The sequence below is a fragment of the Lynx rufus genome, unplaced genomic scaffold (assembly GCF_022079265.1).
Source record: "Lynx rufus isolate CCGP_SWC_20201006 ecotype Redwood Valley unplaced genomic scaffold, mLynRuf1.p SCAF_8, whole genome shotgun sequence".
NCBI classification, from domain to species: domain Eukaryota; kingdom Metazoa; phylum Chordata; class Mammalia; order Carnivora; family Felidae; genus Lynx; species Lynx rufus.
Window position 1 is genome coordinate 32,167,831 of NW_025814896.1, and position 134,994 is coordinate 32,302,824.

The 134,994-nt window shown below is 41.1% G+C and overlaps 4 protein-coding genes across 7 annotated transcripts; 2 read left to right on the top strand and 2 right to left on the bottom strand.

Moving 5' to 3' along the window:
• Positions 1-5,061: 5,061 nt before the first annotated feature.
• Positions 5,062-16,988, bottom strand: TRMT6 (tRNA methyltransferase 6 non-catalytic subunit). Of its 4 annotated transcripts, none has more exons than XM_047069376.1 (11): positions 16,703-16,988; positions 13,099-13,226; positions 11,561-11,670; positions 10,933-11,024; positions 10,726-10,809; positions 10,328-10,452; positions 9,081-9,439; positions 8,539-8,624; positions 7,579-7,681; positions 7,394-7,480; positions 5,062-6,030 (listed from the first exon to the last, which is right to left on the bottom strand). In XM_047069376.1, the coding sequence occupies exons 1-11, from the start codon at positions 16,828-16,830 to the stop codon at positions 5,839-5,841; spliced, it is 1,494 nt and encodes a 497-aa protein (XP_046925332.1). In that variant the 5' UTR covers positions 16,831-16,988; the 3' UTR covers positions 5,062-5,838. The 4 variants fall into 4 exon arrangements, with proteins under 4 accessions (XP_046925332.1, XP_046925334.1, XP_046925337.1 ...); XM_047069377.1 differs by having other exon boundaries at positions 5,943-6,030; positions 7,394-7,508; XM_047069378.1 differs by lacking the exon at positions 13,099-13,226 and having other exon boundaries at positions 16,703-16,834.
• Positions 16,989-17,138: 150 nt separating this feature from the next.
• MCM8 (minichromosome maintenance 8 homologous recombination repair factor) lies at positions 17,139-62,627 on the top strand. The gene is made up of 19 exons (XM_047069649.1): positions 17,139-17,415; positions 22,672-22,824; positions 23,138-23,221; positions 25,291-25,373; positions 25,786-25,935; positions 27,825-27,928; positions 28,699-28,897; positions 32,671-32,756; positions 40,924-41,075; positions 41,322-41,517; positions 44,654-44,684; positions 45,446-45,586; positions 48,830-48,971; positions 52,287-52,482; positions 54,184-54,403; positions 54,701-54,910; positions 56,174-56,250; positions 60,124-60,313; positions 62,476-62,627. The coding sequence occupies exons 2-19, from the start codon at positions 22,677-22,679 to the stop codon at positions 62,566-62,568; spliced, it is 2,502 nt and encodes an 833-aa protein (XP_046925605.1). The 5' UTR covers positions 17,139-17,415; positions 22,672-22,676; the 3' UTR covers positions 62,569-62,627.
• Positions 62,628-78,114: 15,487 nt separating this feature from the next.
• On the top strand, positions 78,115-103,525 carry CRLS1 (cardiolipin synthase 1). The gene is made up of 7 exons (XM_047068963.1): positions 78,115-78,587; positions 81,788-81,925; positions 86,726-86,855; positions 97,079-97,164; positions 98,538-98,606; positions 100,370-100,461; positions 102,540-103,525. Exons 1-7 carry the CDS (start codon positions 78,282-78,284, stop codon positions 102,625-102,627), a joined length of 909 nt encoding a protein of 302 aa, XP_046924919.1. The 5' UTR covers positions 78,115-78,281; the 3' UTR covers positions 102,628-103,525.
• A 4,072-nt stretch (positions 103,526-107,597) lies between these two features.
• LRRN4 (leucine rich repeat neuronal 4) lies at positions 107,598-116,483 on the bottom strand. The gene is made up of 4 exons (XM_047067877.1): positions 115,850-116,483; positions 114,565-114,769; positions 110,397-110,534; positions 107,598-108,846 (listed from the first exon to the last, which is right to left on the bottom strand). Exons 1-4 carry the CDS (start codon positions 116,481-116,483, stop codon positions 107,598-107,600), a joined length of 2,226 nt encoding a protein of 741 aa, XP_046923833.1.
• Between the last annotated feature and the right edge of the window lie 18,511 nt (positions 116,484-134,994).

Genomic DNA, 134,994 nt, shown 5'->3' on the forward strand with positions numbered 1-134,994 from the left:
TTCATGTCATAAAATTATTCTTTTTTTGCTTATCCCTCCACCTATTTAAAAATGTAAAAACCATTTTTTTAGCTTGGAGGCCATACAAAAAACTGGTTGTGAGCCAGATTGGGTCTGTGGGTTGTAGTCTTCTGACCACTGATTGATTTGATTGATTTAAATGTTTATTTGAGAGAGAGAGAGAGAACATGCATGAGCGGGGAGTGGGGGAGGGGTGGGGAGGGGGAGAGAGGGGACAAAGAGAAAACCCAAGCAGGCACCATGCCATCAGCAGAGTCTGATGCAAGGCTCAGTCTCATGAACTGTGAGATCAAGACCTGAGCCGAAATCAAGAGCTGAATGCTTAACCAACTGAGCCACCCAGACGCCCTGACCATTGACTTAAATTGATCATATTCTTTCTTATTTTTGCCTCCTCTTTCCTTGAGTCTGTCACCATATGGCTTTAACTACTTTGTGTCACTCACAGGTGATGGGAAAGAACTGTGAAAACCTGCTTTACTAACTTACTTGTTTGGAGAAGAGCACTCCCAGAAGGCAAAGGATCTCATTTCCTCCACTGTCTGGATCAATTTCTCTACTTTTTAAATTTTTTGATTTAGAATGGTAACACTAAGCCGACCAAATATGCAACAGATTGAACCCACTAGCATTTAAAACCAAAATTTCCTTACTGCCTTGTTACCTGTCAGTGCGAAAATGAAATGTAAAAATCTTTCCAGTCTTGTCCTAATCATATCTTAACTAGATGCCAAAAAGCCCAGGTTATTAATGGAACTGTAAAAGAGGCAAAAAAAAAAAAAAAAAAAAAAAAAAAAAGGAGGGGAGATGGGAGTGGGGGAGGAGGGTACATATTAATTTCCTATGCTTCAAAGATTTAATACGTCCACATAAAGGGTTAAAAAGCAGAGGGTGTCTAATAAATGTTGAGGAGAATAAGGTAACAGCTTATCAGTTACTCTTTAAGTAGCTATTCAGGGACTCACATTTCTCGCCATCTGTCCTGTGCTACGTAAATCCAAGAACAACCTGTAATCTATGTTTGCAAAAAATTAACACTACTCTCCAGGCAGCATTATATTTCAAATAGAGATATCAGATACATCAGGATCCCTTCTAGCAGTGCACTTAAACACATTCCAAAATTAGGAACACACAAGAGCAACATTAATCTTTTTAAAAATGTTTTTAAATGTTTATTTTTGAGAGACAGAGTGTGAGCAGGAGAGGGGCAGAGAGAGATGGAGACACAGAATCCAGGCTCCAGGCTGTCAGCACAGAGCCTGATGTGGGGCTCAAAGCCATGAATTGCAAGATCATGATCTGAGCTGGTAGTCTGACACTTAACCCACCGAGCCACCCAGGTACCTTAAATATTAACCTTAAATATCGAATTTCTAGAACAATTTTTTTTTTTTAGCATTGCTCTTGCAGTATTTATAATCAATGCTTTAAAACAAGATGAAAACACCCAATTCCACCCCCCCCCAATTTTGTACATATTAGTGAAGAATGTATTTTTGGCTTTTCCATATACAACTAATGAATGAATGATTGCCTATTAAGACTTGCTTCATATAAGACAGGACCAAGATGGCAGCATAGGAGGGTCCTGGACTTTGCTCCTCCCATGAATACACCAAATGTACAGCTACACATGAGTAATTCCCTTTGACAGAAATCCAGAAACTAGGGGGCACCTGGGTGGCTTAGTTGGTTAAGTCTCTGACACTTGATTTCGGCTCAGGTCACAATCTCACAGTTCTCATGATCTCACGGTTTGTGAGATTGAGTCCCGCCTCAGGTTCTGTGCTAACAAGCATGCAGAGCCTGCTTGGGATTCTCTCTCTCCTGTTCTGTCCGCCCCTCCCCCCCTCAAAATAAACTTTCTCTCTCTCAAAATAAACTTAAAAAATATATAAATAAAAGAAACCCAGAAACTAGATGACTGACTCCTACACATCAGGGGAATGAAAAAATACCCACATCAAAACAAGTAGGGAATGCTGAGACATTCACCACCAACTCTACCCTGGGCACAGTAAGACAATTTGAAGAGAATCCCCAACCCTAACTCCCAGCTTCTCTTGAGTGATGGATTTGGACCACACATATAAGCACCCCAACTTTTGACTCCCACTCAAGGAATGGACCCCCCAAACACTTATCTCTGAAAGCCAATAGCGCTTGGGTCCATGAGACCCATATGACTGGAGCAAAGAAGTTCACAAAGTCACAAGAGCATTTGCCCTGGGGCTCAGTGTAGAGCAAAAATGCTCATCTCACAGTCTTTCCCTGAAGGATATGACTGCATACTTTACAAGCTGCTGCCTGAGGGTCCAGTTTCTGATTTAGCACACATTTAGAAACCAGCTGCCATCCTCCCAAGAGGCCCTGGGAGCCAATGGGCACCTCCCTTACCTTCTCCCTCTGGTTCACTCCAATGATAAAATCAGATCACCAGCACCTACCTGGATGAAAGGAGCTTGTACATGTGTCTGGCACCCCGGCTTTTGTGGATGCCACCTAAGGGACCCTGGATCACTTCTAAAGCTGATGGGACTTACATTCATGACTCCTACAGCACAAACGCAAAGAATCAGTTTTTAAACAGGTGCAGGAACACATCCCTGCAGCTATTCAACTGCGGTCAGCATAGAGGAAGCAGGCAAACATGCCAATCTCCCAATTTCTCTCTGGAAGGGCCTTAACCACACACATCGCCACCTGCTGCCTGAGGACCGGCTGATTAATAGCAGGTCTTGGCACACCCTCAATTACCAGGGACCACTAAGAACAAAGATAGTGGCTTAGGCAATCATGAAGAGACAACCAGCAGCTCAGACTAAGCTGGTTAGTGAGGTTTACCTCCTACACAAGACCAACCTGTCAAGACTGGGAGAGGCTGCTGTCATATCTAATATGCAAGCACCAACATATAGAGAGAAAAAAATAAAGAAACAGAGGAATAGGTTTCAAACAAAACAAGCTAAATCTCCAGAAACAGATCTTAATGAAACAGAGATAAGTGATTTATCTGACAGAATGTTCAAATTATGATCATAAAGATGCTCCCCATGGTCAGAACAATTCATGAACAAAGTGAGAATTTCAACAAATAGAGAAAATATAAGTACCATAAAGCAATCATAGAGCTAAATAATAAGTGAACTAAAATATTCAATGTAAGGGTTCAAAAGCAGATAGGTCAAAGAGAAGAAAGGATCAATGAACTCAAAGACTGGCAGCGGAATTCATTCAATCAGAGATGCAAAAAAAATTTTTTTTTTTTTTTCAACGTTTATTTATTTTTGGGACAGAGAGAGACAGAGCATGAATGGGGGAGGGGCAGAGAGAGAGGGAGACACAGAATCGGAAACAGGCTCCAGGCTCTGAGCCATCAGCCCAGAGCCTGACGCGGGGCTCGAACTCACGGACCGCGAGATCGTGACCTGGCTGAAGTCGGACGCTTAACCGACTGCGCCACCCAGGCGCCCCGCAAAAAATTTTTTTAAATAATGAAAAAGTTAGCTTAAGGGACTTGTGGACCAATATACACATTATAGGGGTCCCAGAAAGAAAGAGGCAGAAATTTATTCAAAGAAATAATGGGGGGGGGGAATCTGCTTCACACCTCTAAGCTAAAAAATCATCTCGTTGGCACCACTGTATATGTCCAAGTACCCTAATCCAATGAAGAAATAAGATGGACATTACAAACTGATTTTTGTCTTTATTTTTTGACTGCCACTCATTAAAGTGTTATTGCACATAACTCTTGGTGGCTACATGTCCAGAAGTCATAGAATTATCCACTCATCTGCTCCAAAGGTTTACTTTACAAACAAGAAAAAAAGCATCATGTAGTTTGGTGTGCTCTTGATGTGGGTGTACACACAGGAGTGTTTCTCAAGCAGTGGTCCCTGGGTCAGCAGTACCAGCCATCACCTGGAAACTTCTTAGAAATGCAAATTTTCTGCCCCACCCCAGACTTACTGAATCAGAAACTTTGAGGTGCTAAACAATCTGTGTTTAATAAGCCCTCCAGGGAATTCTGGTGCACACTAAGTTTTCAAGTTATTGAATTAAGCATCAGTTCTCAAAGATGAAGTGAATAATATGAAAGAGAAAAAACAAAACAAAACAAAACAACACTTGGTTTAGGTTAACTTTTACTGTTGGTATATGAGTTCACAAGAAACTCCAGGGCAGCTACATGGGCACACAGGGCCTTGGTAGTGCAGACTTGCAGAATGAATGAAATGGGATGGGACTTGAAAACTCAATGAATAACAAGTATGAGAGGATTCTAATGACAATGACCCGTGGAGAGCAGCCGCTACAGAATCCAGTCTGTGCATGTATTCTCCTTGACAAAACTTGACTGGTTGTATGTGGGTGAGGACTGTTTGCAAGGACGTGTTCAGTGAGGTTATCAATTTGGGCACGTTTTCTCATACAGATCACATGTCACAATCAGCTGAAAGCCAGTGAATGTGGTGTCACTGACCGCATCATTAATGTAAATCAGACAAATCGTAGTAGGAAACACTTTTATTCTTTAAAAGGAATTGTTTTAAGAAAAAGGAATCAAAACTGTACTTGTTGGTAATCACATTGACCGTTATCAGGATAGTACATGCTATTAGGAAAATGTAATTTCTTTTTTTCTGAGATGCTCCTTGCTGGATGGTCAGCATCTGTGCTATAATGATGTGAACAATACACACTATGAGCATGTTTAGTAAGCAAGACAAGAGCCGTGGCTTACTGTAAACACTTTCCTTGGCTATAGATGACCAAATAATATGATTATATGTTTTCAGAGCTTAGAAAGGCTAACCACCTAATCATGCCAGAGCTCAACAAACCAGCATTAATAATCACCAAAAAAGGCACTTTAAAATACAACTGACAAGGAGTGACACTAATGCAATGAGAACTGGTCTAAGCTCTGCACTAAACTGTCATAGTTCACATAGATAGTGCATTCTGTCTCTGTGTATATGTGTATATATAAATATATATATGCGTATATACCAACCATATACATATGTATGTGTGTACATATATATACATATATTTATATATCTCTCCACAAGTGTCTGGGTAGGGGGGAAAAAAACCCTTGTTGTTGCCTTTAATTGAATAGTACACAAAAATTCTAGTCACTTCATTTCGAACAAAGAAGGAGGGGATTGGCAAATTAACCCAAAAAAGTACCCTACTACACCTCTGTGTTGACAAAAAAAAAGCAGTAAAATAAATACTCAGAACTTTCCTAAGTTATCAACTATTAAAATTAAAAAACCTAGCATTTTAAAAAAGTTTATTCCACTGGAGGAAACAGGGAGGACATTTTTGGTACTGTAAATCTCAGACACTCATACATCCATATTGCTTAAAGAGAGCGGAATGAACACAAAAAATGTCTTCCACAAATTCCTTTTTAGTACCTAAGTTTTCTCTATGTTGTGTTATTCCACTTAGCTTAACACATAAAGTCTTGTATAAATATATTTCTAGGATGTCTAAATTCTCAGGATATTTGCACAGAGTACCAAATGTACTTAGAGGATTTTTGTGAAATAAACAGGATTGGCCATATATACCAGTCCACTGCATACACCCCAGGCTTAGGTATTTTGGCTCGACGTTTTGACAGACCAAATCTATCTGTGCCAGAAGTGGACAAAAGGCTTACTCGTCCTTCCCAGGAGCAGGTGTAAAGACATGTTCTTATTTTTGAATGTAAGAAAACAATTAGTAATAGCATTTAAGGTTTAATTACTAACTGTATAGTGCCTGAGGACAAAAATCAGAGCAATTTTTGAAAGCTTAAGAGTCAGACTCTGGGCATTTCCGTTTTTTAGCTGCTGGCTCTTCAGTCTTGTGTAATTCTAAAGTGCTTGCGTTGGATTTGAGACTGGGGTCTGCTTTAAGGTTATCCATGGCAACAGTGAAGCCTGAGAGAAGGTACCCCCCACCTCCGCTCATCAGTAGTTTGGGATGACTTCGATCTGGCAAAACCTAATCAAGACAGAAAGACATTCATGTTTTCCTAAGCAGATAAAGCACATACTAACAATACACATGCTGGAAATCAGAGTTTAAACGACACAGATTCTCTTGAAGATTTAATCGGATCAATTCCTAAAGAGCTCCTCCTTCACATAATAGTGCAGATAAGAGTATAGAAACTGGTTTAAGTGGTTTTCTTTTGAAAAATAAAGCTGGAGCTGCTGCTCTCAAACCTGACGCAAGTTTCTGGTGGCAAACAAACAAATGGTTGGTGTAGTACTCCTGGGCCTGTGCATAACTTTCTTTCTATTGGCTCCAGGAAGCTTCATGGCCAACAGTGGAGTTTCAGTCCATGAAGAAGTAGCTACTGGACACATATCCAGAGCCTCCCTGCCCCAATACCTTGTTAACTCTGACAAGATCTCTTCTCTGCCATTACCATAGCTCAATAAGATGACTGTCATGAAGGGCAGGGTCCACTCAGGGCTTTAAGTATCCCGGATTAAGTAGGACGATGTCCAAGCAGCAGGGCAGTGCCCGTGGCAGCCATGGCGGTGCTCCCTCAGATCTTCCAGAGGGAACCGGCTGTGAGGAGTTCAGGCAGCAGAAAGCCTCTAGGTGCTGCTCCTTTGGGATCCTCTGCAGCATTCACAGCCAGGGAGGCCATGGGCCACTCCAAGTTGATTACTGAGCATGGGTACCAGGACCACAACATTTCTGCTCAACATAGGCCTCCTTTAATGGGCACTCTTTGCTCTGGGGTTCCCCATTATGTTGGCTGAGACCTTCTGAGGGTAGCACTGCAGGATCTTCCTGCCCATCTTCCTTTCTCCCCCTTCTCTCACAGCCATCAGACCTCCACCATGGTCTGAGGGCTTTCCCATCTAATCCTGCTTCCTCTCTCATCTTTCAAAGACATTTTCCCCCAATACATCCCTTCCACTGCTAATTCCATCTTAGCAAATGCCTTCCAGAGGACCTGAACTGACATGAAGCCCAGAAGTAAATCCTGAAAACCTGATGCAAAGATATCCCGGGAGAGAGAAGAGAGTCACTTTCTTATTGGCCTAGGGAATTTGCTATTATCATTTATTCCCTCCACAATGATCTCGAGGCCTTGAAGAAACATGAATCATAACTGTTTACATTTTAAATGTCTCTGGACTGGAGTTACAGAGTAATAGACCCTGACATGAACGGAGAAAAAAGGGTCAGGAAAAGCCAAGGCACTTTCTCTGAGTTACAGGCAGGAGATTCTTTCATCTCTGTAGACAGAGATAGGCAAATTTCTATTTAACAACTTCTGGCACTACTGCAAAGAGCCAGCAACTCAGGAGAGTAGCTCCCAGGAACTGGCTCTAAGAACACGTACCTGGTAATTCCTGAGCCAGGTTTCAGACAGTCTGAGGTTGATGACCCCTCCTCTTTCCCGCAGTTTTGTATAGCATTCCAACAGCGGCTAAAAGCATAAAAAGAGTTGAGGATGACTTTGAGGGCTGTGATTTGAGTATTAACATGCAGACGCAAGAACTCTCATCCATTCCATTTCAGTATTACCTCTTTATACTGACAGTAGACCACGAATGGCCTTGAAGGGGCCACGAAGTCCAGCAAAGTCAGCAGGAGTGGAGTGGGATGGAAACGACTAGCTACAATTAAACTGTAAGGAAAACATTAGACAAATTATTTCTCTGCTCAGCAAGGCGGAGCGCAGATTTTAAAATGTATTTAAAATGATCATTTATTTGCCATGACTTGCACAAGGAAGAGCTTGATATACAACATTCTACAAATTCAAAAAAAAAAAAAACAAACAAACAAAATCATAAGCTATTACTTTCTAAGAAACACAAAATGAATTAAAAGCTCTTTTGGGAGTGACTCAGTGGCTCAGTCAATTAAGCGTCCAACTTCAGTTCAGGTCACGATGTCATGGTTCGTGAGTTCAAGCCCCACATCAGGCTCTCTGCTGTCAGCGCAGAGTCCACTTCGGATCTTCTGTTCCCCCCCCCTCTCTGCCCCTCCCCTGCTCGTTCTTCCCCTCTCACGACAATAAACATTAAAAAAAAAAAGGCTCTTTTGGTGCTTGGCAACTCTAAGTCGCATTTAATGACACTCCTGATTTAAAAACAAAAAAATCTGGAAACAAATCCAACATGGTACTTACTGGCTTTATGGATATCTGAATCTACGACTGTCAGGTTTCCCCTAGCCCTTACGGGTAGCCAGTATCACACCAGTTTGAATGCCCCACCACCTGTATGCAGCAGGACCACACAGACCCATCTGACACACGGTCATCAGAGAAATTCCAAACTTATTCTAAAACTCTGAAACCAGCACACTTTCCCACCTCCACTAGATGCAGCCTCCTTTCTTTAAAAACCCAAGACAGAATCATCATCTCAGCTCCCACTATAATCAAAGCAGACAAGCAGACAAGCAGACAGACAATTCTAATCTGTTTGAAGCAGAACCCATGAGCACCCAGATATCTGCATTCCTTCATCAACGCACCCATCTGCATTTCTTTCACTCAGCAGAGCAGCAGCCTCTAAATGTCTTTTCCTTTGCTCTTCTTGTCTCCTCTGCTTTTCCTGAATCTTCAAGAAGAAAAAGAAGAAACTAATGTACTGAGGCCATTCAGTCAGGTTTAGGAAACGCTGGTCTGTCAGAACATTTCAACAATATTTAGCAACTTAGACTAAAGCAACAGAAGGTCATTCATAAGAAAGTTGCAAACACATAAATCCATATGTTATAAAACCATCATTAAGCTACCTGGTATACAATGCTTCTGTATCCTAAAGCTCCATCCCAAAGATCACATCACATATGTGTGTACACCCACACACACGCTTTCTCCATCTGTTTTGATATTCACTATCTTGGGCACTGATGCTCCAAAGCCAAGCCAAATCTCAGTGCTTAAATTAAGTTAACTGAAACTGAGGGAGTTACACAGTAATAGATCCTGACATGAAAGGAAAAAAAAGGATCAGGAAAAGCCATAATGAGGGGAATGTTATGAAGGTAGTGGGGACTCTTAATACTCTTACGTAATCTTTTTTGCTTCCTCTCTCTTTAGGCTCCTTATATTCTGGATCTTGAGAGACAATTTCCATTGTCTCTTGTTCCTGTGGGTGATGGCTCTCTTGGGCTTCTGCCACACTGTCTTCCTTCTCTTGCTCTGAAGTCTGTTTTTCCTCCAGGGTGCCGTTACTTTCTTCAACTGAAGCACTGTCTTTAGGCTCTGAAGATAACATCTCTGCAGAAAACGTGCCATTTAGGAGACTGTCCACTTTGTTGAGTGGGAATTCATAAAGACCACTGAGGAAAGATTTGGGAAATCCAAAACATGCTGTTGCTGCCCGAACAGGTCCACCTCCAGGGTACAGCTGAATAATGGAACCAAAGCCTGGATTAAAAAAAAAAAAGCAAACATCTGCTTGACGGAGGTGATTCTAGACTATGCAAAACCTCAGGGTCCGCCACAGTAAGAAGATAGAAGGTCTCTACTCTGCTCAGAGGCTGCAACATGATGCAGCTCCTCTGGGGTCTGTTCAGTCTATGAATATGCCCAGTGAAGGAAATATAATTCCAAAACACGGGAACAAGAAATCTTTTTTTTGTTTGTTTGTTTAATGTTTCTTTGTCTTGAGAGAGAGAGTGCGCGCATGAGCAGTGAGGGGCACAGAGAGAGAAGGGAGAGCATCCTGAGCCACCCAGGTGCCCCAACATGAACAAGAAGTCTTAACGCTTACCCCACTTGACACTATGGTAAAACCCTGTGATCGTGCAAATTTGGATGTCACGTGATCGGTGACTGGCTCTCAGCTTTCCCCTACTCCAATCCTCAATCAGGACAGTTAAAAGTTCTTATCTTCTACAGTGTTAGAGAGAGGACAGGCAAACCAGGCCGTGTTGTGTTCCTCCAGGACAAAATATACCCCCAGTATTCTTCTCATACTATCCCCTCAATTCACGCCAATAAAATGAGCGCCAGCTATCCAAGAATTCACTGAAATCACTGTCCTGGAGGTCCAAGCTGGAAAAAAGCTTCAGAAACATCCCCATTGATGTTGAAGCTAGAAAGGGCAAATACCATCCAGGGGCACCAACACAGCACTGGCTGGGAGATGTGGACGCTGCAGGAAGGTCCCAGGGACGGGAGCTGTGCAGGCCCACACAAGCCATTTCATTAATCTTGTAGTAACTCAGCCTCACTTTCTGTGCGTTGTGTTTTTAGGCCCCTCTACTTATGTCATGGTGGTGCTTTAATGAACCTGAGAATGTTAAATCTTACCTCCCATTCGTTCCATCATTGCACCCAGTACCAAGCCTGCACACGTTTCCATTACAATCATTTTATTGCCAGCACGGATATTTCCCAACGTCAACATCTGGGCTAGGGTATCGTATCTCATGTGGCTAAAGAAAAAAAGGAATGATTCATTTATTTTTAGCTAAGCAGAGACAGCTATCTTAATCGTCATTTCTCAAGTTTTATTTGTTTGTTTCACAAAAAATGATGTCGGTAAGATTATAGATTGCTTTGGAGACAACAGTGAAAAGAACTTACAATTCATGAGGTAGGAGGACACTTTATGCAGGTGTGCAAGTTTTTCATTTTACTTAAAATCATGACTTTTCTTAAAGACATATTTTCCCCCAATTATACTTTTGAAAGGAAACAAAGCGTACTTAATTTTTCCAGGTTCTCTTGCATAATACATAATTGAAAGAATGCGGGTGGATGGCTTCACAACAGTAATGATGGCTTCATACCTGGGGGAAGAAAAAAGAGGACATCAGTCTTGAAAAATTGGCTTAAAAATATTTTATTTTTAATAATTTTATAAGTCTATAAAGATTTAATACTTTCATCTTTTTCAAACACAGGCCACTTACTTCTTTTTCTTCTTTTTTATATATTTATCTTGAGCAAATTCTGTCTTGTCTCGGAATGTTGTACTATTTTCAATTAATTGCTGAACTATTTCCTATAAGAAAAGGAGCAAGCAGATTTCCTGAAATTTTATTTCCACTGAAACGATAACTTCAAAGGTTTCTTACCCTAGAACGTATACAAAGACCTGATTTTCCAGGCCCCTTTCCACACAAGTCCAAATGAATACACTGCATTTTTCACTCTATCTAGAACTTGTATTAAAATACAAGTACTTTGTAACTCCACTTAAAACAGAATAAAAAAAAAAAGAGAGAGAGAGACATACATAATAAAGGGAGAAGGGATGTAAAAGAAAGACACTGGCTGAAAACTTACTGAAAATGAACCAAGTTAAGCTCTGATATGCACTAAATTATTAAATTCTCTTTTGCTAATAATATCAGTAAGGTCACTCACATTCCTGCATAAAAGAAATGATATCTTTGATATATTGAATTGCATGTACATTTCAAACTATTTTTAAGAGAAAGTATTTTTACATTTCACCTTGGGTAAATCCTTCTTTAAAAACCAAATAATTTCCTCAAAACCATACAAAAACAAAACACAACATCCTTTGAATATTACCTCTCCTTTAATGCCCTTGTCCTTTAAAGCTTTTATGTCATCTTGAGTAAGTTTCTGAGATTTCCCATCATCAATTATATTTCGATTATCAGTGCCCGCTTCTTTGGTCTCTAAGGAAGGAAATTGCTTTATGACATTTATGATCTGCAGTTAGTTAAAATCTTTCTTCTTCTAAGTTCATGTCCACATCCAGCCCATCAGTCATTCAAATTTGGCCTTCTAATTCCATTGCCTCTATTCCTCCCTCCACTCTTTTCTTGCCATGACTGCTCCAGTCTCTAACTCCTATTCCTGCTCCCTCCCACTCTTGCTCCCTTACAATCCACCCAGATACCAGAGTTCTCTTTACAAAATGCAAACTGGCTCATCTAATCTTCCCGTGCACAAAACAGTGGCTTCCTACAGCCAGAATACATTCCAAAGACGACCTGCAAGGCTGTATACGCTCTGGCCCCTACACTTTAGCCACTCTGCCCTTCTTTCTCTTCCTCAAACACACCAAACATAGGCTCACTGCAGCGCTCTGGCACTTGCTGCTGCCTCCACTTGGAGTGCTTTTATGACAATCTCTGGGTAGATTTCTGCCTAGGTCCTTCCCATCACTCAGCAGTGAACTCATTATCTCAGCCAAGTCTCAGCCAATCAGCTTCCAGCACACCTCCCTGTTTTATGGTCTGCACAGCACATACCACCACCTACAAGTATGTGTTTAGCCTGTCTACTTATTTTTGGTGTTCCCCACTGCTAAGTACATTTCATGAGATGGTTTATCTCATAAACTGTTACAATCACACTGCCTAATCATACCTGGAACATATTTGGTGCTCAATAAAAATATGGATGTTAACTGAAAAGCATTTAATTGGTTTGAACAAAAATTTTAAAATAGTATTTTAATTATTTGATTTTAAAAATTATTTTAATTAATAAAATATCTTAAGTACATTTATTTTAACAAATGTTGGAGTACTTAATTTTAATTAACAATAACTGCTAAAATTATGGGCCTTTGCTACAGGCAAGGCACTGTTAGGAACTTCCCATATATTACATGAGTGAACACCAGCAACATCCTGGGCATTAAATGTACATATGGCTCCATTTTACAGATGAAGCTCTAAGACCTAGAGAAACCAAGTAACTTGCCTAAGGTGACAAGGCGAGTGATAAAACAAACTTAAACCTAGTCAGTTAACTTTGAAGCCAGACTCTCAACCTCTACCCTACATGCTAACTGCCTCCAGCAATTATTTAACTTCTGGGCACTGAAAGGGCTCTCTACCTGCTCTTAGCAAGGGTTCCTGGGATTAAAAATTTGGCCTAAGGTCGGAGAGCCAGTTAATGATGGGCTAGAGCCAGAATCCAGGTATCTCAAAAGTCAAAAGCAGACCTCGCTTCATTCCATCAAGCTACAGTTCTTAGATTATGAGTTTAAGTTTCTTTGAGGATAGCTTGGGTTAGCATTTTAGAATTGGGGTTGACAGGTTTCTGACTAGTCAGCTCAAGAGCACCTATTTCATATACCCAAAGGAGTGCACCTGAAGTAGGCTCTTCCTTCTTCTTCTTAGGCTGAAGACTTCCTCCATTGGTCACTTCAAATGTGGTTCCATAACTATGGCCAATGATGTTATCCAGATAGAACCACTGCTTTTCAAAAGTTACTTTTCTGGGGAAGAAAATGCAATTAGCTGTATCTTATTTGCATTCAGTGTAGAAAATATATGCTCAATCAAATTTATTTCAAAACTGGTCTCCCACAGAGACTGATCTCTGAACATTATCTCTGAACATGAACTGACAAGTGAACTAGAGAGAACTGGGTTGGACAGAGACAAAATTAATAAGAAGCCACAAAAACAGTGAATTTGGAATGAGAAACAAGGACAGAAGACATTCCTCTTCTGAGGCACTGGTCTGACTCCAACTTGCACTGACAGGATGTCCTAACTCACAGGTTTGCAGATTTCCTAAATAAAGGGTCACCAAGATTGCCTGGCCACTGAACACACACTGTGACACTGTGACACCCCTCAAACAATCATTGAGAAGACAGGGATTTAACAAATTCCTTGGTCTAACTGGCTATTTCCTTTTAAAATTATCTAGTAAAAGCAGGGGTGCCTAGTTGGCTCAGTCGGTAGAGCATGTGACTCTTGATCTTGGAGTCATGAGTTCAAGCCCCACATTAGGTGTGGAGCCTACTAAAACAAACAAACAAACACATAAATAAATAAATAAATAAATAAATAAATAAATAAATAAAATCTAGTAAAAGCAAATTATGTTTACAAATAAACATTACTGACAATCTATACATTTGGAAATATGCCTAATGCTGACAATGCTCTACTGAGGATCTGGCAACTTTAGCTTTCCTCATTATCTAAATTTTTATCTTATTTCCATTTAAAAGGAAAATCCCACAAAAACAAACAACCTTTTCTTTTTCTTCAAAACACCTACTGAGTGTTGACAAGTGGCTGGGCAGTACATGCCAGTGAGTTTCATGCTTTTTCATTTAATTCTCACAGAAATCCTGGGACATAGCTCCTTCCTGATGAGCAATCTAAGGCTTAGGAAAAGTATCTTGTCCAAGACTCATAGTTACATAGTGGGAGGCTGGGATTAAAATCCAGGTTTGACTAACTCCAAAGCCTGGTACCTTCCACTATACCACACAGTCTGCCCCAGAAAAGACCAATGGATCTCAGGAAGCCCTGCCTAGTTTTAGGACATGGCCAGTGTCCACAGAACTCCGAATCCTGGAAGACATGTACTGATTAATTCTGTTTGTGCCCCACCCTACACCTTCTCTTCCTTTTTCTGTGCCCCAGGAGTCTATGACAGAATGCATAGACCACATCACCCAAGCTCCCTTGCCAAAAGTTTCTCACCAATGCTAGACCCTGGGTGCATCACCATTCTCTGTTGGTTCTCTAAACCTCGCCACACCACTGTACGTGTATATGTCACAGCTTCATTAAATCTCCTCCCTTGAACCATCTGAGTGAATTCCTGCGAGATCCTAAGTAATCCAGATAGGATCAATTCTTATTCTTTGCTGTGTGCCCAGTTTCTAAAACGTAATAGAACATAACAGACTCTAAAAATATTTGCTGACATAAATCCCATCAGAAATTGAAACTCCGTTCAGTCCAGATGTGCAACCCACACTCTCATCCCTTGAGCACCCCAGTGCTAGTGAAATACTGAGTCTGAGATGGTTTGGGTTTACCCTTCTGTTTGGGGGTCTGATATGCAAAGAAAGGTGTGCCACTCAAACTGAGCGGCGTGACAAGACGTCACTGCCCTAGTCAGGAAAGTGGGGCCCAGTCAGAGCAATGCAATGCCATGTCTTCACCGAGAAAGAGTGGGATGTGCAGTCTCTTCAGTAAGCCAGGATTGCTTCTGCCCAACCAGATGTGTGCAGACCCGAAGAACAGTAAAGGGAGATTATGACCTGGGATTTTGATGAGCTCAAAGCATCATTTACTAAATCAAACGGAAACTAATGCAATGGCTTCTGCCAAGAAAAGTGATGAAAAGTGCTTCCAAACAAGTATGTCTAGAGTACGAACAGAGTACTTTTTAGAAATAAAGATGCTACTGTCCGCATTGTTGGTAATGAAAAAGCTCTTGTTTAAAAGAGCACATTATTAACAACCACACTCAAACGTCCACTTTTAAAATTAAGCAACTTGAGAAAAGGGCAAATGAGAAAGAAAAGAAAGAAAAAACAAAATTTCACCTGCATGGTCATTATACAGCTGTGTAAACTTGGTATCATTCATCAAGCATAACCTAAGGATTTTGCTGCACTGTTACACTTCAATTAAAAAGTTTAAATAATTAATATTGGCTCTTTCCAAAATTATACACTTGAAGGCCAGCACACATTTCTAATCAGAAATTCTAGAGAAAATGATGCAGATATATTTCTGGACTAAAAGAACCCCCCACCCCCTACCCCCACTGCATTTATTTTTCTTTACCACGCTGGTTCTTGTGCAATAAAACTTGGCTGTCACCAGCATGGTGCTTTGCGGGCTGTTACTTGATTATTTTCTAATGACACCTGTTTCACTTTAAATACCAGTCAACAGTTTGGTTCACACAGGAATAAAATAATTTATCTGAAGGGAGCACTTAGAAACTCCAAATCTCAGAGCACCTAGACTGTGCTCTGCAGAAAGCTGTTCTCCTGACACTGAACTCAACTTGTTTCATTGTCTAAAGTACTATAATAACCAAACTTAAAGGAAAACTTGGTTGTACTTTTCAGATAATTAACAGAAACATCTCAATACATTTTCAGCATTAATAAGCTATTGGGATTTAACAACCTCACCACTCCTGCCAAAAAGTTACCAAAAATTCCCACTTTTCTAATATTAAAACAGAGTTACAACTAATCAGCATGTTCACAAATCAAGCCTGATTTCAAGTTTTGAGATCTTGAGCAAACTGCTTTTAGGTAATTTAACTTTCCTAGATCTCTTCACAACCCTGTGTAAGTGAGGGAATCCTAGAGTAATCCTACATTCTATGGGAAGTTGTTTTCCAACGTTACTATGTGTAAACAGTTATTCCAGTTTGGATACAGAAAAGAGACCAAAGGTCAGATAAGGTGGGAGACGTTTCATTTTTGTGGGACTGATCCTGGCTGAGGGAGTAGGGAGAAAGGATGGTCTATGGGAAAAAGGCAGGGGAGGGGAGGACCCCGAGAGTCAAGGATAGGAGAGAATGGTTGGTGAGTTCTGTGAGATAACAGGAGAGAACATCTCCAGAGCCTAGGAGAACAACTCCAGGACACAGGGAAGGGTGAGAACAAGGAAGGGGGAGAGCACTTGAGCACCCAAGGGCCAACTATGAGAAAGGGAACCCGGTGGGAAAGACCGAGAGGGATGCTGAAGGCAGAAGACCAGGTTTGAAACCTTGGAAGCGGCAGTCTGCAGGAAGGCAGAAGGGACACGGGAATGGGATGTTGGGGGAAAAGGTTTCTGTAAGAAGATCAAGAGGAGAAAACGAGGAAGGAGGTTGGGGATCCACAGATCCAAGAACTGGACCCTGGTGGGAAGACCTGGAGAAAGGGGGTATCTAGAAAATGAAGCGGGGACCCTTAAGGCCAGGGACCTGACTTACTTTCTCCGCTGGACTTGCACTGCTTTGAACACATCTTCCCGTTTCAGCACCACGAAGTCGCCGTCACGGATGCGGTGGTCCTCGGGATGCGGTGGCTGTGGGCCCGGCGCCTCCCCTGGGCCCTCCATGGCGCTCAGCCCGTCTCCCCGCTCCGCAGCGTCTCTCGGGCTCCCCGAGCCCCGCCCTTCGTCCTCTGCTGTGGCGGAGGCCAGCCTCACAATCACAAACCAAGTGGACGCAGAACCCTAGGACCGGCACCTCCCCCACGTGCTGCGCGCCGCTTCCGCTTTCCTGTGGGGACCTCTGGACAGCTTCCGGGAGCCTCACGGCTTCCGTCTGGCCGAACTCCTTGATTGGCTGCACTCCATCCCTCCCTCCGGTCTCGCAGCACCTTGGACGGAAGTTGCGTCAAAGACGCGCCAAAAAAGAACGTGGAAGGAGACTGGAGTTTAGCTTCAGTAGCTAAAGATCCAGTGAGCCCGTGAGGCGTTGGGGAAACTGAGGTCCCACGCGGGGACGTCTGGAGGGCTGCGACTGAAGAGAATCTTAGGTCTTGGGTAGGGGTCGCCTGAGGAGCTCGGGCCTCAGTCTTTTCTCGGCCCTGCCTAGATTCCCCCCGGGAGGAAGGGAGAGCGGGGCGGGGCACATCTGCTGCTGTCCAGGAACCTGCCCTGCTGAGAACTGGGAGACCTTTGGGACGTCTATCTTTGCAAGTAAGAACAGCCTGAGGAGAACTAAATGAAGTGGGGGTGTTTAACGAAGGACAACAGGCCTACAGGTGGCTCCTTTACCCAATTCTACAGTCCTACATGTTGCGTCTGTGTTGGAATTTTTACAAGTTATTGCCACTATATTATCTCATTTGAGAAAGATAGGGCATGTAGCGTTCTCGAAGGAGCGCTTCAGCTTGGATTTTAAAAACGGAGTTTGGAGTTCAGTACTGCCACCAAACAACTTAGATCTTGATCTGTTTCTCAGGGTTTCAGTTTCCTGACTTGCGATATGGTCTAGACGATGATCAAAGTTCTGGCTTGTCCTAACTTTAGGAACTTGTTTGGGTATTAACGTATTTATTAATTAAATCACTTTAAACAGATTCGGATATGGTTTTGTGTGTGTGTGTGTGTGTGTGTGTGTGTGTGATGAATTGCACTACAGTGTACGGAGATACTCTTTGTTTCTTTTTATCCTTAGGATACGAGCTATTTTTAAAGGTTGACTTAATTTTTTACAACAGTTTTAGGTTAACAGAAAAATGGCACAGAAAGTGCAGAGTTCCCTTATATTTTCTCTTACCTCCCCACAGCCCAGGTTCCACTTGTTAACACCCTGCATTATTAGTGTGTTACATTGGTTGCAATTAATTGACCGATATTGATATTGTTACTAGCTAACGTGCAGAGTTTATGTTAGAGTTCACTATTTCTCTTGTACAATTCCATGGGCTTTGACAAATTCATAATGTCATATATCCACCACTACAATATCATACAGAATCGTTTCACTGTCCTAAAAATGCCCTGTGCTCCACTTACATGAATTATTTTAAAACCTATTTTATTTTTTTTACTCCTACTTCCATCACGGAATTGATTTTTTGAATTTTATTTAAATCCAAGTTAGTTAACATATAGTGTAGTAATGGTTTCAAAAGTAGAGTTTAGTGATTCATCACTTACATATAACACCCTATGCTCATCCCAACAAATGCCCTCCTTAATGCTCATCACCTATTTAGCCCCCCCCCCCATCTCCCCTCCTGCAACCCAAAGGTTGTTCTCTGTATTTGAGTCTCTTATGGTTTGCCTCCCTGGTTTGTTTTTAAATGTATTTATTTTGTGTGTGCACCTCACAAGTGGAGGAGGGGCAGAGAGAAAGGGTGACAGAGGATCAGAAGGAGCGCTGTACTGACAGCAGAGAGCATGATGCAGAGCTTGAACTTGGAAACTGCCATATCATGACCTGAGCTGAAGTTGGAGCCTTAACTAACTGAGCCACGCAGGCGCTCCTTTTGTTTGTTAACTTACAAAAAAAATTTTTTTTAATGTTTGTTCATTTTTAAGAGACAGAGGGTGAGTGGGGGAGGAGCAGAGAGAGGGAGACACACAATCTGAAGTAGGCTCCAAGCTCTGAGCTGTCAGTACAGAGCCCGCCATGGGGCTCAAACCCACAAACCGTGAGATCATATCATGACCTGAGCCGAAGTTGGACGCTCAACCGACTTAGCCACCCAGGCAACCCCCAACCCCAGGCACCGCAGCCAGTTTTGTTTCTTAAATTCCATATGAGTGAAGTCCTATGATATTTATCTTTCTCTAACTGACTTATTTCGTTTAGCATAATACACTCTAGTTCCACCCATGTTGTTGCAAATGGCAAGATTTCATTCTTTTTGACCCCGAGTAGTATTCCATTGTATTTATATACCACAGTTTCTTTATCCATTCATCCATCAGTGGACATTTGGGCTCTTTCCATACTTTGGCTATTGTTGATAGTGCTGCTATAAACATTGGGGTGCATGTGCCCCTTTGAAACAGCATACCTGTATCCCTTGGGTAAATACCTAGTGGTGCAATTGCTGGGTCGTGGGGTAGTTCTATTTTTAATTTTTTAAGGAACCTCCATACTGTTTTCCAGAGTCGCTGCACCAGCTTGCATTCCCACTAGCAACACAAAAGTGTTCCCTTTCCTCCACATCCTTGCCAACATCTGTTGTTGCCTGAGTTGTTAATTTTAGCCATTCTGACAGATGTGAGGTGGTATCATTGTGGTTTTGATTTGTATTTCCCTAATGATGAGTGATGTAGAGCATCTTTTCATGTGCTCTTAGCCATCTTGATGTCTTTGGAAAAGTGTCTATTCGTGTCTTTTGGCCATTTCTTCACTGGATTGTTTGTATTTTGGGTGCTAAGTTTGATAAGTTCTTTATAGATTTTGTATACTAACCTTTTATCTGATATGTCATTTCAAATATCTTCTCCTATTCCATTGGTTGCTTTTTTGTTTTGTTGTTGATCGTTTCCTTTGCTTTGCAGAAAGAAGCTTTTTATCTTGATGAGGTCCCAATAGTTCATTTTTGCCTTTGTTTCCCTTGCCTCCGGAGGCACATCTAGTAAGAAGTTGGTGCAGCCAAGGTCAAAGAGGTTGTTGCCTGTTTTCTCCTCTAGGGTTTTGATGGTTTCCTGTCTTACATTTACGTCTTTCTCCATTTTGAATTTATTTGTGTGTGTGGTGTAAGAAAGTCGTTGTATCATTCTTCTTCACATTTTTGTCCAGTTCTCCCAGCACCATTTGCTGAAGAGACTGTCTTTTTTTCCATTGGATACTCTTTCCTGCTTTATCAGAGATTAGTTGGCCATACATTTGTGGGTCCGTTTCTGGGTTCTCTATTCTGTTCCATTGATCTATGTGTCTGTTTTTGTGCCAGCACCATACTGTCTTGATCATTACAGTTTTGTAATACAGTTTGAAGTCCGGAATTATGATGCCCCCAGCTTTGGTGTTCTTTTTCAGTGTATTACATTGGCTATTCAGGGCCTTTTCTGAATTTTAGAATTGTTTGTTCTAGTTCTGTAAAGAATGCTGGTGTTATTTTGATAGGGATTGTGTTGAATGTGTAGATTGCTTTGGGTAGTATTGACATTTTAACAGTATTCCTCCAGTCCATGAACATGGAATGTTTTTTCATTTCTTTGTGTCTTCTTCAGTTTCTTTCATAGGCTTTCTATAGTTTTCTGCATACAGATCTTTTACACCTTTGGTTAGGTTTATTCCCAGGTATTTATGGTTTTCGGTGCAGTTGTAAGTGGGATCGATTCCTTGGTTTTTCTTTCTGCTGCTTCATTATTGGTGTATAGAAATGCAACTGATTTCTGTACGTTGATTTTATATCCTGCAATGTTGCTGAATTCGTGTATCATTTCTGGCAGTTTTGGGGTGGAGTCTTTTGGGCTTTCCATGTAGAGTATCATGTTGTCTGCAAAGAATGAAAATTTGACTTCTTCCTTGCCAATTTGGTTGACTTTTATTTCCTTGTGTTGTCTGATTGCTGAGACTTGTTCCAACACTATGTTGAACAACAGTGGTGAGAGTGGACATCCTTTCACATTCCTCACCTTAGGGGGAAAGCTCTCAGTTTTTCCCCATTGAGGATGATATTCTCTGTGGGTCTTTTGTATATGGTCTTTATGATCTTAAGTTATGTTCCTTCTATCCCTACTTTCTTGAGGATTTTTATCAAGAAAGGATGCTGTATTTTGTCAAATGCTTTTTCTGCATCTATTGAGAGGATCATGGGTTTCTTATCTGTTCTTTTATTAATGCAATGTGTCACATTGATTGATTTGTGGATATTGAACCAGCCCTGCATCCCAAGAGTAAACCCCACTTGATCGTGATGAATAATTCTTTTAATGTGTTGTTGGATTTGGTTTGCTAGTATCTTGTTGAGAATTTTTGCATCCTTGTTCAGCAGGGAGATTTGTATGTAATTCTCTTTTTTAGTGGAGTCTTTGTCTGGTTTTGGAATCAAGGTAATGATGGCCTCATAGAATGAGTTTGAAAGTTTTCCTTCCATTTCTATTTTTTGGAACAGCTTCAAAAGAATAGGTATTAACTCTTCTTTAAACATTTGTTAGAATTCCCCTGGGAAGCCATCTGGCCCTGGACTCTTGTTTGTTGGGAGATTTTTGATTACTGATTCAATTTTTTTTTTATTGGTTATAGGTTAAAAACTATTTTAAAGGTTACTTTTATTTTGAATCTTTGATAATTAGCCAGAATCTATCATTGAGTTAAAAAAAAAAAAAATGAGTATCTTGCTATGTACAAAACAAAAAAATGTGAAGGGATAATTAGCAAAAAAAAAAAAAAAAAGGATGAGAATATGTTAATAAATATGTTTTTAAAAAAATGATTGCATTTCAATGAGTTTAAGAACTGCAAATAATTCATCTAATCAGTATTGACCTAGAAATGATCTTTCTTCCATTACCTTTTTGAGAAGCTGGAAGTCCCAGGAAATTAACTTCTTTCCTATTTAGCCCCTATAGAGAAAGAAAGATTAAAACATGTATGTACCCTTTTCCACCCCTATGCATCCTCAGAAAAGTTCATATTAGCTGCCTATGTAAGAGTATGTGTGTACCTTTTGTAAAAGTGGATATGACATGCAGGATTGACTGTTTTTGAGGGTCTATGATGATGTATTCGTGGTGTCACAGGTCAGAATTATGGTCAGCCAGTGCTGCCCTAGAATCAGTCTAAAACACTACCAAAAAAAAGTCATCTCTGAGTTAATTACTTGTCTTATTTTCGTTTCTATTGAGGGAGCCCCTTGAAAACCGATACACTACCTTATTTTTATCCCATAAGTGTTCAGTATACTTGGTTAAACACCTATGTTGCATACACCTTAAAAAGAGGTGGCACCATTTGCAATGACATAGATCTAGCTAGAGAGTAAAATAAGCAAAGTCAGTCAGTCAGAGAAAGACAAATACCATATGATTTGACTTATATGTTGAATTTAAGAAACAAAACAAACAAGCAAAGGGCAAAAAGAAAGAGATAAACCAAGAAACAGACTCTTAACAATAGAGAACAAACCAACGGTTACTAGAAGGGATGTGGGGGGTGAAACAGGTGATTGGGATTAAGGCATGCACTTGTGATGATGAGCACTGGGTATTGTGTGGAAGTGTTGAATCACTGTATTGTACACTTGAAACAAATATTACACTGTATGTTAACTGGAATTTAAGTAAAAACTTTAAGGAGAGAGAGATGGGAATTAGAAGTGTGACTGCAGAGCGTTTGAAGCTGGTACCATGATGTACAATGTTGCAGTGCTGTTTGCTAATCTCAAACTAGAATATGTTAATTTTATTTACTATGTTAATACATTCTTAGGAGCAGTATTTCCATTATAATTTTGATGAAGATTTTTTTTTGTGTTTGTCTTTTAGAAGACATGAATGGAGACTATAGAGGCAGAGGATTTGGACGAGGGAGGTTTCAAAGCTGGAAAAGAGGACGAGGTGGTGGGAGCTTCACAGGAAAATGGAGAGAGAGAGAACACAGACCTGACCTGAATAAAACTACGAGAAAGCATACTTCTAGTAGGGGAGGTCAAAGATTGCTCAATTTTTTTTCCTTCATGAAGGAAGCTATTTATGCTTGTCCTGCAAAGCAGTTTAACTTAAACTTCAGTCTTTGATTTGATGTTACTCCTTAAAGTAGTATTTAAGTATTAAGATCCAAAATTTTTACTGAAACCTATAACTTAACCTGTAACTACTAATATCATGTCAGTTTCTCATTATCAGAAGGAGAAGCAAATTGGAAAAAAAATATTCTATTTCTACTAACCTAGTGCTCGCTTCAGCAGCACATTACTGTTTCTACTGACTTAGTATTCTATTTTTTTTTTAGAACAAACCTCACAGTCTTTGCTACTACAATCAACATTGGATCAGTTCATACCATATAAAGGCTGGAAGCTTTATTTCTCTGAAGGTAAAGTTACAAGTGTAAAGAGTATCACAGATTCTGTTTTCTTGTCACCGGATGTTACATCTCCTATTACTATAGTACATTTGGCTTACTGATTGATATCCCCGTCTTTAATTTTAGTTCACCCAAACAATTAAATCATGTTTATATTTAAAGAGTATTATGTTTAGGGTTTTGTATCAGTTAGGAAAGCAGAAACCACAGTAGGTACTTCAAAAAGGGGATTTAATACAGTGAATCGAATATACAGTTGGAAGTCTAAAAAGAGCAAAAGGGGGGTTGCTCCTGGGTGGCTGTTGGTTGAGCCTCTGACTGTTGATTTTGGCTCAGGTCATGATTCCAGGGTCATGGGATTGAGCCTGCATCGAGCTCCACACTGAGCCTGGAGCCTGCTTAGGACTCTCTCACTCTCTCTCTCTCTCTCAAATAAAATTTAAAAAATAAATAAATAAAGAGCAAAATGGGAACACTGTGATAGCCCTCAGATAATAGTAACTTCCAGAAGCAGCAACCATCCTTATGGCTGAGGGAATAAAAAGTAAGAAGTTCTGAGGTTGTCAGGATGTAGGGATTCAAAGGAAGAGCTGTTGCTTCAGGTGCTCAGGGGCACCCTGAAAAGCTGTGCTTGGATTTCCAAAGGGTACTCTTCACACCTGTGCTCAGACCATTGCAGCAAATGAAGCTGGTTGTTGCTGGTAACTTTGGTGGGAGGATGACACTATTGATGCTCAGAGCTGGAGGCTGGAAATTCTCTGCAGCTGGCAAGATGCTGAAAAGAATTAGAAACAAAAATAAAACCCTTCTTTCTTGCCACCTTCCAGTCTCTAACATGCCTCCAGTTGGCAGAATTTAAAGGAGTCTGGGCAGTGCACGTGCAGATCTCAATCATAGCATCACAGAATAGAAAATAGAAGGGAGGGCTTGAAACCAAGAGAACCTACACAGGCTTGTGTAGAAACACACTTAAGGACTCTCCCTTTTATAGTCAAAAATATCAGTTAACATCATAGGTTTGGAGATTAGTCTTTTCTGTGTTCTTACAGTTTTTTTCTATATGTTATATCTCTTATGAATTATGGTTTATGTGTATGTATATGTGTATGTGTAAAGATGTATATGTATATATGTATATATATGCATATATATGTACATATATATGTATATATGTACATTTATATGTATATATATGTATTCATATATGTGTATATATATATAGGTTTTTTTCCACTGGACTGTACTGCTTTGAGGGCAAGGATCTTCCCCCTACCAGGCACTCAGTATTCATTTGGTGAATGAATGAAGTGCTTTACAAATGTTTTTCTGTATTGAGAGTCTGTTTGTTTGTTTGTTTTTTTTTCTATCACATAGATATGTTTCTTAGGTGATGTGTCTTTTGTTGTTTTAGGATGCATTAGCTACCAACACCTGCAATATTTCCCTAGTAGTTAGACCAGAACACCAGAAGTGATCTTTAGACTGGTCCTAAAGATGGAGTTCAGCAGATGCCTTAGATTTAACCATCTATACTTCCAAACTACTTCATTGTATTGTTTCTCTGTGGAAGACCAGTTTGAAAATGTTATGGAACTTTACAGTGTAAAAGTTTTGGGACCAGAGTGAAATAGCGGTCTGTCTACCCTAATGTCAGGAAGGGATTTGACATGTGGCATTTTGGACTTGTAGAATTTACTTTGCAAAGACTGATTGTCTTTAGCTCTGTTTCTGGGTAAGAATTTAATTCAGGTGTCTAGCTTTGGCTTTATTATAATTTTCGTTTTAAGCTCTATTATGTAAACTATTTGAACTACTAGGTCCTATTAAGCGCCAAAGGTTCAGTACAAAGATTCCCAGATAGTATTGGTGCTTTTAGAGAGAAACACTTCCTATCTGCATTTAAGATTATGCAGACCTAAACTTGCTTTAGAATACTTAACTATTCCTATGTAAATATAATCAAAATGCAAAGTAATTGGAACAAGTCCTCTACCATGTGTACAATGTTTCTTCGTCTCATGAAAAATATGCCTGTATGTGTGTGATTATTAGTGCTAATGCCATATTTGTTGGATTAGTTTACAGCAGTAGCTCTCCTTTTATTGAGAAGATTCAAGCATTTGAAAATTTTTTCACAAGGCGTATTGATTTATATGATAAGGTAAGATTCCTGTACAACAAAGCTACCAGTACACCTTTATGTGTTGTCTTCTTAAATGATGTGTCTGAGGTGCTAGTGATCAGTAGAGGCTGGAGCCAGACAGCTTTGATCTAGATCCCACCTCTGCCACTTAGCTGCAGTGTGGACTTTGGTGTATTACTTAGTTCCTTGTACCTTAGTGTTCTCATCTATCAGTTGGTCATAATAGTATTAATACCTACCACAAAGTGTTGTTAAGAGGCATAAGTAAATTAATATATTTTAAATACTGTAACTGTGCTTGGCGCAAAGCTTATTATACTCATTGTTATCACAATATAAACATATGCTTTTTCAAAGTAATTGAATGTTTAGTTTTGATTGTTGACTTCAAAAAAGCCATCATTGTTTTCATGCCTTTAATATTTTATAGGATGAAATAGAAAGAAAGGGAAGTATTTTGGTGGATTTTAAAGAACTGACAAAAGACGATGAAATGACTAAACTGGTACCAACTATAGCAAATGAGTTAAGGGATACACCTGAGAAAACTTTGGCTTGCATGGGTCTGGCAATACATCAGGTAAATATTTTTGTGTTGACTTTTGTCAAAATTTTAAAGGAAGACTTTACAGTAACAGTACCTTCCCTAACAGGTAGTTTTTAGCCAACTAGAACTGAAGAATTTCAATCCTGTCCTGAAAGATAGCATTCATTCTATATACAACAGCTTATCTAAATATAACATTTATTTTAATTTACTTGAATTAGTTTAGTCTGTTAAAGATAATACAGGAATTGAAGAGCTCCTTGAAAAGATCTCATAAGGAAGATAAGACAAGGATCATGTTGTTATCAGTTATGAACTTGGAAAACAACCTCAGATTTAGGTTGTGTGGCATGGGGCAAGACTTAATCTCCCTGAGTGTCCCCATATATAAATGGAAAATAATATATGCTGTGCCTGTTTTTCTCAGGGTCAGTTGACACAACATATGTGACAGTATTATTTAGGCTGACAAATAGATAAATGCTTCTAGGTAAAGAGTTGTAAATCTCACAACAGGAACAGATAAAATACTGGGTGCATTCAGAAAAAGTAAGACTATTGGGGAGGAATGGGAAGAGGTCAGAGGAAGACTTTGTAGAGATGCTAGGGTTATTATGGGTCTTAAAGGGGTTCTGAGAATTAGACATAGGCCAGAGGAGGTAATGGTATCCAGGCACAAGGAATAGTTAATTACAAAGATGTGTACATTGCTGGTAACCTGAGACAGGAAACCTTGGTGTTGTCTCCAGACTCATCTCACTCATTAGTTCTCCATATCCAAGTCACCACATTCTTTCATTCCTGTTTCTAAAACATCTCTTAAATCCATCTCTTTTCCACCCTTACTGGCCCTCCACCCTTCTTAAACCTTCATTATCTTTCCTAAATCGTTGCTATACTGGTGAAACATGATCTGTCTTTGGAAACTGGTGACTTCTTCCAAGTGAAATCCAAATCCTTTACATGGCGTTGAAGGCCTTCCATGATGTGGTTCATCTTCCTCCTCCACTTTCACTCACTACCCATTAAGCTAAGCTGAGCTCTCCCCAGAATTCTTTCAATACTCTGACCTCTTGCACATGCCGTCCCTTAACCATGGAATGCCCCTTGCATTGCATCCGGATTTTGGGGCCTAACTCCATTGTCTCTCATGTAAACCTTTCTCAGGACTGTTTTTCAAAACTTGCATAGTATTTGTCTCTAAATCTTTATGGTCTTTATAACAATTAGAGCTATAGATGTGCATCTCATTTTCACTCTTAGATTGTCAGCATACTGCTTTGTACACAAGAGGATATTAAATATTTAATATCAAATGTCAAGGGAGTAGGTATTAGATATTTCAAAAGTCATCTTTATTTTCTCTATCTTAATTAATCACTGAATATAGAGAAGTATAAAATATGTATTCACCAGAGCCTGTCCAGGCAGTAATAGCTTTGGAGACTACTGTAAGGACTTTTAATATTAAGCTTACTTTGGACAGAAAGTAGCAGACAGGGATGCTGGAGTTTTCCAGTCCAGGGATGACAAAGTCCCAGGTAAAACATAATCCACTATAAAATAAGTAGTCATAATTAAATATCAGAGTTTAAAAATAAATTAATGTTTATTTTTGAGTGAGAGACAGAGCACAAGCAGGGGAGAGGCAGAAAGAGAGGGAGACAGAATCCAAAGCAGGCTCTGAGCTGTCAGCACAGAGCCTGACGTAAGGCTCAAACCCACAAATCATGAGATCATGACCTGAGCTGAAGTCGGATGCTTAACCGAACAAGCCACCCAGGCACCCCTTAAATATCAGAGTTTTAAAGGGCTATTAGAGTTCTGTTAATATTCTGTTCTGAACTGTTTATATTCATAAACTTCACATTTCTATAAAAGAGTTCTACTTCAAGAGTGTATTTTGTTTTCCAACTGTTTAGGTATTAACTAGGGACCTTGAAAGGCATGCAGCTGAATTACAAGCCCAAGAAGGATTGTCTAGGGATGGGGAAACAATGGTAAATGTGCCACACATTCATGCAAGGTAAGGATTTACCGGTATTAAAGTATTATTTAGAATCTGGTATGTAAGACTGTTTGAGATTGGAAACCTCATTTTATAAAACCAGAGAAATCAGTAAAAAAGGTTGAATTCTGTGCTATCTTATTGATTATCAAACCCAAGTAAACTCACTCAGAATTCTTCAAAGAGGTCATGACAAAAATAAATTTCCCTGCCCAAATAAGGTGATTTCCCAACCTGTACATTCCTGTAAAAATTGATTTTGGATGTATACTTATCAAGATGCTATTTAAATTAATAATCTATGTAATACAGTAAATGGTGTGATTATATTTTGTTGAAATTACTAGGTTTCTACTAGACACAGAACAAATGGAATTCTGTTTTTCTTTAATTCATCTTTATTTAAGATTTAAAATTCTCATTAGAAGAGCTGAATAAGGTAATAACTAGGGTTTTTCTTTTTCAGAATTTATAGAAGATACTTTGTAACAGTTCTTGAAAAAGAAGAAACTCAAGTCACTTTTTTTGTTGCCAAAATTTTCCTTTTGACAGTAGTTTTTTCCTTTTTTCCCTTAGAGACAGCCAGTGGGACTAGAAGAAACGGGAGCATTTAGCATTTTTTAATCTTTAAGAATGATTTAATTCTTCTGAAATTACTGATCTGTAGGGATGCTATGGTTGGAGAATTCCACAGTTGCTCCTAAAAGGAAGTTGTGAAGATACAGATAACTTCCACTATTGGCTTATTGTAAATTCATAGATAAATACATTCTTGTTTTTGTTTTTAGGGTCTATAACTATGAGCCCTTGACACAGCTCAAGAATGTCCGAGCAAATTACTATGGAAAATATATCGCTCTGCGAGGGACAGTGGTTCGTGTCAGTAACATAAAACCTCTGTGCACTAAGATGGCTTTTCTTTGTGCTGCATGTGGAGAAGTTCAGGGTTTTCCTCTTCCAGATGGAAAATATAATCTTCCCACAAAGGTAATATGTTATTTACCTACTTAATTATGTATCTTGGTAGAGAAGGCAAATCAGTTTACAGAAAACATTTCCCAGTGTTTCTGAGCACAGAGCTTATTCTTACTTATTTTCAGTTTTTAAATTATGAAATACTTCAGGGTACAGAAAATAAACCAATAAAGCATTCCTCTAATCATCACCCAGAATTTTACATATTGCCGGCTCCAGTTATATTTTTAAAGATCTAAAGCATTATGGATGTGATTAGTGTCTCTTTTGTGCCCCCTGGCTTCTACAATTCCCAGAGACAGTCATTATCCTTAAGTTAATGTGTATCCTTTCCATTCATATTTTTATATTTTGACTTAATAGGTTTGACAATGATGTGTTCCTTTTATCTTTATTGACTTTAGACTATAGATTTTAAAGCCATAGAAAAATTGAGAGAATAATATCTATAGAGCCACCGTTATGAGTTGACAGATATTAATGTTTTGTGATTTAAGCTTAATTTTTTAAGCATAAAATACTAAGTATTAGAGTTAAAGTTGAAATCTCTCTATTGCCCTCCCCAGTTCCATTCACTTTTTTCATCCTTAGAGGCAACCACTCTTCGGAAATAGGCATAAATTCTTCAAATCTGCATTCTTATACCTGACAATAGGTGTAAGGTTTGTTTTGTGTGTGTTATGTGAATGGTAACATTCTGCAACTTTTTTTTCAGTTGGTTATTTTGGCGTTTACCTATCTTAACACATACCTAATCCTTTTATCTTTACTGTTGTGGAGTACCCCATTGAATGAATAGCGATTGTTTATCCATTCTCCTGGTGGACGTTTGTGTTGCTTCTGGTTTTTTACAACTACATACATGCTGCAGAAAGTATTCGTGTAAATATCTCTGTAGCAGAGGAATTTCTCAGTTCTGGGATAAGCTTATTGTTAACTATTAGAGGTTGCCAAATGACTTGTCAGAGTGTTGGTCCCAGTTTACACCTCTGCTGGAGTGTTAAACAATTACCATTTCTCTGTATTTTCACTAACACTTGATATTATTAGCCTTTTTATTTTATTTTTTTTTTTTTTTAACATTTTTATTTATTTTTGGGACAGAGAGAGACAGAGCATGAACGGGGGAGGGGCAGAGAGAGAGGGAGACACAGAATCGGAAACAGGCTCCAGGCTCCGAGCCATCAGCCCAGAGCCCGACGCGGGGCTCGAACTCACAGACCGTGAGATCGTGACCTGGCTGAAGTCGGACGCTTAACCGACTGCGCCACCCAGGCGCCCCTTATTAGCCTTTTTAAATGTTGTCATTCTGGTGGGGTAAATGGTATTTCATTTTTAATATGAATTTCTACTATTTCTGTTACAGTTGAACATCTTTTCACATCTTTATTGGCCATTTGGTTTCCTTCTTCATTGAATTTTCTGTTTATGTTTTCTGCTTATTTTTCTGTTTATACTATTGGTAAGAGTTTTTTATTAATTCTAGATAATAATCTTTGATTATATACATTATAGATATCTTCTCCCAGTATTTGGTTTATCTTTTAACTTTGTGGTATATTTTTTGTTCTATAGTTTTAAATTTTGACAGGGCTAAAGTGATTGGTTTTTTTCCCTTATGACTTTTACTTTTTATGCCCTTCTTAAAAAGGCGTTCTTCACTCGAGCATTATCAACATTTCTCTTACATTCCCTTTTAATACTTTTTGGTCATATTTTTTATATTTAGATTTTTGTTCATCAGGAATTTAATCTTGGGAATGGCATAAAGCTAAGGATCTAATTTTATTCTTTTAGGTGAAAAGCCAGTTGTCACCATTTATTAATTAAGCCCTCTATTCCTACTGACGTGTATTGCTTCTTCTGTGGTTCACTGTGCTTTTATAGACATGTGACTCTTTCATTTCACTGGTCCTATCCCAGCTCTATACAATCTTACTTATGCTGATCTCATTAAAACTTTTGATAAGGCAGGGAGACTTACCATACCTATTCTTATTTTCCAGGGTTGCCTCTACCAACCTTGGACTTTAATAAATTTAACATTTATTACAGTTTTACACAAATTGAAATTTGTAGGATTTTCTTCTTTTACAAGAAGAACAAGATGTTTTAGATTCAGCTATTGGTTCTTTTTTAAAATATATTTTCTTAATATTTATTTATTTATTTATTTATTTATTTATTTATTTAGGTGGGGGGCATGTGCATGGGGAAAGGACGCACAGAGAGAGAGAGAGGGAGAGAATGAATGCCAAGCAGGCTCTGTGCTATCAGTGCAGAGCCATAAATGGGGTTTGATCTCACGAATGATACAATCATGGCCTGAACTGAAATCAGGAGTTGATTGCTTAACCAAATGAGTCACCCAGGCACCCCTCAGCTATTGGTTCTGGGTAATCAGTGGTGTTGGTAAATGGGTGTCACCTACTATTTGTCTGGGCTTAAGGTTCAGGTTCTGCCTTTAGCTCTTAGGCCAAAATTTAAATGCTGATTTATTGGATATTTACCGTACACCACATTTGGTCAAGATACTTCCATGCCCTCTAGTATTGTGGGTGGTAATGCTGACCTGTAGGATGAGCGCTAGTGTGAAGAGGTTCTGCTTGTGTCTGAACTTTGGTGAACTGAAGCACTCAGAAAAATTACTGTTCCAGGAGATGCCTGTTTCAGTCACTATTACTGCATAACAAATCCCCCTAAAACTTAGTGGCTTAAAATAACAACAGTCATTTAATTACTTCTCATGGTTTCTGTCAGTTCAAAGTTCAGAAGAACTGCTTGGGTGGGTAGTTCTGCCCCTGGGTCTCTTATGGAGTTGTAGTCCAATGGTGGCTGGAGCTGAACAGTGAGGGGCTGCAGTGGCTGGGGGCTGGGGTAGCTGGGGGCTGGCTGGGCATCTCTCCTCCAAGTGGTCTCTCCGGGCTGGTTTTGGTTTCTCACACAAAGTATGACAGCTTGGGATACTCATTCTGCACACATGGCTGCTGACAGCTTCAAGAGACAGACATCTAGCTCTCAGGAAGAAATGGCTTTGGCTCTTTTGAGCTAGCCTTAGAAGTCAGGCAGCATCACTTCTATCACATTCTGTTGGTTACAAAGTGAGTCATAAGCCTGTCCAGATTCCAAAAAGGGGAAATTAGACTCCATCTCTTGATGGGGGAGTGATAAGGTTCTAGAAAGGCTCTTGGGGAGATATTGTTGCAGTCATATTTGGAACTGGCCAATCTGTGGCACGATCTGTGAATTTATAAATGCATCTTGGGGTCCAAATAACCAACAAGTGACTTATAAAAACTTGAACACAACTCACATGGTGAAGACTGCCTTTGTGGTACAATAAACATTATATAAACAGAGCACAAGGAAGTGAGATAGGAGATCTAGGGATTAAGGAAGACCTAGGAAGCCTTTGGAAAAGGGGAGGATTAGGGCTGGGTACGTGGGACTGCATGTGAGAGGGCATTCAAAGATCAGGAGGCTACATGGGCACAAAGGAAGGAAGGAATGCTTAGTGTGAGAGGCTTGTGAGGAGCCTTGCACACCCACAGCGGAAAGAATAAGAGCAGTAATCAAGAGGGACCAGCTGCAAAAGTACCTCAAAAGCTTGTGATACAGAATTGATACAGAAGGAAATAGAAAGTCATTAAGCTCTTAGTGCATTTTACTTTAACACCATCCTGAGACCAACTTAAAACAATGTTAAATGAAGCATTTTAACTTGAATTTTCCTGAGATGTGATTGTAGTTTATTAAAATCTGGATGTGAATTAATCTTGTTGCAGTGTCCTGTGCCCATGTGTCGAGGGAGGTCATTCACTGCTCTCCGTAGCTCTCCTCTCACGGTTACGATGGACTGGCAGTCAATCAAGTAAGCAATCAGACTATTAAATAAAACACAGGTTTTAGATCTCTCATACTGCCAAGTAAATCTATAATATTCCTGTATTGTACTGTGATTCTTATCTGTAGGCAGTGATACAGTGTATAGTAAAAGATTTATTTCATTAAGAGTTTGTCTTGAAATGATAATTGCCTTTATTTGAAATTTGTTGTATATCAGATTCCAGAAAGGATTTAAAGTGCAAGTATCATATCCTTTTGCTATTGAGCAATAGTTCATTTTGTTTCTCATTTATGTGATTCATTGAACTGGATGTAGGCCATCAAAGCTATATAATTTTCTTTCCATAATGAGCTATGAAAGAAGCATTGTTTAGAAATTTAAAATAAAGAATCCCTTAGAAATGGCATGTTTCATGTTCTCACTATCCATGACACATTTTACTATAGGTTTTTATTTTTAAGCTGTTTTTTGCAGGGTGTGTGTGTGTGTGTGTGTGTGTGTGTGTGTGTGTAGGGGGGTATATTTTTAACCCAACAATTTATTCTATTTTATTTGGCTGTAGTCCCATACATAACTCATCCCTTGAAGTCAGAGTGCTACCCAGGAAACCTGGCTAAAACAGGAGAGAGATGGTTTTTTAAAAAAACTAAGAACCTAGAGAGAAGTGAGGTAGATTGCTACCAAGCCCTGTCCTAACTTTACCTCCTTCTGTTCTGTAAAAACTAAGACCAATATGTACAATAATTAACTGTATACTATGCGGAGATCTTCACAAACACTCTTTTACAGTAGAAGAAAGGCTTAAAAATTTTTTTTTACATTTTATTTTTTTAATGTTTGTTTATTTTTGAGAGAGACAGAATGTGAGCCGGGGAGGGGCAGAGAGAGAGAGGGAGACACAGAATCCAAAGCAGGCTCCAGGCTCTGAGCTGTCAGCACAGAGCCCGACGTGGGGCTCAAACCCACAAATTGTGAGATCATGACCTGAGCCAATGTCAGATACTTAACTGAATGAGCCACCCAGGCGCCTCTACATTTTATTTTTAAAAAGTTTAATTCCAGCATTGGTAACATACAGTGTTATATTAGTTAGTATATATTAGTGATTGCTCGGCACTCATCATGAGAAGTGTGCTGTTGGGGCGCCTGGGTGGCGCAGTCGGTTAAGCGTCCGACTTCAGCCAGGTCACGATCTCGCGGTCCGTGAGTTCGAGCCCCGCGTCAGGCTCTGGGCTGATGGCTCAGAGCCTGGAGCCTGTTTCCGATTCTGTGTCTCCCTCTCTCTCTGCCCCTCCCCCGTTCATGCTCTGTCTCTCTCTGTCCCAAAAATAAATAAATGTTAAAAAAAAAAAAAAAAAAGAAGTGTGCTGTTAATCACCTTCACCTATTTCACCCATCCCCCAAATCCCCTCCCCTCTGGTAGTCAACAGTTCTTTGGAGTTAAGAGTCTGGATTTTGGATTGTCCCTTTTTTTCTTTATTCATTCCCCTCCCAACCCCCCTCCCACCCCCCCAACCCTGTATTCCACATATGTGTGGTATTTGTCTTTCTCTGATTGACTTATTTCACTTAGCATTATACCCTCTAGCTCCATCCATGCTGTTGCAAATGGCAAGAATTCATTATTTTTTATGGCTGTATTTAAGACATACAGCCATCAAATGTGATCTTGTGCTCTTTCAGTGTACAGATGTGCAAAGAAAGTCTGTAGGACTTTCACCACTGAGGGGGTAATGAGGGCCTCAGAGGAGCTCTAAGGTTCATAATAGGATAAGTGCACACAAGATCCAGGGTAATTTAATTATTTGAACAAAATCTCTTTGCTTTCTGGTAAAAATAGCAGACAAGAAAATAGGCTTAAATATTTTAATTAGGTTTGAATGATGATCTCTTGATATTAGGAAATCAAACTTAGAGAGGGATGCCGTTTACATCCTTTTCTTGAATTTTTAAAAGTAAGATGTTGCTAAAGCTCATTTTGAATGAGTTATAGTAAAAATTTATTAGTATGATATTAACTTACATTATTGTTTTATTCTGTCAACATGTAGATCTATAAAATGACTATCTGCCCTAAGCTCTTCCTGCCATTAATAGTAAATTCAATTTCATTTTTTCTGAAACTTAGCTTGGGATGGACATAAAGAATTAAATTATTGTTTCTGAGCTAGTTATTGAAATATCTGAATGAATCAAGGTGAAAGCCTTACAAAGGCCTTGCTATTGAAACAGTCCCAGTTCTGGGGGTTTATCTGTTGAAAACAGTCACAGTATGTGAAGAAATAGCTTGCTGAAAGTATGTTTTCATAGTGTTGATTTTTTTTTTAATCGGGAGCAGCCTAAACATCTGAAGAAAATATTATAAATAAGATGGTACAGAGAATTATTGTATAACCATTAACTATGATGTTGCAGAAGAATATTTTGAAATGACATCAAAAATGTTTACAGTGTTTTTAGTAATAAAGCAGGTCGCAGAATGTTATCTATTGCACATTACTGACTTTGTTTAAAAACATACACTGGTGAACTTTAGCCTCTACTACAAAGCTGTAATCATCAAGACAGCATGGTATTGGCACAAAAACAAACACATAGACCAATGGAATAGAACAGAGACCCCAGAATTGGACCCACAAATGTACGGCCAACTAATCTTTGACAAAGCAGGAAAGAGTATCCAATGGAAAAAGGACAGTCTCTTTAACAAATGTTGCTGGGAGAACTGGACAGCAACATGCAGAAGAATGAAACTAGACCACTTTCTTACACCATTCACAAAAATAAACTCAAAATGGATGAAGGACCTGAATGTGAGACAGGAAACCATCAAAACCCTAGAGGAAAAAGCAGGAAAAAACCTCTTTGACCTCAGCCACAGCAATTTCTTACTTGACACATCTCCAAAGGCAAAGGAATTAAAAGCAAAAATGAACTATTGGGACCTCAGCGAGATGAAAAACTTCTGCCCTGCAAAGGAAACAATCAACAAAACTAAAAGGCAAATAATGGGATGGGAAAAGATATTTGCAAATGACATATTGGATAAAGGGCTAGTATCCAAAATCTATAAAGAAATAACCAAAGTCCAAACCCAAAAAACAAATAATCCAGTGAAGAAATGGACAGCAGACATGAATAGACACTTTTCTAAAGAAGACATCCAGATGGCCAACAGACACATGAAAAGATGCTCAACGTCACTCCCCATCAGGGAAATACAAATCAAACCCACACTGAAATACCACTTCACGCCAGTCAGAGTGGCTAAAATGAACAAATCAGGAGACTACAGATGCTGGAGAGGATGTGGAGAAACAGGAACCCTCTTGCACTGTTGATGGGAATGCAAACTGGTGCAGCTGCTCTGGAAAACAGTGTGGACGTTCCTCAAAAAATTAAAAATAGATCTACCCTATTACCCACCAATAGCACGAGCTAGGAATCTACCCAAGGGATACAGGAGTGCTGATGCATAAGGGCACTTGTACCCCAGTGTTTATGGCAGCACTTCCAACAATAGCCAAATTATGGAAAGAGCCTAAATGTGCTTCAACTGATGAATGGATAAAGAAGATGTGGTTTATATATACAATGGAATACTACTTGGTAATGAGAGAGAATGAAATCTGGCCATTTGTAGCAATGTGGATGGAACTGGAGGATATTATGCTAGGTGAAGTAAGTCAGGCAGAGAAAGATACCACATGTTTTCACTCATAAGTGGATCCTGAGAAACTTAACAGAACCATGGGGGCGGGGAAGGGGGGAAAATGTTACAGAGAGGGAGGGAGGCAAATCAAAAGAGACTCTTAAATACAGAGAACAATCTGAGGGTTGATGGGGGGTGGGGGAGAGGGGAAAGTAGGTGATGGGCATTGAGGAGGGCACCTGTTGGGATGAGCACTGGGTGTTGTATGGAAACCAATTTGACAATAAATTTCATATATTAAGAAAAAAAAAGGAAACCAGTTTGACAATAAATTATATTTAATATAAAAAAAACATACACTGGTGAGAAATACAAACACATGTTGAGAGTATACTGTCTAGGAAGTAAGATTGGAGTAATTGTTATTTTCTTCTTTATGTTTATCTGTGTTTTAATAAGAAAAGTTTAAATGTCTAATTTTTTAGAGCAAGGCATCCTTAGCATGTCGTGTCATTCTGAGACTTCTCATTGCAGTCTGCTAGTGTTTGAGTGTGTATTGAGGGTGAAGGTGCAGGGTTGGTGGTGGTAAAGATGGAGGAGAATCCCGAGTAAGGGTCCTTGCTCTATTTTTATTAGGATCAGGAGGCTTACAAATGTGATGGGAGTGCACAAAGAGACAGTGAAATGATGAACATTAACTCATGGGCGTGAGAGAAATGGGGTTTTGAAGATATGCGGTGTTAGGGGTTTGGGCTAATACAAAACAAAATCCTGGCACCAGGCAGAAGGTTGTTTACAGTAGATGTGAGGCCCCACCTCTGTTTACCTAAACTGGTCTAGGGGACAAGAAAGACAGAGCATGCTACGTCAGGGTCAACAAGGCACCTCTCTTTAGCTAATTAGCTCCTGTCTGGGCAACTTCGCCCTGCAGCAGTCCATAGCCCTATTTACCAGTTTACCTAATTTGTTCCTTCCTTCCTGTGAAAGCAGCTTTCTGCTATTGTACTAAGTTGGGGGGGGGGGCGCGTTTCCACTCTGAACACCTAATCTTTTTAACTCATCCTCATCCTGAGATTCCCTATTCCTATACCTTTGTCCTATATTGGGTCCTTTGCCCCGCTTTACCTATACTGGGGTCTTTGCCCCGTTTACCTAATCTTATTTACCTAAATTGTTTACTCAAACTTGGGTGTGTACATCCTATGGATTTCTAATTCTTTATGCCTTGTTAACCTATCAGTGCAAGCTCAGGGAATTCCTACGCTTATTCCCCACAGAAAAAAGTAATGGTAAAAAGGGAATTTTAAAAGCAAGAGAAAACAAGACAGTTACCTACAAAGGAAACCCCATAAGGCTATCAGCTGATTTTTCAACAGAAACTTTCCAGTCCTATCTTTTTTGAGAGCCACAATTCAACTCACTGTAATTATGAAAGAAGTTTGAGAATTAAAAATAATTGGTAGTAGCCCAAGTGTCCATTGATAGACGAATAGATAACAAAGATGTGGTGTGTGTGTGTGTGTGCGTGCGCGTGCATGTATTTACTCATATAACGGTATGTTACTCAGCCATAAAAATGAATGAGATCTTGCCATTTGCAACAATATGGATAGATCTAGATGGTATAATGGTAATTGAAATAAGACAGAGAAAGAGAAATACCATATAATTTCCCTCATATGTGGAATTTAAGGAAGAAAAAAAAGAACAAAGGAAAAATGAGATAAACGAAAAAACAGACTCTTAACTGTAGGGAACAAACTGATGATTACCAAAAGGGAGGGAGGTAGGAAAATGGGTAAAATATGTGACAAGGATTAAGAATATACTTAATCATGATGAGCACTGAGTAATGTATAGAATTGTTGAATCACTATATTGTATACCTGAAACTAATATAACACTGTGTTATAAATGTATGTTATCTATACTGGAATTGGTAGGGGGGTGGGGTGGGGGGGTGGGGAGCCAGGAACATACCACAAATGCCAGCCTGACAAGTGTTGGGCTTTCAAAGCCATGGTCGGTTTAAAGCTTTTCCCATCATGTGCCAATAAAAATCCTATTGGCCCAGAAGATTTTATGAAGTCACTGTGGAAGCTGTCTAGATGGCCCTGTGGAACAAGAAAATACATGTGCCACTGGCTTCATCAAATGAGCCCCCTCAGTGGTCATTCCCAGGGCCTGGGAGGCCAAGTTGCACTTCCAGGGGCAGATACTGATTCAGTTGGTGAAAAGAAGACAGATAAGAGGCCCTGAGCTACTGGTCTCTTGCTGTACAATTAAACTGGAATATGAGTGTGGCAAAAAAAAAAAAAAAAAAAGTTTTAAGGTAATGCATGTAAATGTTTTTAAAAACTCAATCAATAGGGGTGCCTGGGTGACTCGGTTGGTTGAGCATTTGACTCTTGATTTCAGCCCAGGTCATTATCCCAGGGTTGTGGGATTGAGCCTCACATTGGGCTCCACACTGAGCGTGGAGTCTGCTTAAGATTCTCTCTCTCTCCCTCTGGCCCAATCCCCTGCTTGCATGCTCTTGCTCTCTCTAAAAAAACAAAAAACAGAAAACCTTCAATCAGTATAGAAGGCCACAGTTCCCACAATTTCTCGTCTTATACAGAATTTAGATGACACCCTTGTATGCCTTCCTTCCTTCACTTTACTCACCCACTTTCTGTGAATCATGGACGTTAGAGACGATATGCTCGCTTTTACTTCTCAACTATGATGTTAATTTTACATTGTCAAGAGTTATTTCTGTTTTCCTATCATAACTGTCTTCTTTGTTTATAGTTTATATCTAACAAAAACAAGAGCATTTACATTTTTATGATCAACTTTGTTCAACAAAGAACCAAGGAAGGTGATCAAATGCTAAGAAAAGGAAATGTAATTTATATCACTGGGATGTGTTTTTCGTGTGTTCTGCCCCTTAAAGGAAATGATCCAAGCATCAAAATCAAAATGAATTCTCTTTCCTTATACTCCCCTAAATTATCCCCTATTTTAATGTGCTTCATGTTTGGACTGTAACTTTGTTATTTAGCACTTTTGAAATCTTTTTGTCTATGGTGTTCTGAAGCAGTGAGAGTACATCTAAATGTGACTTCATCCTGTTTTCTCTGTTTATATATGTTTTTTCTTTTGACGCTCCCAATTAGATACATCCATTGGATTGTTCATCTGTCTTTTAACTTTTTTTCTTTTTAACTTTCATTTTCTAGTTTTCTTTGGCTTTTTCTGGTTTCTCTCCTATTAATATTTGATTTTTAGAAACCTATTTGTAATTTTCCTGATCTCACGCTTATTTTCCAGTAGGTGCCTTTTTATAGGTGCTTATTCTTGTTTTATGGTGTAAGATTTTCTCAAAAACCCTTAGGCAGCTTTTTGTTTGTTTCTAATGCTCTTCTCCTCCCTGAATTATTGCCGTTTCATGATGAAATATCTGATGAGCAATGAGACGTTAGTTGGAGTAGGTAGGGTGGGTTTCCTTTGCCATTTTGTGGATAGGAGTTTCTCCTCATGAGGCTTCCCCCCTGGATAAGAAGGTAGGGATTCCAACTAACAGATTTTACTATGTGAATGTGTTTTTGAATTGCAGTTGGGCTTCTCATATGCCAGAATAAGGAGGCTTTATTCTGGAACTCTGATACCCTCACTAGATGCCATAGCTCCCCACACAGAGTAGATGGATCCATTTCTTTAGCACAGTGCTGTGGTTTTTGCCAAACAGTAAAGCCTGGTTTGCTGGGATGCCCTCATTCTTTCCCTACCCCCATCCACCCACCTACCAAAAAATTATCAACAGTTCTGTGACTTGTCTTTCAGTTGATTTTCCTGTTTCGTTTCAGCCATCCACTCCTACTCTCCATTCCTGCCGACTACAACCTAGAAGCCTCTCAAGGGCTCTGCTGAGAATATTGGCTCCCACTTCTCTTGTACCCTTGTAACTTTTTCCTGTGTGTATTCTGGACTTCATTTTGTTTTATCCATTAATACTTTCCCACTTGCTGTTTTCTAAAATTTCAAGATCTCTTGTTTATCAGTAACACCTCTGCACACCTAAAAACTTCTCTTTATTTAATGACTGCCATTTTGGTGGACATTTTGGAGAGAGGCTAGGCAAGTGTATATACTCATCCCGCCATTCTTTTTAATTTTTTTTTTTAAGTTTATTTTGAGAGAGAGAGAGAGAGAGAGAGAGAGAGAGAGAGAGAGCGAGCAGTGGAGGGGCAAGGAGAGAGGGAGAGAGAGAGAATCCCAAGCAAACTCCACACCAGCAGCACTGAGTGTGATTGGGGCTTGTGATCTGAACCAAAATCAAGGGATGCTTAACTGACTGAGCCACCCAGGTGCCCCTCATCCTGCCATTCTTAATTGGAAACAGCTGAATTAATTTTAGATCCATTATTGAATTTTTTTTTATTTTTACTACTCTGCCCTTTAGCTCAGTACCTTGTGGATTCCAAATAGTTGACATGTTGAAGAAATGACTTAAAGTCAGTACATAAACTGACTGAAAATTGTTTAACTTTTTAGAATCCAGGAGCTGATGTCTGACGATCAGCGAGAAGCTGGTCGGATTCCACGAACAATAGAGTGTGAACTTGTTCATGATCTTGTGGATAGCTGTGTCCCAGGAGACACAGTGACTATTACTGGAGTTGTCAAAGTCTCAAATGCTGAAGAAGGTATGGTATAACGCTTCTCATTTTGATTGTCCCTCAATAATTTGTTAGCAGTCGTCTTTTTTCTTTTTAAGGTACTTTTGAATCTACACTAGTATAGGGAAGGCTTGTTTCTTACACAGGTGAAACTTTTCCTTCAAAATAAAGGTTTATTTGTAGCTTATTGTGCCTTTCTTTTACATGCTATTCAAGTCTTTGTAGGGAAATTGAAAATACCAATTATTGTACTTCATGCTTTGAAATTTACAGGTTCTCGAAATAAGAATGACAAATGCATGTTCCTTTTGTACATTGAAGCAAATTCTGTTAGCAATAGCAAAGGACAGAAAACAAAGACTTCTGAGGATGGGTGTAAGCATGGAGCACTGATGGAGTTTTCACTTAAAGACCTTTATGCCATCCAAGAGATTCAAGCTGAAGAAAACCTGTTTAAACTCATTGTCAAGTATGTATGAGGTTATCCGAAATTTTATTATGTATATGCACCATAGGGGTGCTCTTGGCTACTAGTAAGAAAAAAACTAGTCAAAATGGTTGCAAATTACAATTCACAGGTCAAATCCAGCTAACTGCCAATTTTCATATGGCCCATAAGCTAAGAATGGTTTCTGTATTTTGTAATGGCTGAAAAAAAAAGAATATTTCATGACACACAAAATTATATGAAATTCAAATTTCACTGCCTGTAACTAAACTTTTATTGGAACACAGCCAGAGTCATTCATTTATGTAGAGTCTGGCTGCTTTCCAGCTGCAATGACAGAGCTGAGTAGTTGTAACAGAGAATGGCTCACAGATATTTACTGTCTGTTCCTCTGTAGAAAAGTTTGCTGATTTCTAGTTTTATCCATAAAGAAAATTTATCTCACACAGGAAGTTAGTTACTCAACAGAAGAGTGATGGGACTATGAATTCCAGTCACCTCAATTAGTGGTATGTCAGGGGTTGTTTGTTTACTTTAAAAAAATTTTTTTTTCCAACGTTTATTTATTTTTGGGAGAGAGAGAGACAGAGCATGAACGGGGGAGGGGCAGAGAGAGAGGGAGACACAGAATCGGAAACAGGCTCCAGGCTCTGAGCCATCAGCCCAGAGCCAGATGCGGGGCTCGAACTCACGGACCGCGAGATCGTGACGTGGCTGAAGTCGGACGCTTAACCCACTGCGCCACCCAGGCGCCCCATGTTTGTTTACTTTTAAAAAGGAAGAAAGATATCACATAGAAGTCACTTACTTCAATAAGTATTTCATAATATTCTTTTATTTCCATGTTTTTGCCATGTAATAGAGAAGAAGCAAAGTAGAAGCATTTTTGCTTTAGTGGTTAAGAGGTTTTTTTGTTTTGTTTTTTTTAAGATAAATCTAAGTTAGAATCCTTCTTCAACCACTTAACTTCCAGTGTGGTTGGAAGCATGTTACTTATTATCTCCTTGATTTTTATCTTCCTAAAATAGAAATAATAATTCCTGTCTCAGAAGGTTGTACCAAAGATTAAATGAAATTCAATAATATATTTAATTTAATTAACACAACATGCTGTTATTTTAAAACATTGACAATTTTTTGGACAATTTTGAAGAAACAGAAGAAACAAGAGAGACTGAAAATTGGATATATCTAAGGGTGGTGAAGATCTGAGATTTGAAATGCGTTGCATTTTCCTTCACCTAGGCTTAGGACACTTTAGAGAATTTGACTCTTTTTGCCTTGAATATGTTAATTAACCGACTAAGAAAAGTATGCAGTTCCTCAGGGGATTCTTTGTCCCTAAACCCTCAGAGACTTCCTGTGAATAGGTAGCCATCCAGACCCACCCTGGGAGAGAAGGTACTCTGAGCTGAAGTGGGGGTGTGATCTGCGGATCAGTGACTGTGTGGTGTGTGGGCTCTGAGCAGACGGGGAGGAGTAACCTGGTTGAAGATCAAAACACCTCTTCAATTGGTTCCTCTTACCCATTATAAATAACAAATGTTTGCAGTGGTCCTTCTGCTACACTTAACTTACAGAAAGGTTTTCTTCCCACAGGTTGCTTTTACCCTTCAGTTCTAAATTTGTAATTTCAGCATCAAAAACCAGAAGTTTTCATTTGTTAACCTTGCAGGGGTTGACAAATTAGGCAGGCTACCTGGTTTTGTAAACAAAGTTTTACTGGAACACATCCCTGTCCATTCATCTACACATTGCTTTCACACAAGTTGAGTCGTTGTGACCCAGACAGTAAAATTGAAAAGACACAGTTTCTGGCCCTTTAAGGAAAAGTTTGTCTACCTTCGTTAGAGTAACAAGTAGAAGACCATGAAAGCAGAATGCAGAAGACAGTGGAAGGTTATGTTTTAGTTTAGGTTCCTTCAGAAGCAATGATTTGGGTAAGCATTTATTTGGGAGGTGATCCCAGAAATACTGGTAAGGGAATGGGGGAGTGAGAGAAAGGATGGTAGTGTATGGTGCCTCAATGAGGAGGTTACTATAAGCATCCGGGGCTTAATCCTCTTGAGACCTCGAGATACTAGACAGTGTAGAACTAGCCTCAGTATTTTTCTATCCAAGGGCCTAGATTTGGGGCTACTCTTGGAATATTCTATAACCCAGCACTTTCAGCCTGTCCAGCCTGCCTGCTGCTGATGCTTTTGCAGCCGGAGAAAGCCCTTCAGCAGACAGGTGGAGGTGTGTGGTCAGAAGCTAGCAGTAATTATGTGGGAACATACTTAACAGTGAGCACCAGGGGGATGTGGCAGGACAGCAACTTCTGTGTTTACATGTATTAAAAGGGATAATGATTTATACTTAACTCCTGGTTACATCTCTTCCACTCTGGCCTTTTCTGTGTGACCCTTGTTTTTACAACTGGTAAATGTAGATATACCTCTTTGTAGTCATATATGGTCTTATTCTGATCCTTTGAGTTGAGCTGAAAAAATGAAATTTTATCTCCTCTTAAAGTATTATTTACTCAATTCACCCATTAGTCTTCTTTCCGTGACTTGGCTACACAGCTGCCTATTCATGTAAAATGCAATATAATTCTGTATCCTAAAGTAGAAGACCATGATTATGATGTGTTAAAGGCTGGAGATGGATCAACCATATATTTGGTTACTTTAAAATGCTTTGCGGAGTGCCTGGGTGGCTCAGTTGGTTAAGTGTCCAACTCTTGATTTCAGCCCAGGTCATGATCTCGTGGTTCTAAGATCAAGCCTGCATTGGGCTCTATGCTGGGCATGGAGCCTGCCTGAGATTCTCTCTCTCCCTCCCCAACTGCTCCTCCCCTCCTTGCACACACACTCTCTTAAAAAAATAATAAATACAATAAAAATAAATTTAAAAAAATAAATGCTTTGCAAGTATCCTGTCTCCCTTCCACAGGCACAGTTTTTAAAGCATTCTTCCCTTTATGGATTAACCAAGAACTTTGAGAAATTTACTGGTAGAATAAAATGTCTTGGGTTGTTTGAGGGATGTAAACTATATGTTTGTCTTTATTTTTTTATGCTAAATAAACCAAGTTAAGTAAGTTGTAAAGTAGATCCTCTAATGGATTGATGAAGTGAAAATAAGAATTTCTAAGTTGTATTTTGTTTTTCAGCTCACTTTGCCCTGTCATTTTTGGTCATGAAGTAAGTATTTTACTTTATCTTTATCCAAAAATACATAAAGTTGGCAAAAAAAAATAGCTAATTTCTGTTAGCCAGATGTTTGTATTTTATTTTATTTTTTTTTAATTTTTTTTTAACGTTTATTTATTTTTGAGACAGAGAGAGACAGAGCATGAATGGGGGAGGGGCAGAGAGAGAGGGAGACACAGAATTGGAAGCAGGCTCCAGGCTCTGAGCCATCAGCCCAGAGCCCAACTCGGGGCTCGAACTCACGGACCGTGAGATCGTGACCTGAGCTGAAGTCGGACGCTTAACCGACTGAGTCACTCAGGCGCCCCAGATGTTTGTATTTTAATAGATCATTATTCTCCAGAAATGAATGATGTGAAAGGCAAACTACAGCTTCTTGTAATAACAAGCTACTTACTAATTCAAGCTGATAGGAATGAGGTTCTTTAAAGTGACTTTAGGTGTAAAGTATTAAAGCAGAAGCTAACAAATATTTCCCAGTTTTGTGGAGTAGATTCATGCTTTGCAAGGTAGGTCTTTACTCAGTAAAGATACCTCTTTGATTTTATGTGCTTCCTACCTTTTGCTTTTTAATCATTTGCATTATGGAAGTTTATATTTTAATTTCCTTAGGAAAAAAAGTAAAGTTCAATCATGCTTTTAAAAAAAAAACTCAAATAAATGTAAATACAGAGGGAAGAACATCCCTTTTTTGCTAGTCATCTTTATGTTTTTCTTACTTTGGGGGTCCCCCCTCTTCTTTCACACTTGAGCTTGTTAAAGCAGGCTTGGCATTAGCACTCTTTGGAGGAAGCCAAAAATATGCAGATGACAAAAACAGAATTCCAATTCGAGGAGATCCACATGTCCTTGTTGTTGGAGATCCAGGCTTGGGAAAGAGTCAGATGCTACAGGTAGGAAATCAATCATCTCGTATTTAATGTATTCCTTATAAAATGTGTGACTGATTCACAAGTGAATTTTCTCAAAGCATGCAGTGTTTGTGTTCTAGAGGATATAGTTGGTCTGCTGGTATAAGTGAATTGGGGTTTATGTGAGTAAGATGTCACTTCTATCTGGCCATCCTTTCAAATTGAGTCAGTCTCTGTCACACAGGCTGTTGCAGGCATGCTGGTCTATTGAGATGTTACCTATTGTGAAATGTTAACCATTTCTCTAACCCCCTGCTTTTTTTGCATGGTATCAGTTTTGGTAGTCTTTTTTGTTGTGGCTTCACCTATGAACAGAATAGTTTGTGTAAGTAAAGAGCAGGGAAGCAGGGTCACACATTCTCTGATCACACAACTACATAAACAGTGTATTGAGCTTAAGGAACAGTGTGATAAAGGTAAGAGATCTGTCTCTATACATCTTCACTGCTCTGAGTTTAAAGCAAGGCAACTTCTGTGAAAAACTTCTTGTTGGTCCCCAAGAAGATTCTGCCTGTGCCAATCAGAGCCTAGTGGTTCTCCCCATCAGGGCTTATGATGGTCCTAGAAGGCTCTGCTTGTTGGAATGCTTGTGGTTGCATTTGAGTGACACCTGGTAAGTCAGCCATAATGTCATAATGTCCTTTTTGAGAATGCCCATGTGTCCCCATTCCTCACCACCACCCCCAGTGTAGAAAAATGTGACCAGACCAGGGGTCTCTTTGCTAAGTTGTAGTCCTGTGGCTACTGCATCTTTGTCCAGGGGTCGGAACCTTGGTTGCATATCAGAATCACCTTTGGAACTCTTTGAAAATCCTGGGGCCTGCCTAGTCCAACTGAATTAAGAGTGTCTGGATTAGGGTCCTAGTGTCTGTGTGCAGATGACCCACCGCAGGTGATTGTGCTGTGCAGCAACCAGGATTGAGAACGACTTTGATGTCATCATTGCATTATAAACCCACTGTCCTTCACATCAGAATCATTATGTATTCCCTATGTTTGATTGTTACATCAGCCATCATTTTAATTCCTAAGCTGACATTTCATCTATGTTTCCATGTTCCTTTGGACCAACTGGGCCTACTTTAAAAAAAAAAACAAAAACAACTCTGTCCTGAGCCCTTGCTAGAAACCTGACAGCAGAGACACAGCACCTAGTTTTAGGGGAAACAGTTGATGATAAAAATAAAAACAGGATACCTAGCCAGATTATGCATGTAAAAGGTCCATGTGTGGACCTGAATTGTTACAGCTTTCTTTTCTGTCTTTTATATCATTGTGTACATAGCGAATTAGTGTATTATAGGTAGAAGCCTGGTTAACTTCCACAGTGGCTAGTTATCTATACAAATAAATCTTACAGCTTATACATTTTGCTTATGGTGTATAAAAGTTCCATTTTTCTCTCTTACTCCTTTTTATCCCCCTCTTACTCCTTTTTTATTTAAGAAATAGATCTTAGCAGATAATGGTTTCAGAATACATTTAATGGTACCGAAAAAAATTTAATACTAAGAAATGGCATCGGCAACTTTTCATGGTTTTTAGACCTGGAATAATGCCTTTTAAACCATGGGCTCAATTTAAAAATAGAAGCTGTAATGTTGGTGGAAATTAAATGTTGTAAACAGAGGAGGGTATTTGGATGTAAGTCTTCTAGCCCTGCTCAACCAGTTTTTAAAAATTAGGCTAATACTAACAGTCATCATCTACTTTATATTTTTAATCCTCTTTTCCTCTGACCATTTAGTAAGCCATCATCATCCTCTCAGACTAATAAGGGATTACAAATAACAAAAATAATGAGGGGCGCCTGGGTGGCTCAGGTGGTTAAGCATCCATCAGCTCAGGTCATGATCTCAATGGTGGTGGGATTGAGCCCCCACATCAGGCTCCGTGCTGAGAGCCTGCTTAGGATTCTCTCTCTCTCTCTCTCTCTCTCTCTCTCTCTCTCTCTCTCTGCCCTTCCCTTGCTCACACTCTCAGAATAAACATTTTTTAAAAATGATAGCTACTGTTTATAAGCTAGATATCATAGGGTCCCTTGGGTTGGGCACTGCACATGTCCAGAGCACACTATCAACATAGCAGTGTGAGCATTGTCTCCTGTGGTTATGCAGTGCACAACACGCACAGTGGCCTTGCATTGGGCACTTACTGTGTGCCAGGTACCAGATTTAAGTGGCTTATATACAAAATCTCATTTATTCCTCAGGGATATATGTGATTAAACAAGGAAGCTGAGGCTCAGAGAGATCTGAGAGCAGCATAGCCGGTACATGGTAGAGCCAAAATTTAAACAGGTTTTCTTGGGGCACCTGGGTGGCTCAGTCAGTTAAGCATCTGACTCTTGACCTCAGCTCAGTTCATGATCTCAGGGTCATGAGTTCAGGCCCCATGTTGGGGCCTAGGCGTAGAGCTTGCTTTAAGAAGAAGAATAACAACAAAAACCCAGGTCTGCTTGACTCTGGAGGTCCACACTTTTAACTCTTGTGTTATTTAATCACTTTTCTGACCTGCTGTAGCTTGTTTACTCAGGTGAGCATTATTGAGCCACTTTATTACCTGATGTATAAAGAAGCATTGAAGCCTTTGAAATTAAAATTGGTACTCATGTGTTTTCTGTTTGAACTTGAAAACGAAGCATAAAATGAAGTTGTATAATATTCACATGACCACAGTCATCAGAGGCAGGCTGCCTGGATTTGATTGAATCCTCACCTCCCACCTTCATAGCTACTGTGAGTTAGTGTATGCAGGGCTTGGTTTCTACGTGATTAAGTGGGGATGTAATAATGCCTTCCTACCTCACTACTGTGGTAGTGAAGGTTGTATAGTAAAACTGTTAGAAGAATACCTGGCAGGGATGCCTGGGTGGCTCAGTCGATTAAGCGTCCGACCTTGAATTTTGTTCAGGTCATGATCTCATGGTTCATGAGATCAAGCCCTGCATCAGGTTCTGTGCTGACAGTGCAGAGCCTTCTTGGGATTCTCTCTCTCTCCTTCTCTCTCTGCCTCTCCCCTGCTCGTGCTTTCTCTCTGTCTCCCTCCCTCCCTCTCTTTCTCTCTCTCTCTCTCTCTCTCTCTCTGTCTCTCTCTCTCTCCCTCAAAAATAAATAAATAAACTTAAGCCAAAAGAATATCTGGCATATAGCTGATATTTGTAAGCAGTTACTATTTGTTTTTCTTTTACTTTGGTTGATTCTCTTAAACCTTTTGTTTCCTTAGGCAGTATGCAATGTTGCTCCACGTGGTGTGTATGTTTGTGGTAATACCACAACCACCTCTGGTTTGACTGTAACTCTTTCAAAAGATAGTTGCTCTGGAGATTTTGCTTTGGAAGCTGGTGCCCTTGTACTTGGTGATCAAGGTAAGAGACCAAACTCTCCACTGTTTACAACATTTAATTTTTCACTAATATTACAGCTTCTATTTTTAAATTGAGCCAAGGGTTTTAAAGGTATTATTCCAGATCTAAATAATTAGTAATTCTGGGGCTTTTGGGTTTTTTTTTTTTTAAGTCTTTTCCAGTTCATTTCTTTACATTCTGTTCAAGACGCATTTGGACAGCACTGTATTGACCAGTGAGTTGAGAATGAGTGCCAGAAAAAAATAACCGGAAATGCAGTTTACGCTGCGGAATTGAAACTGGTACTTAATGTCATTCATTGTCAGAATCTTGCGATAGACACAATTATATATCAAGTCAGTCAAGTCAAATAGGTATAGATAACTCCTTGCACTTCCCATTTCATATCAACCATCACAATTGTTTAAAAGCCTGTTTTAAAGCTTTACATCAAGCTCCCTGTGGGGTGGAATATGGTTATCTGTTGACTGCCACATTTATCTTGTCTAATACATAGGTGCATAGTAAGTACTTGCTGAATGCATTACTATTACTTAGTTCAGAATACTTCGAGATGCCTTGGAACTGAAAATAAGGTAAATGTTATTATCCTTTACTCTCAGAGGACTTACAAATAAGAATTTAGACTATTACATTATAATTAGAATTTTGCTGTTTTTTAACCCATCTCATTGGATGTTTGTCAGGATTTGATGGAGAGTTTATAAGAAATCCAGTTGGAGGGCTTAGCAAGAAGGGATCTCTGATTAAGCATTGCTACCTAAGTTTCTCTTTGTGATGCTGTAACTCTATTGGAAACATGTTCCTATGTATGTGTCAGGCAGTGCCCAGATTCCAGTCCAGTCAAGCCCATTCATTCCTTTGTTTGCTGGTGACCTCCACATTTCTGAATCCAGATCCTATCAGCAGCCCCCACCCACCCCCTTCCTTAATACTTTACCTGCTTGGTTTCCAGGACACTCTACTCTTCTGGTTTTCTTACTTCATTAACTGTTCCTTCTCAGTCTTGGTCTTTATCTCCCCAACCTTAACTGGTTGGCACCTCCAGGTGCTTAGGTTTTGTTTTTTTTTTTTATTTTTAAAAATTTTTTTTTTTTTCAACGTTTATTTATTTTTGGGACAGAGAGAGACAGAGCATGAACGGGGGAGGGGCAGAGAGAGAGGGAGACACAGAATCGGAAACAGGCTCCAGGCTCCGAGCCATCAGCCCAGAGCCTGACGCGGGGCTCGAACTCACGGACCGCAAGATCGTGACCTGGCTGAAGTCGGACGCTTAACCGACTGCGCCACCCAGGCGCCCCCAGGTGCTTAGGTTTTGTAACCTGTTTTCTTCTTAGTCTATGTTACCTTCTCAATGATCTTATCTAGTCTCATGGCTTTGCCTACCTGTATGCCGAAAATTTCCAAATTTATATCTCTTCTTCCTTGAACTCCAGGCACATCTTTTTTTTTTTTTTTTTTAGAGAGATAGAGAGAGAGAGAGAGGGAGGGAGGGAGAGAGAGCATGAGCAAGCGCAAGCAGGGGAGGGGTAGAGGGAGAGAGAAAATCTTAAGCAGTCTCCATGCCCTAACTCGGGGCTCAATCTCACAAAATCAAGAGTTGGATGCTTAACTGAGCCAAAATCAAGAGTTGGATGCTTAACTGACTGAGCCATCTAGACACCCCCAGGCACATATTTCTTTTTTTATTTTTTTAATATATGAAATTTATTGTCAAATTGGTTTCCATACAACACCCAGTGCTCATATCAAAAGATGCCCTCTTCAAAACCCATCACCCACCCCCCCTCCCTTCCACCCCCCATCAGCCCTCAGTTTGTTTTCAGTTTTTAAGAGTCTCTAATGCTTTGACTCTCTCCCACTCTAACCTCTCTCTTTTTTTTTTTTTTCTTCCCCTCCCCCATGGGTTCCTGTTAAGTTTCTCAGGATCCACATAAGAGTGAAAACATATGGTATCTGTCTTTCTCTGTGTGGCTTATTTCACTTAGCATCACAGTCTCCAGTTCCATCCACGTTGCTACAAAGGGCCATATTTCGTTCTTTCTCATTGCCACGTAGTACTCCATTGTGTATATAAACCACAGTTGATGGACATTTAGGCTCTTTCCATAATTTGGCTATTGTTGAGAGTGCTGCTATAAACATTGGGGTACAAGTGCCCCTTATGCATCAGTACTCCTGTATCCCTTGGGTAAATTCCTAGCAGTGCTACTGCTAGGTCATAGGGTTCTTAATGCCTGTTTTTACAGTATCTCTATAACTTCCTCAGACTTAACACATCCGAAATCAAAATTCCGATATTCTCTTTCAAACCTATTTTTATAGTCTTTCCCATGTCAGTCAATGATAATTCCATCCTTCTATTTGCTAAAATCAGAAAATGTACAGTCATATTTGGCTTTTACATATACCCCACATCCAGTCTATCAACAAATATTGTGGGCTCTACCTTCCATATGTATATATATACAGTATTGAGACTCTTCTCCATTGCTGCTACCCTGATCCAAGACACCATCATCTCTTACATGGATTATTACTGCGATCTCCTAGTTGGAATGCTTGTGACCACCCTTGCCCTTTCCATTGTTCTTAACAAGGCAGAACAATCCTGTTAAAACTCAGATAAAGTTATTCTCCTGCTCAAAACCCTCCAGTGGCTTCCTATCTCACTGGCAGTGAAAGCTCAAGGCTTGACAGTAGTCCAGGGCCATTCACATTCTCGCCTTTTAATCACCTCTTTTGCCTCATTATCTACTGCTTCCTTCTTATTCTCCAGTTACACCACCAGCACATTTTACATTCCTGCATTGGGCTTTTTTAATTGTTATTCCCTTTGCCTGTGCTTCCCTTACTCCAGATGAGTCCACAAGGCTTGTTCCCTTTCCTCCTTGAAGTTTTTGCTCAAATGTCCTTTCCTTACCCCAGAAAACTGATCTTATATAATTATGCCTATCTCATGTAGTTGTTGAAATATACTATCTTTTGAATATGCATATCTCTTATTTCACCTGTTTGAACATAAGTCTTTAAGCTTTCTGAGGGTCACTCGTATCTTCATTTTTGTAGCACTCACAACACATGCCTTGCCTATGAAAAATGTTGAATGAGAAAATATTACATAAAAGTTAGTTACGACAAGTGTTTTATTTGCTGTAAAACAAGCACAAATTCTCTACTGTATGACATTTTATAATTTTAACTGCTAGAAACAATTACAAATAAGTTCCTTATTGTGGAACAGTTTCCATCCTGTAAGATTTGGAACTTAACCAAAGAAAGCTTTTTGTCTGTATTATTTTACTGTGACTGTAGGTATTTGTGGGATAGATGAATTTGATAAGATGGGGAATCAACATCAAGCCTTGTTAGAAGCTATGGAACAACAGAGTATTAGTCTTGCTAAGGCTGGCATGGTTTGTAGCCTCCCTGCAAGAACTTCCATCGTCGCTGCTGCAAATCCAGTTGGAGGACACTACAATAAAGCCAAAACAGTTTCTGAGAATTTAAAGTAAGTCTCTTTGGATATTTATACCTTTAATGTATTGAATCCTTATAAATCAGTAAGAAAAAGATAACTGAGGACATAATAGTTCACAGAAACGATAATTTCTAGTAAATGTACAAAAACATGTTGAGCACAACAAATTAAAGCAATGAAGTACCATTGATAGCTACCAGATTGGCAAACATTTTTTATATTAATAATCATTATTGGCAAAGGGTTGGGAAAATAAGTTCTCACATATTCAGGTTAGCGTATTGAAGGACAACTGGCATGTTTATTATCACTGTTTGAAATATACATTCCATTTGTTTTAGCCAGTTCTACTTTTAGGAATCATACTCACAGAAATAGTCATGTAAGTGCACAGAGACGCATTTACAAGTTGGGTATTATGCCATTGTATATCACAGACAAAAAGCGGAAACAGCTTAAAATGCCCATTGGTAGGAAAGTGGTTAAACTATGGAAGGCCGAACAGTGGAGAATAGCAGGTATAAAAATGGAAGTAGCTCTGTGTGTGCTGATAGGGAAACATGTCTGTGCTTACTGTTAAGTGAAAAGAGCACATTACATACTTATAAATGGGGTATGACCCCACTTTTTCCCAAAAACAGAGTTTGTATTGGTATGTGTGTATGCTTTCTCTTCTAGTTTGTTCTGTACAGGTTGGACAAAAGGCATAGGGAGGGGAAAATAGGTTGAAGTGATTGTGGAAGTGAGAAAAAGACAAAAGAATGCCTCATGTGAAAAATTGGAAGCTTAAATTCTAGAGGGAAAAAACCCAAATTTCCTAATATTTGATAATGTGTACCTTTAATACAGAAATGGTACATGGCAAAATATACAATAGTACTTGGAGGTGCTATACCACCACACCAAAAAAGTCAATCTAGGGACCCCTGGGTGGCTCAGTCAGTTAAGTGGCCAGCTCTTGATCTCAGTTCAGGTCTTGATCTCAGGTCATGAGTTCAAGCCCTATGCTGGGTATGAAGCCTACTTTAAAAAAAAAAAAAAAAGTCAATCTATTAGTTTTTCTTAATAAAATGACAAAGTGCTATATTGGAAAGATCAGAAAGATTCTATTGAACAAGGACTTGGTTTTTAGATTCTGGTTTTTAGTGGTACCCAAACCTGTTTTGGGGTGTTGACCAAATTCTTTAGCTACTTTGAATTTCAGTTTTATTGTCTCAAATAGAAGGATAATCTGATTGGTGGGATCAGGGAAGATGACTAAGTAGAACACGGCATTGTTATTATAATGATTCTAATGACTTCTAAGAAAAAGTGGGTTTTTTCATCTAAATAATCATAGATGCTTTGAGAGACTCAATGTCTTGGTGAAAGAAAACATACAAAAGATTAAAATGACCCAACTAGATAACCTCTGGTGTATCATATAGCATTTGTTTTAAAATTCAAAGGCATTGTGAAACTTACCATTAGGTAGTAATATAGAACACAGATATGGTGTGAGAAGGGGCCTTATCATTAACCTACCAAAGGTAGGTACATGTATGACTGGTGTGTGGCCTGGTGTCTCTCCAGAGTTGGTGGGTGTATCGAATACAAAAGCTATTGTTTGTTTCTTTAACATAAACTTTATTTTTTTAAAGTTCTACATGGAACTTCAATAGTAAATAAGTAAATGGTTTTCTACTTGTTTTGATTCCAATCATTGGTTCTTCCTTCTTCCCTGCCTCTTAGAATGGGGAGTGCCCTGCTGTCCAGATTTGATTTGGTCTTTATCCTGTTAGACACCCCAAATGAGGACCATGATCACTTACTCTCTGAACATGTGATTGCAATAAGAGCTGGAAAGCAGAGAACTGTTAGCGGAGCCACTGTAACTCGCATGAATAGTCAAGATTCAAATACTTCTGTACTTGAAGCGGTGTCTGATAAACCATTATCAGAAAGATTAAAGGTATGAATGTTTCTGCTCCTTAGTCATTCATTTCGGTTCTGTTTGGATGTCAGAGTTCAGTATGTTGCTTATTGTAGAGTAGTAGTATATAAGCTTTCATGCCAAAACCTTTCATGTTACAGTAGTAGGGTTTATATAAACTGCATTAGAAATAATCTGTCACCTAGACTCAGAGCTGGAACTACAGTGTTTGGCTTCTTTGGAAAGTCTTTTAGAACTTTATATGTATCTAAACAGTTTATTTTAACAGAAAGATTTTATTTGCTATCCTTGTAATCTTTTTTTATCATGCTTCAGGTGGCTCCTGGAGAAAAAATAGATCTAATTCCCCACCAGCTGTTGAGAAAGTACATTGGTTATGCTCGGCAGTATGTCTATCCAAGGCTGTCCACAGAAGCTGCTCAGATTCTTCAAGATTTTTACCTTGAGCTCCGAAAACAGAGCCAGCGGTTAAATAGCTCACCAATCACTACTAGGCAGCTGGAATCTCTGATTCGTCTAACAGAGGTTTGTTTTAAATTCATGCTTTTTTGACTTAAAAATGGGGGCAAGAGGTGGTATGATTTCTCTCAATTTCCGGCATAATTAACTTGACTTTTCTTCCAGCTGAGAGACAATTAGAAATGGATGTATAAAAATGTTTAAAAATGTTTGGCCATATCTGTAACAGAGCCAATCAAGCCACTTCTTTCTAGGCACAGAACCAGTTACTAACCATGCAACTTCCCCCCCCCCCCCTTTTAATGACATTGAAGACTCCTGGAGTGTGACAAGTAGTTAGGTTAATTAAGGATTCTGAGATTCTAAGTTGAATATATGGGAGCATGGAATATGTCAGTATTTGATTTGATACATGACAGGTCCATAAGCATAGTACCTGTTTTTCTAATAGCAGTAACATTTATTCACAGGTTTGGAATGCTAAGAGAACTCTGGCAGTTAAAATAGCTGGAGTTTGGGCTTTTTGCTTTAAAATCAGATTATTTCTTCTATGTTGTTTTAACAAATTGGTTAGGCATGATTTCCTGAAAGTAAAAGGCAAGGAAAAACCAAGGGTATTTCATAATCAAATTTTCTGAAATGAACACTCAGAAAGATATATGTTAGATAAAAATAGGTTTTAATCCTATTTTATTTAGTTCGTTTATTTAGTTTATTAAGTTTATTTGTTTATGTTGTTGGGGGGGGGGGAGGAGCAGAGAGAGAGAGGGAGAGAGAATCCCAAGCAGGCCCTATGCTGTCAGCATGGAGCCCATTGTGGGGCTCGAATCCACAAACTGTGAGATCATGACCTGAGCCAAAATCAAGAGTTGGACATTTAACTGACTAAGCCACCCAGGTGCCCCTAATCCATATTTTAAATGAGCGATTGGGGTGCCAGAGTGGCTCAGTCAGTTAAATGTCTGACTTTGGTTCAGTCATGATCTTTGGTTTGTGGGTTCGAGCCCCACGTCAGGCTCTGTGCTGACAGCTCAGAGCCTGGAGCCGCTTCAGGTTCTCTGTCTTCCTCTCTCTGCTCCTCCACTGCTCGCATACTGTCTCTCTCTCTCTTTCTCAAAAATAACAAATTTTTTAAAATAAAATGAGTGATTGTTTTCATACTCAAGTTTTCAGATAATTTTATTCTGACTTTGGTATTATAGTCCTCCTTCTGCAATCAGTTTTTGTGTAAAATGAATAAATGAAACAATCTTAGACCTACTTTACCTGCTCAAACAATGTCAAATATACTTACTGTTGTTATTTAAAAATGGTTTTTTTCTTTCAAAGGCACGAGCAAGGTTGGAATTAAGAGAAGAAGCAACCAAAGAAGATGCTGAGGATATAGTTGAAGTTATGAAGTATAGGTAAGATTAAATTTTAAATGCTGTTTTAAATGAAATATCAGTCATCGTTTCATCTCAAATTAAATATTTAATTATGCCAAGCAAAATTATTTTTACTTAGCCCATTGGATCCTTTTAACAAACTATATTTTCTTGGTTTAAAATATTTGTATAAAGAAACAATTTTTATATTAAAATGTTTTGAATGAGTATACATTCACATAGTTATAAAATCAATTCAAAAATACATATTTTGAGAATACTCAAAAGGAACAGCCTCATAATGGGTAAAATCATCATTAACACTTAATGACTACCAACCCTTTCAACAAATTCCTAACATTCCCTTTTGTATAAACATCCTGTTGGTTTAATATTCTACTGTGCTTGGACTGTCAGTTTCCTCTTTTACACGATTCAGTACTAGGGTTTGAGGGGTCTTGTCGATGAAAATTTTACCAAGCTGGCTTCATTCCCTCTCTAGTTGACTTCATTGTGTTGGAGACCCTCAGTTTGCCATTCGTCAGCAACCAGACAGTGTAGGAATTACTAGACTGTCTCATTCAGTGTGCTGCCAGGGATTCAGTGTACTAGCATGTGAAATAAAGGAGTGGCCATAAATACCAGTTGTCTGACTTATGATGGACCTAGCTTCCTGGCAGACCAGACCAATAAGAATCCTAGAGATTGCCTACAGGGCACCTGACTGGCTCAGGTGGTAGAGCACGTGACTCTTGACCTCAGGGTCTTGAGTTCAAGCCCCATGTGAGGTGTAAGGCTTACTTGGACAAAAAAAAAAGATACCTAGAGATTGCCCTAACAGAGATTCTTTTTTCACTAGAAAACAAAGCCACTGAACCTAACCAAAATTCCAAAAAATTTGGATTCTAACTTTGTTCCCAATTAAAAACAAGGACCACTAGTAGGGACTCCTTGTTTAATGATAAAAAGTTGCCTCTTAGTTTAGAATTTTTCTTAACAGACTGCTTTTTTTTTTTTTTTAAGTTTGTTATGAGAGAGAGAGGATGCGCATGTGTGTGAGTGGGAGAGGGGCAGAGAGAGAGAGGGAGAGAAAATCCCAAGAAGGCTCCATGCTGTCAGCACAAAACCTGACATGGGACTTGATCCTGCAAACCATGAGATCATGACCTGAGCTGAAACCAAGAGTCGGCCGCTTAACCAACTGAGCCACCCAGGCTCTCCTGAGCATCCTGCTCTTAAATTCTCCACCTGTGGCAGTGGGGCTATCATTGCTACTCCTGGTTTCCTTTTCCATTTAATGATCTCTCACCCTTTAGACCTACTGGTGCCTGGCTCTACTGAATAATATCATGGATAGACTTGGGCTATCCAGCAAATCAGGGATCAAACTACCTTATTACTCTCTCTTACCTGTAACATTCTCTTTTTAGGCTTTACCCTAACTTAGTTTCCTTAGGCCTCAGACCCCAGATATTGCCTCAAGCAGCCATCTAGTATTTCCCCACAATAAGTCCACTGGTCTGATTCATTCTCATATCTGAGCATTACACATTATAAATTACACATTAAACCTTTTCAATAAAAATGCCATATTGATTCTGCATGTCTGAATCCTCATGTCGGACAGTGTTTACATGTACTTTTTCCATCCAAGAGGAACTCTTCCATATTTTTTTGTGTAACTTTGTATTTTTTTCTACTACTTCTCAAAGTTGCCTTGCTGGTAATTCTGAATTAGTTTTAGGCTGTCAATTTACTCCTGAACTCCTGAAAAAAGAGATCTCATTGTTAAATATAAACAGTATCTACATGAAATTACTAGTTTGTTTCCTTGAACTGAATGTGCTTTATTGGCTTTTACACAAATTTTCAGATAAAAAGAATAGGTTGATTCCTAGTGATTGGAATTATTTCCTAGTGATTCCTAGTGACTGCCATCATTTCCATGGTAGATATCAAGATCCAGTTAAACACAGAGACTAGGTTGTGAATTACCACTTACCATGCTTTCTGTCCTTAGTCTATGCTCTAGGAGAGCAAGGACCCTATCTGTCATCTTTACCAGTGTACTCCCAGGGCCCATACCTAGCACACAGCACACCCTCAGTAAATGTACTGCATTGATAGTAAAGTTGACCATGGGAATCATCTTTCATTCATTAACTCTTCCATTTCAGAGTTTCCCTCTCTTGAGTTGTGAATGTTTGTACTTAATGTGGTCTTGAATCTATAAAACTACATTTTAAGCAGAAGCAGAAGCCAAAATAAAATCTAAACTGTGATACAGTTCATCATAGTTATCAAAGCACATAGCTATAAAAACTAAATGTTTATGGCCAACAGTTCACTTAAGTTTTCTTTAAAAATATACTAGGAAGCACAGGAGAATAGAGCCACCTTCAAAGATGAAATATCATTGAGTTTTTTCTATTTCAGCAAAGTGGCTCAGATATTTATAAATCTTCACATCTGAAGCCATGTATCTCAGATTTAAATCCCAGATATTCCGCTCATTGGCTGTGTAACCTTTGGCAAGTCACTTAACTTACCACACTTTGCTTCTTCATCTGTAAAATGCAAATAAGAATAGTCCCTAGATCAGAGGATTGTTGTACTAAATGGGGTAGCATATGGTGATTAAATATAATTAAGCTAAATATGAATTGTTAATACATAGTAGTTTAAAGCATTTTTGACAAGTACCTTATGAAAAATAAGCTATGGTTTATTATATTTACATAATCATATTACATTTCTTACCATTTATTAGTCTGATTTGGATGATTCATTCCTATTTGTACAGCTTTCTCTTTCACGTAAGCTCTTATCAGGAAACAAAACAAAGCTATGTTTTTAGTAACCCTATAAACTCATTGCTGTTCCTTAAGGCAGGAATTACATCCGTTTTATTCATCAGTGCAAGTCTACTGCCTAGCAGATGACCAGTTTATATATGATTAACCAATTCCTGATTAAATAACACCTTTGCCTCTGGGCTTTGTGTGAGATTGTATCTGTCCCATTGTACAGGCAGGGAGTCATCCACAGAGCTGGATTAGAAATGATGGCTAATTTTATCTCTCACTGGTGTTTTCAGACTTCTGGCTAAAATCCACTAGCAAGAGTGCATATGTCTTTCTTTGATGATACTGTGAAAATAAGAGGAAGCAGCAGAGAACTAAAAATAGTAGGTGGATCCTTTAATATCTAACCACCATTACTGCAAGTCAGCAGAACCGTTCTAGTTCATTCCCACAGTATTTTTAAACATCTTTCATCTGCCAGGTGCTGCACTAGGAGCTGGGAACATATCTTTGTCCTCTAAAGCCTAAATTTAGTATGTTTAGAATTTCTTTCTTTCATGAATCAAAAAGAATGTTCCAGGCATTTATATCATAGTCTATCAACTTTGTATTCTTACGCTTTTCTCTTTTCAAATGTAGATGTTTCTTAAAAGTGGCAACTGGGGCGCCTGGGTGGCGCAGTCAGTTAAGCGTCAGACTTCAGCCAGGTCACGATCTCGCGGTCCGTGAGTTCGAGCCCCGCATCAGGCTCTGGGCTGATGGCTCGGAGCCTGGAGCCTGTTTCCGATTCTGTGTCTCCCTCTCTCTCTGCCCCTCGCCCGTTCATGCTCTGTCTCTCTCTGTCCCAAAAATAAATAAACGTTGAAAAAAAAAATTAAAAAAAAAAAAAAAAAAAAAGTGGCAACTGTGTCCAAAAATATTTTTATCGGCACATAGTTCATACCATAGTGAATTTCATAGTGGCTGTTCAAGCAATACATGAAATCTTTGAAATCTTTGCTACGTGAGTCTCATGGTTATTTCCACATTTTTCTTCTTATGAACTGGGACAAAAATTTCCATACCCGTGCTACATTGGGTAACTCTGTTTTCCTCCCTTCTCGTTAAGCATGCTAGGAACTTATTCTGATGAATTTGGAAACCTAGATTTTGAGCGATCCCAGCATGGTTCTGGAATGAGCAACAGGTCAACAGCAAAAAGATTTATTTCTGCTCTCAACAACATTGCTGAAAGAACTTACAATAACTTATTTCAATTTCAACAACTTCGGCAGATTGCCAAAGAGCTTAACATTCAGGTATGATAAGCCAAATACTTAATCTTGTTTATGAAAATTTCAGGAGGTCTTTATTAAGTGTAGAATTTTTAAATATCAGAATATTTTGATGACTCTGGAAAACAGTATGGAAATTACTCAAAAAATTAAAAGTAGAACTACCCTATCTATGATTCAGCAATCGCACTATGGTATATTTACCCAAAGAATACAAAGGAATTCAAAGGAATATATGCATCCCTGTGTTTATTGCAGCATTATTTACAATAGCCAAAATATGGAAACAGCCCAAGTGCCAATTGTTGGATGAAGGGATAAAGAAGATGTGGTATAGAGAGAGAGAGCACGCATATGTGCTCGCTCGTTCTCTCTCTCTCTCTCTCAAAAATGAATAAATAAAAACTTCTAAGAAATTTTTTTAAATGTTTATTTTTGAGAGAAAGAGAGAGAGAGAGAGGGAGAGACTGAGATTGAGATGAGTGGGGGAGGGGCAGAGAGGGAGACGCAGAATCCAAAGCAGGCTCCAGGTCAGCACAGAGCCTGACACAGGGCTCGAACTCACTAACTGCAGATCATGACTTGAGCCAGTTGGACGCTTAACTGACTGAGCCATCCAGGTGCCCCCGAAGAAACAGACTCTTAGCTATAGTGAACAAACAGATGGTTATCAGAGGGGAGGTGGGTGAGGGAGTGGGTGAAATAAGTGATGGGGATTAAGAGTGCACTTTATCAGGGGCACCTGGCTTGCTCAGTTGGTGGAGTGTGCTCCTCTTAATCTCAGGGTGGTAAACTTGAGCCCCATGTTGGGTGCAGAGATTACTTAAGAATAAAATCTTTGCTTGGGCGCCTATGGTGGCTCAGTCAGTTAAGTGTTGGACTCTTGATTTTGGCTCAAGTCATGGTCTCATGGTTTGTGGGTTTGAGCCCCATATTGGGCTCTGCACTGATGATGCAGAGCCTGCTTGAGCTCCTCTCCCTCCCTCTCTCTCTGCCCCTCCCCTGCTCATTTTCTCTCTCTCTCTTTCTTTCAAAATAAATAAATAAGCTTAAATGAATAAATAAAAATAAAATCTTTGCAAAAAAAAGTATCACGAGCACTAAGTAATATATGGAATTGTTGAATCGCTATATTGTTCATCTGAAATGAACACTGTATGTTAACTACACTGGAACTAAAATTTTAAAATAAATATAATGGAGATTGAAAAAATAAAAGATTTGGATGAAAAGAATGGAATAGGCTTTTTTGAAGTATTTTCTTTGTTTAAGCTATGAAATTAGCTAGTCAGAGCTTTAAAAAAAAAAAAAAAAAAAACAAAACCCCAGCAGTGTTAGGGTTCCAGGGTGGCTCAGTCAGTTACACATCCCATTCTTGGTCTCAGCTCAGATCTTGATCTCAGGGTCATGAGTTCAAGCCCCATGTTGGACCCTACTCTGGGTGTGAAGCCTACCTAAAAACAAAAAACAAAAACAAAAAAAACCAGCAGTTTTTATCTAAAATGCATACCTACCTCTTTTGTAGCATCTTGATAGTTGAAGGAAACATAAGAGACTCACTTTCCATGTTTTTCTGACAAAATCTCTTGTGGGCAAGTCATCTTACATCTTTGCATCTCTGTTTCCTCGTTTGTTCAACAGACATGATTCCAGGGTCCGACTTCGGCTCAGGTCATGATCTTGGGCTCTATGCTGACAGCTCGGAGCCTGGAGCCTGCTTCGGATTCTATGTCTCCCTCTCTGCCTCTCTCTCTCTCTCTCTCTCTCTCTCTCAAAAATAAATAAACATTAAAAAAAATAGACATGATTTCACCTGCTCTGCTACTTGAAAGTTTTAGTGAAAATGAATGTAATAAGACTTTAAACATGTAAGATAGTTTATATGGAAAACTGTCCACTCAATTTCACAATTGGAGCTAGTCTAATTTTTGTTTTGAAGCTAATCTAAAACAAATACAAAAAATACTCTGGATACTGGAGTTTTTAATTTTGATTAGCTCAAATAGAATAGGATCTCACAATAGAATTGAAAGCTCATATGTAAGCAGTTTTCTCTATGAGGAAGTACAAATAAATTTATTTGCCCAAGAAACTTGAGGAATGCATGTTATGGTTTGAGAGATTCATTTTATAAATCATGTTTTTGCATATTATTTAATGGGCTGTTTTTTGATGTTTTATTCCAGGTTGCTGATTTTGAAAATTTTATCGGGTCACTAAATGACCAAGGTTACCTCTTGAAAAAAGGCCCAAAGGTCTACCAACTTCAAACTATGTAAAATGACTACCAACCCAGGACGTCTTGAGATTATTAGCAGTTTAAAACTATCTCAGTAATAAAGAGTATGTTATATATATATATATATATATATATATATATATATATATATATATATTGTTCTCTGGAAAATGATGTCCTAAAATTAATGTAATAGGAAAAAAGATTTAAGAAGTGATAAAGCCATGTGTTTAGTTTTTACAGTTTCTCTGAAAGATGAGAAAAATAAATTGTTTATATTTTTAAATGATGTGATTACATGTATTATATATAGTTGTATTTTTGACCTCTTTTATTCTTACTTTTTTTCTATAAAGTGTCCATCTGAGTAAACATTTGCTAAGTTACATCTTAATGTTTAAATAGCTCTGACACACAAAAAATGAATATCTTTCAGAAATAAATTGAAAACAACTTTCAATTCCAAAAAAAGTTTGGAAATATTTTATATTGACACATTTAATTTAACATCTTAGTTACTGAAAAAAATTTTAAACCATATTATGTTTTATTACCAAAGTTAAATATGTACCTGTGGGTTTTGGTTTTTTTTTTTAATGTTTATTTTTGAGAGAAAGAGAGAGAGTACAAGCTGGGGAGGGGCAGAGAGAAAAGGGGACAGAGGATCCCAAGCCAGCTCCACCGTGATAGCAAGTCCGATGTGGGGCTTGAACTCACAAATCATGAGATCATGACCTGAGCCAAAGTTGGACGCTCAACCAACTGACCCACCCAGGGGCCCCAAATATGTACCTATATTAAGTCAATAGCTGTGTAAGGCTTATTAAAACCAAGCCGCCTCAACTCACTACACAGAGGGTGAGGATGCTGTTCTCCTATTCTGTGTACGTACATAAATACACATACACAGTTTCCCATTTCTTTCCAATTTAGGTCTATGTCCTCTTTCTTGTTTCACTCCCTCCTTTTAGTAGAATTGATCTAGTAGCTTCCTGAGAAGAAGTTCATAAGGCAAATTCTACCCTTACCTCTGGATTGGGCATAGAATTTTAGTTTGTAAAACTAAAATTAGATGTTGCGTTTAGAAATCCAAGACCACAATCGCTTCCCAGCCTTTTGGCTAAGATCAAGTATAGAAATCCAAGGCCATTGTGATTTTTATTCATAGCATGTGACCTTTTTTTCTTCTTGAGAAGGTGCTTGGATCTTCCCTTTTCCCAGGTATCCTGAAACTGTATAATGTTTAATAACTATCCTGGTGGTCTCTCATGCCAAAAATATTGGTGTTATCGTTACCTCTTTTTTTCTCTTATCCCTGTATCAGTCCATCAACAAGTTTGCTCAGTACCTTTAATTGGTTCCAGTTCCACTATTCTGGATCAAGCCACCCTTTCTTGTACCGCTTTATAAGGACAAAGAGTCCACTTTATTCTGTTGCTGCCCCAGCAGGTGGAACGGATTTTTGACACATACCCCTCTGAGGTGGATACACAGACAGTGGGTGATTATACCACTTGTGAATGAGGACACAGAACTTAACCAAAGTAGGTAAGCAACTTGATGTAAGACTATGAAAAATAAGAGCATAAAAAGGATTTCTACTAATAAGATGGAGGCATTCTCCTCTTTTTCTCCTATGAAGTTGCTCAAAACCAACAAGGAAACTGAGAAATACAAATATATAGTCCATCTTCTGTGAACTAGGAAACAACTGAAACCCCAAACCCCAACACACTAGGAAAAGCTGCCAAAAGCTGTCAGGATGACCCAGGTAGCCTTACAGGAGGGAAGAGGCGAGACGATGCCTGTTGGTGAATATCTTAGAAGAAACCAACAAAGTGTATTTCTTAAAGTATACTTTAAATATCTTTGGGGGTAAAAAGTAAAACCCCATGTTTGTAATAGTGTGAATATGGCATACAGGTTGGCAGCAGCAGCTTCTCTGGATCTTGCTGGAACACAAGAAATAGAACAGGAGAGGTTAAATGAGAAGTCACACTGATAAGCCACCATGAAGGAGGAAAAAAAAATCTGGCTCTGCTTAAATTTCTCCAAAGCAGTATTCATCAGTAAAACAATGGAACATTGCCTACAAGATTGTTTTTTTAAGTTTATTTATTTATTTTAATTTTTTTTAACTTCTTAAGTTTATTTTTGAGAGATGTAGAGAGCACAAGCAAGGGAGGAGCAGAGAGAAAGGAGACACAGAATCTGAAGCAGCCTCCAGGTTCTCGGCTGTCAGCCAGAGCCCAACACAGGGCTCGAACTCACAAAGCCCAAGATCGTGACCTGAGCCGAAGTCGAATGCTTAACCAACTGAGCCACCCAGGCGCCCATGAATTTCATAAAAATGTCATGTTGAGAGTAGTAAATATTTTAATTAAAAAAAACATTTAATAATAATAGGTAGTGGGTCAGATTTGGCCCATTTGGCTATAATTTGCAGCATCTTGACTGCAAATAATAAAAACCTGACTTGATTAAGTAGGAAAATTAGGGTTTTTTAAAAGAATTTTGGTTAGCTCACAGAATTATTGGAAGACTGGAGAACCAAAGGCTGAGCTTCGAGGAGCAGTTTCTAAAACCATGCCTTAGGATTGGTCTGAAGACCAAGCCACTGTCACCCTACTGCCGCATGAGGCACTAGAGGAAAGTGCTGCGCCTCCCTGGTCCACTGATGCCACTTCTGTACCAGGGACACTGGGAAGTGACCGCCCCTGCAGAAAGGTGGAAGAATGTCCCCCTCCCCAACACGTACCAAAAGAGCCACAAAAAGTTATTCACAGGGTCTGTTTCAATTGCTGAATTCAAAAATAGAAATCTCATTCAGAAACACCTGACTGATGGAGGCCAGGTTCTATGCCTCTTTCATAGAGTGCTAGGGAGTGTTTTGGGTTCTGCTTTAGTGAGGCAAGACCAATAAAGCCAAACTTTCTCATTGGTTATGAGACTATTCAAGTGGTACTAGACTGCCAGACCATTATCATTCGTGTATATAGAGCCAACAAACACGTCCTAACATACAAGAACTCAGAAAGCATGAACCATTCTTGAAGAATCTACCAAAATGTGACTTATAGCAAACTAGATGAACAGGGGGAAAAATTGGCAATGTACATTGGATATTTAACTGTAAGATAAAAACTAAGATAAATGTGGGGATAACTGCCACAGAACAGAATATAAATATTAAGTCCTGATTTTGAAAAAAAAAGATAGGGAAAAGGTATATAGTGTAAATATGAGAACTTCATCTTTAAAGGCTGGGGTGGAGGCTTAAAAGGTATTTAATGCTGATAAATCTATTAATAGAATGAAAAGCATATTTCACAAAAGTGAAGTCAGATAACAGCAAACAAAATAAAATGGTAGATGAGAGAGGACAAGGATATGTACTACATAAATGGTATGTTCATTATATATATTTATATATATAGTATAAATATACTAAAGAATATATACTTTAGTAATATAGTAATAATATAGTAATAATAATATAGTAATAATATAGTAATAAAGGATATATACTTTAGTAATATACTAAATATACTAAAGGATATATACTTTTATATAAGTAGTATGTTCATACATCATAAATATAGTCTAAATATACAACATTGTGTTGAAAGAGGAAAATAATAGATACTATTTATTTAAAAAGTCAAAGGCTATCACTATTATATAAAATCACAGGGAAAAAGGTAATAAATTATCAGAAGAAACTCTTCTGTGATTTCTTACATATTGTGCTGTCCATTTGGCATCCATTAATCACAAGGCCAACCTAACAGCCAAAATTGTTCACATCTCTGCAATCCCAGCTTTTGCAACTAAACCACAAACCACAAACCCCATCAGTGTTTCACTTCCTGCCCAGTAGGGGACATCTCTACCTAAAAACTTCCCACCAACTATAGCAATAAAGGCCTAGGGTTTCCCCTCACTCCTGCCTCCTGACCAACCCGGGTGCTTCCACATGTGGCCCTTTGTGGCATATGCCCCCTTCTCTTGGTAAATGTAATTAATGCTTTCAAAGGCAATTGTCTCGTGTCTGTCAAGCTTACCATGCCCAGTTAAGACAAATCCCAGGTTCAAATTTTAGAATAGAAGCACAAAAACAGCAAGAAAACATTACATCATGAAAAGTTTTTAAAATAAGAGACTAACATATTCATGACAAAAGTCAACCTAAATCTAAGTATGTCATAATAATAAATGCACATGGGCTCAACTCACCTACTGAAACTAAAAGACTTTCAGATGGGTTCACAAACTCTTATGTGCAAGATACACCTAAAACAAATGTCACGTGTTGCTTGTGAGTTGACGTTAATCCCGGGAAACTCAGAATACCACTGTAGATTATAGCTGGGTGAATAGCGGGGTGTGGAGCTCTGGGGAGCAGCTAATAGCTGTTTAGAAAATAAAACGATGCCTTCTACATTTGCCCCATGTTCATACTGTCCCCTGAAATCCCACTGCTCTCATGTTCCTCACTCACTCTGCTTCAGCCCCATTTGGTCTCTTTGCTGGTTCTAGAATATGCCAGGCACATTTCCTATCTTTAGGGTCTTTGCACATGCTGTTTCTGCCATCCAGTTTGCTTTTCCACCAGAGAGCCACATGGCTCATCTTCCCAACTAGCTTTGGGTCATTACTCAAATGTCAGTCTTTTAGCGACATCTTTCCTGGACACTTTAAAACTGCCCTCCCCCCACCCTAATTTCCTTCCCTACTGTGTTTCTCTGTAGCAATCAACACGAAATAACATACTATGTAACTTACTCATCTTTATGTCTGTTTCCTTAGTCCCGGCTAGATTGTAAACTCCATAGGGATGGGAAATTTTTACTACTATCTTCGCTGTTAAATCCCCTGTTCCTATAACAGTACCTGGCATGTGAAAGGCACACGGTAAATATTTTCTGAATGAACGTCTGTCTGGTGAAGAGGCATGTGAATGAGCTTCTGAGAATGTGCTCTGAGTATGAGAATATTTGTGTCCATGTGAATGCTCACTAAAGGAACTTCATAATTAAATGGATGTCACCCACTCCATGAACATCAGCTAGTCTATTTCTCTAGCCACCCCAGTCCTTGCTCAATGAGTTCATGAACAAAGTGACCATGAGGCCAAGGATGGCAGTTCAGCTTGCTCTCTCACCAAGCCTAAACTTCCCCTCACCAAGGCTGGCACAGACGATCACCATTGCTGAGTATCTAATTTGCCAGTGGAGGCACCTATCCTGAAACAACACAGTACTGTATTTCAGGGGGACTAGCTTGTTGCTTGGTGAGAGATCAATTTACGCTGGGCCCCGAGGGGGCAGCTATTTATTTCCACTGTAGGGGAGAAGGGAGCTTATTTTGGATGTCTGCCCTTCCTGCCTTGTTTCTTTCAGCAATGCCGTGTGTGAATTTACTCAGCTTATTCACCTTCATGATATCCCATGTAATATTACTTCTCATGAAGACATTTTACAACTGAAGAAGGCAACGGGTTGAAGTTCATATGCTGTCTTTACTGTGTACCCCATTAGCCAAAAGCATCTGGCCTAGAGAACATTAGAATGGACAACAGCGATTCAGTTATGGTGCCAGATAGGTGACAATACCTTGCAAGTCTGGGATCTTCTCTGAGCTAGTGACTCCTATATGATTCTGTTTCTCCCGTAGCCAGGATACACAGGCCTAGGAAAGATGGTGTGAGCGTTGTATCTTATCACTGTTAGTAAAGCCCAATTTTTAGCAGCTAGAGGTCTTCCAAAGGAGGCATACTTTTTTTTTTTTTATGTTTATTTTTGAGAGAGAGAGAGTACAAGCAGGGGAGGGGCAGAGAGAGAGGGAGACACAGAATCCGAGGCAGGCTCCAGGCTCTGAGCTGTGAGCACAGAGCCCGACACGGGCTTGAACTCACAGACCAGGAAATCATGACCTAAGCCAATGCTTAACCAATTGAGCTACCTAGGCGCCCCAAAGGAGGCATACTTCTATCAGAGGACATAGCAATGGCTCCATTGAACTGGAGGCTGAGACTGCTGCCTAAACATTCTGGGCTCTTACACCTGTGAAGTAGAAAACAGAGGGTTACTGGGGTTGCACCCAATATTGAGGGGAAACTGGGTCACTCCTACAAATGGGGGCCTGGAGGACATTTCTGAAACTGAACAGAATCTTCCCACATTCACATCCACCAGTAAAAGAAAAGGTCATGGAAGGCTACAGGCAGGATCTCTAAAGGCTCAGACTCCTCAGGAATGAAGCTTTGAGTCACTCTGCAACGTAAAGAATCCAGACCAGCTGAGATGCTGACTGAGCAAAAAGGGAGTAAGGAATGGGAATGGAGGGAAGATAGTTCTAAACATTAACTAGAACCTCATGACCAGCTGGGGAAAGGCCTGTATCTGTACATTAACCACTTTGCTTTCCCTCCCTCTTATTTTCCTCTAGTGGTTTAAATGGACTGTTAATAATCAGCTTGATAATTTAGTCTTTGGGACAGAGGTTATCAAGGTGAGAATGTAGCTGAAACAGAAGAGGAATGAATAAGCACCACACTGTCAGTGACACCTTTATAAATAACACTTCTTTTATAAAGGCGGGAAATCTGGTTCTTGCATCAACGTGTTATAGTTGCTATGGTTATACACAAGTCTATGAATGGGTAGAGTTTTGAATGTGCATATTGCCGAGCCAAAGAGGTGAAGGTCATGAACACAGTGATTTGATACCCAACCTTCATTCCACCCTCCTCTTAGCGTGCCTTCCTGTCATTCAGAGACTAGAAAGCAATGAAACATTTCCCAAACCCCTTTTGCAGCTAAAGTTCTGATTGTGAGTAAGATTGCCCTGATTAGCTGTCCTGTGTGAGAGCGGGAAGGTGGAAGTGAAGAGAGAGCCATCTATCTCCTGCTCGTCGTTTTCTGGTGGCACGTGTAGCCAAGGAGACATTTAATTTCTCTGCGAATCCTAGCAGTCTGTAAGCAGCAGCTGTGGTGTGATGGCAGCAGCTCTGATTCCCCCCCTTTCTCACTGTCGTGGGTTAAACAGCTCCCATGCCAAGCCAAACCTGCAGCTTTTCTCTAGGAGTCAGTTCTGGAGACCCAGCATGGAGCTCCCACTCCTCCAGCCTGACTGGAGGACAAGCACCCAATTCCATTTTGGAATCCTTTTTACTGTGGCTAGAGCGGTTTGTGTTTCCTGCAACTAAAGCCTCACTGATGCATCCTTATCCAAAGCAATCCACCCAGATCGTGCGCTATACTTAAAGTTATGAGGTAATAATAATTCCCCAAAGCTGCATGTAAAGTTATGGAGGTAACCATCAGAAGAACTAAATGCAGAAAAGCTGTCTCAGGTTTGCTGTGGAGAGTGGGCCTGGGGATGGAAAGTTAGAGTGTACCTATTGATTTCCGTCATCGGCTTTTCTACACAGTGGAATTAGTTACCAGGTGTATATACAGCTTTGATCAAAGTAAATGAAAATGTTTAAAAATTGAGCGAGGTTTTGGCATTCAAACAAACTTCTTAGTACACTGACTTGCAAAGTCACTGAATAGTTCACTGAGACTGCAGGACCTCTGTGTTTGCATCCATGAGTGAATAATAATTTCAACAGGCTTTCTCCAGACATCCCCCAAACACTGGAGAGCCCCAAACCTTCTCTTCCCTAGAGACTGTATATTATCTTTACTATTAAAAATGGCCCTCCTTTTTTTTTTTAACTGAGTTGAATTCTCAGCAGCTTTTTTTTTTTAAGTTTATTTATTATTTTTGAGACAGAGAGAGACAGAACATGAATGGGGGAAGTGGCAGAGAGAGGGAAGACACAGAATCGGAAGTAGGCTCCAGGCTCTGAGCCATCAGCCCAGAGCCCAACGCGGGGCTCAAACTCACAGACCGCGAGATCGTGACCTGAGCTGAAGTCGGACGCTTAACCGACTGAGCACCCAGGCGCCCCAAAATGGCCCTCCTTCTAAGTTCTGAGAAGCACCTTAGAATACTGTGTTCACACGTTTGGTAGGCAGAGTAATTACCAACCGCCGCCCCCCGTCCCCAAGATCGCCATATCTTAGTCCCCAGAACCCGAGACTATGTTAGCTTACACAGCAAAGGAAAACTAAGGTTGCTAGTCAGCTGACCCTAAAATTGGGAAGTTATCTTGGATTCTTTAGGCAGGCCTGATACAATCACAAAGGACCTTAAAAGTGCCCGAGGGAGGCAGAAGGAGAGTGTCTGGCAGAAGAAGATCTGACTGCAGAAGAAAGGCACAAACAGACACAATACTGTTGGCATTTAGATGGGGGGGGGGGCATCAGACAAGGAATATGGGTGAGCTCTAGAATCTCTTGGGAAAAGGCAAGGAGACAACCCTCTAGACAGCAACACAGCCCTGCCAATGCCTTGACGTTTAAAGGCCAGTGAGGCCTGTGTCAGACTCTTGACCTACAAAGCTGTAAGGTAATAAATTTGTGTGAAGGCTCTAAGTAGTGGCAATGTGTTGCAAGAGCAACAGCACACTAATACACCAGCTTATAAATGGTATTCTTTTTTTTTAATGTTTTTATTTTTGAGAGAGAGACAGAGTATGAGCAGGGGAGGGGCAGAGGGAGAAGGGGACACAGAATCCAAAGCAGGCTCCAGGCTCTGAGCTCTCAGCACAGAGCCTGACGTGGGGCTTGAACCCACGAACCGCAAAATCATGACCCGAGCCGAAGTCAGACGCCCAACCAACTGAGCCACCTAGGTGTGCCTCTTAGAAATGGTATTCTAACAGTAGGAGCTGAAATCTGATCATGACACTGGAAAACAGCTGGAAGAAAAAAAAAAAACGCAAGTCAGGTCAGTCTGTTGTCTCCTGCTCTCTGAATTTTGGAGAATCTCTCAGTGAAAAAGACTTTCAGCTAACATTTCAGTTGTGGAGGTTTTTAACATTTTGTTATTGACACCTCCCCTATGAGACCATAAAATGCTTTTTTTTTTTTTTCTAGGCTGTAATTCTACACCATCAGAATCTATCCAACTAAACAGCAGCTGGACATGAGAGGTTCTTAATAAGGGACTAGACACCTTTCTGGCAGTTCTCGGAGAAAGGTCACATACCTTCACCAAGGCCAAGAATAAAGGGCATTTCTGGGTTGCTAAGTTAATACCTTTAAAAGAAAAGCTAAGGTGATATCCCTGTATTTTCTCCACCTGATATATGAGATTAGGGGCTGTAGGGAACAAGCACAAGACCAGGCCCTTAGGAACATGGCAAAGGGCTCGTAATACCACCTGAGCTCTGAACATAGAGCTGTGAGTGCTGCCTAGTGATTATTACCTTGGAGTTGGTGAGTGGGTCTTTTGGGCTACAAGAATCTCCTAAAATTTTATACAAAATCTGTGTTGCATGTTTTTTAATAGCTTTCTCCAGATTCTATAGGAGGTCTGAAAACATTCCATGGAAGACACTTTTTTATCTTTTCAGGGCTGACGTTCAGATAGTGTGCAATAGTGTAAGTTCTCTGAGAACAGAAACTTGTGCAGATGGCCTAGAATCTAGTAAATGACTGGTATGCAATGATGCTCTAAGTATTTGTAGGGAGAAAAAGGAAAGAATACATTTAGTCTAATTTGCCTCCTGGGAAATGGGCTTGGAATTGACAAGAACAGAAGACATAGTGTTGCTTTAGCATCAGAAAACCCATCCCAAGCTCTGGCTGACAGCTCCACAAGTAGACCTTACTTTGGTAATACCTAGTTTTACTGGGTAAAATCTCAGTTTTAATGAAAAAAAAAAGTGAAAAAATATTTCAAAAGGGATCCAGCCCTATACTTTGCTCATAATAGCAGAAGGGACATAGAAACACAACTGTTTTTATGCTATCAGTACTGAGCTTCCCAGGCCTGTACTCTCTTATCCTATATATCAGCATGTGCACCAGAGATAAGGTTATTAAACAACCTGATGTAACTGGAAAAATATTAATGCTGAAGTGTATGGAGACAACGGTTTATGAAAATATGAACGGTAATAACTATTCAATTCTTAAGGAATATGAGGTATGTGCAGGAAATCAATAGCTGAAGAATATGTACCATATTCAAAACACTAAAAAATAAAATTCTCACACTTTCATTCCATTTGCAATAATTATGTAAACTTTATTTTTTTATGTAAGCCCTATGCTGAAAGTGGGGCTTGAACTCATGACGCGCAGATCAAGAGTCACATGCTCTACTGACTGAGCCAGCCGGTATGAACTCCTTTAAAATTAACTGAAGTGCTTAGGATTCTGTGGAGGGAAAAAAAATTATCTTGTGCTCACATTTGAAGGTTTCTCTCAGAAGTAAATCCCTGAAGGAGTCCACAGCATTGGTTTAATTTTTTTCTGGTGGACAGTGGAGGGGATTTATCATTTTCCAAAATTCCGTCACTTGTCCTGAAATGCAAAGGATAGATAATAACATGAAAACAGGGCTCCCTAAGCTACAAAAAAGGAGAACAAGATTCTTAAATTTTTGACAGGAAGGAGGAATGGAATGGAAACTAAAGCAAGTCATACACCAAATAATGTTAAAAAATCCCTCTGTTAACTTTAAAAAAAAAAAAAATGCTTCCCCTGCCCCCTGGATGTATGTTTATTTAACATTTTTGAAAGGAAGTTAAACAGGAATTAAATATGTAAAGTGGATATACTTTGGTCCAGAATTTTCACTTGTGCATCTCTCGTATAGAAATACACACACAGGTGCACAGAATTTTATGTACTAAGATGGTATATTCATATTTGTGAAACATAAACAGTCTAAAAAATCAGGGAGGTGGTTTATATATTATATTCTTATTGTGCAACATTAACTATCTTTTCTTATATTTAAACCCAAGTTAGTTAACATACAGCGTAATAATGGTTTCAGGAGTAGAATCTAGTGATTCAACACTTAAATATAACACCCAGTGCTCATTCCAACAAGTGCCCTCCTTAATGCCCATCACCCATTTAGCCCATCCCCCCACCCAATAGCCCTCCAGCAACCCTGTTTGTTTTCTGTATTTGAGAGTCTCTTATGGTTTGCCTCTCTCTCTGTTTTTATGTTATTTTTTCTTTCCTTCCCCCGTGTTTATCTGTTGAGTTTCTCAACTATTTTGCTTAGTATAATACACTCTAGTTCCATCCACGTTGTTGCAAATGGCAAGATTTCATTCTTTTTGCTCCCCCAGTAGTATTCCATGTATATATATACCACATCTTCTTTATCCATTCATCAGTTGATGGACATTTGAGCTCTTTCCATAATTTGGCCACTGTCAGTGCTGCTATAAACATTGGGGTGCATGTGCCCCTTTGAATCAGGATTTTTGTTAAAATGTTTATTTTTGAGAGAGAGAGAGAGAGAGAGAGAGAGAGGAGAGAGAGAGTGGGGGAGGAGCAGAGAGAGACAGGGGGACAGAGGATCTGAAGCAGGCTCCATGCTGACAGCACAGAGCCCGATGTGGGTTCCACCTCACAAAACTCGAGATTGCAACCTGAGCTGAGGCCAACTGAGCTACTGAGGCCTCCCTCCCTTTGTGACTTCTAAACAATTTTATTACTAAGGGAAGTGGGTAAATATATTGAAACCAACCTTTTTACTTCCTTTTTTGTTGATATGTGGCATTTTTATTTGCTTTACAGGTTCCTACAAGAATGGACCACATAAAAACTCTTAGGTGAAGACTTGACAGTTCACCTATTCTAGTAACATCAGTACTTTTGTGGGAAGGAATGATGGAAACTTGGCCCTAGAAGTTGACAAAAAAATGAATAGTTTAGATCTCTCAATAATTTAAAGAGTAATCTAAATTATAGAGTTCAGGTAGAGCTAACCTCTCAAGTCCTGAGGAGGTTGGCCTTACCACTAATTTCCTCTCTTGTGAACGGTGTGTTTTAAATCTAAATCCAATTGTTTTATTCCTTCCTATTTAAGGCTATTGGCGTATTTATCACAATGATTTAGACCTGTGCCTTATTTGGGTTACCGGTTACCTCTGGCTTTAGTGTCAATAACAGCAGCTCACTCCTACAAGATTTAACTTGATTCCTAGAGAAAGAATTTCATTTTTCTGGTTCGCTTTAACTTCCAATCATTATTACTCATATAAGATCCATTTGCAAAGCTACGTATTTGCATTATTATTATTATTTTCTTCTGGTCCCAAGAAACAGAAAGTGGCTCAAATTTAGTGTGTCCCAGACTGAAAAACTTAATATAAGTAACAAACCTATGCCTCAAGGGGAGAGCAAACATATTTCTAGTTCACCAGTTTATCAGTAGACAGAAAATATTAATATATTTGGGACAGTTCTTTTTTTATTTCAAAAAGCTTATGTTTCGAATAGAAGTGACAAGTGAGAAAGAATGATTAGGTTGCAGAATTTTCAAAAGCCTAAACACAGGCTCCAGGAATTTTTTTTTAATTAAAAAAATGTATTATTTATTTTTGAGAGAGAGAGGACAAGCAGGGGGGGTGGGCAGAGAGAGAGGGAGACACAGAATCCGAAGCAGCTCCAGGCTCTGAGCTGTCAGCACAGAGCCTGACGTGGGGCCTGAACTCACAGACCGTGAGATCATGACCCGAGCTGAAGTTGGAAGCTTAACCAACTGAGCCACCCAGGCACCCCCAGGCTCCAGGAATTTTTAGCAAAGAAGTAATATGTGTTAATATTTAGGAGAGCCAGACCTTCAGTGCTTTGCAGTTTACCAAGGAAAGCATAAAAGTGGCAAGTTACTACTATTCTCTAGGGGCAGGATCTTTATTTTTATAATTTCTTTTTTTTTTTTACATTTTTTTTTTTTTTAAATTTTTGAGACAGAGAGAGACAGAGATTGAACGGGGTTGGGGCAGAGAGAGAGGGAGACACAGAATCGGAAGCAGGCTCCAGGCTCTGGGCCATCAGCCCAGAGCCCGACGCAGGGCTCGAACTCACGGACCGCGAGATCGTGACCCGAGCCGAAGTCGGACGCTCAACTGACTGAGCCACCCAGGCGCCCCTATTTTTATAATTTCTTAACAAAGTATCAATTAAGGGATAGGAGCCAAACACAGTATAACTGTGATTGCACAATAGATATTAGTGGCTGTTAATAGCATTTATGTTTTCAAAGAACTAAAGTACACTGTCAACTGGTTAAATTATCCAAGATTAATTATTTATAATTCAAATTCTTTTGTTCTTTTACTGTTAGCACTTACATGATTGGCTAGAGAAGTTGGGATAAAATACTTGACTAGCATATTTTGCTTTTATAAAAAATAATTCTAATAAAAAGGGTGGAGTGATAAAAATGTGAAATTAATTTGAAGCATGAGACCTAGTGTTTACACTTGGATTTTTATTTGGATATTTGTTACTTTTCTAATTATTTTTTCCCAGTTTTGGGAAAAGGTCCAGTGATAGAGATCCCCAATCCCCTCAGACATGTGAGCTGCCCACTTACTTAATCTTACTGGATAGAAATTAACTATTACAGAATTTATAAAACAGAAAATGAACTTACTACAAACCAAATACTAACTGAAGAGTTTTTAGGTTTCCTCTGCCCTCTTCTAAACTATGTTAGGAAATACATTACACTCTTTACTTACTGTATGTTTTCATAGGCTTCTGCATTTTTTCCATCATTCATCTCAGATTAACCTGTTCATTTATTGACACCTATCATGTTCTAGAAAATGAAATCAGAGACGGATACCTGGATATTCTCCTGTCTTAAAGTGTTAGGGAGGGGCCCCTGGGTGGCTCAGTCAGTTGAGCCTCTGACTTTTGATTTCGGCTCAGGTCATGATCCCAAAATTGCGCGATGGAGCCCCGACTTGTGCTCCTTGATAAGAGCAGAGCCTGGCTAAGATTCTCTCCCTCTCTCTGTCTCTCTCTCTCCCCTTCTCCCCCACTCATGGGCTCACTCTGTCTCTCAAAAAAAAAAAAAAAAAATGTTAGGGAAATGAATTGCTAGAAGCACCGTTACTTTTTATTTATTTATTGCTTTGTTTAAAGATTTTAAGGAATCTCTACACCCAACATGGGGCTCAGATTCAACCCCAAGATCAAGAGTTGTACACTCCACTGACTGAGCCAGCCAGGCACCCCTACTTTTTAGTCCTGTGTATTGAGCTGTCATTGTCAAATGACAAGGCCAAAATGCCAGACACTTTACTGTACTACTTTGTGATAACTTAGCAGGGTTATCAGTATTCCATAGTAAAGTTGGCTTTCTTAAAAAATAAAAAAGGAAAAAATATATTAGTTTACTATATTAAAATTTTTTCCAGCTTTATTGAGCTACAATTGACATATAACATTTCATACATTTAACATGATGATTTGAAACAGTATACATTGGGAAAAAATTACCACAATAAGAAAAAAGCAAGGCCATGCCCTTAGTGCCAACTATTACAGGCAGATGCGGCAGGAACACTATGGAGGAGAGAGAAGAAAAATCCCAAGAAACAATGAGAAACTGTCTTAAAGTAGGAAGAAGTGGAAAGAGTGAATAAAGACACTTCAGTGGCTGGAAAGACAGGAGAGGCTGAAATACCGCCCACTCTTGCTGGACACGATTATCCAATGTCTATGAATGAGAACTGTAGGTATATGATTCCAGTAGGATTATTTTTTTTAGAAAATTATTTTTACATTGCTAGTACAGTTTAATTTTTCTCTCAACATACATATTTAAACGTGGATAATTAAGGATTTCTTTTGATAAATACTGAGATCTACAATGACTTTCAAATTCAGCTGGTCTTTTCCTTTCCTAGCTGTCTGAAGTAAGAGTTTAAGAACAACTTTAACGTGGGTCTGTCATCACAGACACGATGGGGGGCGGGGGGAGAGATAGTGACAAGGCGGCAGGAACCATTCAAAGAACTCAATAAGAAAACAGTTCTGCGACATTGCAATATTAAAAATTAATGTATAATACCAATCAGTTAACAATGAACAGATTCTTAATTATTTTGGGATATTCCTCTAATAAGCAAGTTTCTTAACTTCTCTAAGCTTAAATTTCCTTATCTGTAAACGTAAAGGTAATGATGGAACCTATTCTGGAGTTGCTGGAGGGTTAAACGGGAGAATGCACTAGAGCCTAGCTGTAGTAAACACTTTCCTGGTAAACAATTAGTAATTGCCACTATTGATTGGCATTTTCTAATACCCATATTTTTGGCTTATGAGACGCTCAGATAAAGGAAGAGAGCAGGAAACTTGTTTTAATGACTTCTGCACCCGACGCTTCACTAATCTTTAAACCTCCTACGGGCGCCCCCCCGGAGCGCCGCACACACCTCGGAGGGGCCCTCAAGCCCGGGCGCGCAAAGGTTCCAGTGCTCTCCGGCCACCTCGGCCGCGCCTTCACCCCGCCCAGCTCGTTCCTGTACTCCCCACCCCACGGCCCTCAGCTCCCGACCTCGGGCGGAGAGACGCCAGCACCGCCCACCGGCCGCTACCCGAAAGCCCACACCGCCTAACCACACTCGCCTCCCGCTGCCGCCGGGGGCGCTGGGAAGCACAGCGGCGACGGTGTCGCAAAAGCGTCGCGAAGGCGTCCGTCCTTGGCGGCTCCTGGCCACCTGTATAAGCGGAGTGTGCTGGGTTTTGAAAACTGCTATGGAGGCTGCTGAGCTTCTCCGACGTTGCGGGGACTCCATGGAGAGGCGGCTTGCCAGTGCCCCAGGCTGTTGAGCTCTCGCCGCCTGTGTCCCCACAAGGCGGCCGCAGGGTCATGCTGGCTTCTCGCGTGGCTCGCGGCTCATGGGGGGCCCTTCGCAGCGCCGCATGGGCGCCGGGGGCGCGGCCGGGCAAGGGGCGCGCCCGTGGGTCCCTGCTACGCTCCGTGCCCGGCTGCCTAGGCTGCCTGGTGGAGCGTTGGTGGCTGCGCCCGGCCGCGCTCGGCCTGAGGTTGCCTGGGACCGGCCCGCGAGGCCACTGCTCGGGCGCAGGGAAGGCGGCCCCCGGGCCCGCGGCTGGAGGGGGTGCCGCCGCCGAGGCCCGGGCCGGCCGCTGGGGCCCGGCGAGCGCCGCCAGCCTGGTACGTATCGAGGAGGCGGCGGAGGGCGGCAGCACTGGGTCGTCGTCGCCGGCCCTCTCGGGGCTCGGACCTGGACGCGAATAACGTGCCCTGGCCGGCCCAAGTCGGACATTTCCGATCCAGAACCTGGGAACCGTTTCCCGAAGAGAAGTTATGGGCAGGTCATTATTCAGTTGGGAGGAATTTCAGGGGTGCCAGACGAGTCCACCGTCAGTCTCGGCGGTCAAGTTAGAATCCCTCCTTCCCTACTTGCCTTTCTGTCCGCACCTTTAGCGGGACCGGCCTCTGGATATTGCATTAGTAAAAATAGCCTTCACTTGTCTCATTAAGTCTATTTTTAATTCTCCGAAGCCATTCCCTAATGTTTAGGGCAAGTCAGTAGAAATCTTTAGAAAAGAATGTCAGTCTGTTTTGCTTGTGCAGGTTTGGTTCACTATCATTTGACCTTTGGTAACCTTAAGTATTATAAGATGAAGGATAATTAAGTTGTAATTAAAAGACCCTTTAATTTCTTATTATAGAAAAAGATTAAAGTCTCTTCTTGAGGTAACGGAACGAAATATCGTTCCACTTACCTGTTGAAATAATTGCCCAAGCAGAAGACACCAGATCATGAATGTGGGAGAGCTTTTGATGTCATGTTAGCAAGACTCATGCAATTATTACATCTTCAATTGTTATGTCTTCAGTGGGCCCTTGTACTGCTTTTGTCAGTTGTACAGCATGGGTTGAGGTGGCCACATCCTGGCAGGGGTCTCAACTCCACTAATAGCTAAAGCATGTCAGAGTTTGAATGCTGGATGCTTTGAGGTTGCCGTATCGTGGCTGAAGTCCTTCCCAAGAACGGCAGTAGTTGGTCGAGTATGCCACAGGTTATCTGGTTGGGTAATCTGAGATTAGCTCTCTTAATTCAATTTATAAAGTTTTACAAATGTAATGATTAGAAATTAATGAGGTACTTTAAAATATTTTATGTGGAGGTAAAAAGAACTCTTCACTGTTCCAACAACATTACAGTTCTGTTGATTAATTCTCCAAATGAAATAATCTGGCTATTTGCAGCTTCGTTTTTAATTTTGCCCTATGGATATTTCTGGTCATTTATTCTGATATTATGGATATTTGCCTTATGTATATTTGGGGCTCTGTTCTGACCTTTTGCCTCGTGATTCCTTTTTTTCAGTCATGAACTATGTTTTTTTTTTTTTTTTCTGAGTTGCTGTAACATTAGATCAGTATTTGACTTATTCTGTACCACATTATGGTGAACAGGCTTATCTTTTGTTCTCTGGACTCTGAAACACTCTGGCCTTTGAACTTGAATTTGGAATATGTTCCAAGAATGTTCCCATTTCATTACATAATATGGCCCACCTTCAGTAAAAGGTCCTTGAGTAGTGGAGGTTTATACTGCTTCTTGGTTGGCAATTGTTTCTTAGAGAATTTGACGTTTTTCTGTAGTTTTCAATGACAGTATTCTGCCATCTGACCCCAAAACAACCCCACTGTTTCTTCAAACTAAGGTGAACATGCGTTGCCAGTTTCTGTTTATAAACACAAATTTAGTATCTTTAGAAAACTGCCTTTTCTTACAGGACCGTTCCTGGAATTTTAAAAGATTTCTTTAGAAATGGAAACTGTAGGGGCGCCTGCGCGGCTCAGTCGGTTGAGCGTCCAACTTCAGCTCAGGTCATGATCTCGCAGTTTGTGAGTTAGAGCCCCATGTCTGGCTTTGTGTTGACAGCTCAGAGCCTGGAGCCTGCTTCGGATTCTGTCTCCCTCTCTGCCCCTCTCCGGCTCATGCTTTCTGTCTCCCTCTCAAACGTTTAAAAAGTTAAAAAAAGGAAAGAAATGGAAACTATCACTTTTTAAAAAATCGAAATTAAGGTTCAGGTTATTTGGTTACTGATTAAGAGTAGGGTTAGTCTTGTTAGGAGACAGTCCCATGGGGTAGAATTGGCAGCCTTCACCAGTGGGGAAAAAAAATCCAGGCTTTAGGGAGACATTTTCCTGGTATTATTTCTGTATCCTGTTGGGCAGATTATCTTAGCTTCACTAGGCTGAGGCTTTTTAAAGTTGAAATATTCTCACGAAACGTTTTGTTTGGCAAGGAAGGAATGTTCTTCAGAGTAGCTGCCAAAGAGCCCTTTTGTTAGTGCCAACTGCAAACACCTTGCCTTTAAGTGAAGTTTCAAGGAATCATAAAACACTCAGATTCTAGGTGGGAATCTTAACATTTCATTTTCATGACTATTTTGAACAGATTTGCAGATTTTTTCTGTATTTCCTAAGGATCTCAATTGCTATTCCTAGTTCCATTTTCTTCCAGCAGTTATCCATTTAGGGATGAGATTATGGAATTAAATTTTTTTCTTCTTCATTCATATGTCCATACACCATAGCAGTTAGCCTTCTTTTGATGGGTATTTGCAGAGGAGTGAGGGAGGTTATTTGCAATTAGTGTTTTAAACCAAAAAATGCCTGGGGTTGATCATTTGTTGCTTTTTTTCCCCTAACACTCTATTTAGACTGTCTACTTGAAGTATAAGACCTTCTTGAAGTTACAGTTTAAAAAAAAATTTTTTTTTAATGTTTATTTTTGAGAGAGAGAAACAATGTGAGAGGGGGAGGGTCAGAGAGAGGGAGACACAGAATCTGAAACAGGCTCCAGGCTCTGAGCTGTCAGCACAGAGTCCGACGCGGGGCTCGAACTCACGGACCACGAGATCATGACCTGAGCCGAGTTCGGCCGCTCAACCGACTGAGCCACCCAGGCGCCCCTGAAGTTACAATTTTAAAAGCAGAGTGTTGTAAGGTTTGACTTCAAATCATGAAGTCTTGACCTGTATGGTAGATGATATATGTTTGTTTTTTTTTCTCTCTTTAGGTAGTGTGTGTGTGTATATATATGTGTGTGTGTGTATATATACATATATACATATACATACATATATATATGCTCTGTATAGCAGACACTTTAGTCTGTGGGTTACGTGATATATCTCCATCTTCTGTATTCCAGACAGTTTTAGAGCTATGGTCTGTAAATAATAGATTGGATTTTAAAGCTCAAAATACTAAATTTAAAGTTTATGTAGCTTCTGACTCCTAAGTTGGTGTATATATATTTTTCTAATATACTTAATTTAAAGTATGAGTTCATAGCATTTAATTTAAATTTTGTTGTCTTTACGTTTCAGTATGAAAACCCATGGACAATCCCAAATATGTTGTCAATGACAAGAATTGGCTTGGCCCCAGTTTTGGGCTATTTGATTATTGAAGAGGATTTTAATATTGCACTAGGAGTTTTTGCTCTAGCTGGGCTAACTGATTTGGTAAGTTGTAAATGCACTTTTTCTGTTTTGCTTCCCTTTCAAGTATCAGGGTCTCTGCTACAATGAAATATCACAGCCTTAAGTCTGCTTCTCCCTGGAAGGAAATCCTCAAGATGAATTTGACCTAGTACTTGGTATAACGACTTGGCTTTAGCATTTGTGTGGGACTCTTATTTTTTTAAATGATCTAAGAAAGGAAGTGAAAGTTGTTGGGAGGTGTAGGAGGGGGTGCTTTTTGTTCTTGGTTTTTCACTTCTTTGGAAAAGAAAAACCCTTAGAAATTCCCAAGGAGCCAAGTATTTGCTTTAGGGATAGAAATAAAGGAAAGAAGTTGTGAGACTATTTTTCTATTTATTGTGATACCTGATCTGCAACAATAGTTGGTTTTACTGGTGGAGAGAGAGACAGTGGGTCAGTTGTTGTGGCCAGGACACTTGTAGAGGTCAGAGCTCTATTCAGGTTTATGCTGGGAGCAAGCCATAGGCACCCGCACACATTTGGTTTCTGTTCCCTGTTCCCTGCTCTGCGCCCCTCTGACCACCCAGCAGAAGATCCTGCCTTGGTCCAGGCATTAGGCATCCTTCCTTCTTCCACTCCCCTAGTAGACAAGTGAGAAAAGAGCTACTTGACACACTGTTTCAGCTTTGGGAGAGGGAAGCATTTTTTCAGGTTATTTCAAATTAGAACTTGGCAAACATTTTATAAGAGAGGGCAACATATGTATGAAATAGGACTTGGGGACTGACCAGCCAGCTGCATGTATGACGTTACTTGTATTTATCACCCACCTTGTTGCATAATGGATTTGAAATGGCTTTTAAAACCATGTCCTACAAAAACCTAGTTGAGGGAAGTGGTGAAAAGATGGAGGGAAAATTTAAAATCAGAGCAAAGTTAGCTTGTAGAAATAGAGTATATTCTTGTACAAGGCTGATCTGAGATCCATGTGAGCACCTAGACAGTCAATAATGATTTGGTGCCTCTTCAAACGGATTTATGTTTGAAAAGCATTCCTTGATACTTACTTAGTGAGAATGAAAACTAATTTTCTATAAATAACAGTTATATAGTATCTGTAGTGTCAACTATTCCCTTTGAGGTTCACAGAAACAAAATTCCACCTGCCCGTTGGCATTGGTGAGCAACATAGAAGAATTAAGATAGAAGATTTTACATGGTAAACAAAGGAGAACATTTGCATTGTTATATAGCATTTCCAAATATGCATCAAAAATTCTCTCAAAATGGTTCCTACTTCTTTTTTTCCAGAATTTAGCTCCTGTCTGTCACTATTTCTCCCCATTCTCACAATCTTTTTTTTTTTTTTTTTTTTTTGGTCCCTGCTTTTGCCTCTGAAGTCTGAAGGCCTTTACTCAGACATACTCCAAGTCTGTCAAAGGCCATTATATTGGTAATGGGGTTGTATTTTCTTCTTCTTTTTTTTTTTAATGTAACAGATGAGATCTTTTTTAGTTACTCAATTTGCTCTTCTTTAACTTGTACCTTTAAAAAAAAATTTTTTTTTAATGTTTATAATTAATGTTTGTTTATTTTTGAGAGAGAGAAACAGGCAGTGCAAGCCGGGGAGAGGCAGAGAGAGAGAAAAACTGAATCCAGAGCAAACTCCAGGCTCTGAGCTGTCAGCACAGAGCCCGATGTGGGGCTCAAACTCAAGAACCATGAGATCATGACCTGAGCGGAAGTCAGAAGCTTAACTGACTGAGCCATCCAAGTACCCCTCCTTGTACCTTTTTTTTTAGCTGCCACATGTGATTGCAATATTCACTGAACTCAGGCCTCATTTGCCATATTTCTAAATATATATGAGAGTGTATGTGAAAACCTGAGTTATCTGGCACCATATTTCACATTTACTCTGTGGAGGTTTTGATATCTAGGTTGGCCACTGGGCAGATGGCTGGAGCCATGCAGGGTTTAAATGGGGATGGCAAGGCCTGATTGATATTGTATATGGGAAATAGGTTGTAGGAAGGTGAGAGTGGAAGCAAGAGAGGCTGGTTAGGAGACTTACAGTTACCTGGGGGAGTGGCAGTGGCTTGGCCTGGGGTGGGAGTTTGGAGAGAAGTCAATGGGTTTGGGATATGTTTTGAAGATAGAGTTGATGTCGATGGATTGCATATGTGCAGTGAGAAATATGTGTGATAGGCTGTTACTTTTTTGTTTTGTTTTCTTTTCAACAACTGATGCATGAAGGTAATAATTTTTGTGATGGGAAGCACTCAGGGTAGGACAGGGTAGAAAAATACCAAGAATGTCTGTTGAATATCTATGCTTGTTGACATAGAGGTATCAATTGGGTAGTTGAATATAGTAGTTTGGAGTTGGAAGAAGTCATGGTTGGAGGTAAATTTGAGAGTTGTCGGCATATGGATGATCAAGTCTGAGTGAAATTAAATGACTGGGTTAAAGAAGAGATAGGATCAGAGAAATGAGCAGTGAGTAGAGTAATAAAAAAGGAGCCAGGAAAGGACACTGAGAAAGAACAGCTGGTGAGCAAGGAAGAAAATTAGGCCATCAGATGTCCCAGAAGTTAAGTGAAGAAAGTACTTCAATTGCATTGAGGTCAAGTACGCTAAAAATGTAGAATACGTTGGTGACCTTTCTGACCACCATCTCTAAAGGAATGGGGACTGAATGGGTTGGCAACACATGTGAGGTGTAATGACAGAGACCTTGCTTTGAGGAAGTTTTGCTTTGAACGGGTACCGGGAAGTGTAGGATCAAGGGAAGGTAGTTTTTAAAGCTATATATACTGGGGAAATTTTTGTTGTTAATTAACTGGTTAATTAAATGACCAGGTAAAAAGGAGATTGATGATGCAGGAGAGATGGGAGGAGAAGAAAGGCAAATCACAGAAGGGGAGAGGGCCTAGGATCAGGAATCAGGGAAGGCAGAGAGAATGTGAATGGATGCAGGTAAGTGGTGGATTTGCAGGTGGGAATATAAGGGAGTGTTAACAACCTGTTTCTATTTTTCAAGGAAAGTATAGATAAGAACATGAGTGGAGTGAAGGAAGACTAGGCTTGAGGTGAGAACAACAGTATGAAAAGAGAAGGTAAACACAGGCAGGTATGGGATTGCCAGGCAGTACTGCATGCCCATGGGAGATTTGTGGTCCTGAATTTGAAGTGAGACCAATTAGCCCATTTATGTATTCTTGAGCAATGGTCAGCTGCTTAGGTGCAGGCCTGGAGTAAATGGATAGTTGTGTGTAAGCAGGGTGAAGAGTGAAGTAAGGGAGTTAACAGATGTTTGCAAAGGAGTGGTGATGTTGATGACCTTGGAATCTAATGTGGGTGGAGGAACGGGGAGGACCAGGTGGAATGGTGGTGGAAAAGTGGGAGATTAAGTTCCTCAAGATCAGAAACTGAACTGAAACCTGAATCTTCCAAGGCCCCAGTACCCAGTTCTAGGTACTTTCTGTTAGACATTGTTACTTGTAGTATACTTAAGAAAAAAAAGTAGGTTATTTTGGTTAGTGTAGTAATAGCTAGTAACTGCTTTTTTTGAGGATTTGCCAAGTACTAAACAAGTATTAATCCCCGTTATGTGCTGAAGACCATCAACCCTTTGAGGTAGGTTTTGCAGATAAGGAAGGGGAAACTTATGCCAAATAACTTCCCCAAGGTCACATAGGTAATAAATGGCTGAACCAGGACTTGAACCAGTTATGTTCTGCCACAGAGCAAGTTCTTAACCATTGTCCTGTACTTCTGTCTCTAACTCACTGGAATACTTGAGATATACAGAACTTATTTATCCTTTAAAATGTACCATGTTAAATTATGTCTAAGTTAATTTGATCTTTTTCCTTGGAAATAGGACTAGAAAATCCAAACATTTGTTGAAGCTTGAAGTTAAATGAGTGAAAGCCAAGTAGGGACTTGGAAAGCCAGAAAATAACCTCCCTTACTTAATGGGAATAGATGATAGATACTTGGTTTCGATTCATATTGTGACCCCAGGGTGATGAGATCTTCCCATTTGTCAAGTGAAACTTGAGATCTGGATTTTTGTGGTTAATTTTTGAATATTTAAATGTTGGCAACGAATTTACATTTTTAAAAGTGCTGGGCAGGTTGAACAAAAGTCCTCCCAGGCCCGATTTGGCCCATTGATAACTATGTACACCCTCTGCTTTAAAATGCTATTTGCCTTCAGGAATAGTTAATAAGTAATTTGCATGTCAAAATTTTTATGTAGGCCAGGTACAGAGGATTGAGTTTTTTATTCACATACAGTCAGACCTGGAACTAACAGTTGCACGAAACAATAAAAAAAGAAAAATGATAACAGTGAAAACTTAAGAGTGTTGGATCATATCATAGAAAAGTAGGTAGGAGTGAGAGTCACAAGTCTGGCCTTGCAAGCAAAAGCAGCTATTTTGGCTATAGTGAAATAGCCCAAGGCTTTCAAAGGGGAGGGGCTCCTAGTCCTTGTTCTGTCAGCCATGCTTTCTGTGAGTTTTATTTGGGTTCTTTACATCTTTAAATTTGCGTCTGAGTTCAATCCGCAAAAGGGCCTTATGAAAATATAAGAAATACCTGAAGGCCTTGAGAAAGAAAAGTACTGTAGAAAAGTGAAGTTATTTTCAGACCAGTTGGTAATTTGGAAGCTGAATATATACTAGTGAAAGAATGAGAAGGTTTGGGGGTAAGAAACAGAAGAGGTTTTATTAACTTTTTATGAAAATACAGTTGTTTTCTGGTATCTATTAACTTTCAAGGTATCTGCTCTGTACGGATCCTGACATTTATTAAAAAAAACTTCTATTTTCAGTTGGATGGATTTATTGCTCGAAACTGGGCCAATCAAAAATCAGCTTTGGGAAGTGCTCTTGATCCACTTGCTGATAAAATACTTATCAGTATCTTATATGTTAGCTTGACCTATGCAGATCTTATTCCAGGTAAGAACGCCATCATGAGTACTTTTAAATAGCATAGGGAAGATTGACATTAGTCAGTTTAGGATTTCTCTTGATTGAGAGATAGATAATTTTTGTTCCAAAAGTATATTTTTCAACTTTAAACTATTTCCCTAATTTTAAATTACTGAATTGCTTTGCTTGTCAGGCTGTTATTTTACTTTAGAATTTATGTCCTCGTTATATTAGTAGAATCTGTTGTTTTCTTAGATTGTTGAAAGTTAAATTTAAGCAAATATTATTTCACAGTGCCAATTCATATCAGTCTAGAATTTTTTGAAATAATATTTTATACCCTTATTGCCTAGTTTTTTGAAAGCAATTTAAAGTTTTCAGAAGTCTATTATATATTAAGTGCAATTTGATCATAAAAAACGAGAGCTTTGAAATCCTGAGGATGTCTATAAAACTTCACATTAGTATTACTTAGACACTGTTAGGGAGTTTCAAATCATATATAGTTTGTTCATGTCTGAATACTCTTTCTAACAGAATTGTATAATCTTTTGCTTTGTATTTTGCATGCGCTTTTCTGTGTTCATTTTCTACTTAAGCTATTATTTCTTAGTTTTTCTCCCTTGGGTCAGATGAAACTGTTAATTTCCAAGCGTTAGAAATAGAATCTGAGAATAAAGAAAGCGCTGCCACATGGTCCTTCAATAAATAGCATGTTATTGACATTTGATAGGAAGAAGTGTAATGGTGTTTCAGTCTAGTATAGTTTCCTCAATATAGAGGCTTTTACTTTTAGGCTTTTAAATTCCCATAACAAATTAAAAATAAATCAGATTAATGTTTATATTTATGTGTTTCTTTGAAAGTCAGATTTTTGGTATGCATATGGTTGGGGGGTGTTGAAGGGGTAGGGGTACTCTCATTCTAATACAGTATGGGGGGAGGAAAGGAACCTAAGGAGCATTCTGTTGACACTGTTTAAAATCCAAATGATCTTGTGTGTGCATGTGTGCATGTGTATGCATACTTTCATGACTCCAATTTTTTAGAGTTATTTTGTATTTTGTTGTATTATTTTATGGAGGTTGACCAGATATTTCACTTTTGAACATAGAATTTGTATCCAGGTTTTAGTAATTATAGATAATGTTGCTGTGACCTTTACCTAAATAATTGGTGTAGGTTGCTTTGCAAGCTGAGACTTCTCTTCTATTATTCTGGGAATTTCTGTTGTCTCTCTTCTGTGTGGGTCTGTTTTTCCAAGCTCCTATGGCTTCCTTGTTGAGATCTTCCTTTGGGTGGAGTGCAGCCTCTAGTTGTTTCTTGTGCAAGGATGCAGTGTGGCAGCCAGCATTTTAGAGGTTTACAGTGTCTTTATTATACAGATTTCTTTTTTTTTTATTATTTATTTATTTATTTATTTATTTAAAAAAAAATTTTTTTTTTCAACGTTTATTTATTTTTTGGGACAGAGAGAGACAGAGCATGAACGGGGGAGGGGCAGAGAGAGAGAGAGAGAGACACAGAATCGGAAACAGCCTCCAGGCTCTGAGCCATCAGTCCAGAGCCTGACGCGGGGCTCGAACTCACGGACCGCAAGATCGCGACCTGGCTGAAGTCGGACGCTTAACCGACTGCGCCACCCAGGCGCCCCTATACAGATTTCTAAGATATCTTTATTCTGCCCTCCATACTTGATTGAGATTTGAATTGAGCATCATTTTCAATTGCAGATTATTTTCACTCAATTTTGAATCCTGTTCTGTGGATTTCCAAATTCCATCATGCTATTGAGATATCTCATGCCATTCTGATACCTTTTTCTTGATATGTGATTATGTTTTGTACTGGAAAGTTTTTAGGAATTTTTTTTTATTCACATTTTTTCTAGTTGATGTTTTAGAAAAAAATTCTCTCCTAAAAATTAATTTTCTAGCTATTTCTGTGGTTACCCAGTTATCCCAGCACTTTTTATTGAAAAGTCTACTTTCCAGATTCATCGTACTGTCATATATACATGGGTCCATTTCTGGGTTGTCTGGTTATTCCCCGCTCATTTGTCTATTTTTGCACCAGTACCATTCTTAATTATTATTGCTTTACTAAATAATAGAGCAAGTCCTTTGATATTCTTAACCCCTTTCCATTTTGTGTGTAAATTTTATTTTTTTAATATTTTTATTTTTTAATTTGTTTTTATGTTTATTTTTTTATAATTTTTTTTAATGTTTATTCATTTCTTGAGAGACAGAGACAGAGCTTGAGCAGGGGAGGGGCAGAGAGAGGGAGGGAGTCACAGAATCCGAAGCAGCCTCCAGCTCTGAGCTGTCAGCTCAGGGCCCGATGCGGGGCTTGAACTCACTAGCAGTGAGATCATGACCTGAGCTGAAGTTGGACGTTTAATGGACTGAGCCACCCAGGCTCCCCAATGTTTGTTTATTTTTGAGAGAGAGAGAGAGAGAAAGAGAGAGCGCAAGCGGGCGAGCGTGAGCAGGGGAGGGAGAGAGAGAAAGGAAGATAAAGAATCTGTAGCAGGCTCCAGGCTCTAAGCTGTGAGCACAGAGCCTAATGCAGGCAGGGCTTGAACTCACAAACTGTGAGATCATGACCTGAGCTGAAGTCGATTAACCAACTGAGCCACCCGGGTGCCCCTAAGTATATATTTTTAAAGTTAATTTATTTAAGCAATCTCTAAACCCAACATGGGGCTTGAACTCATGACCCTGAGATCAACAGCCTGATGCTCCACCAACTGAGCCAGCCTGGTGTTCCTCATGTGTATATTTTAGAATCAGCTTTTCCAGCTCCCAAGAAAAACCTGTTGGAATTTTAATTGGGATTTCATTGAGTTTCTAGATCTATTTGAAAGAATTGATATCTTTACAGTATTGATCTTCCAGTTCACAAGCATGATATATCTGCTCTACTTAGGTCTTTTTATAATGTCAGTATGTTAGTTTTCTTCAGAGAGGTAATAAACAATTTTTTATTAAATTTATTCCAAGTTGCTGGGTAATTTTGATGTTTTCTAAATGGTAGCTTTTACTATTTCATTTTCTCTTTTTTTTTTAATTGTTATTTTTGAGAGAGAGTGAGTGGAGGAGGGGTAGAAAGAGAGGGAGACACAGAATCCGAAGTAGGCTCCAGGTTCTGAGCTGTCAGCACAGAGCCTGATGTGGGGCTTGAACCCACAAAATGTGAGATCATGATGTGATCCAGAGTCTAACGCTCAACCTACTGAGCCACCCAGGCGCTCCCCAACATTTTGCTATTAAATAAGATATTTCCTATAGGGTTATGTAGATAGATCTCCTTTTTTCAGGTTATGGAAGTTCACTTCTCTTGGGAGTTTGCTGATAGTTTTTATTACAATTGGGTTTTGAATTTTATAAAATTCTTTTTCTTCATGTATTATGAGACTTGTGTTTTTTTTCCTTTTAAGCTGTTAATATGTGATGAATTATATTTTTGATTTTCTAATGTCAAACCAACCTGAAATTCCTGCTATACATCTAACACGGTCATGATATATTATGAAAATATTGCTAAATTTGGTTTCTAATATTTTGTTGAGGATTTCATATCCATGCTCACGAAGTTGACTTGGAATTTTTTTCTCTGAATATCCTTATTAGGTTTTAGTATCAAATTTATGTTAATCTCATAATAAGAGTTAGGAAGTCTACTTTTTTTCCCCATCTTGGGAGATGTTTGTGTGAGTTTGCAACATTCCCTCTTTAAATGTTTGGTAGAACTTATTGAATTGAGGACTAGAGTTTTCTTTAGGAAAGAGTTTTCAAATAGGTGATTCATTTTTTTTGGTTATAGGATGATTCAGATTTTCTGGTTCATCTTTTGTCTGTTTGGTAAGTTATGGTGTTTTTCTAAGAACTTGTCCATTACAGCTCCATTTATAAAGATTTACCATTAACTATTTAGTATCCACATTAACTTTGATGTCTGTAGGGTATGTAGTGATGCCCCCCTTTTCATTCTGATTATTAGTTCTTTGTCTCTTCTTTTTTCCCTTGAATCGTCTTAACAGAGGTGTGTCAGTTTTATGAATCTTTTCAAAGAACCAATTATGGGTTTTGTCTGATAGGCTTACTCCATTAAATCTTGCTTTTTAAAAAACATTTATTTATTTTGAGAGAGAGAGCACAAGTGAGAGAGGGGCAGAGGGAGAGGGAGAGAGAGAATCCCAAGCACACTCTGTGCTGTCAGTGCAGAGCCCAACATAGGGCTTGATCCCATGAAATGTGAACTCATGACCTGAGCTGAAATCAAGGGTTGGTCACTTAATTGACTGAGCCACTCAGACACCCCTAAATCTTGCTCTTTCATTTATTTCTCCAGGTTTCCTTTGCTGTTCTTTCTCTAAATTCTTTAGATCAGTTCTGTTTAGTAGAAGTAAAATGGGAGCCATATATGAAATTTAAAACTTTCTAGTAACTATATTAAAAACAAAAGGGAATAAGTGAAAATAATTTTAATAATATTTAACCTGCTGGATGAAAAATATTGTCATTTCAACGTGTAATCAGTAAAAAATCAGTGAGTTTTTTTTCATATTATGCTCTTAAAAGCCAGCATGTAGTTTTCATTTATAGCACCTGTCATTCAGACTGGCCACATTTCAGGTGCTTGTGGCTATTGTATTGAACAGCACAGCTGTAAATGAATATTTAACTCATTGCTTTTTAGCTTTTCTAAAGTTCACATTTAGGGCGGGCTATACATTTTGTCTTAAGTATCACTTTCACTGCATTGCATCTGTTGATATGAGTATTTTTGCCATTATTGAGTTCAAAATAATCTATTTCCATTTTAATTTTTTTCTTTGGCTTATAGGGCTATTAGAAATGTATTTCATAATTTGTGGGGTTTTCTAGGTATCTTTTTATTATTCATTTCAAGCATAATTACTTTGTATCCAGAGAACATGCTCGGATTTTAGTAGCGCTTTAGCCCAGTATTCAAATTTTATAAAAATTTTATGTGTGCTTCAAATGAATGTGTATTCCGGGGCACTCCGGTGCCTCAGCTGGTTAAGCGTCTGACTCTCGATTTCAGCTTGGGTCATGATCTCTCGCTTTCTGAGATCCAGCCCCATGTCAGGCTCCGTGCTGATGGTGCAGAGTCTGCTTGGGATTTTCTCTCTCTCTCTCTCTCTCTCCCTCCCTCCCTCCCTGCCTCTTTCCCTCTCTCTCTCTCTCAAAATGAATAAACATTTAAAAACAAACAAAACAAACGAATGGGTATTCTGTAGTTAGTTGGTGATGTTCTGTAGTGATGTTCTATATACATCCAGTTGGTCAGATTTTAAATCCTGATGTTTAAATCTTTACTGACTTCTTTTTTTCTGTTTGATCTGCTTGTTTCTCAGTTACTGAGAGAGTAGGTTAGTTTTTCTACTTTGTGTCACGTTTTCCATGATTTTTCTTTGTAGTTCCTATTTTTGCTTTGTGCCTTTTGAAGTCCTGTTAAGTGTATGTGAATTAGATTTTTGTGTCTTCTTGGTAAATTGAATGTTTTATTATGAAGTGACCCTCCATATCTTCAATAATGATTATTGCCTTAAAGTGTGTTTTGTTGAATATTATACCTCCACTAGCTTACTTTTGGTCAGTGTTTCCCTGATAGATAAATCTTTCACTTTCAACTTCTCCATATCTTTATATTTTAGATATTTCTTATAAATAGCATATAGATAGATGGGTTTTCTCTATTTTATCCAGTCTAACACTATTTTGTGTTTCAACTGGAACATTTAATCCATTAACATTTATTGTGATTACTAATATTTGTGTAGCAGTCTTTATTTTATGTGTTCTATTTGGCTCATATGTGCTTTTCTATATTTGTATATATCTTTTACATTATACTCGTTTTCCCTGTGTGCCAGTTTGGAAGTGTTACACTCTGTTTTCATTGAGTTATTCTCAAAATTATATTATGCATCCTTATCAAAGTTCAGTGTTAACAAATATGCACTCTGGGCACTGGCAGGGCTTGAGAATGCTTTACCTCCATTTATTCCTTTTTCAACTTAGATTATTGTTGCCATACTCTGATTTTATATACTTCTTAAACCCACATGATATTGTTTATACAGTATTCATTTAGATGTATCTTCATATTTACTTTTTTCTGGCTTATATTTTTGGTGTATGTCACACCTTCCATCTGGGATCATTTTCCTTTTGTCTAAAGTATATCTTTGGAAATTATTTTAATACAACTCAACTGGTGGTACATTCTTGTCTTTAGTTTCTCTGAAAATATTTTTATTTTGCCTTTATTCTTTTGTATGTATAAGAACATTTAAGTTCTACTCGCCTGGCAGATTTCAGTTAATACAATACTAATACAGTGTAATCAACTCTAGTTACCATATTCTACATCAGATCCCTGGACCGTATTCATCTTAAAACTGGAAGTTTGCAGCCTTTTATCAGTTTCTTACTATTCTCTCCCATCCTCCAGCCTCTGGCAACTACTTTTTTACTTGCTATTCCTATGAGTTCAACTTTTATTTTATTTCATTTTTTTAGATTCCACATATAAGTGATACTGGGCAGTGTTTGTCTTTCTCCGATTTTGCCTTTGTTCTTGAAGGATATTTTTATTGAGTATAGAAGTCTAGGTTGGTAGCCATTTCATCGTATTTAACATATTGTTCAGTTATCTTTTCATTTCCATTATTGGTGTATAAGAAATCAACTGCTAATCCATTTCTTTTTTGAAGTTAACTTTTTTACTCTGGCTGTTTTTAAGATTTTCTCTTTGCCTTTGGGGTTTTCCACAGTAATATATCTGGTTATGAGTGTCTTTTTTATTTATCTTGCTTGGGATTTGTTGGGCTTTTTATGATGTCCTTAATCAGTTGGAATTAAAGTAGTTCTTACTAACAAACAGAATGGGGAAATTTGTTTCCTCTTCCCATTCTCTTTGTGACTTTATGTCTTTTCATTCCTTCACTGTCATTTTAGAAGGGTTTTAGGGGGAGAAATGTATATATGTTGTCTTAGCATTTTGTTATTTTTATATTGCCTGCATTTTTGTAAAAGTTCCATCCACCTTGGTTTGAATAGCTTTGTTTTGCCGAGAGTAAAAAATGTGCTTCCTTCCTCAGCTAGGGTAATTCCACTTTTCTTGCTCTTTCTATGGGAGGGGAGATAAGGATGAAAAAAACTTACTTGATTTATTACATTTATAACAGTCTGGGATGTGAGTCTAAGTTAATTTCTACTGTGTATGTATTCTGCCACATTTACTAAATAGTGATTTCCATTCTTTTCATTATATTATTACTGGTTTACTGTATAGCAAATTGTTATTGCTGGTTTAAGTCCATTTCTGGAATAATTATTCTGCTACATTAAATTTTATTGTTTTCAATGCAGTAACCTATGATATTGATAGTACCACTTGTAATATGTAAAAGTGACTTTGTTTTATTAATTTCCCTTGAATGCTAATAAAACTTGCCAATGATGTACGTCTTTGTTGCAGACATTCACCTATGTTTCAGACAGGGTTAGCAAGTAAGGAGGAAACCTTGGAACAATACCTGACACATTTTTACACATTTCTACCCCCACTAACACACTATCATACTCTGATAGGCAAAGTGGAAGCTGCTTTAGCCTTGGAATAAGAGGGAAGGGAAGGCTGGAGAGAAAAGAGGAGCAGTTAGAAGATACAAAAGCCAGGGACCTGGATAGAATTGCCCAAAGAACCAAAGTAAGAGCCTGTATATATGCTGTCAGTGTATAAGAGGCCTTAGAGATCACCCGGTGCTGCGGTAGTGTTCCAGCCTGGCCATACGTGAAAATCCCCCAGGGAGCTTTCATCTGCGCTTTTATGAAACCCTCCCAGGGTGATACTGTGGTGGGCAGTCAGTTTAGAGAGCACTTGATTTTTGTTAACAGTCCTTTCCTCCAGGCTGTTACAGATGGTAAGCTGAGACCAGAGATGCTAATTGCAACTCACACTGCTGGGTTGGAGCTGAATACACTGACCTCAGCATAGGCTGTGAATCCTGTAGACCTAGGTTTCTTTCCTGACTGTACTACTTACTAACTGGTGACCTTGGCCAGATTATATAATCTGCCTGAGGCTTGTTTTCCTTATTGGTAAAAAGGGGACAATGATGGTCCCTATTTTGTGGAGTTGATATGTAGATTAGATGACAATATGTATGAATTGCTTCAAACAGTGCCAGATGCTCAATAAATGGTAGTTTTGGTGGTTAATAGTTAGAACAAGAATGCGCGGCTTTGCAGTATATTAAATTGCCTCATCTTTTTTGTAGAAGCTTCTTATTTAGGATTGATAATATTCCTTTTTCCTCTATGATGACACAGTAACAGATGTTTACTCTCTTCTAAAGTTGTGTTTAGGACATTTACTATATGTAATTTGCATGAGCTTGTTGCATCTTAAAATCTGATGGGTTCTGTCAGCTAATGACTGCTGTTGAAAAGTTTGTTTTACAAACACGAAAATTCTCCTAAAATCGTGACTGGCTTCTTCTGTTATTTGACTCCTACAGCTGTGTCTTCTGTGTGCTCCAAGTACCATGATCATTTTTTCTTTGAAATAGTCTTGTCATCAAGGACTAGGCCAAGGATCTACCCATACATCATAACTATAACCAACAGAGATTTAAATGTTAAATCTGTAGTTAGATTTTGTTCAAGTTGCAAAACCAATAGAATGGCAGAACCGGAGAGGACCATAAATAAACATGATCTCAAAAGTAATTCGTAGAAAAACTGTTCGAAAGTATAATGGAAGGGATATTCGTGACCCTGTTATTTTAGTTTGAAACAATTTAACTGAGTGTCAGCATTTTTTTCTCTTCTTAAAACAATTTTATTTATTTATTTTTAGAGTGAGAGTGCTTGCATGTATATGCGTGTGCAAGCAGGGCAGGGACAGAGGGCGAGGGAGAGAGAATCTCCAGCAGGCTCCACACCCAGTGTAGAGCCCGATGCAGGGCTCCATCTCAGGACTGTGAGATCATGACCTGAGCCAAAATCAAGAGTTTAAGGCTTAACCATCTGAGCTACCCAGGCACCACTTTTCTCTCTCTCTTTTTTTTTTTTTTATCGTTTTTTAAATAAAGTTTATTTATATTGAGAGAGAGTGTGCTTGGGAGGGGTGGAGAGAGAAAGACAGAGAGAGAGAGAGAGAGAGAGGGAAAGAAAGAAAGAAAGAAAGAAAGAAAGAAAGAAAGAAAGAAAGAAAAGAAAGAGAAAGAGAAAGAAAGAAAAGAAAGAAAATAAAGAAAATATCCCAAGCAGGCTCCCAACTGTCAGCACTGAATCTGATGCGGGGCTTGAACATGAGATCATGACCTGAGCCTGAACCGACTGAGACACCCAGGTGCTCTTCCCCTTTTCTCTTAAAAAAAATTTTTTTTTTTCTAATAAAAGCAGTATATGTTCTTGGCTAAGACTTCCTGCAGCACAGAGGATGTGAAGTGAAATAAGACCTCCGCCCTCCCATTGTTACTCAGCAAGAGAGTTCTTTGGGTATCAGTCTAAAATATTTTGCTGGCTCTTGCTCTGGGGCCATGCTATAGAACCTTAAGAATAATGAGAAAACTATTAACAGGTTAAATAAGAATTTATTGAATGAATGGGCAGGAGAAAAAAATAGCAATTGCAGGGGTAGGAACTGGCCAGACACGAATTAAAATATTTGGCTTCTCCATAAGTGGTACATATAGCAAATTTTACTGCTTATAAAATAGTCCAGAATGCAGAAGCCATCAGAGCATCTGAGTCACCATAATAAAGTCTTCCAGTAACCTTTCCAGTCTTCACCGTCCCATTCGTTCCACGTAAGTATAGTGATCATGGTGATCATTTTTCCAAATTCACAAAGCTGAGAAGTAACAAAGGAGATTGTGGGGACTGAGTAGAGCTGACACTTAATAGCCATAGCTTAAAAACATATGCAAGAAGGAAAAGAGGCAAGAGGATCAACATTCTGAAAAGCAGACGTAGACTTTTAAAAGCCATAGTCTGTTCTTCACTTGGCTTGAGATAGGTTAAAGAAGAACATAAAAATTACTGGTTCACTACAAGGTCCCTAAACCATCAATAAGTATTTATTACAACATTTTTATGTATGTGAAACACCAGTTTATATTAAGTTTGAATGAGGCTTTAGAGTAAGTGTAATATCAGTAATTTTCAAAATCCCAATCAGAATTATTTTTTGTACTTCATTTTCAGTTCCACTTACTTATATGATAATTTCAAGAGATGTAATGTTGATTGCTGCTGTTTTTTATGTCAGATATCGAACTCTTCCAACACCGGTGAGTTTGTTTAAAAAAAAATTCTTTTACTATTACTTATAACTTAAGGCAAAAAAAAAAAAAAAAAAAAGAAAAGAAAAGAAAAGAAAAAAGAAAAGAAAAAAACCCCACTATATTGAATCCAGAGTTTCACTTTATGGGAGTAATTTATGGCCATCAGGTTTTGATCCATTTACCAAGAATATTTTAAAAACACACACAACTGTTATCTTGCTATTTGAATCACCTACTATGGTAGTTGTTCAGTGAACACGTGAATGACCAATTTTAAAAGTGCGTGTTTCATAACCAAATTATGGAAAGAGCCCAAATGTTCATCGACTGATGAATGGATAAAAATGTGGTATATATATACAATGGAATATTACTTGCTAATCAAAAAGAATGAAATCTTGCTGTTTGAGATAATGTGGATGGAACTAGAGTGTGTTATGCTAAGCAAAATAAGTCAGAGAAAGACAAATATATTATTTCACTCATGTGGGATTTAAGAAACAAATGAACATAGGGGAAGGAAAGAAAAAATAAAAACAGAGGGAGGCAAACCATAAGAGACTCTTAAATACAGAGAACAAACTGAGGGTTGCTGGAGGGGTGATGGGTGGGGGGATGGGCTAAATGGGTGATGGGCATTAAGGAGGGCACTTGTTGGGATGGGCACTTGGTGTTATATGTAAGTGATGAATCACTAAATTCTACTACTATACTGAAACCAGTACTGCACTATATGTTAACTGTCTTGGATTTAAAGTTATAAGTTTATAAGTCAAAACGTTTTTAGTTGATAGCACATAAAACCCAGACCAGCTAGCCCTGTCCCTAGCAGCAAACTGTTAGGAGTTTTTGTATAACCAAGCCCCTTTTGCTGTCTGATTTAGCCTCTACTATGGATTGTCTAGATCTAGTTTTTAAAATCACAGTGTAATGGTTTGTTTGCATATTCATTGTTCCACGATGTTTGAGCACGTAGGGATTGCATAATAACCTCATCTTTTGATTCTCAGTGCAGTGAAAATAGCAGTATTTTATTAATTTTATTTTTTAGTCTATGAGAGAAAATACCATAAGGGAGATTTATTGAGTTTATGTAGAAAAAGGATGTAGTCAAGTAGACTTTATGATAGGTACTATGTTAGAGTTTTATAGGGATTAATCTATAAATTAAAATCTGTTTTCAGTAACCTGTGTATGACTTAAAAGGAATATAGACACTGCTCATTTAGGGTAATAAAAGAAGATGCAGGTAAAGGGCTTGCCTAACATAGAACCAGGCATGTGGTAAATACTCAGTAACTGTTACCTACATATAATACCAAAATGTTTTAAACTTGAATGATAAATTAAATAAACTTTATCTTTTTGTCCTCTGCCAGCGAACACTTTCTAAGTATTTCAATCCTTGCTATGCCACTGCTAGGTTAAAACCAACTTTCATCAGCAAGGTAAGAGATACACATGTCCTTTTAAGTGACTCCCCTGTGAATGGTTATTAAAATGAGTGTAAACCTCAGTCTGGAGCAGCTGACAATGAGACAAATTTAAACGCCCTGACTGCATGGGATAGAGAGTGGGGTCATTAACCCAGTTCTTTTTTTCTTTCTAGCTTTTTGGGTCTTTAGTATATGCATTGTTTTTTCTATTGGTGGTCTGAGCATCTAAGTTTCTGAATGAGGTATTAGGGCCACCGTTCAGGGAAGGTGGAGGAGGTGGAAATGTAATCACAGCTTGATTGAGATACAAAAATATAATGGAGGTTCCTTTCTGGTTTCATTACCCACCTTTCTGTGGTGGAAACACCATAAAATTGGGCCCTTCATTTTCAAGATTGATTATTCCATGGAAAAGATAGGAACAAGTTTTCAGTACTGATAAGCCACTGCTCCTCTTAAGTTGTCCATCTGTTTTTCCTGAGCCCTTTTTAGGACAGCAACTGTGCCAATCTTTGCATACAGAGAGCGCACTATTAATGCCTCTCACGGCATGTTTGTTTTTCTAGTAGCCTTGATAACTTTATTCTTTTGCCTTGTCCCTAGGTTAGGGACACAGATCATCTTTGGGACAGAGGGGTTAAATACTTTTATACCTAAAACTCCCTGGGGTTGACTTTTATCTACACTGAGGGTGTGGGGTTTTTTTGTTTTTTGTTTTTGGATTTAAATGACTTATATTTGTATTAAGTACAGCAGTTTGAGTGTAGCACTGTTTAGAGAGTGACTTAAACAGGTGCAAGAAGTTCTCCAGACAATTTTATTATTTATTTTTATTTTTGTTTAATGTTTATTTTTGAGAGAGCGAGAGAGAGAGGGAGAGAAAGCATGTGCACATGAGCATGGGAGGGACAGAGGGAGAGGGAGACAGAGGATCCGAAGCGGTCTCCTCGCTGATGCAGAGCGCCCAGTGTGGGGCTCCAGTTCATGAACTGTGAGATCATGACTTGAGCCAAGGTTGGAAGCTTACCCAGGCTCCCCTCACTATTTATTTTTTAAGATGAAGTGGAGTCCTTGTCTTTTGGTTGCAGATTGTACTCTAGAACAGAGATGCTTCTGTGCATGTTTCCCAGTGCTTCATACTTGACACACTTCCAAGCATGCTTCTCAGGATGAGGAGGCAGTCTCCAGTGCATTTTTGGTTCTGTTTTCTTCCTTATCTCTTCCCTGCTGTCTTGTAATGTAGGGAAACCTACGCATTTCTTCCAGGGCCTCTCTTATGGAGATGAGTGCATTTCAGTTTTCTGACCTCATAGGGTTTGCTGTCTGGGCAAATGAAGGAGCACCAAATGAAGTGCTGGAGAGTCTGGGTTCTAGGTTTGTTCTGTAACCTGCCGTGACTGCAGGCTAGTCACTCAGCTCATTACATTTTCTGTGAAGAGGTAGCTTTATTATTTCCACATTCACAGGGCTATTTTAACAGACAACTGAAAAAGGCAAAAAACTTTGCAACATTATTGAATTGCCATGGAAATTCAAGGTAGTAGTATTTTCTGACAGATGCCCTTATCCTCACTGTCAAGGGCAGCTGTTCAGACAGAGGAGCTGGTTAGTGAAGTTCACCCTTTTGTATGCATGCCAGCTTCTTTGGCAAGGATATTACAACATCAAGCATGCTGAGGGTATGTCATGTTACAGCGTGATGGGCTGTGCCTTTGTCTTTTGAGCTTGAAACAGGATCTGGTTGGCATTGTTCATTTATGACTCCTTTTTTTTAGGTAAACACAGCAGTCCAGTTAATCTTGGTGGCAGCTTCTTTGGCAGCTCCAGTTTTCAATTACGCTGACAGCATTTATCTTCAGATACTGTGGTAAGCTAAATTTACAATTACTGTCTTCGAATGTCAGCAAATTGGCTTATTATGGTAGTCTTAGAATTACTCGGTTCTTATTGTGTTTATTGAGCACCAGCTAGGTGAAGCTGTGGGTGGTATTTTATTGTATAATTGATACTATTCTTAAATTTACTATCAAGCATGGGATGTAGAAATTACAGTTTTCATGCAAGTTAAAAGGGTTGAGACGTATAGATAAAGTAAGTATTGGGATTTTGGAGGAGGGAAAGATACTTGGTTCCAGGTAGGGAGAAGAGGGAAAGCTTCAGGGAGCAAGTGGAGTTTGAGCAAGAGGTCTAGTGGGTTTATACATGGAGAGACGGGCGTGGGTGGGGTGGGGGGTAGGCCACTGAGGTGAAGGACTGACCTGAGCAGAGTCAGGAGTAGGAGAGCAGGTAGGGGAAAGTGCATCCAGCCTAGTGGCATAGGGACGTAGTGGGAGGGAAACTTGGAGAAAGGAGTTTGATTTTTATTTTATTGTCCTTACTTAGAGCCTTAACGTATCACCTTGAAAATTGTCAAATTCAAATGTTCAGAGTCCAGATGTGCCACGATGATACTGAAGCACTGTATTGTAGTACACTTTAAAACCTTTCCTGATGCAGTCTGAGCCAGAGAATGGTTAACCAGTCAGTTAAGCTAAAGAAGCATAAAAATGATACACATGCTAAACATTTTATTTTCTAAAATATAAGTGTACATTTATTCTGATTCATCCTACATCTTCTGATATAGGACCAATGCCTTTTCTTTGAGTATCGTTCCATCTGTGGGAGTTGTCCTCTGTGAATAAACTACATTCCTAATATAACCTGATTTTTACTTGCTGCTTCTTTGAACTTTTTTTTTTTTTTAGTTTATTTATTTTGAGAGAGGGAGAGAGCACACATGAGTCGGGGAGGAGCAGAGAGAGAGAATCCCAAGCTGGCTCTGTGCTGCTTCCTAAGACTTTTACAAAGCAGTCTAAGTACAGAAACTTTCTAGATTTTTACCATTTTTTCTGACCTTTCAACAATCATATTGCCTCCTTTGACAGTAGTTTTTAGCAACTCACTTTGTTATGAAGTGTTTCCAAGGCATCCAACTTAGTTCTCAGAAATAGCACCTCTTCTTACATGTATGTTTCATTGGTTAGGTGTGAATTTAGATTACCAAGCTAGCACAGACAGCTTTGGGATGAAACAAAAATAGAGTCTCAGTGATCTCGCTCTTGGCTAATGGAAGCAGACGTGCACAGGTGCACCCGTTAGGGCATAAGCACTCAGCAAGCCATGAGCATCACTCAGTAACTTCAAAGAGAATCTGGTTAATTTGGCTGTTCACTTAAGGAAAAATTGTTTAAAAAAAAAAAGCTGGGTTTTATTTAAAATGACCCTAGAATTCTGCAGGAAGGGGCTCCTGGGTGGTGTAGTAGGTTGAGTGTCCGACTCTTAATTTCAACTTAGATCATGATCTCACATCATGATCTCACACAGAGTTCATGGGTTTGAGACCCACATCCATGCTGTCAGCAGAGCCTGCTTGGGATTCTCTCTCCCTCTCTCTGCTGAGATCTCCCCCACTCACACTCTCTCTCTCTCAAAATAAATAAATAAACATTAAAAGAAAAAAGAATTCTGCAGGGAATAAAAGCCTAATATCCTAAGCAAGCATGAAGCAGTGGATAGAGCACATGGGCTCTAGAGATAAAACCATGCCAGGCTCCCACAGTGTTCTGTGGCCCTGAGCAAAGTTCTCTGGCGCTCCGTTTGCTCCTCTGTAAGATAAGGTTGTGAAAATAAAACTATAGCATAAGACAGCTAGAGTAACGGCTGGGTAAAAGTGACAGTTGCTAGTATTATTTCTTTTCAGGCTCATTAACTAGATTAACTCTGTTTGACATTACTAGTTCAAATGAAATCTTGTAAGCAGTAGCTTTAGATTGTTGTAGCTAAAAGAATTCCACCCATAGCCCATTTGCTTTTTAAAGAACTATTAAATGTATTCTCTGTGATTCTCATGGTTACTGTTGTTTAGACTTGACAATTAAACTTTCTTTCTTTCTTCCATAAAAGGTGTTTTACAGCATTCACCACAGCTGCATCCGCTTACAGTTACTATCATTATGGTCGAAAAACTGTTCAGGTGATAAAGGGCAGATGAAAGTCATCCAGCACCATTAGCAAGGAAGCAATATGCATCATTGGTGGCAGGGCCGGTGGAGACCTACAGGACTTTCCATATTTGGGTGTTCAGCTTGAAAAAGGACTTGTCAGAACAAACCATGTCGTCAGAATTTAAGTAATGTGCATTGAAAATCAGCTTGATCATGGGCATATGCAGAATTTCCAATGTATTTTTAAATACAAATAAAACTATAATTTAGAATTTTTTATCTTAGGTTTCTTGATTAATTTATAAGGTACCAATTATTCCAATTATTGTCAGTCACTTTTTAATACATTTTTTAAAAACATAGTCCAGAGCATGGAAACTGAAGAGTTGCCACTTCTGTTTAACAGAATTTAGATTGCTTACAAAGCACTAGGGAATTTCCTGGATTTACATATCTGTCCTACACAACTTGGCTACACAGTTTTATGTTTGATTTTTAGAACTGTGTATACATTAATAGTTCGCGTGGTTAATATTTGATCATTTAGGATAATGACAATAAAGGTAGCTTAGTTATGGATGAAGTAAACTTGTAAAGAGACTTAAAATGCAGTAAGTTTTGAAAATTATAGGATCAAAATAGAAGGTATTGAAGTCCATGTTCAGTAGTCTTCCAGCCTCTCAGGTGCCTAATAGTTTATGTATCAGGATAACAAGTGACAGAGGTGGTTGAAATATGAAAGCATGTCCATTAGCCTGCACCATCCAGGAGGCAGTGAGTTACATCATGCCTTCCACTGTTTCTAACATAGCAATGTTTGTATGTTACTGGAACCTGTACCCACGTTATGTAAATAATATGAAACTGTATATTTTTCAAAAGTTTTTTTAAATTTTGGGGAATCTTTTGTTAAGATGTTAAAGGAATAAAAGAGCTGGAAAAGTCCCTTCGGTGGTGGTGGTCTGTATAACATGCTATGAGCCTTGCTCTTGTGTAAGTTTTCTGATTCGTAAAATCCATTCAGATATATAACTCGCACCGTCATTGTAAAAATAACTTTTTGGGGACCATCTGACTTACACGTCCTTACTCTGGCTACACCATCATGTTTGGAAGAGTGGGAGATGCAGGGAGAGAGGGGAGGAAGACCATGGCTGTTGCTGGTTTCTTCCTCTTAACAGTGGAGGCCTGTTGCTGCCCCCTGTCCCAAGTGAAATGTGGAAGTGTGCAGTGAGATTATCCAAACACAGCTTGTTGAGCTGTGTTAAATTAAGATGCGAAGTTATAAGCAAAATTCACGCGTCTTGGTGCTGGCATCCTTGGATCAGTGTGTCCCTCAGTCACATTCAGTCCTGGCTTCCTTGTTTCCAGACTAGCAGCTGAGTTGCCTGTGGCCTGAAGTATACTGAAGCCTGCATCCAGGGACACGGTCACTGAATCAGATGGACGGTGGTGTGAGGAAGAGAAGGATGGCCTGTGACTGGCCATTTTCTCCTTCTGGAACCTCCTGTGTATAGTCTCATAGCTTGGGAGGTGGTGAAGCTGGAGGTGGAATCCCCACCCAGGAGCACGTTGAACACGCCGTGGCACTAGCAAAGTGCAAGCACACAAACGTTTTAAAATGGGATAACTTGAGATAAAGTATGGGAAAAATTACAATTTTGTACTTCATTGTGTTTATTTTATGGTTTAGTGTTGATGCTATTTGGAGCTACTTACGGGTTGGGCCCATAGTCTCTTTTGTATGAAGGTCTTAATCTGGCTCTGGTTAGTACACCTCAACCGTTAGAAACATGGTACATGTTTCTTCAGGGTTTTGGATATTGAGCTGTAACAAAATGTAAATTCTGCTAGTTGACAAAACACTGGAATTGTATCAGACATGTTAGAGTGTATACTCATGCGTACAGAGTTAGTCATGATACTCATTTTGGTGCCTCCACATAATGGATTCAATCCTGATAGGAACTAAAAAAGGCATTGAGATTATTACATGTCTGAAGACTATGCTAGTCACATTTTTGGCTTTTGCTTTCCAATTTTTCAATCAGGAGCTGGGAGCTACCTTAAAAGATTGCTTCGTCCAATTCTGTTGGTTACATATGTGATGAAACTCAGGCTCCACCTTAGAATTTTGGGAAGCCTTTTTTTTTTTTTTTAATGTTTTTTTTCAAAGTTTATTTTACTTTTGGGACAGAGAGAGACAGAGCATGAACGGGGGAGGGGCAGAGAGAGAGGGAGACACAGAATCGGAAACAGGCTCCAGGCTCTGAGCCATCAGCCCAGAGCCTGACGCGGGGCTCGAACTCCCGGGCCGCGAGATCGTGACCTGGCTGAAGTCGGACGCTTAACCGACTGCGCCACCCAGGCACCCCATTGGGAAGCCTTTTCAAAACTTCAAACACCTATTCAGGTCGAACTTGAACTTGGATACATGGAGTTGCAGCAGCATGGTTTTTGTGCTGCAGCACATTTTGGAAACAAGACACATGGAAATCAAACTTTTTTTTTTTTTTTTTAATAGTAGAAACAAATGCTGTTTTGGGTTGAATTGTGTCTCCTCTAAAGATATGTTCAAGTTCTAACCCCTGGTATCTGTGTGTATGATCTTAATTTAGAAATGGGGTCTTTGTAGCTATAATCGTGTTAGGGTAAAGTCATACTGGATTTGGGTGTCCTTATGCCTAGTGTCCTTGTAAGAAGAAGGAAATTTGACTTCTGGGTATATACCCAAAGGAAATGATATCCTCTTGGGCTCTGCACCCCTATGTTCACTGCAGCATTATTTACCATAGTCAGGACATAGGACATGGGGGCGCCTGGGTGGCTCAGTCAGTTGAGCATCCAACTCTTGATTTTGGCTCAGGTCATGATCCCAGGGTTGTGGGATTGAGCCCTGCATTGGGCTCTGGGCTGACAGCATGGGGCCTTCTTGGGACTCTCCATCTCTGTCTCTCTCTCCTCCTCTTCCCTACCCTCCTTTGCCTATTACCCCCTGCTCAGTCTGTCTCAAACTATATTCAAGTGTCAATGGATGAGTGGATAAAATGCATGTGTATATATGTATATATATACAAACACACAGACACAGGAAAATTATTCAACCATAAACATGGAAATCCGCCATTTGCACCAACACGGATGGAACTTGAAGGCATTATACCAAGCAAAATAAGGCAGAGAAGGACAAATTCTGTATGATTTCACTTAAATGAAAATCTAAAAAAAAAACACAAAAAACAACTCCTAGAAACGGCAGTATACTGGTGCTTCATAGGGGTGGGGGACAATGGGTCAATGTGGTCAAAGGGTACACACTTCCAGTTGTAAGATGAGGAAATTCTGGAGATCTAATCCCCAGAAGGCAGCATGATGATTATAGTTAACAATGTATACTTGAAATTGCTTAGAAAGGTCTTACCACACACAGAGGTAACCATGTGAGGTAAAGGATGTGTTCACTAACCTTTTTGTAGTCATTTCCCAGTATATATGTATATCATTTCACCTTGTACACTGTAAACTTACAGTTATATGTCAATTATATCCCCATAAAGATGAGAGAAATTTTTATTTAAGGTGGGAAATTTGGACACAGAGAATGCCATGAGACAATGGAGGCGCAGACTGGATTTATCTGCAAGCCAAGGATCACCAAGGATTGCCAGTAACCAGGAGGGGCATGGAGTAATTCTCAGAGCCTCCAGAAGAAACCAATCCTGCTGACAGCTTGGTTATGGTTTTCTGGCCTGAACTGTTAAGAATAGATTTGTGTTGTTTTAAAGCCATCCAGTTTGTGGTAATTGTTGCAGTCATCACAGAAAAGTAAAAATAAATTCTAATGCAGAAAATTAATATCTAGAAATATGACCCACACTATAATTTTGTAAAATCAGTTTTTTCCCCTAAGTTTGTATACCAGTGAAAAGGGGTATAGTGAGATACTGCATGTACACTCAGATACAAATCATAAAGGCAATGTTTGATGCAACTGAGAGCAAAATGCTTTAGCTTCCAGTTGGAGCCTTGAGGTTTCTCTCTCTCTCTCTCTCTTTTTCATTTATTTATTTTGAGAGAGCACGAGTCAGGTAGGGGCAGAGGGAGAGGGAGAGAGAATTCCAAGCAGGCTCTGTCAGCACAGAGCCCCCCCACCCCCCCAGAACTAGAGCTCACCACTTGGGAGATCATGACCTGAGCCGAGATCAAGAGTCGGACCTTTAACCCACTGAGCCACCTAGGCCTCCAGAGGTTTCTTTCCTAAGCTCATTTCTTCTCTCTTAAAAAACAAAATCCTGAAAGTGACCTTATTATGCTTTCTTAAGAAAAGGAGTCCATAGTTCCTCTGACTACTTAGTCTCAGGTGAAATGCAGTAAACAATGAGTAAAAAGCACAGATTCTCCTCGTGTCTCACAAGTGTTCCCAGCAGACTGCAGTTCTAACGACAAAGCCAAAAGCACATTTTGTGCCATATCCTGAAACACAACTAATAAACCCAGGAGGCCTCGGGGAAACATAACCAGTAGTTCTCCCTTATCCCCAGTTCTCAGATGACTCCACTGGAGTTGATTCCTTGAATAACACCTGCCTTAGCCAGAGCTTGACCATGAAGGGAACTTCCTTTCCTGAAAGGACTCGAGGATGTCACTTCCAATATGGCAAAAGAGCCTGAATCGTGTGAACTAGTTTTTATCTCCATCTACTTCCATACGCAATCTATTCGACTGGACACAAGCGGCATTAACTGCTGAAAGACCCAAGTAACGCACAAGGATGCCCGGTGGCAACGGGCATCGGGAGTGGACTGGTGTGCACGTTTCTGGGCACAGAGGGGAGGAGGAGGAAGGGAAGGCGGTGGTTCCTTGGACTGAGAAACAGCGGGGCAAGCCCCCTGTGTGCCCAAGGAGCGCTGGCTTCACAGGAAGGAGCGGCTTTCGGAGCTGACGGGGTGCCGTCTTTGACCCTCTGTATCTTCTGCACCCAGGCGGCCTGAGTTCCACTGGAGGAGGGGGCGCTGGGCTAACTGACGGTCTGGAGCTTCAGCCTGTGCTCAAAGGCTGGGTTTTTGTAGGCCACCAGGTGCGTGTCGTAGCGCCGCGGGTGTGGCGTCCGGGCCCGCCGGCACAGACAGGCGGAGAGCAGCAGGGTGGCGACCAGCAGCAGGGCGCAGGCGGCGCACAGCCCCGCGAAGATGAGCACGAAGCTGGGCTTGGTGGTGAAGGCGGCGCACGCCCGGGTCCAGCCCGAGGCCCGCGCCCGGCTCAGGCCCGCCCGGTTGGCCGCCAGGACGCACACGCGGTACGTGGTGCCCGGCGAGAGCCCGTACAGGGGGTGCTGCCGGGCGGTGGCATAGATGTCCGCCACCACCGACGCCGACTGGTTGCCCGGCCGGCCCTCGGGAGAGTAGAGGATCTGGTAGCCGCGCACCACCGAGTTGGGGGCGCACCAGCGCACGAGCGCCGACGTGTCCGTGGTCTCGGTCACCGCCTGCAGCGTGGGGGGGTCCGGGACGGTGTCTTCCCCGCTGAGCCCGGGGCACCGGCACCGCGAGAGCCTCTGCAGCTCGGCGCACGGGGTCTGGAGGTGCTTGCAGGGCTGGTAATCACAGAGGACGTCCTGGGGAGGCGCTCCCACCTCCTCCTTCTTCCCCGCCCCTTCCTCCTCCTCCTCCTCACTGGAGTCGTCCAACAGCAAGATTGGAATCGTGTCCTCGGAAGGACTCGGGTGGGGCACCTGCGGGGTGGCCTGTGGCCTGTGGTCGGGCTGGGGCATCCTCACCGGGTTCCAGGAGGTGGGGAAGAGCCCAAGGTGTTTGCTGGTGGATGGGGTGGCGGCAGCTGGGATGCCAGACTCATGGGCAAGCCTGGCGGCTTGTTCTTGGTGCTCTGTCTTGGCTGTGCTTGCAGCCCTGCGCAGAGCGCTAGAGTTGCTGGCATCTGCTGGGGAGATGGCAGCGGAGGGGGTGGTCCCTGTCCTGATGCCACTGCGCGACCATGCACTCCTTGTGGAGGAATCCGCAGGGAGGGAGGGGGTCTTGGTGACACTCTGTCTGACTTCCAAAGGTGGAGTAAAGGGGGCTGTGCTCTGTGGGGTGGCAGGACTCTGTGTAGATAGTGCGTGGGTGATGGGAACAGAGAAGGTCGAGTTGGAATCCAGGAGGGTAGTGCTTTGGTCCAAATGGCACATACTGGGCAGATAGGACAGCGAAAGAGGGGCTGAGAAGGTGTCTTGGGATCCTGCAGCTGGTGTGCACACAGTGTCTGCTGCCCTAGAGGGGAGACCAACCAGTGAGAGGGTATTCGGCATCAGGGCCGCTTGTGTGCTGGGCTTTGAGTCCTCGGTGCAGACAGTTGCTCCCCTCAAACTGTCTCAACATGCTACACACTCTACCTGCTTCACTCACTGACCTTCAGGGCAACCTGTGGAGGAGACACTCCCATTGGGCAGAGAAAGAAACCCAAGCTCGGCAAGAGGAACTAACTGCCCAAGATAGCAAGTGGCAGAATCAAAACCCAGGGCCAGCACTGTGAATGGTGGTCCAGATTCTCCCAGTGTGGTCTGCCATCTTGTTCTCACCTGTCTGCTTCCTGGCTGAGTACCAGTAACAATACTCACACTAGCCAACGTTTTCTGAGTGCTTGCCATGTGCTAGTGACTACTGTCAGCACTTAACTGTATCAACTAATTTAATCTGTATAACCTTAGGAGGTAGGTTGTTATCCCCATTTTACAGATGAAGAAATAGAGGCACAGAGAGGTTAAAGCCATGCAGCCAAAATCAATAGTAGTAAGTGCTGTGAAGAGGCTGCACTCTCAACCTCTTTTTTTTTTTCTTCTTTCTTTCTCAGTCTTCATTTTTTTCAACCTCCTTATTAATACTGTAGTGAGACCCTTCACTGCAAAGGGCCTAGCTACTTATCTTTGGAGGTAACACGAAGGGGATGGGGTAGACCGAGCCCTGTTTCATGGCTGGGTTTGGGTGGGACGTGAGAAAAAAACACACAGGATGGGGGGGGTGTCTCCTAAAGTGAGCTGCAAGGAGGAGAGTTTAGCTAGTGGAGCTGGTTTGAGAGTATTCAGGATCAGAAGTGTCCCCTGCCAGCCCTGCCCACCCCCCCACCCCGTTCTCTCCTGGTGGCCAGCCTGGGCATGGCTCCCCACTGTAAAAACAGCTCTTGTAGCCAATAGCCAATGGGAAGTCTGAAGGACTTCTTTTTTTCCCCTGTCCCATAAGAGCCCATTGGTCTTGGACTGAATGATGCAGGAGACCAGGCTACATCTTAGGGACTCAGTAGAGGGGCCTGGTGGTTAAGAGCACAGTTTTCGAGGAAGACAGATACTGCCTCCTCTGCCCAGAAGCTGCATGAACCTAAGTGAACACTTCCTCTCTTTGGGCCCCAACCCACTCATCTGTGAAATGGGGCAATGATAAGACTGCCTTGGCAGAGACAAGCTAGCTGTTCACTTAGCCCATTCTTCCCCCCCCCCCCCCACTGGGCATACAACTAGACTACATTTCCTAGCCTCCCTTGTGATAGGTGTGGCCTCTGACTGACATCTGGCCACTGAGATGTGAGTGGAAGTGATGAGCGCCCCCCTCCTCCTGGCTTGGCCCATTAAAACCACCATGTCTGTTCCTCCATGCTCTCTGCTACTCTGGCTGGCTGCAATAAATGGCCGTTATCCTTGGGGGCCCTGCGTGTGACTCTCTGGGGGTGGCCACCCTGCCCAACACTGCTATACTGCCCAAGGTGAGCAAGGCAAATGCTGTGAGAACTTCAGCTCACCCCTCAGTCATCTGCTTTGTAAATGTATTACCTGCTTAGGACAGTCCTCTTTGCATCCTTCAGGAGCCAGGACAATTCACAGCTGCAAATGAGGGGGTTGCCGAAGAGGTTAATGGTTAGGACCTGGGAAGAATGCAGACTCCAAGGAGGGAAGGAACTCAAGTTGCAGCTGAAATACACAAAAAATCCATTAAGTCAGGCTTTATTTTATTTTATTTTATTATTTTATTTTATTTTAAATTTATTTATTTATTTTTGAGAGAGAGAGAGAGAGAGAGAGAGAGAGAGAGAGAGAGGGAGAGAAAGCGCAAGTAGGTGAGGGGCAGAGAGAGAGATTGGGAGACAGAAAATTCCACGTTATCAGCACAGCCCCCCTAACGTGGGGCTCAACCTTATGAACTGTGAGATCATGATCTGAGCCAAAACCAAGAGTCGGACGCTCAACCAAAAGAGGCACCCCAAGTCAGGCTTTAAAAATCAAGTCAAGACTATCCCCAGAGAGCCATGGTGGTGTCATGGCAAAACCATCCTGTTAGGGCTTAGGTGATACTACTTTGGATAAAACTCTTAATGACCTTAGACTTCATTTTTTGTCATCTGTAAAGTGGAGATACCAACCCAATTCAGTCGCTGTCACCCCTCATATCAAATGAAGACAATACTCTCTTGCCCACTGTTGTATCAAAAAAGAGTCTGTGAAAATGTTTGTAAGTGTAAATCTCCACACAAAAGTAAGGTATTGTTATTCCAGACCCAGTCACAAGAAGTGACAGAAACTGTTTATTAATGAGAACACTCTTGAATATATACTCTTGCAGTTGAACTGTAGCTGATGACACTCAACACCAGTCCTTTGGAACACGCCTCACTGAAGTGTATCAGTGAAGCTCTTGTGAGTAGAGAATCTCCCCAAAACTTAGTAGCTTAAAACAACAAATATTTATTCTTATGCTTCTGTGGTTCTTGTGGTCTGGGCAAGTTCAGCTAGGGCTGGAAGATCTAAGATGGCCTCATATACATGGGGCCTCCACTAGGCTGGGGCCCCTCTTCATGCGCCCTTCATCATTCAGGGGGCTAGCCCCAGGCTAGTGCATATGGTGGTGGAGGGGTCCCCACCATCGAAGAGGGGAAAGCTCCAATCCTCCTCAACTGCTTTTAAGTCTCACCTCACATCACTTTTACTAATGCCACACTTGCCTAAGCCGGTCACATGGCCAAGCCAAGCTTCTAGAGGTGGAGAATAGACTCCACTTCTTGACAGGGGGAGCTGCAAAGTCACATTGAGAAGGGATGTGTCTACAAGGATGGGAGGACTTATTGGGGCCGTTTTGCAAAGGGTTTAGAACACCCAGCAATGGCAGGGCCCCTCCCAACACTCAGTTCTTTCTTCCCTAGGGTCTTACAGAGCATTTGGCCTCAACGTTTTCAATTCCCCAAGCCCCCTAGCCTCCTTTACATATACTCAGTCACAATTTATCTAGAGCAACAGGAGCTGCACTTTCCCTTCAGGTTTCTTCTGACCAAAGGCTGGCTTTCCTCCATCTGCCTAGGAACCATGTGCCTTCCCCAACTGCTCTGAGGGGGCTACTCATGTACTAGAGGAGGAAGGACCCACTCCCCAGGTCTGCTCTAACACTCCGGGGTGGTGGGGACCTGGCAGCTGTTCCCGTGGGACACCAGACATATGTGTGTGCTATTTATATTGAAATTCAACGCACACATATGGGTATATACATATATATGCACACATGTGAGCATATACATATATGTGCTTGTTTTAGGAGATTTCACAGAGCTAGAGTAGAAATATTAGAATGAGAGTTTACTTAGCACTTCAGCACACGAAGGAAATATTGCTCTTTTTGCCTGAAGGGAGAGAGGAAAGGATTATCGTATTTTTGAGCAGGTAACATTGCCCAGTGCTTTACATCCATTATCTCATGTTGACATCATCAGGACAGTTCAGCGAGGTAATAATATTTTGCTCATTTTACAGATAAGGAAAATGTGTCCTTTCCTTCTCTGGTGGTCATATCTGCCACCAATGTGACTTGCACTTGATAAAATCAAGTTGAATTATCACCCACATGCTGAGGGATGGCTCACATCCTGGTGCATGCCTGTATGTCTCTACATCTGAACTGACAGAGCCCTCGTGTGAAAGAAGTTTCCATTTGCTCTCTCTTTTCACTTCTTTGCTGAAATACCGCCCCTCCCACCTGCATGTCAGAGGGGACTGTGGAGGGCTTTGGGCATGCTGGGTTGGCAGAGCAGCCAGGAAGGTGCCCATCCCCTCTCTAGTGGGTGCTCCCTATGTCAGGGCAGCCAAACATCACTCAGGATTTATCACAGCCTCCTGGGGGAGGTTGTGGGTGAGCTAAGGAGAGCCAAGAGCAGGCCAGGCTGAAAAGGGGGAGAGAGGGTCCAGTAGGTCAGATAGCATTTAATGAGCTTCTGAAGCTTGAGAGCACCCAGAAAGCAAGTGGCTCCTCCCCACCCCCAGTTGGAGCACAGGTGGTGCAGTGGGGGGCCTAGGATGAGCCAGAAGGAATTAAATCGTGTCCTTCATAAAGCACTGCAGTGTTTTCATTTGGTAGGAGACTCCATCAGATTATGATTTAGACAGATCCCTTGGCTTCTTCAGCCAAGAAGAATCTCTTGGCTGAACTGCCAGTGTTCTTAACCGGGGGTAGGAAGAGACAGGGTATGTGAAAGTGGATGGAGTCAGGATTTGAGCCGGGGCAGTTTGGCTCCACATCTCATACCTTAGACACAAGTCTGAAGCTCAGAAGAGGAGTCTGAGCCAGAGAGGACGTTACACTCACCACCATCACCACCACCACCATCATCATCACCATTACCATCCACTATCACCGATTCACGATCATTACCCACATCATCACCATCACCACCATCACTGTTACTGCCATCCTTCCCATCACCTTCTTCACAGCCACCATCATCTTCACGAATGTTACAGCATGAGCCCTGTGCCAGGCGCTGAGCTAAGAGCTCTGTGTGCCTGTTCTATTTGTTCTGCTGTCATGACAAGCCCCAGAGTGAATAGTCCCGCTGTGGCTGGGGCTAGCAGAGAAAGGAGAGATGTGGCTACATTGAAAGTGATGATAGGGCAAAGGTGCCAGCTTCCCAGGGCCCAGATGTGGGCCCTCAGGAAAGCAGGCAGCCTGGGGTCATCTTCAAAGTGACACTGCCCTTCCTGTTGAAGTCACCTTCCTGTTGAGAAGGAGGGTGAATGTAGTGATACTTCAGATAAGTAGGCCTGAAAGCACTGACCTGGGGTCCCAACTGCAAGAAGGACCCTTCTAGCCTTTCACCTTTCCTCCTTGGCCCGTTCAAACCTTGGAAGGCTGAATTGCATAAACACCTGGGGAGGCAGGTGGATCCAGAGATAGAAAAGAACCTGATGCCTCATCCCCTGTTTCCGCTACAAGTTTCTCAGCCTGGGCTTAAAGGGAAGTTTACATACATGAGACTTTGGAGTTTTAATATTACTCTGGAGAAGACTGAGTTCCATGGTTATTAGGCCGATGCACTCTCTGGTACCTGACCACGATATCACGCAAAGGATGAGGAAGAACAGAAGCCCCGAGAGGATGGGAAGGAGCAGAGGGAGAAGAATCAAGGTCTGGTTAGTTCTATAAAACGGTTACACGTGTTCAACTTAGCGCAGGGGCAGAAATCAGTTATGTGATTCAGATGGGTCTTAGGAACACTTACTTCGGGGGCGCCTGGGTGGCTCAGTTCATTAAGCGTCCGACTTCGGCTCCAGGCATGATCTCATGGTTTGCAAGTTCAAGCCCCGCATCAGGCCCTCTGCCGTCAGCACAGAGCCTGCTTTGGATCTTCTGTCCCCCTGCCCCTCCCTTGCTTGCTCTCTGTCTGTCTCTCTCTCTCAAAAATAAACATTAAAAAAAAGAAAGAAAGGGGCGCCTGGGTGGCGCAGTCGGTTAAGCGTCCGACTTCAGCCAGGTCACGATCTCGCGGTCCGTGAGTTCGAGCCCCGCGTCAGGCTCTGGGCTGATGGCTCGGAGCCTGGAGCCTGTTTCTGATTCTGTGTCTCCCTCTCTCTCTGCCCCTCCCCCGTTCATGCTCTGTCTCTCTCTGTCCCAAAAATAAATAAACGTTGAAAAAAAAAATAAAAAAATAAAAATAAAAAAAAGAAAGAAAGAAACACTTACTTCTGGAATAGAAGGACCTGTAGGCGAGGAGTGTCTTCGAAGATGTGTGTGTGGACAAAGGTAAGTGCTGAAGAGTCTTGACAATCCAGCTGCTGCAAGTCAGGGGTCATCTTGAAAATGTCCCCCTCCAGGGTTCTCAGCCTGGGCATCTTCCTCAGGTGGAGAGACCTGAGCTTTCTCAGGTCTCTGATCCACCCGGACTGAACTGAAACACAGAGGGGGAACTGCCCACTACCCAGGAAGACATCAAGAGGCTAGCCCAGCATTAAGGAAACAAAGAGGGACAAAGTGAGTCATGAAGGTCATTGCTGAGCATGGGCACAGTTAGCAGCTTTGGGAATCTAGAAGCATAGCCATTTCAGCTGGAAGAGCCCTCAGAGACCACCTGTCTGTCCTTCCTGCCTGCCTGCCCACCCCGGGGCAGCCAAGGTCAGAGAGGAGAATGACAGGCCCAGGGCCACACAGCTGGGTGGGAGCAGAACCAGGACTTGAACCCAGGACACTGTCTCCAAGGCCTCTGCTGCCCCACCCTCTTGTTAAACACCCTCTTGTTCACTCTGATGGCTACAAGGACTGGAGACATTTTTGAGAGAGGAGAGGAAGTCGGAGAGGAGGAGCAAGGCTGGATGAGGGCCCAGAACCTAGCTTCGTGGCTCTCTTAACAAATGGAGACCATACCACTTCCCCTGCTTCCCATTCTCGCTCTTTTTTCTGTCTGTGGTGGAACAGGTGATTACAGACACATGAAGTGTTTTTTTTAAAAAATAAAACCAACCTTGTGAATTAGAGTCAGAACACGGCCAAGTACAGGGGAGCTGGTATTCTCACCTCCCTCCTGTGTCTTGTTTGAAAGACCCAACGTTCACAGAACAATTCGAGTCAACCAAGTAGAAAGACCAATGAATTCACCCTCAGGACATCTGTTGCTTTGGGTTAGCACGAGCTGTGAGACCACAGGCCAGTCGTCGCCTTCCCGTCCATGCCCTTCCCCCCTTTGTGAAGCAGAGATAGATAATAACAGTCCCCACCTCTTGGGCTTCCAGGAGTTAACTCCCTATGTTAGATAATAATAATTCCCACCTCCTGGGCCTCCGGAAGTTGACCCCACTGTGGCCCTTCGAACAGGGCCCGCTGGGCTTTGGAAGTCGAGGTGGGGTTAGTTTCCAGCCGTCCTGGCCCACCCCGGCACAGGGCGCCCGGTAGCCACCCCTAGAGGAAGTTCACGGCCTTGCCCCGGAGGGCATGCCCAGCCCGGCTCCCAACTCCCGGCGCGGCCCGGACTCACCCTGCTCCAGGGACGTGCCGCTGAGGTCCAGGACCTCTAGCGCGCCGCCCGCCCCCGCGAAGGCCGCGTCGGCGATGCCCGCCCCGGGGTCGCGGCCGAGCTCGGTGCAGGAGAGGTTGAGGAGCCGCAGCGCGGGGAGGCAGGCAAAGGCCCCGGGCTGCAGCTCCCGCAGCGGGTTCCCGGCGAGCGCCAGCGAGCGGAGGCCGGGCAGAGCGGGCCCGGCGCAGGGCGGCAGCGCGGCCAGCCGGTTGTAGCTGAGGTCCAGCGTGTGCAGCCCCGCCGGCCCCCCGGGCCCCCAGCGCAGCGCCGCCATGCGGTTGTGGCGCAGCGTCAGCACCTGCAGCTGCGGCAGGTGGCCGAGCTCGGCCGCGCTCAGGGAGCGCAGCAGGTTGTGGCTGCCGTCGAGGCTGCGCAGCGTGGGCGGCAGACAGTCGGGCAGGCGCTCCAGGCTGCTGTTGGCGAGGGTCAAGGTCGTGGCTCCCGCGACGGGCAGCCCCTCGCAGGGGGAGACCGTGGCGTTGCTGGCCCCGCTCTCCCAGGGGCCCTGCTGAGTCAGCCGGAAAAGAGGGGCCCTCTCCTGGGGAGGCCCTGCCCAGCTGGGGCGCAGCAGCAGCTGCAGCAGGAACCACCACATGGTGCGTGGCTGGGGAGAGAAGAGCGGGACAGCTCCTTAAAGCCAGCAAATGTCCCCCGCTACGCTCGGGCTCTGAGGAGAAGCACAGGCCCTGGATGTACCCTGAAGGGCGGGGGACGCTCCTGTGACACCTGACCTTCCTGCTCCCAGCGATGCCTTTCCCCCTAATTCCCGTGTGGCTCAGCATCCACAGGTGACCGCTTGCAGAAGGCCTCCTTCATCTGTCCCCTCTGGCCTTGAACTTTCAAGTAACCTCCTTCCTTGTCCCCATTGCATGAGCTTCTGGAGGGAAGAGACTGTGCTCTTTATTACTGTAAACTTTCCCCAGGTCCACAGATGCTGCTCCAGAAACATCTATTAATAATGAGCCAGTGCATGACTCCTGTCAGGATAAGCCCTATTGGAATAGAAACATGGAACTTCTGGAAGATTTTATCAATTCCAGGGAAACTCAGTTGCCTCAATTTTCCCCCTGAGAACTGCCCAGCCACAGGTGAGTCTGTTTTGCATGTGATCTGGTTTGCAGGTCATGTTTTATTGTAGATTTTTTAATGTTTATTTATTTTTGAGAGGGAGAGACAGAGCATGAACAGGGGAGGAGCAGAGAGACAGGGAGACAGAATCCGAAGCAGGCTCCGGGCTGTCAGCACAGAGTCCAACTCGGGGCTCAGACTCACAGGCCTCAAGATCATGACCTGAGCCAAAGTTGGATGCCTAACCGACCGAGCCACCCAGGCACCCCTTATTTTAAAGCAAGTTCTGAAGGCAGAACTTTCTGTTGAGAGGGCTCTTTCCTGAGAGGTTCGCTTTGGGAAAAAAAGAGCCCCCAGAAAGCTGTGAGGGTTAAGAACGTGGAGTCAAGATTTCCCGGTCTCATGCTGGTCCCAGAGAAAGCTAGGGCCCCTGAGGTCAGCCTTGCTCTGGAGGGATGGCTGAAGGCTCCTAGGTGTGGAGTTTCTAGAGTACCCAGAATTTCTCAGAGCAGCTGGGAGATCAGGTAGGGGTAGATCATGTGGCCGTGGGCTGGTTTGGGAGCGGCAAAGTTACTTCTAACCAGGCTTGGCCTTGAGGTCACTGCTTCATATAGCCCCACTTCCTCTACCCTGCTGTCTCTGCTGGCCACCAGGTTTCAGAGCAGCCAGGCTACAGGGGAAGGGCTTCCCTCCTGCTAGTTGGGGGTCAAGGCAATGAGAAGGATCCTGAAAACTGAGACCAGGAGTCCACCCATCCGGCAATGTGTCATACTCACCCTAAGCTGTCCTTTAGGAGTGTAGCACCCCCGGATGCCCCTTTGCAGTCCTCTATCTTGTCTTGCAGATTCCAGGGGTCAGTGACTTAGCCGCTAAACTGTGAATTCCAGAGGGAGGCCTGTTTCCCAGGTGCCCCTGCTCCCGGCCCCACCCACTACAAGGGCCTGAGATACTCCAGTCCCTGCAGCCCCTCCCTCCCCACCAAGACAGTATGGTCCTTAGCCCACGCTTTCACTGCCTGTCTCCCTCCTCCCCCACTGGGCCTGAACCTGCTCTTTTTTAGGCCTGGCACCTCCTCCCTGCCCTCCCCCATCTTCACCTCTCCTGACACTGCCTTTTGGGGGCCTGACAAAGGGAGGGAGTCAGCTCTCCTTGGCTGAAGGGAGTGCTGAGGGCTCAAGGGTGCAGTGATGCAGAGGCAGCACAGTCACCTCCCAGGAATCTGATCCTCCTGCCAGGTAGTTCCCACTCCTGGGATGGTTGGAGGCTGAATGATCAGCTGGAATGAGGAGGAAGCCCTCTTCCCAAGGAGGAAGGCACCCCAGTCCGTAGGAAAGCTTGCAGAGCTTCAGAGGACAAAGCGGCAGGAGAAGAGGTCCTCAGAGGAGCCTGGGGAGCAGGGGCAGGCTTGAGCCAGATCCAGGAGTCCCCAAGAACGCTGGGGTTGGTTTCTCTAGGACCCAGTTCGGTGACGTCATGGATGTTTGTCTCTCCATCTTGTGAAGATAAATAAAGAGGGCAGAAATGCAGAAAGAACATTTCTGCCTTAGGACTGAAGTGGTTGGTGCTGAAGCTGTGACGGTGCTAAAAATGCTTCGTTTAGAGCAGAGCCTTTCTTTCCCAGAGTTCCAAGACTGGCCATTTTATCTGAGAGCCTTTGATCTTCACCCCCCACCCTCATCCCCTTCCTGCCACCGCTCCCAGGCCCGGGGTTAATCATCCCCAGCATTGTGCACACAGACAAGGACCAGAACTTCATGGATCTGTCCCCCTGTCAGTCCTTATCTGAGTAGCCCTGAGGAACTCCAGGACACCTCGAGACTGGCATGTTGTGTTAATTGGATAATTGCAAGTCCCCTGGGATCTCCTTTGAGGCCTTCTCTACTCACAGCCTCAAAATATCAGCCGAAGTGCCAGTCTGGGGCTTGCTGCTCGGAAGCATTCTTTCGTCTGGCCCAGGTGGGGGGCAGGGAGAGGCCTGTTCTGTACAACCCTGTCTGGGGCAGTGCAGTCTCTGTCCAGGGAGCCAGAGACTAGGCTCCAGTGCCCCTCCCTTCCAACCTTCTCTCAGAGTTAAACCAGCCAGGTCTACACTACAGGCTGGCAGGGGTTTAGGGAGTGCAGGCAGGTCTCCCCAGATGTGAGGGGCCAAATCTATTGAAACAGGGACCCTGATGAGGAAAGCAGTGGTCCCCCCCACTGCCATGGAGGCCTATAAAAGAAGATCCCAGTGAATGTTGGGTGCTCCTCTGTACTCCAGTGGGGTAAGGGGTCTGGAGAGACCAGGGCTGAGTAAGCCCACTGAGGCATTGCCCTGCACTTGCCCAGAGCCCCAGGCCTTCTGAGCCAACTTCCTGTCCCTGCTGCTTGCTGGCTACCTCATCCATGGTGGCAAAGTCCTGGCCTGGACAGGCTGACCCAATGTCTGAGCTTGGCCATCTGGTTTGCTCTGGCCCGCGCCCCTGGTGGGCTGCCCAGTTGGGCTTTGAGCTGGAGAGTCTGGTGGCAGACGCTTCATGGCAGAACTTGCTTCCTGGTGGCTGGTTGGCCTTGCCCCAGTGGGTGCACTCTGCTTGTCACCACACCATCTTTTAAAAATTGAGCATCTGTTATAGTCAGAGCCTAATGCCATATGCATGATCTCATTGAATGCTCGCCAGGTACTATTATTCCCATGGTACAGATAAGGAAACAGGTTCACAGGGGCTGCCTAGACTAGCTAGTCTCTCTGGCTTAACCACTCCTTCATACTGCCTTCCATAGGCCTCAACATTTGACACTGTAATACTCCCTATAAGCACAAGAGAACCTTTTCCAAATATTTAGATAGACCCAAATTATGCAAGCAGCCAGGACAGTTGGGAAATTCCTTTTCCTAGTTGAGCAGCTCATTTTCAGAAGAAACCTCTTGTACCCCTGAGGGCGCAGGACTGAGGCAGATACCTGGGCAGGGCCACTGGGCACCTCTCAGGAAGGCCCTGGCCATCTTTTTCAGCCCCTTCTCTTCCAGCCCTTTTGGGAGGTCAGGAAAAGATGACTGAAGTGTTTGTCCCATCTGGACAAGGATGCTAAGGTCCCACAACAGAGTCCTGGAAACAATAAGTTTGTGTCCTCCAAATCCCATGCCACGTCCTGACCTCCATCACTTTACCCAAGTGGCTCCCTCTGCCTAGGTGCTCTCCCCCTTGACCACCTGGCTTTCCATTTAAGCTTACTCTTCCATATCTACTCTGGGGTCTCTCAAGAGCTGACCTTGAGATAAGGACTTCAGAGCAGGTAGTTTATTGGGGGTGGTGGCCCCAAGGAGCATGGATAGGGAATAGGAAATGAGTTAGGGAAAGTAAGCCACTACAGGTGCCTTAATGAGCTGATCACTCAATCCCATTGGGTTTGAGCATACTTGATCAGGATCAAGTGGGAGAGGAATTGGGGCATTTACCTGCCACCTTCTGTTTCTTGTTGGCTTGAGAGTTCTTCTTGGGGCTTCAACTCCCTGACATGCCTGGCTTGTCCTGAGCATGGATTGAGTGGGCTAGGAGTGGGTACGAAAAGCCTCAGCTATAGCACCCTTCAAGATTTTGCCCAGGCAGGCCCTTCTTGGTGTTCTCTCTGACCTAGGCCAACTGCCATCAGGTGGATTGACATGGCATCGTTCTAAAATATTTTATTTATTTATTTTGAGAGAGAGAGTGTGCAAGCAGGGGAGGGGCAGAGAGAGGGAGAGAGAGAGAATCCCAAGCAGGCTCCATGCTGTCATCGCAGAGCCCAGCATGGGGCTCGAACTCACAAACCATGAGATCGTGACCCGAGCTGAAATCAAGAATCAGACACTAAACCGACTGAGCCACCTAAGCGCCCTGACATGGCATCTCTCTAATATATGGATTAAAACTTCCTGAGAACTGCACCACGTTGTTGTTCTCAGTAGTCCTGGTGCCCGGCGTGGAACCTGGCACTCCGGAGAAATGTTCGCTAAATGAATGGGAAGAGTATGTGGCGAGTCACGGTGTCCTCCACAGTGCCAGGAGTGGATGGGGCAGGACTCAAAACAGTAAACGTAGAATTCCCAGGCCCGCCAGCATCCCAGCATTGAAAGAGCTCAGGTGAGGGTTGACAAGGGGTATGGTGGGTGGGGGTGGAAGTGGAAGGAGAGAATTGGGTCACAAAGAAATTTCCAACTCAGACTCCTGACACTCTCGTGGATTTTTTGGGGAAAGATCACATGGAAGAAGATCGCAAGGTCAGAGTGTTAATAAAACCAAAGCCTGCAGAAGAAAAAAAAAAAATGAGCCAGCAATTAATTATACATTTGGTCACACTCCTTTTCTGGATTTAGATCAAAATCAGACTTGTGGATTCTTGGCCTTAAGAGTGACATTACAACGTGTCTGGTTCTACCCTCCCCTGTCCACTTTAGAGTGAGAAAATGGCCCTAGAGAGGGAAATTGGCTTATCTGAGGTCACAGAGGTGAATCCTAGCAATCTAGTGAGAAGGAAGGGTGACCTCATTCTCCCTATTCTATTCTGGGCTCATCTGCATAGCCATCTGCATAGGCGGGTTTCACCTGCCCTGGCATTAGCAGGGTCTTTCCCCGTTGGTCTGACCAATTGAACACATCTGATGAACATCAGGTCGCTGGGCAGAATTTCTGGGGGTTCTTACCCCTGTTCTCTCCAACCTATCCCCAGAACTCCAGAAATGAATACCCCTAATATAGGTTGCCCCAGAGATCCAGAATTGGTGCTTCCCCAGGAGTCCTGTCCAGCTCTGTTCACAGCTGTAGCAGCCTCGGATGCTGGCCTAGGTGGCAGGTGACTGTTCAGCCAGCTGCCTCTGCCCTGCTTTCCAGATGCCAGACAGTTCTGCTGAGGGTTCTTCCTGTAAGCGCTGGAGCCGGAATGTACTAGCTTGAAGGCTGCATTCTTCTCTGATAGAGATAAGCTGGAGGAATGGGGGAGTGTCTGAGGGAGGAGATGGTACCAGGTTGTCAGGTCTCCAGCAGCCAGCTCTCACGGAATGGAATGCAGGAAAGGGGCCTTCAGGTGGTGGGGACCAAGATGCCTGAGTGGGCTCCACTGACGTGGCTGACCTGCCTGTGAGGAAATGATCTTCAGGGAATAAAATAGTCATGGGTTGAGAGTCCTGTTTATTTTTCTGTTGAGGTGTCCCTCAATAGCAGTGAATTTGCAGCATAAGGATTTGTAGAATGCTTAGAGTTTTAAAAAAATGCCATTTGAGATTCTGTTAAAATTGTAGTGGGAAGGATTCAAACTGAAATGAGAGGTCAGACTTTAATCTGCCCCTTTATTTTGCACGTAGGGAGTGGGATAAGACAGTACATGGGCTGTTTTTATAAAGCACATTCTGGAATTCATTACAGCCCGAGACCGCACGTGAGTGGAAAGGTCCTAAAACTGGGGCAAGATATTGGGTTTGCATTTAAAAAAAATGTTTTTTTTTAGTTTATTTACTTTTGAGAGAGAGAGAGAGAGAGTGTGTGTGTGTGTGAGTGTGTGTGTGTGTGTGTGTGTGTGTGTGTGTGTGTGTGTGAGAGCAGGGGAGGGACAGAGAGAGAGGGACACGCAGAATCCCCAGCAGGCTCCAGGCTCTGAGCTGTCAGCACAGAGCCCGACCCAGGGCTCGAACTCACGAATCGCGAGATCGTGACCTGAACCGAAGTCGGATGCTTAAAAGACTGAGCCATCCAGGTGCCCCACTGGGTTTGCATTTTAATGCTGCTCCTTTTTTATAAGAATTATTTATATTATTCTTTTATAAGAATTTATAAGAATTCTTTTATAAGAATTTTTTATAAGAATTATAAGAATACAGCATCTGTATTCTTGAGCTTCTGTCTCATATTTCTCATCTGTAAGTAAATAGATCAGTCCAGGGTTAACAATTCAGCACACACGTCCCTGAGAACATGCCATGCCAGTGCATGCCCTAGGTGCTCGGTGTATAAAATGGGGACTCAGAGATGAATAAGACCTGAACCATGCCCTTCAAGCAGTTCCCAGTCTAGAAGGGGTGGAAGACAGAGAAAAGTCACCATCAGTGTGAGTACACTATCTTCTTGTCACAGAAGGCTGAAATGCAAGCTCTGTTAGCCCAGGGAACGTGTGTCTAGCTTGTTCACTTCTGCATCCCAGCGTCTGGCAGTACCTGCATACAATGGGTATTTAAGAAACATTTGCTGAATGAGGGGCCCTCTGGGTTGCTCAGGCGGTTGAGCATCTGGCTTCAGCTCAGGTCATGATCTCACAGTTGGTGGGTTTGAGCCCCATGTCGGGCTCTGTGCTGACAGCTCAGAGCCCGGAGCCTGCTTCGGATTCTGTGTCTCCCTCTAACACTGCCCTTCCCCTGCTCACACTCTGTCTCTCAAAAATAAAGAAACATTAAAAAAAATTAAAAAAGAAACATTTGCTGAACAAATGAGCATTTATTAACTATGTCCTTCACTTCTTTTGTTTCTGATCAGTTCTATTTCCTTTCTTTGGGGTTTTCCACAGAACAGTGATGGTTTGCTTGTATAGACTTTTTAGTATGTTAAAGAAGATTCTTCCCGAAGCAAAAGTATTCAAGTTGCATACACAAGGTCATAATTTAGAATCTTACAGAGCTTGGATGTTGTTTATTCCCCATTGCTACAGCGACTTGCAGACACGATAACATTTTGTTGAAAGAAAAAACGCACACTATCCATCAAGCATATGAGCATGTGCTTAATGTTATTACTTAACGTGGAAATGCAAATTCGAACCACAATGAGATACTACTGTGCACCCACCAGAATGACCAAAATAAAGGGACTGAGAGTACCAAGTTTGGGAAAGGGTGTGGAGCAAGTAGAATTATTAGACACTGCTGGTGAGAATGTCAGACGGTGCAGCTACTATGGAAAATTGGCAGTTTTTTAATTAATTATTTTAAATTTATTGTTTAATTTACATCTAAGTTAGCATATGGTGCAACAATGATTTCAGTAGATTCCTTAATGCCCCTTACCCATTTAGCCCATCCCCCCCTCCCACAACCCCTCCAGCAGCCCTCTGTTTGTTCTCTATATTTAAGAGTCTCTTATGTTTTGTCCCCCTTTCTGTTTGTATATTATTTTTGCTTCCCTTCCCTTATGTTCATCTTTTTTTGTATCTCAAAGTCCTCATATGAGCGAAGTCATATGATATTTGTCTTCTATGACTGACTAATTTCACTTAGCATGATACTCTCCAGTCCATCCATGTAGTTGCAAATGGCAAGATTTCATTCTTTTTGATTGTCAAGTAATACTTCATTGTATATATATACCACATCTTCTTTATCCATTCATCCATCGATGGACATTTGGGCTGTTTCCATACTTTGGCTATTGTCGATAGTGCCGCTATAAACATGGGGGTGCATGTGTCCCTTTGAAACAGCACACCTGTATCCCTTGGATAAATGCCTAGTAGTGTAATTGCTGGGTCGTAGGGTAGATCTATTTTTAATTTTCTGAGGAACCTCCATACTGTTTTCCAGAGTGGCTGCATCAGCTTGCATTCCCCAAAACTGGCAGTTTTGATGAATGACAAGCATATATCTACATAATGACTCAACAGGTGCACTCTTGATACTCAAGAGAAATGAGCATATATATCCACCAAAAGAATGTTTATAACAACTTTATTCATGAAGGCCCCAAACTGAACACAACCCAAAGGGCTATAAGTAGGAAAATGAATACATAAATTATGGCATAGTCATACGACGGCACAGTCACAGCGAACAATGAACTCAACAACAGAGATGATTCTCACAGACACTTTGTTGAACAGCAGAAGCCAGGCACAAGAGTTTGTACTATATGGTTCCATTTATGTGAAGTTCAAGAAGAGGCAAAACTAATCAATCTTCAGAATAGTGGTTATTTAAAAAAAAATTTTTTTAACGTTTATTTATTTTTGAAACAGAGAGAGACAGAGCATGAACAGGGGAGGGGCAGAGAGAGAGGAAGACACAGAATCTGAAACAGCCTCCAGGCTCTGAGCTGTCAGCACAGAGCCCGACGCGGGGCTCGAACTCACGGACCGTGAGATCATGACCTGAGCCGAAGTAGGACACTTAACCAACCAAGCCACCCAGGCGCCCCAGAATAGTGATTATTTTTGAAGAGCATCTGAGGTGCATGGCTCAATATGTATTAAGGAATTGGAGGTATGACAAGACCTGGTGTGTTGAGGGAATGGACAGTTCAATATGGTAGGAGACTAGCAGGAGCCATGGTGGAGGAATGTAGGGAGAAGACATCGGAAACATTATTTGGGGGTCATTTTGTAAAAGGCTTTGTTGTGATCATTAGCGCTATTTGCCACGTATTTCAGCTTTTCTTCCTTCTGGTCACTCAGTAAGATTATACTTCCTGGCCCCTTGTGGTTGAATGTTTCCATATTTTGTTCTGGCCAATGAGTATCACTTCCAGACAATGCATTTAGCTGCGGGTGTGAGACCCTCCAGGGCTCTCTCTTCCCCTCTGAAAATTGGCAGTATTTGGGAAGGTGGCTGTTGTGTCAGCCTGGGTCCTTAGGAAGACCAGAGTTCCCCTGAGGCTGCTGTGCCTATATTGGGAAACAGTAAGTGAATATGATAATTACAGATTACAGTAAGAATTATAAAGGATATAAGCAGACTGATGTGATGTAAAGGAATTGGGGAGGAGAGTGGAGGTGGTCATCGGAAGGCTTGCTTCATTTGCACTGAGGCCTGGGGTGGGATGGAGCTGTCAAGCAAAGGGCCATGGGGAATAATATTCGAGAGCAAATGAGCAAAGATTTGGAAGCAGGAAAGAGCCTGCTGTGTGTGAGTCACAGAAAGCAGATCTTTGTGGCTAGAGGATGGTGGGAGAGGGGACAGGTGGGAAGGGATGTGATTAAGGGGGTTGTGTTAAAGGTCACTCTAGTTGCTGTATCTATTGTAGGCAGGAGAGCTACATTAAGGGAGTGTTGAAAGTGTCCAAGGGGGAGGAGATGATGCTGGTTTGACAGTGAGGATAGTGAACGTGGAGAAGAGTGTTCACATTTGAAATATGTTGTGGAAGTGGGATCCACAAGACTTGTAAGTGGGTTGGAAGTGAGGTGTGGTAGGCTGGATAATGGCCCCAAAGACACACACATTTTAATTGCTGGAACCTGTAGATGTTACTTAAATGGCAACAGGAGTTTGCATATGAGATTAAGGTAAGAGTCTTGAGATGGAGAGATTATCCTTGATCATCTGGATGGGCTCCTGATGGAAGCACAGGTGTCTTTATAAGATAGAGGCAGAGGGAGAGTTTACTACAGAGAAGAGGAAGGCCATGTGGAGACTGAAGGAAGATGCTATGCTATGGGCTTTGAAGATAGAAGAAGGGGCACCTGGGTGGCTCAGTCAGTTAAGCATCTGGCTCTTGATTGCAGCTCAGGTCATGATCTCACAGTTCATGAGATTGAACCCTGTGTCGGGCTCTGTGCTGACAGCAGGAAGCCTGCTTGGGAGTCTCTCTCCTCTCTCTCTCTTTATCTTTCTATCTCTCTTTCTCTCTCAGTTTCTCTCTCTCCCCCTCTCCCTCTTTCTCCCTCTGTCTCCACCCCTCCCCTGCTCACGCTCTCTCTCCCCCTTCCTCAAAACAAATAAATATACTTAACTAATGAAGATAGGAGGAGGGTCTAGGAATGCAGAAGCTAGAAAGGCAAGGACATGGATTGTCCCCGATCCCTCCTGAGGGAGTATGGCTCTGCTGGCACTTTGATTTGGGCTCAGGGAAACTGATTTCAGAATGCTCATTTCTAGAACTCTGAGAGAATAAATTCGTATGTCATTGTTTTTATTGTGGTAAAATATATAGAACAATATGTATCATTTTAACCACTCCCTAGGTATACAATTCAGTGGCATTAAATACATTCATAATGTTGTGTAACTGTTATCTATGCCTGAAACATTGCTGTCATCACAACAAAAACTTTACTCATTAAATGACAACTCTCCTTTCTCTGCCTCCCCAACTGCTGGTAACCTCTGTTCTACTCTCTGTCTCTATATTGGTCTATTCTAGATACCTCCTCTCAGTGGAATTGTACAATATTTGTCCTTTGTCTGGCTTATGTCACCAGGCATAATGTTTAATGTTTGTTTGTTTGTTTGTTTGTTTGTTTATTTATTAGAGAGAGAGAGAGAGAGAGAGAGAGAGGGCACGAGCAGGGGAGAGGCAGAGAGAGAGGGAGATACAGAATATGAAGTAGGCTCCAGGCTCTGAGGTGTCAGCACACAACGCAGGGCTCAAACTCACAAACCATGAGATCATGACCTTAGCCAAAGTTGGGCGTTTCACCAACTGAGCCACTCAGGTACCCTTCACATAATGTTTAATGCCAAGGTCAATCATGTTGTAGCATATATCAAAATTTCATTCCTTTTTGTGGCTGAATGATATTGTATATTGTTCTAATTGTGGTGATTTGTTATAGCAGCTAGGGAAAACTAATACATGAGGGATGAGAGAAAAAGTATCAAGCATGATCCCTAAGCCGCTTGGGTGGCTCAGTTGGGTAAGTGTCTGACTCTTGATTTAGGCTCAGGGCATGATCTCCCGGGTTGTGAGATCAAGCCCTGCGTTGGGCTCTGTGCTGACAGCACAGAGGCTGCCTGGGATTCTCTCCCCCAACTCTCTGCCCCACCCCTGCTGGTGCGCTCGCTCACTCTCACTCTCACTCTGTCACTCTCACTCTTTCTCTCTCTCAAAATAAATAAATAAACATTAAAAAAAATGATGATCCCTAAGTTCTTGGACCTGAGGACATTGAAAGGATTGATGGACTGAGAGGCCATTTACTGGGAAAGAGAAGTCTAAGACAGCAACAGATTTGGGGGAGGAAAATCATAGGCTCTGTTTTGACCATATTAAGTTTGAGATGTCTATTAGACCTACAAGGAGATACTGAGGGAGATAACTGGACATCCAACTGGAATTCTGGGGAGAGGTCAGAGCTGGAAAGTTACATTTGGGAGGCATCACCATATAGATGGTGCTTGAAGCCAGTAGACTGGTTGAGGCCACCTAGGGCAAGTGCGTAGAAAGAGAAGAGAAGAGGAACAAGCCAACATTTGCTAGTGGAACAGAGGAAGAGAAATCAGCCTAGCAGGCTGAGAGAAAGCCAGGGAGGTAGGAGAAAAATCAGGAAAATTTTGAATCATGAAAGTTAAGAGAGAACAATATTTCATTAAGAGGGGCACAGCCAGCCAGGTTTTGACAGACTAAATAATGGAGGACTTTTATGAGCTGGACAAGAGAAGGGTTGATTGGGGGTGGGGGGGGGGAGGGACAGAAGCCAGAGAGGAGTGAGTTAAGGGCATGAGAAAATATGTGTTAGCTTTCCTACGTATTCGGAGAACTTTTGCTGTGAGCAGGAGCAGAAAAATGGGGCAGAGTTCAAACCTTTTATAAGGTGGGGAATATCGTTGTAGTTATCTATGGCTGCCCAGTAAGTACCCCCAAAACTTAGTGGCTTAAAGCAACATTTATTATATTCTATTACATGATTTTTGAGGGTCAGGAATTTGGTCGGAGTTTGGCTAGATGACTCTTTTGTTCCACTTAGCATTGATTAGTCATCGGTAGTATTCAGCTGTTCAGTGGACTGGTTTTGAGGCTTCGAGATGGATTTACTCATGGGTCTGGCACCTTGGTAGGAATGACCTGAGGGCCGGGCTCTACTGAGATTGCCAGTTGGAGTGCCTACTTGTGGCTTCCCTAGCATGGTGGCCTCAGGGCTCGAAGAGGGAGTATCCTGTGGACCAAACAGAAGCTACATGGCCATTTATGACTTACAGTTAGAAGTCACATAGCATTACTTTTGCTGTACTCTATTGGTCATTCCAGCCACAAGCCTACTCAGATTTAAGGTGAGGGGACTTAGATCCCATCTCTTGATGGGAGGACACTGAGAGAGTTTGTAGCTGTATTTTAAAACCCCCAAAGAGAGAGAACATGTTTGCAGTCTGATGGGAATGTGTCAAGAGATGGGGAGAAGAGAATGATGCAAGAGAGAGAGGAGGAAACTGCAGGAATTGAGTGCTTTGGAGGTCATGAGGGGACAGTACTCAGAAGGCTGTGGATTAGGCACTTTTCCAACTGAGGCAAGAGGGAAGAAAGACATTGTGAGGACAGATGAAGAGTGAAGAGATGAGGCTCTTCCCATCTGATGACATCACTGTGCTCAGTAACATGCAGGTCATTCTGTTACAGATCATCAGCTGAGGGTAGGTGTTGAGGCGGGTTGAAAAGAAAAGAAGCTATGAAATAGTAATATCAGAGAGTTGGAATGTTAAGTACTTTTTTGAAAAGATTTTAACAGTGATGGCTTTTTGTCATTACTGAAAATAGTATAAATTGTAAGTACATGATAATGAATCCTTAATAATATATTAAGAAAATTACTTTTTTAGTGATTATTAATTACACCAACTGTTTATGGAACCTATCTGAGATACTCTAAATTCTAGGAAGTTGCTGACCAATTCTTTTAGATGGGATCACATGATATTATATTTCCATTTTGTTGCTGGAGGAACTAGCATTAGTTTCATGAAGTAAGTCTGAGAAAGCACCCAAGATTAGAACTCTGAGATCATTTTCTTAGGAGAATTGAGAACATGTTTATTTTACTTGAAGAAGATGTTTGGATCATCACCTCCTGAGAGTGATTTAAAAAAATTATCTGGCAAGGGTTGGTCTTGAGCAAAGGTACTTGGTAGATGATGTCATTTTACAGATGATGCTTTCAAGTGTTGAAAACATGTTTGTAATTCTTGTTCTGGAATTGCTTTCAGAATGAGTTTCACACACGCGCGCGCACACACACACCAATCACTAATGGCCCCTCTTCCAAGCTTGACCTTATTTCTGTCCTTCTCCCACTTGGAAAACTCTTATTCATCCTTCAAGACCCAGTCTAAATGTCCTTTCTGGGAAGATCCTTCCTCCTTTGCTCTTGACTCTAACAAAACTACTCCCTCTCTATTGTGCTCATATGTCTTTAATGTATCAAGAATAATGCCTGTTATATAACATTACAGAGTTATTTACTCAGCTGCCTGTCTCTTGCTAGATTGTATTATCCTTGGCAGCTAGTGTAGTGCCTAGCACATAGTAGGTGCTTATGGCAGATGGAGCTACTTGTTTCCTGATATCTACTCTCACCCTGTTTATCAGTAAAAGAACTCTGATTTTTAGTTGAGGCCATGGCTACTTTGAATAAAGACCAAATATTTCAACCTCCCTTATAGTTAATTGAAGCCATATGACATAATGCCTGGAGCCAGAGCAGCCATGTTGGATCATGAGAGGACTTTGTGAATAGAAGCTATACGTAGTGGATGGAAAAGATGCAATGACATGGGTCCTTGACATGGTATATGTGCTTTATTGGCCCAGACTTGCCTTAGGAGTGTCAGGTGGAAGAGAGAAAAACATCTCTTGTTTGAGCCACTATTATTTTATATATATTACATATATATATATGTATATATATATATGTATTTATATACACACACATATATGTGTGTATATATAAATATATATATCTGTATATGTACTTGTAGCTAAGCAATTTTAACTGATAGAAATGTATATGTATATATAATTTATATTATATATAAATATACAAACATACAATAAATATAGTAAGTTATATCAACTGTATATTTATATGTTATATAGCTTATATGAAACATATATATTATATACATGTGTGTGTTTGTGTGTATGTGCTTGTTTAACTGAACTGGCTGAAATACAGTTGGCTGAACCCTAGCATGGATTGACAACTGTAGGCCCATAGGCTACATTAGGTTCTCGGATATATTAGAGACTATTCAGATATTTTAACATCTGTGACTACTAGTCAGGGCATGCGTCACAAATCCCTGTGTGTCATATCTGGCTGTGTCTGTGTACATCACCTCCCCCCAAAGACAGTAGCATTTGCAGCCCCTTGTCCTAGAATGAACTTTGCTTAGGTTATAAGGAGTGGATTATTCAACAGCTTCTTGCCAAGTGTTTGGCTGCCCATTTGCTCTTCTGATGTCTACCTGATTCAAAGAACCATTTGTAAAGGGAGGAAAAGGTCAGAATAAGAACATTTCACTCAGCCTCTAAAAACAGAGCTCAGACCCTGAGGGAAAGTTGCCTCTCTGTGGTGGAATTGGCATTAATCACTTATATGCAATGGCAGGATCAGGGCCAACCATTTGTGGGGATGGGGGTGGATGGGGTTTTCTCTGGTCATGGGTTGGTGTTTTCTCTGCTGGGAAGAAGGCAGAACTCTTTCCCACCCTCCTGAATTCCACCTCTGACCCAAATTTGCAATCAGATATCATATTGGACAAGTGGGCCAGCCGTTGGGATCTGAAAATTTTTTTTAGTAGAAAATTTCACTCTTTTGACATTTGAAATCTGGTATAGGGGCGCCTGGGTGGCACAGTCGGTTAAGCGTCCGACTTCAGCCAGGTCACGATCTCGCGGTCCGGGAGTTCGAGCCCCGCGTCGGGCTCTGGGCTGATGGCTCAGAGCCTGGAGCCTGTTTCCAATTCTGTGTCTCCCTCTCTCTCTGCCCCTCCCCCGTTCATGCTCTGTCTCTCTCTGTCCCAAAAATAAATAAACGTTGAAAAAAAAAATTTAAGAAATCTGGTATAATGTAATTGAAGGAAAAAAAATGTCTATGGAGTTTTGTAGGCCTTACTGACGTATGTTGGGGTGGGATGGGGACAAATCACCTCAAGAGGGATTATCGCAAATAAAGACAATCTAGGGCTCTTGACTCAAGAGGCCTTGCCATTCACACAGGATTATCAAGAGTGGTGCTAGAGAATACCACTCAAGTCAGGAGGTCTAGGTTCAAATCCTTGCTTTCAACACTCCAGTTGGGTGACCTTGACAAGTTGCTTATTAAAATGCAAGTTGCTTGACTCTGTACACAGTAGTTCCTGTGTATGCTAGAGCTGGCTTGTCCCTGTCAGAGAGCTGGGTATCTTCCCAATTGTTTTCACGGATGCCATGCTGTCTACGGTGGGAGTCTTTACACCAAGGAAATGGGTGAATCAGGTCTCCCCCTGTATTTACCAGCAACCACTGCATGTTTCCTAATCTGTACAATGAGGCTGACAATACTTACCTTACCCAGAGGCTGAATTGAGAGGACTCCTGGGAAGCACAAGTGATACCCCTTAATACATGTTAGCATTCTAATTCTTTTAGCCATGTAATAACAACTCTATTGTTGAGGATATTATCTGGGGAGGCAGACACAAGATCTGACTTGCTCTAACATTGGTTGGCACAACCATTTAACCTCTTGGTATCTGTTTTGCCCCTGTGGTTTGACTGTCAGGGCAGCCTGTCAACCTGCCCTGAAATTCGAGTTATAGAACTACCTGGTTTGACTCGAATAATGGGCCCGTGTTGGCAGAGTGATGCTAGAGTTTCAGAAGGAAAGTGTGCACGTGGTGCATAGGAGTGGAGGATGTACCCCAACTGGATTGTGGGGAAAATGAACCACAACCAAGGAATGCTGGAGACGAAGGGCTGTAAGAAACCGCACAATCCAAACCCTTGTTTTACAGATGAGGAGACATATGCTCTCAGGTGGGGGCTTGGATTTTCTGTTTTTGTTGTTTCAGTCTCCTTTTTGATCAGGCTAATACAATAACTGTCTTGAAGAGATATCTGTATTCCCATGTTCATTGCAGCATTATTCACAATAGCCAAGATATAGAAACAGCCTAAGTGTCTATTGCTGGGTAAATGGATGTAGATAAAATGTGTGTGTGTGTGTGTGTGTGTGTGTGTATGTGAGGTGTATATATACATATATATACATGTATATATACATGATGGAATATTATTCAGCCACTAAGAAGAGGGAAATTCTGCCATTTGCAACAACATGGATGGACCTTGAGGGCATCATACTAGGTGAAATAAGTCAGGCAGAAAAAGACAAATACTGTATAATCTTATATGTGGAATCTAAAAGAAACAAACTCATAGACTAGATTGATGGTTGTCAGATGTGGGGGATGGAAGGTGGAGGAAATGTGTGAAGGTGGGGACGCTTTAAGCTGCTTTCAGGTAGGATCATAGCCCCTTACTTTGCATTCAGCCAGCAGTTAAATAGCTACTCTTCTTTTTTCCTCAGTGAATATCTCATGACTTATTCAATTTCCATGAATGTGTAATGACTTAATAGATATAATATTAAAATACAAAACCAGAAACCAGTATACAAGTTGGTATAAAGGCTGAAAAGACAGAACCCAAAATGCCAACAGTGTAGGTCTTTGGACAGTGTTAGTAAGACACACCTGGCTTAGGATTCTGGTTTTGCTTACTGGTGGTGTGGCTTTGGGCAAGTTATTTCACCTTATGAACCTATTTCTTCCTTTGTGAAATGAGAAGGCAAGCCATTCCTGCCCCACAATGGGTTGACGTGAGAACTGTATGAAGGGACATCTATAAGCTGCACATTACTACCTGTTATGGACCATCTACGGCTAAATCAAATCCAAATGTTTTGGACATTCATCCATCAAGTCAGAGGCCCTCTGATGCTCCTTCACCTTTGGGTTTTTCTTTGCTCTCTCATGCTTTTTCTAAAATGTAGATGTGGAAAAAAGAGCTTATGATGTCAGGAAATCTAGGGACCTTCAATGGGAGAGGAGTTAAAGCCAACAGGTAAGTGAGGTTTCTAAGTCAATCTCATGGGGAGGAATGAGCTCGAATCTTGGAACCGTGCAGAAAAGTACACATTAAACTTGAAAGTTGCATTCCTTTCTCAGGGGGTAGAAAATATTCACCTGTTTAGAGACAGCAGACTGGAGAGGACACAACCAGACGATACTCAAATCCAGATAAAGCTTTTAATTAAAAAAATTCATAAAAATAGTAAAAAAATGCAGATTTCCCCATCTAGTATAGATAAGAAAGCGAAGGAGGCTGAAAGACACGTTAATTTAAAATTTTATCATAGGAAGTCAGATGACCTTTTGCACCCAGTGTAAAAAGAGTCCTTACATTGCTCCTGGGAATAGCAGCATTTAGGCTTTGGTGGTCACACTTGGGATGTGGTCATATAGTCATGGAAGAAGTGTTCCCTGGTAAGTTTGGTGAAGACCAGTCACCTCCTTTGAGTGTTTTCATAGAAATGTCAGGCAACCATGGAAAGCCAAGGAAGAGAGTTATACTGAAGGTCCAGCTCTGGTTATGTAGAGCTGTGCTTTGCAGCAGACAGGTGACATGTGGCCTCAAGCAGCATTATTTTAACCTAGGGCCTGACATCATATTAAAGACCTGACTTAGGTTCTAAAATAATAGAGCCTAAGACTATGTAGAAATGACCAACCCCAAGTAAAACAGTATGCTCAGCACTAGTTTGTATAGAAGACATTTCAAGCAAAGTTCTTTATGATGTGGACCAGACTTTCCAAGTGCCTAAGCCACTTCCTAGATTTAAGCTGGGCCTTGGAAGTTCAGCTGGTGCCTGGGGAGTTTTCATGAACATTGACCTCTAAAGGAGGGGCTGAAAGAGGACTTTCAAGCAACAGCTTCCAGCTCAGGGCCTGGGGTTCCCTAGACAGGGCTTTTTTTTTTTTTTTTTTTTAATTTTTTTTTTTTTCAACGTTTATTTATTTTTGGGACAGAGAGAGACAGAGCATGAACGGGGGAGGGGCAGAGAGAGAGGGAGACACAGAATCGGAACCAGGCTCCAGGCTCTGAGCCATCAGCCCAGAGCCTGACGCGGGGCTCGAACTCACGGACGGCGAGATCGTGACCTGGCTGAAGTCGGACGCTTAACCGACTGCGCCACCCAGGCGCCCCTAGACAGGGCTGTCTTAATGTGGTTCCTGGAGGAGTGGAGATCTCTCTTCTCAAATGTCTTAGTTGGAAAATAAAGCACAGTGGATCTTAAAAGAATTTCAAAATGGAAATGGACCCTCTGCTTTACCCTGGCAACCCAAGTCCTTTCTG

What these genes read in the sequence shown, in the direction of transcription:
- MCM8 (XM_047069649.1), top strand. Translation starts at nt 22,677, where the DNA reads ATGAATGGAGACTATAGAGGCAGAGGATTTGGACGAGGGAGGTTTCAA. An exon ending in TGGGTCTGGCAATACATCAG is followed by an intron (nt 25,936 to 27,824) that starts GTAAATATTTTT and finishes CCAACTGTTTAG; the next exon opens with GTATTAACTAGGGACCTTGA. An exon ending in ATGGACTGGCAGTCAATCAA is followed by an intron (nt 32,757 to 40,923) that starts GTAAGCAATCAG and finishes TTAACTTTTTAG; the next exon opens with AATCCAGGAGCTGATGTCTG.
- CRLS1 (XM_047068963.1), top strand. Translation starts at nt 78,282, where the DNA reads ATGCTGGCTTCTCGCGTGGCTCGCGGCTCATGGGGGGCCCTTCGCAGC. An exon ending in TAGCTGGGCTAACTGATTTG is followed by an intron (nt 81,926 to 86,725) that starts GTAAGTTGTAAA and finishes TTCTATTTTCAG; the next exon opens with TTGGATGGATTTATTGCTCG. An exon ending in CTATGCAGATCTTATTCCAG is followed by an intron (nt 86,856 to 97,078) that starts GTAAGAACGCCA and finishes CTTCATTTTCAG; the next exon opens with TTCCACTTACTTATATGATA.
- TRMT6 (XM_047069376.1), bottom strand. Translation starts at nt 16,830, where the DNA reads ATGGAGGGCCCAGGGGAGGCGCCGGGCCCACAGCCACCGCATCCCGAG. An exon ending in GTGCAAGTCCAGCGGAGAAA is followed by an intron (nt 13,227 to 16,702) that starts GTAAGTCAGGTC and finishes TTTCTTCCCCAG; the next exon opens with AAAAGTAACTTTTGAAAAGC. An exon ending in CCTGGCTCAGGAATTACCAG is followed by an intron (nt 6,031 to 7,393) that starts GTACGTGTTCTT and finishes TGTCTTGATTAG; the next exon opens with GTTTTGCCAGATCGAAGTCA.
- LRRN4 (XM_047067877.1), bottom strand. Translation starts at nt 116,483, where the DNA reads ATGTGGTGGTTCCTGCTGCAGCTGCTGCTGCGCCCCAGCTGGGCAGGG. An exon ending in CAGGTCCTTCTATTCCAGAA is followed by an intron (nt 110,535 to 114,564) that starts GTAAGTGTTTCT and finishes TGTGTATTTCAG; the next exon opens with CTGCAACTTGAGTTCCTTCC. An exon ending in AAGAGGACTGTCCTAAGCAG is followed by an intron (nt 108,847 to 110,396) that starts GTAATACATTTA and finishes TCTCCCCTCTAG; the next exon opens with GGCAGCAGACACTGTGTGCA.